At 43.9% G+C, this 126,322-nt stretch overlaps 1 protein-coding gene across 1 annotated transcript; it reads left to right on the forward strand.

The window, feature by feature from the left end:
- The first annotated feature begins 31,810 nt into the window (after positions 1–31,810).
- Positions 31,811–114,131, forward strand: LOC147684118 (cytochrome P450 2J5-like). Its single transcript, XM_086944488.1, has 9 exons — positions 31,811–32,522; positions 33,481–33,643; positions 47,224–47,373; positions 67,837–67,997; positions 70,006–70,182; positions 77,048–77,189; positions 82,067–82,254; positions 102,118–102,259; positions 113,469–114,131. The coding sequence occupies exons 1-9, from the start codon at positions 32,352–32,354 to the stop codon at positions 113,645–113,647; spliced, it is 1,473 nt and encodes a 490-aa protein (XP_086800614.1). The 5' UTR covers positions 31,811–32,351; the 3' UTR covers positions 113,648–114,131.
- Positions 114,132–126,322: the final 12,191 nt, after the last annotated feature.

Here is a 126,322-nt window from a genome sequence, read left to right on the forward strand (position 1 = left end):
CCAGGGCCCCCTACCCAAGCCGAAATTCCTATCTACATCTTGTTGCTCTCAAGGCATCCCCAAGGTCCAGCAGAAATAAGTCCTTGCCTACCCCTGAGAGGTGAACCTCATCCGCCTCCCAGCATCCGGTAGACTTGCCATGAAGTAAACCATGTCTGATGAAGCCAAATCCCCTTTGCTCCGTGAATTTACGCATGGCACTGTTCACTCTCTACGCAAGATCTCCATGGCGTCTCACGAATGGGCCTCATGCCAAACTGAGCGAGGTAACATTTCTGACCACCGCATTTCACATGCCCCCAGCTGGGTACTCAACTGACACAGGGTGTCCCTCATCACTTGTAGCAGTCCTCTCCTCCCCAGTGTAGTCAGGTCATTCCCTCCTAGGTGTATGACCAGAATATGGGGTGGAGCGATCCCCCTCCCAAGTCTCTGCTGTAGCTTCCTCCTCAGCTCGTTCCATCGCATACCCGGGTAACCTAGCCACGATATCTCGGTGGCGGAGAAGCCATGCCTCCACTCTCGGATCTATGCCCACCATGCCACTCTAACGATGCTTAAATGGTCCATTACCCAGACCTTGGTTCCTGGTAAATAAAGAGATGTTGTGTTTGAAAACCATATCCGTGCCAACCCCCGACCGAGACACGCTGCTGACCCTGACAAAAAGCTGGGCACTGGGATGGGAAACAGGCCGCCCTGGACCCCCCCGCTCCTGGCCCTAGAACACCCTCCATCTCCAGGACAATCCTCTCACCCTATCCGGCGCGATCTCGAACAGCAGCAACGCCCGGAGTTTAGGCGAAATACCGTGTCGGCTGGAGCAGAAAGGAGGTAAGATGAAGTGGGGGGGGGCCTGTTGGTAGGGCTCCGCAATCTGCATGACCCAATGCGATCGCCACCCGCGGGGCGGGGGAATGGCGCGAGCATGCCGCAGAACACCGCCGCCCCCACACCCCAGGCGCCCCACGAGCATCACTGTACAACAATGGACCGAGAAACGTTGCCCCTTGGGATACCCCTCTGCACTGTCGGCCATAGCCCTGCTTTCCCACCCCAGCACCTGGCCAAACCAAACCGAGGGAGCCCGGAAAGGGCCCCTCCAGGGCATGACCCATGCGGGAAACGACATTCTTTTTGGGGAGGAAGCTGGCGGGGCACAGGAGAGGATGCAGGCAACGACTAACCTCAATTCGCAGCAGCTCACGGCACGACCCAAACAGCGAGACGGGCAGCGGTCAAGAGACTGCCCAGTGGGAGGAGGACAGGTTTTGTACCCCTGCCCCCCTCCCACGACCGGAAGTGATGCAGCCGACAGACCCTTTTGTTCTCTCGCCTAGGGCGCCAACTCTGTGCCTTCCTGTGGCACTAAGGCAGCCGCCCTGTTGGAGGGTCCCCTACGGGGCTCCCGGGCAGCCTTGTAAATACTTTGGTCCTCCTCTGCCCATAATTTTAATGGCCCTGAATAATATACTTCTAGAACAAGATTCTCTTTCTCGTTTCTTTCTTGCCCTTCTAGCTTTTTCTCTGGTTCCTTTTTCCTTTGTCTTTAGGGTTCCGCCCGTTTTTCAGGCACTTGTCTTTCCATCACGCTATTCTTTTCATCTATTCCTTCTTATCACTTTCTTTTCTATCCTTCTTCTATTTCTCCTCTCCTTTCCCTTGATTCTTTCTGTCTCTCTAGTTCAGAATTGTTAACTTCTCCGCCTCTCTAGCCCTTCTCTCCCCTAGAGTTTCACCTATTTTTATTAGGGAAACAGCCACTACAACGCAGCAGTTTCCACGCATAACCTTAAACACTCATGCATTACAACACATGCGTGGTTACCATGCATAGCCTTTACCACGCATTCCTTTACTACGAGATACGTATTTAAGGAATTTGTGTTAAAGTCTATAAGTAACAAGCACTGGCATAGCCAATAAGGCTCGCTTTTTATAAGTATTCAGTTATGCAGCACAATATCCTTGGTGCAACAACATCAACCGTTACATGGCCAAACAATTATAAGGTCCCAAAGGCGAGACCTATTGGCTATGCCCATGCTTGTAAGGTTTGTAGTCGGCAAGTTACGGAAGCATTGGCTGAAGGAGCATCTCGGACGTGGGCTTCGGGATGCTGGCATCTGTCAAGAATTACGTGGACTCCAAGAATAACTTCGGAAATAGAAAACTTTTATAGAAGCATATCTGCAGCCCTGCAGAAAACGCTTTCTTTCAGCGTCATATTGTGTGGCTATCCCAGCAAGCATATGTTTCTTGGCCTAAGATGGTTGGTGGGGGTGGGGGGATGGGCAGGGGAGGAAGAGGCAGTGAGGGGAGCAGGAGGCGGCATATTAATGGTCTAAAGTTCAAGAATTTCTGACAGCATTGTGTGTTGTCTTACGTGGTGCATTTGTTTTTAATCCAGGCTGTTTAATTGTAACGTTTGTGCATTTAACTGAGCCTCTGTAATCTGTATCAATAATGAACATCAGACTGCCAATAAAATCATCCGCTCAATTGCACATGGTCTGTGACTGCCGGCCACCCCCCGCCTACGGCAAGGTCGCTAACCGGTGTCAGATCCTTTTACCCAGCTACGCTCTCACGTCGGAGATGCGCATGCGCGACGAGGGCCCGTTTACCCTTGTGCGCTCCGTGAACTCCATTTAACCATAACAGAAGGGCCCTTACACTCGCGCCTTAGCGTCATAGTGCATAGTGTATGTGTGGGGTGGCTACCAGCCTGAGGAAAGCGTTGACTCCCCTCCCCCGCACCCAATCAAGCGGATATCCTGCCCCTGAAGTTCTGGGAGAGACCAGTGGCCCCTCCCCCTGGGCGACCCCTTTCGTGAATGGGGCCGCCCCCACCTAAGGACCTTAAATTGCTGCTCACCGATTATGACCTTACCGCCAGACCCACATAATAAATACGACATTACTAACTGAGAGGGAAAAAAGGCCTAAGGAAAAAGAGTTAATGCAACCGCAATACACACCCATAAAACATACACATATTAACCTTGCCAGTAAACGTGGAAAAAAGGCCTAAGGAGGAAAAACATTATTCCTACGATATTGCATAGCATCACACCGTATACCTAACAGTGTCCTTACCAGAATTCTGCTACCAGGGGATGGAGGGTGGGGAAAATTAAACGGCCCCACAGCAGGGCGAGGAGCGAGCCTGGGAAGCGCGGGCACAAAGAGGCCACTTCCCGCGCTCCCCAGGCTCTTAACCCCTCCTATGCCGCGGTCCCGCCCCTTGACCCGGACGCGCAAAACTGCTTCCGGGGCAAGGGCGGGACGCGCAACCAACCAGGATCGGCCAATGGGGAGGCCGGGCCCAGCCATGTGTGCGTGGGGGCCGATTGGCCCCCCCTTTTCTGGGGCGCTTAGGCAGCCTTCGGCATCATTGCCAAGTCTGAGAAAAGCCCTTCAGTAGCCATGGCAGAACTGGCTCGTGTAGGGCACATGAAAAACCTGCCAGCCGCTCTCTGAAAAACAATCCCATGTGGAGGAAAAAAATGCCGTGGTCGAAGCTTTTGGGAATGGCAGCTGTTTCCCATCTTTCTGCTTGGAAACTTCTTCTGGGAAGCACGGAGGCATTGATGACTTATGCACAAGGCAACATTTAGAATACGTCGAAGAAAAATTTAAGCATTGGCGTTTTTTTAATGAAGCACGGGGGTTTTAATATAGCTGTTAACCCATTCCATTTCTCCAAAGACTGCCATTTTGTAATGCTACAATGTCAACGCATTTTTGGGGAGGAAGTTATTTGGTTTACCCCACATCCCCTATTAACAGTTTATTACACAATGCCTTTGTGAAACGCTGCAATTGCCTTGCTGTTTTCAATTCATTTGTGGGGGGAGGCAATGTTTTATATAATATTGTTGCCTCATTTGAAAGGGCAAAATAAATCTCTGCCTGAAAACATTTTAGAACAATCCCCGCCCCGATGAAGCGAAGACTACAAAGAGAAAGGAACTGAATGACCATTTTCACTAAAGTACTGGAACAAGCATTGGCCGTGATTTTGTGAGATCCAATAGGAGCAACATGGATTGCCCGGAGGTTTCCCGATTTTAAGGAATCAATTACACCTTATCATTAACGGATGCTAACGCAGTGTGGTGCATGAAGTTTCTGCGCACCTCAGAACACTGGACCCTTGGTGAATTGGGCCACTGGGTTAATCATTTGGACCGAACACCTGTGTAGCCAGGCTTGGCACCAGGATTAAGTTGCCACATCCAGTCCTGAAGAAGACTCTCAGTTGAGGCTTTAATCTCCCTCCTTGCATCAGCCGAGTCGAAACGCCGACGCTCTCCATTTGACAAGACCTGTACCTATTGTTTTTCCGACACTCCTTTGGAAGATGCATTCATTGCATACTATATTTACAGATTACATGTAAATTAATGTTTTTCATTGGACAGGTCTACAATGTCTGGTTTTGATTACCAGTAATTTTGAATTTATCTAAATTGTATCTATCCTTATTCCTGTGATTTACCCTCTCACCACCCACCACTACCACTCCCCCAATCCTTTCCTTTTTTGCACGCAGCCTATATGTATTGAAAAGAAATTCCTTTGTCCAGCCAATTGAATAAATGCTTTGATTTTATGTGAACTGCAATGTGTTGGCGCTATTTACTGCGTGGTCTCTCTATACATGTATTCATGAATAATAATTGAGTGCATGCTTGAGCTAGTTCACTGTGATATTAAATATCAGTGTTGTAGTGCCCCACACAACACATACTGTACATAATTGAATATAATTCATGTTAAAGTGGTCACAGACCATTACTTTATAGCTGAGTCCCGTTCCTGCCACCCCACCCCGCCCGATCAAATGGCTATAAAGAAGAGGAACAGGAAAGGGGTGGTGGATTCAAAACCCCTCCCTCTACTCTGTTCTGTAATACTTTTTGTGAGGCCATGAACCCAAGCAGCAGGTAACGCTGCCTGTAACCAGCCTGCCCTTAAAACATTTACGAGTGCATTCGTACATGTGCTCATCAGAATTTCCCATGAGCAAATACACACGTGTATCTTTGCTTATGCAATAATTGAATAAACCAGAGCTTTCCAATTTGTGTGTCCCGACACAGTTCTGTGTCGCCTGCAAATGGTGGGTGTGTCGCGGGATTACATGCTGCTAATTAAGAGGCATTCCTTTGAAAGAGTGTCAGCAAACACCGCTTCAGCAGCACCGACTCGAGACACTCTGCTCTATAGGGGCCGGGAGATTCACAACAAAGCCTAATTTTTAAAGACCTGCTCGAAGTACTGGGGTGTGTCTGTGTGTGTGCCCAGAAAGCTGTCTCTGCCCAGGCTGCCACACACACAGGGTGATGTGACAGAGGGTGACAGACAGAGGGTGACAGACAGAGTGAGATAGAGGGAGGAAGACAGAGGGAGACAGGGGGAGGGAGACAGAGCGAGGGGGAGAGAGAGAGGGAGACAGAGAGAGAGGGAGACAGAGAGGGAGATGGGGGAGAGACAGAGGGACAGAGACATAAGGAGACAGAGAGAGAGACAGAGGGCGACAGACAGAGAGAGAGGGAGACAGAGTGAGAGGGAGACAGAGAGAAGAAGACAGAGAGAGAAGAAGACAGAGAGGGAGGAAGACAGAGAGAGAGGGAGACAGAGAGGGAGGGAGACAGGGAGAAGAAGACAGAGAGGGAGGAAGACAGAGGGAGGGAGACAGAGAGAGAGGGAGACAGAGAGAGGGAGACAGAGAGGGAGGGAGACGGAGGGAGGGAGACAGGGAGGGAGACAGAGGGAGACAGAGGGAAGGAGACAGAGGTAGACTGAGAGAGAGAGGGGGGGAGAAGGAGAGAGGGAGACAGAGAGAGAGAGAGGCAGATGGACAGACTGAGTGAGACAGACAGAGAGAGCGGGAGACAGAGGGAGGGAGACAGGGGGAGAGAGAGACAGAGTGAGAGAGACAGAGGGAAAGAGACAGAGGGAGACAGACAGAACAAGACAGACAGAGGGAGAGGGAGACAGAGGGACGGAGACAGAGGGACGGAGACAGAGGGACAGAGACAGAGGGAAGGAGACAGAGGGAGGAGGGCGCCAGAGGGAGGGAGACAGAGGGAGGGAGAGAGACAGAGAGAGAGGGAAACCGTGGGAGACAGAGAGAGAGGGAGACAGAGGAAGGGAGTCCGGGGTAGACAGAGGAAGGGAGAGGGAGACAGAGAGAGGGAGACAGACAGAGGGAGGAGGACGACAGAGGGAGGGAGACGGAGGGAGGTAGGCAGACAGAGAGAGACAGAGGGAGGTAGACAGACAGAGGCAGACAGACAGAGACAGACAGAGGGAGACAGAGGGAGAGAGACAGAGGGAGAGAGAGAGACAGAGGGAGGGAGAGAGAGACAGAGGGAGACAGAGGGAGAGGGAGAGCGGGGGAGAGGGAGACCGAGAGAGAGGGAGACCAAGAGAGAGGGAGACCGAAGGAGACAGAGAGGGAGGGTGACAGAGGGAGGGAGAGGAGGAACTGAGACATAGGGAGGGAGACAGAGGGACGGAAACAGAGGGAGACAGAGTGGGAGACAGAAGGAGGAGAGCGACAGAGGGAGGGAGACAGACAGAGAGAGGTAGACAGCCAGAGGGAGACAGATGGAGGGAGACAGAGGGAGGGAGAGGGAAGGAGATAGAGGGAGATAGATGGAGGGAGAGAGAGGCAGTTAGAGAGAGAGAGAGAGGGAGACAGACAGAGTGAGCGAGAACCCCCCCCCGAATCCCCTTTAGGTGGTTCAGGCTTGCTCGCTACGATCGCTCGCTACACTGCCTTACTGTGCCCCAAAATTATGCATCTTCAAAAAGTGTGTCACCAACATGAAAAGTTTGGAAAGCATCAGTTTTCAAGAACGCTCCTTCAAACTTACAGCTTTAGCAGGTTTCAGGGAGTGAAATTGCAAACCTTTATGAATTCTGAAAATGTGCAAATCTGCACGATTTAAAAACCCCCAGGTGTATATTTTCTATGTGTTTTTTCAGGCGCGAAATGGGTCATGTATCTATTCCCATGACTACGTATTCGAAAAAAAACTAAGGTTAAGCGAGGCAAAGTTCACGAAAACAGCCTGGCAGCAGGGTGCGGCGGATCTGGGGAGGGCCTCACCAAAATGGAAGATCTTCACTTAGTGTGATTCCAGTGGTTACAGCGGTATTCATTTACTATTCATTTACTATTAAAATATAGTATTTATTTAGTATGCATGAAGACTATGTAGTATGCCCACAAGCCGGAATATGCAAATGAGGGAATACTAGTTCTACTCAACTACCCTTCAAATACATAATGAACACTTCAATTGATTGCTAAAAGAAGACTTGTAGTATTCTAGAAGAATAGTATGTGAAGCTTAATAGTATTCTGTTAGGGTTTATTTGCAGCTCTTGTGCTATTTCAAGAGCATAATGAAGGCTAGCCTCATTGATTGTGACCACTGTTTGAAGACTAGTGGTATTCTTTGTGAGCAATATCTGAATACTAATGCAATGATTGTGAAGGGGGTTTCGTGCAGGGGGGGGTTTCGCGCAGTGGGGGTCATGCAGGGGGGGGGGGTGAGCGCGCGGGGGGGGTAAACGCTTTACCATACCCTGTGCAGGGTCGGTCTTGGACAGAAAATCGGGCCAGACACCTAATTAAAAGTGGCTGCTTTTAGTAAATCAAATAGCTTTAAATGTGTCCGACGTGTTTTTTGAACTTGTAAGGACACGCGGAATCGGGGTTTTGCAAGGTATAGGAACAGCATGCATTTGTGCTTGCTGTTCACGGAAATCGACTGTAAACATAGCCTACTAAGAGCACATTGAGACGGGATACGGACGCTCTGTTTTTGGGTGAATAAATCTCATGCACCCAACAACTCAACTGTGAGTCGTGGAGACGGAGTCCGATCCCGCCGACCCCCGTGCGCTTCTTGAGTTCTCCGGGTCATTTCCTGCTCCGTTGGATGGGAGGTCACATCGGAGGCGAGTTGGGCACGCCCCCCCCCCACTGGGATACAAGCACCACCTCTCCCAAACAAAGCACTACATTAGCGCCGAATATTAAAGAGTGGCGCGTTCCGGCCTTTAAAACAAAGGACGGCGTGAAAACACGAAAGTGCGAGAAGAGGAGGCAAAAAACAAACCCTTCGCACACGCTGCCTCTTCTCCCTGCCCCAAAGCGAAAATACCGATGACCGGAGGAAATCTCTCTTTTTTCCCTCTCTCCCCATCATATCATGGAAGCCAACAACAGGACAGGAATTCCTATCATTATACCCAACCCAGCATTTTACCAGAGGTAGCCAACACATCATGCGTGCTCACATATGGCCAAGAATGACCTTTTTTGTGACTTGGCCAAAGTTTTCCAACGGTTAGGTATCATGCAATGGTTGCCTAGTTGCCAAGGAAAACCATAATGTGCGGGTCAGCATATCGCAAGTGTTGGCAATGGGAGCAACACTATTCCCTCAGGCCCTCACAGAGCCTTAAATGTTTTTCTAGATTACCTTTTACTGCTGTCACGACGAAAAATGGTGCTCCAGGCTGCCTTGCTTTTCCCCTCACGTAGACAGCAGCAGTACTCCTGGGAGAAGTAGACGTGAGTCCTTTGGGTAGACTGCAGGAGACAACTGGGAGAGAATGACACGGCCTGGTGGAGGGTTTGAAACAGGATAACATGAGAGCAGCAAGCAGGAGCAGGAGTGCATGGATAACTGGACACTGCAGTGATGAGAGACCTTGTTATGTGAAAACTGTAGATGTGAATGAAACCATGAGTGACTCCACACCTGTGTAAACATTTACAATCTTCCTGATAGGACCATCAGGAAGAATGAAGTAAATGAGAATGCTAGCAGCTGAAGGACAGTATGAGTTAGCATACACAAATCTTTTATTGGTTTCTCTATTTAAATGCAATATTATTTGGTGTTAGAACTTTCTATGTTGAAGCCTCTACTCCAGTGGTGGCTGCTTTCAATAGAAAGTGGTAGGGCAGTGGATATTTAAAAAAAGAAAAAAGGACTTACCTGCCGCTGTCCAGCTTCTTCCATGAGCACAGTCCAGCTCTAAGACTGCACACCCAATCCCGAAGCTGCTCTCATGCTATTACCCAGCATGACAGCATCACCAGGATTGGCCTGAGTGGACTGGTTTAACACTCACTAAGGCATATGAGTCTGTGGCTTTTCTCTACCTGGAAATACAACACAGCTGGGTTAGAGAAATGTAAGTGTGCATGTTGGTTTGGCCATCCTAGGTTGGCCAGCCAAACCAACCCTAGAGGATGGTCCTGCCGTAGACTCGGGCCACTTAGCCTAACCAAGGAAAAATAAAATGATAGATTCTTTTATAATCATGTTATTGTTCATCTGCTGGCTTTTAGCAGTTGGGAGGGGGCGACGCTCCTTTGCCACTACAGAGGAGCCGTTGCTGCTCTACTCTCTACCCTCCCAAACCCACCACCTTCAAACCTTACCAGGAGAAAAGACAGAGGAGAAGACTAGGTAGTGTTTGAGAGATAAAGGAAGTTGGGAAGACTGGAAGTCTGGTTGTTTCCATCAGGTTTCTTTGGCCTTGAATATTTATGTAGTTGTGCCTCTATATATGATCTAACCTTAGGGTAAGAGCAAAAAAAGATCTGGTGGCATAGGATGTAAGTGGAGGAGGGATAGAAAATGGGGGAGAGAAGAACTATGTAAACAGTGGTCTAGAGGATGTCTCTTTGGGCATGCAGTCCAGGTGGTTACGAGCAATTTCTGAATTGAGCTATTTAGTACTGTGACTGAGTGACACTTTCCCACAAGCAAAATCAAGCAATCAAGATACGAGAAAGCCCCTTTGAAAAGAATCCTCCTAAGTAGTCTGCTTCGTGTCATGAGCCATCCAAGCGCACTCTGTCAGTGACCCACTCAGTGCCACTGCACAGACGGGGCAGGCAGAAAAAGAGGGTATTCATGAAAAGCTAGGTTTTAATAGGTGACTAAGACCAAACAGCTCATCCTATCATTGCAAAACTTGATATCCAGCTATTAAGTGATGTGCCCAGAATCACAGGATGGGGATCCAATGCTAGGACTCGAACCTGTGGCCAAAGTTTCAAAGTCTGCAGGTGTGATTGCAAGGCCATACCAATGGCTAGGTATGGCAATACAAATTCCCACGTTCAATCGCTACCACACATGCTTTTTATTAATAGATCATGTCATTCATATGAGCCTGAAATGCAGATGTTACCAGGAGATCTCAGATACACTGCCTCAATTGGAAGTCTCACATTCAATGCCCTGCAGCGTCCCAAAAGCCCACAAATGATGGGATCTAAAATAGCTGCTATGGTTTCGGATTGCTTATGCGAGACATTTACTGATTCAGTGTGATTATGAGTGACATTACAATGAGTATGAGTGGCACTTTCATACGAGCAAAAGCCAGCTCGTGTAATTCCTGAGTACATTTTACAGCATCTGTTGTTGCGCAGAGGAAGGCCCTTGGCATTTGGCAAACATTGACTGGTCTCATTTCTGTTGCGTATTTCATTATTTGGGGCCTCATTTATGAGAAATTACCCACCCAGAAAACAACGGTGCAATTCATGACAGATGTCATTTTTCTTCTTGTTTTCTTCAGAATTGCAATGTTGAATATTCACAATATGTTCCAATCAATTTCCTGTGTGTTTAGGAGTTTAAAAGGTACAAAGATACATTTCTATTACAACAAATATATATTGTTTCTTACTATTCATTTTTTTATTTTTGCCTAAGAACGCAAACAAAACACACATGGGCAGATTTACAGGCCCCTCCTTGCACCACTTTTGCGTCACTTTTCCTGTGTTAAAAAAGACGCAAAAGTGGCGCAAGGGGCACTTCTCAGTGCGCACTCCTTGCGACATACCTGATGCATCATATTTAATGTATGACGCATCATGTCGCAAGGAGTTACAGATACGTCAGTATTTCTGACGTATCTGTAAGCGCAAAAGTGACGCTGGGGCAGCTCTTCCAGAATATCAAATCTTGACACTTAGCATGAGCAGCGCAGCCGAAACAATCTTGGTTACGTACTAATAAGATCCTGTACTCATTTCTTGACGCTGGCTTAGCCAGATGTGAAAGCTTTCCTTCTTGTTCCTTAAGTCCATTGCTGAACTCAGAGTCATTAACTAAGAGCACAGGTGCAGCATAACTACTGCAGCTTCTAAACTGTCCATCTGTGTGATTGCATAATCTAAGTAATATGCGATCAATGAGGAGGGAAAAAGAAGCTGTGATCCATTCGGCTTCCAATGGTTAGTACAAAAGAATCAGAAAGAGGGGAGAATGGACCGCTTGTCCTGTATAACCAGGTCTTGGTTGTGTGGGAACCGTCATAAAAACCCTCATATACGTACACAGGCGATTGGCGGTATATCTTGATTTTACGCCTTAGTGTACTGTTCCAGCGTCATCATTGGGTCTTTATTATTTTGTATATGCTGACCTCCACCTGGAGGAAGACCAACTGGTTTGTCAGTGGGTTCCAGGAAATGAAAAGATAGGGCAAGTGTGTGCCCAAGTGCAGCGAGTTAGAATTCCCTACATCACTTTGTCATAGGCATTTATTGAAGAAAGTTGTGATGTGGGAAATTAAAAATAAAGTGGTGCCTATGTAGATCCAGTTACTAAACAGTGCAGTAGATTAGTAACTGGATTTACACAGGCACCACTTTCTACACCCCCAACCGCCATCTCCGCTCCGCCGACCTCCCCCTAGCCACCATCCCCTGAATCAGTAGAGCGACCTTTGGCGGCAGATTGTTCTCCCACCTCGCCGCCATGACCTGGAACACCCTCCCCATCCTCCTACGGAAGACCCAGGACCTGCTAACCTTCAGAAGACTACTCAAGACCTGGCTATTCGAGAAGTAGCTTCATCCCCCCCCCCCCAGCACCTTGAGACCCTCACGGGTGAGTAGTGAGCTTTACAAATGTTCTGACTAATTGATTAATTGGCCGGCCCTCTGGGTCTGGCCAAACATTCATGTGCTTTTTTCATGTTCTCCACCCAGACTGCATTACAGACTGGGTGGAGAACATGCCCAGGCTTACATTTCCCATCTGCATGCCGAGCCACTACGCTAAGACCAATCACAATGCTGCACTTCAGTGTTGTGATCATTTTAGGGAAGCCTATCCTGCTTACTGCTTCCAGTTCGAACAGACGCCAGGAAGAGGACAGAAGAGAGGTGGCAGCAGGCCAGCCGACTGGCCAGCCGTTAAGGAAGTGATCCTTTTTTTTCCTCCCGGATCACTGGCATGGGAAACAACCGTTACAACGCATGCTTTACAACACACGCACTTACCCCGCATGCCATTATAACAAAATGGCTTGCTGTCGGGGGTATAAGGTGTTGGATTTAACTCCAACACCTTCCCTACTGTTGTACAGACGGGAGTTGGAATAGTAAATTATACTATTCCAAACTCCAGCAACCCCCGACAGCAAGTGTTTGTAAAAACTATCGTTGCAATGGCATGCGGGGTAAAAGCATGCGTTATCACGTCATATAACCCTCTCGCCTAGGAAATGACAGCACTGGTCATGCAACCATTTAAAAAAAATGGAGAAACACCTCTCCCAGGTAATTGCTAAGAATGAGAATTTGGAAGCTCGATCCCACCGAAACATTATACGAATCTCTGGAATATCTGAAACCACTGTTATAAATCATCCTGAGAAGTTTGTTGAACAACTGCTTGTCGAACTGTTTGGCGCATCAAAATTTTCCTCAGCGTTTATGATGGAGCATGCTTATAGATTTCTGGTGCAGAGGCTGCCACGGGGAATGCACCCTGCTCCCTCATAGCTGGGTTGTTGTACTACTGTGATTGCGACACAGCGCTGCACCTGGTTGGGTAGAAGCGTTCGCTCTAGTTCCAGGGATCTGCAGTGTCCATCTTCACAGACTTTACGCAGATGGAGCAGTATGCACGCAGGAAATTCACTGATGTGAATAACCTGTTATGCACCAAGAAGATTCAATATGGCATGTTGTCCCAGCAAGGCTGTGGGTCAAAGTGAATGGGATAACACACATTTTTAGCAACCCCACGGATGTAAGCCCATTCTATAAAAAACATGCAAATAAGAAAAGCCCAAACGTCTGCCAGGAGGCTGCTGGGTGATCTGATCCCAGGAAGGACTGGGGAGATTGAGCTGCACTAGGGGGCACCCACTCAGCCCAATGCTAATGAATATCTCATGCATGGAATGCAAGTTAGGGAAGTTGAAAAAATGCCAGGGAAGGGTCAGCAGCAGCTTAGGTTTTCCTGTGGAATAAAGCTGTTATTCTACAAATTTCTCTGCTGTAAATACTGCATTTAACAATGTATCCAGCAAATGTATTCAGGCCCTTCACCCACTTGTGCTCAGAGAAGGACATTTTCCAGTGAATAAGGATGCATTATTTAAAGTAAGAATGTGTCACTGTTATAAATATTGTCTCTAATTAACAGTAGTTTACACCCTGTTCAAGTAGAGACCCTCACTCTAGTCAGGGTAAGGGAGTCACACAGCTAAGATAACCCCTGTTCACCCCCTTGTTAGCTTGGCTGGAGCAGTCAGGCTTATCTCAGAGGCAATGTGTAAAGCATTTGTACATAGACACACAGTAACACAGTGAAAAAACTCCAAATGGAGCCCACACCAGTCTAAAACAAGCATTGGAAATGCAATAGGTCTCGGATTTATTTGAGTTAGAGCTAATGGCATTGTAAATGGCAATGTCTTTTAGCCATGTGTTACGGAGTGTATGCATGTGGTGTGTAATGGAATTATGTGGTATGGATTGGAATTGTTCACCCTGCGCACTCACTGCTCTGCACTCACTGCTCTGCACTCACTGCTCTGCACTCACTACTCTGCACTCACTACTCACTACTCTGCACTCACTACTCACTACTCTGCACTCACTACTCACTACTCTGCACTCACTACTCACTACTCTGCACTCACTACTCACTACTCTATACTCACTACTGTGCACTGACTACTGTGCACTTACTACTGTGCACTCACTACTCACTACTGTGCACTCACTACTGTGCACTCACTACTCACTACTCTGCACTCACTACTCACTACTCTGCACTCACTACTCACTACTCTGCACTCACTACTCACTACTCTGCACTCACTACTCACTACTCTATACTCACTACTGTGCACTCACTACTGTGCACTCACTACTGTGCACTCACTACTGTGCACTCACTACTGTGCACTCGCTACTCACTACTGTGCACTCACTACTGTGCACTCACTACTCACTACTGTGCACTCACTACTCACTGCACTCACTACTCTGCACTCACTACTCTGCACTCACTACTCACTACTCTGCACTCACTAGCCTGCACTCACTACTCACTACTGTGCACTCACTACTCTGCACTCACTACTCTGGACTCAGGACTCACTACTCTGGACTCAGGACTCACTACTCTGTACTCACTACTCTGCAATCACTACTCACTACTCTGCACTCACTACTCTGCACTCACTACTCTGCACTCACTACTCTGCACTCACTACTCACTATTCTGCACTCACTACTCTGCACTCACTACTCTGCACTCACTACTCACTACTCTGCACTCACTACTCACTACTCTGCACTCACTACTCACTACTCTGCACTCACTACTCTGCACTCACTACTCTGCACTCACTACTCTGCACTCACTACTCACTACTCTGCACTCACTACTCACTACTCTGCACTCACTACTCTGCACTCACTACTCACTACTCTGCACTCACTACTCTGCACTCACTACTCACTACTCTGCACTCACTACTCTGGACTCACTACTCACTACTCTGCACTCACTACTCTGCACTCACTACTCTGCACTCACTACTCTGCACTCACCACTCACTACTCTGCACTCACTACTCTGCACTCACTACTCTGCACTCACTACTCTGCACTCACCACTCACTACTCTGCACTCACTACTCTGCACTCACCACTCACTACTCTGCACTCACTACTCACTACTCTGCACTCACTACTCACTACTCTGCACTCACTACTCTGCACTCACCACTCACTACTCTGCACTCACTACTCACTACTCTGTACTCACAACTCACTACTCTGCACTCACTACTCTGCACTCACTACTCACTACTCTGCACTCACTACTCTGCACTCACCACTCACTACTCTGCACTCACTACTCACTACTCTGCACTCACTACTCTGCACTCTGCACTCACTACTCTGCACTCACTACTCTGCACTCACTACTCTGCACTCACTACTCTGCACTCACTACTCTGCACTCACTACTCACTACTGTGCACTCACTACTGTGCACTCACTACTCTGCACTCACTACTCACTACTCTGCACTCACTACTCTGGACTCACTACTCACTACTCTGCACTCACTACTCTGCACTCACTACTCTGCACTCACTACTCTGCACTCACTACTCACTACTCTGCACTCACTACTCACTACTCACTACTCTGCACTCACTACTCTGCACTCACTACTCACTACTCTGCACTCACTACTCTGCACTCACTACTCTGCACTCACTACTCTGCACTCACTACTCACTACTCTGCACTCACTACTCACTACTCTGCACTCACTACTCACTACTCTGCACTCACTACTCTGCACTCACTACTCACTACTCTGCACTCACTACTCTGGACTCACTACTCACTACTCTGCACTCACTACTCTGCACTCACTACTCTGCACTCACTACTCTGCACTCACTACTCACTACTCTGCACTCACTACTCACTACTCTGCACTCACTACTCACTACTCTGCACTCACTACTCTGCACTCACTACTCACTACTCTGCACTCACTACTCTGCACTCACTACTCACTACTCTGCACTCACTACTCTGGACTCACTACTCACTACTCTGCACTCACTACTCTGCACTCACTACTCTGCACTCACTACTCTGCACTCACTACTCTGCACTCACTACTCTGCACTCACCACTCACTACTCTGCACTCACTACTCTGCACTCACCACTCACTACTCTGCACTCACTACTCACTACTCTGCACTCACTACTCACTACTCTGCACTCACTACTCACTACTCTGCACTCACTACTCTGGACTCACTACTCACTACTCTGCACTCACTACTCTGCACTCACTACTCACTACTCTGCACTCACTACTCTGCACTCACTACTCTGCACTCACCACTCACTACTCTGCACTCACTACTCTGCACTCACTACTCTGCACTCACTACTCTGCACTCACTACTCTGCACTCACTACTCACTACTCTGCACTCACTACTCACTACTCTGCACTCACTACTCACTACTCTGCACTCACTACTCTGCACTCACTACTCACTACTCTGCACTCACTACTCACTAGTCTGCACTCACTACTCACTAGTCTGCACTCACTACTCACTACTGTGCACTCACTACTCTGCACTCACTACTCTGCACTCACTACTCTGGACTCCCTACTCTGGACTCACTACTCACTACTCTGCACTCACTACTCTGCACTCACTACTCTGCACTCACTACTCTGCACTCACTACTCTGCACTCACTACTCTGCACTCTGCACTCACTACTCACTACTGTGCACTCACTACTCTGCACTCACTACTCACTACTCTGCACTCACTACTCTGCACTCACTACTCTGCACTCACTACTCACTACTGTGCACTCACTACTCTGCACTCACTACTGTGCACTCACTACTCTGCACTCACTACTGTGCACTCACTACTCTGCACTCACTACTGTGCACTCACTACTCTGCACTCACTACTCACTACTCTGCACTCACTACTCACTACTGTGCACTCACTACTCTGCACTCACTACTCACTACTCTGCACTCACTACTCTGCACTCACTACTCTGCACTCACTACTCACTACTGTGCACTCACTACTCTGCACTCACTACTGTGCACTCACTACTCTGCACTCACTACTGTGCACTCATTACTCACTACTCTGCACTCACTACTGTGCACTCACTACTCTGCATTCACTACTGTGCACTCACTACTCTGCACTCACTACTCACTACTCTGCACTCACTACTCTGCACTCACTACTCTGCACTCACTACTCTGCACTCACTACTCACTACTATGCACTCACTACTCTGCACTCACTACTCACTACTCTGCACTCACTACTGTGCACTCACTACTCACTACTGTGCACTCACTACTCACTACTCTGCACTCACTACTCTGCACTCACTACTCTGCACTCACTACTCTGCACTCACTACTCACTACTCTGCACTCACCACTCACTACTCTGCACTCACTACTCTGCACTCACTACTCTGCACTCACTACTCTGCACTCACTACTCTGCACTCACTACTCACTACTCTGTACTCACTACTCTGCACTCACTACTCACTACTCTGTACTCGCTACTCTGTACTCACTACTCTGCACTCACTACTCACTACTCTGCACTCACTACGCACTACTCTGCACTCACTACTCTGCACTCACTACTCTGCACTCACTACTTTGCACTCACTACTCTGCACTCACTACTGTGCACTCACTACTCACTACTCTGCACTCACTACTCACTACTCTGCACTCACTACTGTGCACTCACTACTCACTACTGTGCACTCACTACTCACTACTCTGCACTCACTACTGTGCACTCACTACTCACTACTCTGCACTCACTACTCACTACTCTGCACTCACTACTCACTACTCTGCACTCACTACTCTGCACTCACTACTCTGCACTCACTACTCACTACTGTGCACTCACTACTCTGCACTCACTACTGTGCACTCACTACTCTGCACTCACTACTGTGCACTCATTACTCACTACTCTGCACTCACTACTGTGCACTCACTACTCTGCACTCACTACTGTGCACTCACTGCTCACTACTCTGCACTCACTACTCACTACTCTGCACTCACTACTCTGCACTCACTACTCACTACTATGCACTCACTACTCTGCACTCACTACTCTGCACTCACTACTCTGCACTCACTACTCACTACTGTGCACTCACTACTCACTACTCTGCACTCACTACTCTGCACTCACTACTCTGCACTCACTACTCACTACTCTGCACTCACTACTCACTACTCTGCACTCACTACTGTGCACTCACTACTCTGCGCTCACTACTCACTACTCTGCACTCACTACTCTGCACTCACTACTCTGCACTCACTACTCACTACTCTGCACTCACTACTGTGCACTCACTACTCTGCACTCACTACTCTGCACTCACTACTCTGCACTCACTACTCTGCACTCACTACTCTGCACTCACTACTCTGCACTCTGGAAACTCACTACTCACTACTGTGCACTCACTACTCACTACTCTGCACTCACTACTCTGCACTCACTACTCTGCACTCACTACTCTGCACTCTGGAAACTCACTACTCACTACTCAGCACTCTGCACTCAGCTGGTGGTGTCTGTGTGTGCATGGCAGTGGTGGTGTGCGTGTGTGCATGGCAGTGGTGGTGTCTGTGTGTGCATGGCAGTGGTGGTGTGCGTGTGTGCATGGCAGTGGTGGTGTGCGTGTGTGCATGGCAGTTGTGGTGTCTGTGTGTGCATGGCAGTGGTGGTGTCCGTGTGTGCATGGCAGTTGTGGTGTGCGTGTGGCAGTGGTGGTGTCCGTGTATGCATGGCAGTTGTGGTGTGCGTGTGTGCATGGCAGTGGTGGTGTGCGTGTGTGCATGGCAGTGGTGGTGTACGTGTGCATGGAACCTACTTGCAATCAGACGTGTTGGTTGTCACCAGAATGCTTCGTTACTGCTGCCGGTAATGCTGCTGGATGCTAGGACGTGAAGAGCACAACACTGACTTGAGTCGGGTCCAGCAACTTTTTGAATATCCGACCTCACTTCCTTCCAGAGGAGGATGCGAGGTCACAGCCACGACACACATAACCACTGCCCGGGTCTCCATACTATTAGGCAGTGAGTCAGTGTTCATCTTTCTTTTCCCGCTCGCCAGCAGTTAAGTCACCCATTCTTTCAGCTCAGTTTGATTCTGGTGGTTAAGTGACACCGCGGGAGCATTTCTTCATCGCTCCAGCGGTACTTAGTAATCGTCTCGGGCGGCATCAATGCTGTAGCGGCTGGGAGCCGACAGAGGGCGCACTAACAGCAACAGTCAGTGAGGTAATAAATACCATGTGAATAAATGTGACATGCAGTAGACACGGCCCTGATAGGTAAGTGCCGGTGCTAAGCACCAGAAAGCACCGGCACAATTAGCAAAGCAACCCGCTTCTCCCTATGTACTGGCGACCTTAGGCCTGCTGCTTCAGCTGCGGGGGGCGCGCGCAGCCGTGAACGGCGGCTGCGCGCGAGCACTAGCACGCAATCTGAGAGGCAGGGACGGCACGCGACTGGGGCAAGCCGTGTGTCCTGTTGAAAGAGGGTACCCCTCCTTAGGTGCTCGGTGACTTGTTGGGGGCCTGTTGACGACTGTGCACCTGCCCGTCCTTGTGCAAGACAGTCTGTCCAGTGCTCACCGTCATTTGGCGAACGTCACCATGGAGCGCAAAGACACGCCGAGACGAGGTAGGAAGGGGGGGGGGTGTCTCTGTGTGTGCTTGCGCATGCGCTGCGGCGAGGGGGGGATGTTCTGTATGTGTGTGTGTGAGTGTGTGTGGGTGAGTGTGTGTATGTGCGGCGAGGGGGGGTGGGGGGGGGGTCTGTATGTGTGTGCGTGCGTGTGAGTCTGCTTCCAAGGAGCCATGGGAGACAGGAAGCGCGCGCGACCTGATCCCAGTTCCAAGGTTGCGCGTGCACCTCGCTTGTCTGTCTCCCTTGACTCCTCGAAAGCCAGAATGATTACAAAAGAGTCTCGGAACGACAGATTGCTTCGCAATCTGTTCGCAGTTCCGAGACCTAAAAAAGAGCCAATATTTTTCTGAATACAACAAGGCCAAAATGAAAAAAATCCAACATACACAAGTAAAGATGTCACTTTTCAAAAGTTATATAAGTTCAGTCCATACAAATTTATGGATGCGTTTCTTTTAGCACAAAGTACCTTAGATGTGTCCAAATTCAAAGACAATGTGAGGCACAGGGTAGGTGAGGTACCCGAAAAGCTAAGCAATGTGTTGGTTCCTTACTCACAGGGTAGGTTATGCGTCGGTTCCTTACTGGAAGGGGAGGTGATGCTTTGATCCCCGGACACGCGGCCTCGGTTCCTTAGTGCTTGGCGACATTGATGAAGAGACTGCATCATTGCACGATGCGTCAAAAATCCAGATGCCATGTGTCAATACCACAGCTGCGAAGCAGGTAATGTGTTGATTCTTCAGCTGCTAATCCGAGGCTGTGTTGGAGTCGGAGCGGGTGTCACGGACGTTGGCGACACTGTGCTCTGGACTCAGGCTACGGTGATTGTTCAGCCGCAAAGCAGGAGCTGTGCCAATTCTTCAGTCGCACTGTGGGGCTGCATTGATTTTGCAGCTGCACAGAGGTGTGGCGTCAGAGTTTACAGCTATACATCGATAAACACAGGTCCTGGGAGTTGATGAGTGGATTTTCTCCTTCATTTCACCAGATTCTACTTCCAAGGGCCCAGAAACTGGATTTGACACCACTTGGCAAGTCAGGACTGTCAGCAGATGAGCCAAGGAACTGTGAGTGGAAGTCTTAGATGGCCCTGAAATTTCTTAACAGCACTCAAGAGCCCTTGGAGAACCTTGGAAAGTAGTATCCAGAAAGCAAAGTCCAGTCCTTTCAATCCCAGGACAGAAGCAGGAAGCAGCAGGCCAGCACAACAAAGCAACAGGCAGAGTGACAGTTTCTTCTCACAGCCTTCAGCTTTTCTTCCTGGCAGAATGTCCTCAGCCCAGAGGTATTCTGATTTTGGGGTGTCAGAAGTCCAGTACTTTTACCCCTCTCTCCCTTTGAAGTAGGCAAACTTCAAAATAAAGTGTAGTGCACAAGAGTCTGCCTTTCCTTCACCTGGCTCCAGACACACGACAGGGGGATGGAGACAGCTTTGTTTGAGAGCAGGTACAGCCTTATTCAGGTGTCAGTGACAACTTCTCCCTCCACTCTAGCTCAGGAAGGCCCATTAGCTTGGTGATGGCCCAGCAGGATATGCAAGGCACACCTAAACTCCCTCTGTGTGATTGTATAGAGTGAATGCGCAAGAGCCCAACTGTCAGCCAACCCAGATGTGGATTCTACAGACAGGCATAGGCACAGATTGGTTAAGCAAGAAAATGCCCACTTTCTAAAAGAAGCATTTTCAAACATGCAATTTAAAAGCCAACTTCACCAAAAGATGTATTTTTAATTTGTGAGTTCAGAGACTCCAAACTCCAAATCTCTATCTGTTCCCAATAGAGAATTACACTTAAAAGAAATTTCAAGGCAATCCCCATGTTACCCTATGAGAAAAATACGCCTTGCTGTAATGAAAACTTAAATTAGCAGTATTTCACTATTAGGAAATGTAAAACACAACAGTACATGTCCTACCTTTTAAATCCAGTGCACTCTGCCGATGGGGCTACCTTGGGCCTACCTTAAGGGTGTCTTACATGTAATAAAAGGGATGGTTTGGGCCTGGCAAGTAGGTGCACTTGCCAGGTCGAAATAGCAGTTGAAAACTAAAAAAAGTGTGATCTTGTACCTGCGATGTAAGACTGCTTCTTGATATGGGTGCCGATGAGCATGCCTGTGAGATGCTTCCTACTGCTGGTCCCAGATGTCCTGTGGGTGGGTGAGCATTATGAAAACTCCACAACTAAATGCCCCTGCCTGTTGCTTCCATCAGGTTGTGTTCCAGTGTCATGCCTCTTGCTAGTTGGTGGTGGGGCTGACCCGGTGCTTGGTCTGTACTGTAGACATTTCCGCCTCCGCTCTCCTCAAAAACATTAATACAAAACACTCTTCTTGCACCGAGCTGTTGCCGGCCTTTCTTTTCTGACTTATAATTGGACACCAAGGTGGCCTGCGGACATGAGGAAGGGTGCTCTAGACAGGGCAAACTACAGTTTGTGCAGAAAAAGTCTATATAATCCATACCTGACTGACATAGAGGAGGAGCCCCTGAGGTCCTTGTCCGGGGCACTGAGGATACTCTCTTGCTGGAACTTTGCGATGGCTTGCACTCAATGGGCAGTAAAATAGACTCCTTTGATACTCAGATTGACAAACTTGCAGAGAGGCTGAATAGACAAGGTGCGAGCATCAGAGTCTGAAGCCCCGAATCTCTGACCTGGAAGACAACACCACTGCTTATGCCACCCATTTGAACAAAATGGAGAAACAGCTCTCAAAGGTAATGTCTAGGAATGAATATTTGGAAGCCCGATCCCACTGAAACAATATACAAATCTCTGGAATAGCTGGAAACACAGTTATGGATTTCCCGGATAGGTTTGTTGAGCAACCGCTGGTGGAACTGTTTGGCACCTCAGAATTTTCCTTGGCTTTTCTGGTAGAACATGCTTATTGATCTCTGGGGCACAGGCCACCACCCTGAACCCTCATAGCTCGGTTGTGGAACTACTGTGATCGTGACCCGGTGCTACAACTCGCCATGGAGAAGAGTCCACTCCAGTTCCAGGGATCTGCAATATTAGCTCCCCAGACATAACACAGATGGAGTAGGATACCCACAGAAATTCACTGATGTGAAGCAACTGTTAGGCAGCAAGGGGATCTGATATGGTATGTTGTACAGCGTGTGGCTGTGGGTCAACAAGAATGGCAAAACATGCATCTTTAGCAACCCCATGGACATAAGCCTATTCTGCAAAAACCGTACAAATAAGAGAAGCCCGAACGCCCACCAGGAGGCTGCTGCGGGATCTGATACCGAACAGGACTGTGGAGATTGTCTGGAAAATTAACAGGGAATCACCACTGAAAGTTGGGGATGTGAGTGTGGGAGAGGAGAGGAGGGTTGGGAACTTAGAATGCTTAGTTGTTTTCTTTACTACGGATAGTTTGCAACAAGGTCACACAAAACATGATCCATTTATGCAGTAGGTGGTTCAGTCTAATTGGACGAATCATGACTCACTTTCCCTAAGGCATGACTACCAATGCGGCTAGACATTCAGCATTGTTACCCTGGAACATCCGGGGTATAAATAACTCATGCATGGGGAAGTTAGTAATGACATATTTGGAGCAGCATTTCTTCGATATTGCCTTCTATCAAGAAATGCACTTTCCACCCGGAATGACAACTATGTTCGCTGCCAAATGGGGGTCCCATTGATTCTTGTCCTCACGTGGTATTTACGTGCGTGATGTCAGACTCCTTATACACCAGTGTATCAACTTCCTCATGTACAGAGTGCACACAGACTCCTACAGGCGATATATTTCGGTAGAAAGCAGTCTTGAAAACCAGAAGGTAGTGCTCCTTTACACTTATGCTCCAAATATTGCCACACCCACATTTATCCAGTCTCTCTCATGGACCCCACAAATTGTCGACACTGTCCTCATAATATTGGGGGGTCTCAATTTAGTACTTGACGACAACAAGAAGGTACATCACCCAGGCGTACGGGTAAGCTCCACTCTACTAGAGCATTGTTGGAACTCATGAAAAAATTACACCTGATGGATGTTTGGAGACACAGACATTTTTTCACTCACAAATATACATTTTATTCTGTCCCTCATGGGACTCAGTCCTTTATCGACTACTAGCTAGTCATTCGATCCATCAATGCGTAGATAAAATACATAACACATCAGCTGCGTACACTGTGTGACCATTCCCCAGTAAAACTGGTCCACCAGATAACTGGTTGTGGGTCTCCCCAACCCAAGCGAATCCTGAGTGGTGCCCTTCTGGACAAGCTCTTTCGGATGGAGTTATGTGAGGCAATAGAATAATATTTCAGACTCAAGAGGGGACTGTGTCCATCCATTCCACACTCTGGGATGACTTTAAGGTCTATATCAGGTGTATCACAATTTCTAAACATTCAGGAATGCTGAAACTCATTTGTACAAAGTTCACTAAACTTGAGTGAGACCTTTTAAGGTTGGACACGGCCGCCACAACTCCCCCTTCTGCTGCACAGACACCATCTGTCCGACTGTATAGAGAGTTTGTCGATAGTGAGGTAGCCCTTGTGGGCAACAAGCTTGTGCCTGGAAATAAAAAGAAGGTGATAGGCCGGGTAGGACACTAGCTTACTTAGTGCAGGAATACTCACACCGGAAACACATAACCCAAATACACAACAAGGCAGGAGAAGCCCTATTCTCCATGGTATAAATGGCAGCTGAACTTGCCCGCTACCGTGGCAACCTATAAAGGACTCAATTGGTTGAATCCTCTACCAATATCCAAACATACCTTTATGGCATGGCAATACTTTGATTGGAGTGGGCGCATTGTCAATTCCTAAGTGCCCCCATCACCGTGAAGAGGGAACAATAATAATAATACCAGTATTTGTAAAGCGCGAACAATTATCTAAGGGCGTCAAGTCGCTGGGGACCTGTTCCACTAAATTGTCTGGCTCTATCTGTGATGCCACAACAACTCAGAGTTAAAAGAGAACATTCTAAAAAAAAAAACACTCTTAGGATCTTTGGTACCCAACCGGATCCCTCTGGAGCATCCCTGCACCCTAAGGATCCGAGGTGACTTCCAGTCAGTCTGTCAGTCGAACCACTTTATTCGGTTAATAAAAACCATTAAAGTACAATACATATATCACAATACACTACACAATAAAACATCTAAAATCCGAATCATCAGTAAGTATGGGCGACCTAAAAAAAGAAAAGATGTTAAAAAACAGATTTCAATAGATGACATAAAAATCCCGGCTGCCATTAATACATATATAACAATGAATCACCTCAATGGAAATAATTCAGAATTAAAAATGCCAACATAAAGAGAATAACACATAAACTTGGTGGATACTCTCAAAACGTCATAGGGTACCGTTTTGTCCTAAGTCTAACATCTGCGACAAAAAAACTTGCAATGTTAAATATTTCCCACGGGTCATTCAGCAGCTGGAGATAGAGTAAAGCGGGTTTGACCACTATAAAATCTTTTACCCTTAAAACTGGAAATAAAACCCCCCTAAGGATAACACTGTAATAATCACAAAACATTATAAAGTGCATAGTATCCTGAGTCGAGAAGTTATCACAAGTACAAGGACCTGAATCACACACCCTGCTCCAACCTTGCAAATTACCCAGGAAAAAATTTATTAAATTAAAATGAAACCTGGTTAAGAGCAGGCGATGGAAGGGCTTCGTGACAATTCTCAAAAAAAGGTTCAATCTGGGGGGAGGTTTTTAACAGGAAATAGGCTTTTACTGAAGGTTTCATTAACTCGGTCTCCTCCCGCTCAGCCAACATTAAATTAAAAAAAAATATTTTTACCCATGCCAGGTCCTCTTTTCTTATTTTATCTGGGAAATCAAATAATTCGGAACGCCTTAATTTGTTTAAGGTGTACTTGGCATAATATAACCATGAAATATGGTTACCTTGCTTCAGGGTGACACAGTCCCTAATAATCTTGTGATTCAGGGTTAATTCTTGGTTAAGCCAGGTCTTAAACCAGCAGACCACCGGGGCCAGCCTCAACAAATCTGACACATAACTAACACCTAGCTCTTGGTGTATTACAAAATTTGGGGTGGATTGGGGGACTGACAAGAGGGTACTTAAAAATTTGTTTTCAACTATCTGAACCCCCTCCGTTGGCTTATAACCCCAGATGGCCAATCCATACAATGCAATGGCTATACATTTAGACCTGTAGATGTTGAGCATGGCATCGATTGGCTTGGCCCCCAGTCGCTGTGCAAAGCCAAGCACAGCAGCCGTTGACCTTGCAATTGCATTTATTTTTACTTTCTGTTGGAGTACCCATGAGCCCCTCTCATCAAAAAGTACCCCCAAATAAGTAAAAGAGGTCACCCTCGACTGTTCTGCGCCTTCACAAAAAAAATGATTTTGTTTTTTTTATGTTTCGGGCCCATAGTCATTGTATGTGATTTGGCTATATTGACTACTAGGTCCAATAATTTCATATAGGGCCCAAAGGAATTCAAAAGCGTCAGGAGCCCTACAGCTGAACAAGCTAATAAAACGGCATCATCCGCGTATAGGAGCACAGGAATAACCCTGCCCCCTACTCGTGGTATGTCCAAGTAGGCTGAGTCAAAAAACTTTCCTAAATTGTTTATATATAGGGTAAAAAGCAATGGAGCTAAAGTACATCCCTGGCATACACCTCTACCAGATTTAAAGTGCCTGGTGCAATTTCCTTCTAGGTTGACCCTCACCCTTGCAGAGAGATCCATATGTAGGTCCGCCAAGAATTGAACTAGACTTGGTTCTATGCTCATATCTAGCAGGATGAGCCAAAGCTTCCAGTAAGTTTACCACCTGTGAATTTGTCCCTGATGCCGAATGTGTCAATTTACCCCACCCTGAGGCTCGCCACGACTCCCGGCATGGCCCAAAGCCAGATGCCCTTCACGGTGCAATGTCTAATGCCACAACTTTAAGTGTTGACACGAAGGCCACCGGAGATGGAGCTGTTTGTCCTTTTGGACTCTGAGGTGAATCAACCACCAACTTTGCACCCACTCCTGCTGGTCGTCCTCTCTGACTCGAGATGGCTCCACAACAATATGACATCCCTGATCCTGACGAGGATGATGAAAGCCAACTATATGATGAGGAGAACTTATTTTATGACTTTAGGATGCCAGTAGGCTAGGCACATCCCCTGACACTGGCCTCCACTCGCCTACCCGGCTACAGCTAATGTGGAATGTACCTCATTTGCCACAGTCATTAGGAAGGCAGCAAAAATGTTGGTCCTGGTGTCACTGATCACTGAGGTAAAGACAAACCTCTTCATGTAATTCCTTCATCCAGGAAAGCCATCAAAAGAGCCTCTCCTTCCATTCAATGAGGTCCTCAATGGCACCTCGCTACCAGGGTCTAGGCATGTGCCATTAGATCCATCCTTCCTCCTGCAACATCCTATGCCAGAGAGCCTGTTAGTACAGGCCTCCACAAGCAGACTCAAAGCCAATGCGTAGCAGACCACCCAGCTAAGACGAGAGTCAAAACACATGGACGCATTCACAAAACGTGTGTTCTCCGCGGCCAACCTTGCCTTTAGATTAGTGAAGACCAGCTGCTTCTTTGGGAGATACTCTCAATTTCTATGGGAGAGGCTGGCGGACATCTTGCTAACGGATTCTAGAAGACCAGAGCCACCTTCTCATGCCTCATCCAGGATGGCCTGGACGCAGCAAAATACTCCATCAGCTTGGGCTGGATAGCCAACTGTCTGGGAAGGGTAGTTGGTACCAGCGTGGTACTTAGGTGCCACGCTTAGATCCGCACAGCAGGGTTTTTGAGCATCTTCCAACAGTCCCTTATGGACGTGCCATTCGATGGCGCATGTCTCTTCAGAGACAAGGCAGACTCTGCCCTGGAGCTCTTTAAAGAAAGCAAGGTAACAGCATTTTCCCTTGACCTGGCACTGCTTGCATGACAGTTTCCTCAACAATTGTGATCCTTTTTAGGCTTTGGAATGGATTCCAGCAACACCAACATCAGGGCTTGTTTCCACAAACAACAAGCCTCCCAAACCTTTCGAGGCAGAGGATGCGATTCTTGCCATCTGTGTCCAAAAGAACTGACCAAACCCCTGTGCCCCTCCCTGCAGCTGCCGCAAAACAATTTTATTTGGCCCTCAGCTGCACATGATTGCCTGGTGGGAGGCTATGCCCCCTGAATATCAACCTACAGTAATCAGTGTGACAGAATATTGAGGACAAATATTGAAAACAAATATACAGTTAAGTAATTCTATATTTTGTACATCTAACTCTACATATATGCGTCTCTGGGGTACAAACATCTTCAAGGTACTTAGAAATGGTGTTAGGAATAGTAAATCTACATTTTCCTATATTCACTTATTTTTTCATATTTTGTCCCTTGATATTCTGTCCTCGATATTCTTATACCACAATATTGTTGGTGTTGATATTCAGTACTACAATCCGGTGGAAGGTCTTGTCAACTTTCACCTCCATGGGTGAAGGAGCATCACTATGGACCACTGGGTGCTCCAAATTATTCACAATGGTTACTCCCTCCCCCATCATCACATCTCCTCCTGGAGGACCACTTGTCCAAATTTAGAGGAGACTGGCAGGCTCCCTTGGCTAAGGGAGTCATGGAGAGAGTGTCAGTATCGGAAATTGGTACTGGTTACTATTTCTGGTGCCAAGGAAGGACAGAGGCCTCCACTCTCTATCTTTGCCCTCTGAACTTTTTCCTTTGTAAGGACAAGGTCAAAATGCTCACCCTGGTCCAAGTTTTGTCAGTGCTGGATCCAGGACCCTGAATGGTAGTACTGCTTCTGCAGGATACGTATTTCCACAAAAGCTGTCCTCCTTCCGATTCAGGGTTCACCCATGGACCCACTGCCAGCCAACATTCTGAAGCAATTAGATCATTCCGTGCTATCAGTCCTAACGCATCTTCTCAGCACATCAATTAAAGAAGCAGAAATTCCCCCTACATGGAAACATGCCATGATTGACCCACTGTTAAAGAAACCCAATGTCCTGATGACATTAAAAATTAAAAAAAAGAAACCCAATGTCCTGATGACATTAAAAATTATCGTCCCATATCTCTGCTGCCGATTCTGTCCAAACTTCTGGAAAAACACATACATATTCATCTGACACAATATGTAGCCACGTATCACCTTCTTCACCCCTCACAGTCAGGTTTCAGGGCGGGTTTTTCAACAGAAACCACCCTGTTAGGGGTCACAGAAACATCGGCCAGAATTTGGACAAAGGAGAAACAGTGGCGCTCATTTTGCTTGATCTGAGCGCCGCTTTTGATACCATCTCACACACGGTACTCCTTAATACACTGAGGGAAATCGGTATAGGTGACGGAGCTTTAAATTGAATCCAGGCTTTCCTTTCAAATAGAACTTTTCAGATCTTTTCCCAAATAGTCTGCTCCAAAACACATTCCTTCGCACATGGAGTTCCTCAGGGCTCTATCCTGAGCCCGTTACTCTTTAACCTATATGTGAAACCCCTGGCAGAGCTGGCAGAGAAATCTGGTCTGGTAATCTTCTCTTATGCAGATGATTCCCAAATCATGTTCTCACTATCTGCACAAAACCCAAATGACACTTCTACACTCAAGACAGGACCCACCAACATTGCAGCCTGGATGCAATCCAACTTCCTTAAATTAAACGGATATAAAACAGAGGTGCTCATATTGGGTAAACAAAAAAACCTCTGGAATACACAACATTGGCCAGATAAAACGGGAGCTCCACCTACCCCCGTATCCCACGTACGTAATCTAGGCGTAATCGTGGACGACACCTTAAGCATGCAGGCTCAATCAGTAAAAGTCGCGCCCACCTGCTTCTCCATCATCAAATGGTTGAAAAAAATCAGTTGGATGCTACCAGAAACAACAAACAAAACTATAGTCAATGCCTTAATTACCTCCCGATTAGACTACGGACACATCCTATACGTGGGTTCTAACAAACAAGTAACGCATAGACTAATGATGGCCCAAAATGCAGCAGTTAGACTTTTATGTAAAGTGCTTAAAAAATAATCCATCTCCGTGTATCGACGAAAACTGCATTGGCTAACCATAGAAAATCGAGTAAAGTTTAAGGCTCGCACTTACATGCAAAAAATCAAAGCCGGGACAGCCCCAAAATACCTTTGCTCCCTGGTCACACCCTATATTTCATCGAGAAATCTCAGAGCAGCCGCCCAAGGACGCTTTGCGGTTCCAAAATACAAGCTAGCACGCATGGGAGGAAAATCCTTTACATACCTAGGGCCAACGTACTGGAATTCCCTTCCCATTTCACTTAGGAAAGAAACAAGTTATTCCAGTTTCCGCAAACAACTGAAAACTTGGCTGTTCAATAAATAACTTTCCAGCGCCTCTTGTGTTATGGCTTCATGGTATGCGCCGGGAAACCCTGTTGGGTAGCTGCTGCGCAATACAAATTCTAAATAAATAAATAAATAAATAAATAAGATCATTACACCTTTCCACACAGAACAGTTTATCACTCTACCAGTTGTATTCCACCCTCCTTATCCATCCAAAAAGGGAGAGAGCTTCAATCCCCTTGATCCCAAGAGAGCCCTGAACTTTTACATGTCACCTACCAGGGAACATCAGGCGAACTATCAGCTTTTTGATGGTTTCTCTGAAGCAAAAAAGAAGTCATGATACAGAATAGAACCATCTCCAGATGGATTGTATTGTGCATCAAAATCTGGTATGGGTCAGCTAAGAGGGATTCTTCCGAAGGCTTATGCATACTTTCCACCAGAGCAAAGTCTGCTACAACTTACCTGGCCTGCGGTGTGCCAGTTCTGGACATTTGCCAAGCTGCTACGTGGGCACTGGTCCACACATTCATGAAACACTAATGAATTGATAACCAGGTCCAACTGGAGGAGTATGTTGCCCTGTCGGTCCAGCAGGATTTTCCGGTCTGAGCCATTCCACAGTCCCGCCACCTGAGTAGGTACTGTTTGGTACCTAGTCATAAGATGAGGAGTCTGCGGGTAGAAGTATCCATTAGAAGAAAAAGATACTTACCATTGCTAACGCTCTTTCTGGTGGATACTCTATGTGACTGCAAATTTCTGACCGAATCTCCATCTCACCTTCTATGGAATGGTTTCATCTACTCCATACTAATAAGATTCCAATCTAGATATCATAAAGAAACTGACTCCAGCAGCAGAGGTGGCGGCTATGTCGGGGCCCCAAAGCCATACCTGGGTGGGAAGAACCCAATATAGAGCGGACCAGCATGACAACACCTACTGGCGGGAAGGGAATTGCTGAGAAACCTCTCCTGATCCAGCCTTCGACCAGGGGGTATTTATATGGTGAGGAATATGCGGTAAGATAGAGTATCCACCAGAAAGAATGTTACCAAGGGTAAGTACGTTTCTCGCCTTGAACCTGCTCATTCAACCACAGCGATTCCACCCTATTCGTTGCGGCTGTAAGGGCCTAGAACACCTTGCCCATGTCTCTGGGTCCTCTGACCAGCTTTCTTCAGTTCCAGGCACTTTTACAAGCCTTTCAAATGTTGTTTTGTTTTTGAGAGTAGGATGTTTATGTAGCAGGCTATATTGGTACTTTTAGCGCCATGATGCCTTGGTGAACGAGTACGCGTAGACCAGAGGATGCCCACATATTTCAAGAGTGTGTGAAGAAAGGAAAGACCTCACTCCAACTGGCACGTTATTTATATGAAGACAGACATGCAGATCATGTATGTGCATGTCCCGCAATGTATGTAAACTGTCAGCACCCGTGGGATAGGGACTGGTGTTGCCTTGTAAACCTCTGCAAGGTAAGGGGCTAAGGGCGTGGTCTTACCATGGGGTTAGCAGTAAGTATGAAAAGGGTATCTAACGCTGGAACGGAGGAAAGTGGCAGCAGAGGGGCCAGAGGGGAGTGGTTGAAAGTCAGTTGGACAGAGAATGTCTGGCACTAAATGCTTCAGTGCTCTGCCAGGTGGTTGCTGCCCGAGGCACGGGCTGGAGTTGGCAAAAGTTTGGCTTTCTGGGCGAGGCTCTGGCAATGGAAATGGAAAGTAACGGGACCACTTCTTATGTAACCTTTTAGTAATTAACTATTTTTGTTTTGTAGAAGGAGAGGGAAAGAGACTGTGAGGCGCAGAAGGAGAGGACGCTTTGGAGAGCTGAGAAGGAGACAGGGGGAGCTTGAACGGGTGTACAATAGATAGGAAAGTGGGGTGAAGAGAGCAAGGGAAAGAAGGCAGGCTGTGGCGAGGGGGGCTAAGAGAGAAACAAAGGAGAGAGCGAGGAAGAGGGCCATCTCGAGCGAGGAAGCTGAGTGACACGCAGAAAGCGTGCAGGATCAAGGGAGGCACGGAAGAAACTGGGATGAAAGGCGCGAGATAGGAAACGGTGCACCGGAAGAGAGGGGAAGTGACTGGGCCAAGAAGACGGGAGAGCAAGGGAAGGATTAGGAGGAAAAGGGTCGAGGAAAAGGGCAGGTGAACTAGGAAACAGAGAGAGACAAAGGAGCTTCCAAGGTTAAAGGGATAGCGAACAAGTAGAGAGGGGAAAAGCAAGAGGGTGAGAGTTGGTGCCATAGAGACGGAAACTGAGAAGGGAAGAGTGGGTACCATAGAGGAGAAGGTCAAGCCAGAGAGCCCACGTTAGGGGAGCACAATGCTGGCTCTCGGCGAGGTACTGGCCACTCTACTAGTGACTCTCTTGCTTGTCCAGTATCTCAGATTCCGATGGCTTGGCAGACATCTGCCACCTGGACCGAGCCCGCTGCCCATCATCGGCAACCTGTGGGACCTGGGGTTCAGACTGGATCACGAGGTCTTCATACAGGTACGGCACCCTTTGCTAATGAGGCAGTAAGAATGTCAGGGGGTAACACAATGCCATTTGGGTGTGGGCTGCTCTAGAACTCACAGTATAGGATGTTGACCTACCTTGGTTGGACTTCCTATTACTAATCAGACAGGACTCGGCTGCTCCTGGTCGTACTCCACGAAGAGAGTGATCCGCCCCCGTTGGGATCCTTTAAAGGGCCATCCGGCGAGTGATGCCACAATAGCAGTGGCTGCTACCCAACGGGGGTGGTGGAGCGGGGGAGGAATGAAAAATATATTTAGCACTTACCTGAGCACGGCCGCCTCCTCTCCTCTGTCCTAGTCTCTTCGGACTCCCGGCAGCACAGAAGCACACAGGCTCCCGGACTCCCCTAGCCGATCTCAATGCTTCTGTCGCTAGCATGACAGCAGCGTTGTGATTGGTCTGAGCGGCCTGGTTCGGCGCCCAGACAGGGAGTGGGAGCCTGTGCACGTGCGCCACCCAGCTGTGCAATACAGTTGGACAGCCGGGTGGAGAAATGCTAAGTGCTCATGACTGTTTGGCCAGACCCTGACGGCGGGCCAAACTGTCATGCGCACTTAGTGAGTGCCTACCACTCCCCCCCCTGCTCTGGCCAGCTCAGCCCACCCCGCACCTAGAGTGTAAACCAACTGATCCAGCACAGAAAAATAAAATGATAATAACATATTATTATTATCATTTTATTTTTCCTTTTTTGATCTGCTCAGAAAGCAGTGGGGCGATGTTCCTCCGCCTTAGAGGAGGAGCCGCCGCTGCACACTAGATCTCAAAACCCTAGCAGATGTCTGACTAGAACTGGGTAAAAACAACTGTCTTTGCCTCTCTTCACCGGACGGCCCCTTTAATACTCACAAGGGTGGTAAGTGGGAGCATTAGAAGCTGGTCTACCCAACATATGGTAACTTACAGACCTTTTATGCTTAACCCACAGATGGCAAAGACCCACGGCAACATCTTCACCATGTGGCTTGGGCAGAAACCCGTGGTTGTGCTGAATGGATATCGGGCGGTGAGGGATGCTTTGATTGGCCACTCCGAGGAGGTGTCGGGGCGCCCTACAACACCGCTCTTTGAAGAAATGTCAGGCGGCAAAGGTACGCATACAAACTGTTCCCATTGGGCGCAGGGTCAAGACTGATTTGCATATGGCTGGATCCAAACTGGAATGGCACGGTGAGCAAAAAAATGATGGATTTAGGCCCATATCTCTGTACTGGGGTGAATGTATGACATTGTTCTGCATTCTGTCCATCAATTGTTCTTTTTGAAGGCGGCAAAGATAAGCAGGTATTTTGGTTCAGTAAAAGCCTGGCACGAGCCAGGCTAAATTTGGTGTGGGTGTTCTTTCCTATGAGACATAATGCTTGCCTCGATAAAGGCTTAATAACTTACCTAAATGTGTTCCGTTCTACCTTATCTCAGCCTCCATCTCAGTCACGTTCCTTAATTATATACATTTTATGACAAAGAAGACCTGGATTTCGAGTAATGAAGATGACCAGTAATTAAAATACCATGAGCACATTGCCTTATCCTTACAAAATGCTGGTTGGTTTAACATCTGTAAATGCAACATTTTGATTCCTTTTTGTGAAAACAATGTTCAGAAAATGTTTTAAATTTCTTTTTAAATATCACTTTTTGCCTGTAACAACCACCCTATTTGTCTTTCCCAAGACAGAATATAGTCCTCATTTAAATATCCTGCAAAGGAGCGCTCACGAGAGTTAGAAAATAATGTTTTTACAAATGCTTTTACACCTTCGAAGGCATTCAAACCCACTTCAAAGGAGGCTAAATAAAACAATTTCAGTAGTAACAGAAGAGAGTAAATACAGGATGCTGGACCATTGGTCAGGCAGCTGCAGACTGGCCAGTAGGGTAAAAAGCCATAGACATGAAATTTATTACACCTGACTTGCTGGGCAAGTTTGATTCTCTGCAGGGCCTCCCCAACCTTTCTCTTTATGAGTTTAATAAACTTAGCACATTTAAAATGGGTAACAGTATCATCTGCAATTTTGTAAAGCATTTAGAAATGCTACAACCTGTGGTTTCAAGTGCTATATAAGGAACAGCTCTTACTATAGATTCCAATAATAATTTTCAATCAACTCTACTCAATCAATTTTTTTTAAACAAGCACTGGCACAGCCAATTGGGCTGGCATTTTTTATTTATTACTGATAGCACATTATTATTGTCTCCCACACATATGCAAACATCACAATTTCCTCTAAACACAGACACTTAAAAACTGGCAAACACAAACAAATGCCCTACACAATAAAACACATGAGGACGTTCTAGTGGTGGGAGTGTTGTTAACATTAATGCCAGTTGTGATGGCGGGAGAAGTGGTAATGTAGTGATTCTGGTAGCAGTGGTGAAAATGGTAGTATTGGTGCTGTGCCAGTAGTAGGGGTGGGGATATTGGTGGTAGTGTTGATGGGGTTTATAAATACGATGACCTTGGTATTGATAGGATGGTGATGGTGTTGTCTTAGTTGGTGATGGTCATAGTGATGTTGGCAAAGGTAGCAGTAGTGATAATGTGGTAGTGGTGATAGTGTTGAAGGTGGTGATAAAAGTGGCTGTGGTGGTTGTGATGGTGGTAATGGTGGCTAGGCATTGGCAAGGGTGGTGGTGATATAGAGTGTGAAATAAACAAGAGAGACCCCTTAGCACACCAGGGGAATAGGGACCTAGCATACAGTGAAATAACAAGGGAATCCCTTGGCGGAAACAACTGAGACATTAGCCCATATATTAGCTCCGGTCTCTACACATATAAGGCATAGACAAAAAATGTTGTTTAAAAAAAGAGTTTTCACGTTTTATTTTTATGTGAAAAAGAAATGTCATCAACAATACAATAATTTAAAAAAAACACAACAAATTGTAATTTCATTAAAAACATGTACAATGTATATCACAACCATATGCTTCCAAGGTTCATAAATCTACTACTAGAACACAATCTTCCAAGCACAAGCTAGTTATCGTGCTTATCAACTAAATAAAAGAGACAAGGAGAGAAACAAACACAGACAGTACTATTTGTCATCAAAGTTGCACATCTAAACAAACCAATATTAAACTATATCCTGGACTTGCTCAATTAATCTTGTCTGCAGGAATGAGCTTGGTCCCGTGATTGTGCAGGTATGGGCGTCAACGCGTTTCGATGGCTTTTAACAGTAATGTACCATCTTTTTCAAGACTGTATGATATGTCTCTCTCTTAAATTATTGTATTGTTGATGAAATTTCTTTTTAACATAAAAATAAAATGTGAAAACTCTTTTTTTAAACAAAATTTTTTGTCTATGCATTATATGTGTGAGAGACCGGTGCTAATAAATGGGCTAATGTCTCAGTTGTTTCCGCCAAGGGATTCCCTTCATATTTCACGGTGGTGATATAGATACATTGTGATAATGGAGGTGAGGGTGGTAAGGTGATGGTTGTAGTGGTAATGGTAAGGGGTTATTGTCATTGATAATGGTGGTGGTGGTAATGGTGATGAAAATGGTTCTGACTAGTTGGTGGTGATAATGACAGTAATAGCGGTTCTGCTAATAGTGAACGTGGTATGGATTGAACTGGTAGCGCTAATGGCAGTGGTGGTTATGGTAATGCTTGTATGAGTACCACAGGGTAGGGAAACAAACATTTAGTGGTCAGCAACGAAATGCCACAAGAGGACAAACTGTGTTTTACAAAATGTTATTTGATATATGTTATGTTATGGTGGGGTGATGGTGGTATTGGTGGTGATAGTGGTACCGAGGATAGTCATCATATAACTGGGGATCCTGGTCATGGTAATGGTTGTGATAGTAGTAGTTGAGGTGGTGGAAATTACTGTGGCAGTAATTTGGTGGTGATAATTGTGCTGGTAAAAGGTATGGTTCTTGGGAATGGTAGAGAGATCTCTATGGTTCATGTAATACCAAGAGTTAAACCCTTCATTGATTAAATGTTCCTCACCAGTGACAGACATGCAAAAAGTAAACATTCCACTGCATTTATATGCACAATTTGGCGTTAGTCCCAACCTCAGGTATTTCTCTCTCTAGCACAATTAAAGAAGAGCCCTAAGTAGTCTCCTCATTATTGTTCCTTGATAGCATAACCCCTGATTTTTATGTATCCCTTTTCCTTGAATATTTCAACAGCATACATTAATAAAAAGTGGGAGATATGTAAGGGCCGTGTGTAATTTCTCTGAAAATTATGTGTTCACAGTAGTGACAACGAAATGTTATGTTATATTTAATTTGTAAAGCGCACGGCTACTTGGAAGTGTCCCGGCGCTCGCTTCCGAAAGAAAGAAAGGTCCGCTCAGCTGATTAAAAAAGCAACATTTTGAGTTTCTTCTTGAACAGCATTGAGTCTTGAATGCTCCGCCGGGCTAAGGGCAACAGATTCCAGGCCAAACCGGCCCTGCGCACAAAGGAATTGCCACCCAGACGCTGGCGCTTGACTTCGGGGTCTGCATCAACAATTGAGCAGAGGACATGTATAAGCGATTATACAATAAGAATGAATCGGTGCACAGACATGATATCAAGTCCAAAATATCGTTTGGACATAATATTGTGTATTTAATATTGAGTGGACAAAATATCGACAGGACAGAATATCGACTACAAAAATATCGTTTTTAAGGTAAGTGAAGTAATATCTACTGTAAAAAATATAGATAGTTAAAATATCGAAGTATATAATATAGATAGTACAATATATCGAATTTTTAATAATATATAATTTTTTATAGTGTATTTTTATGTTATCATATGTGTGAACATTGTGTATTTATGTTATAAATAATTATATTTAACGAATTTTGTTTTAATAATTTTTGCGTAATTTTAATCTGTAGCGGGTTGTGGGTTTGTAGGGGAATAGGGTGGGAAGTAATTTAATTATAATTAATTAAATATGTAAATTTATTTATTGATAGTAATTAGTAATTAATTGCTAATTATTTATATTTGTTTATTAATTTAAATAAAATTGTTAATTAATTTAGAGTAATAGATTAATTGTTAATTATGTAAATTAAACTAATTTAATTCTGTAGCGGGTTGTGGGTTTATAGGGGAATAGGGTGGGAAGTAATTTATTTATAATTAATTAAATATGCACATTTATTTATTGATAATAAATAGTAATTAATTGTTAATTAATTTATAATTGTTAATTAATTTAAAATTGTTAATTAATTTACATTAATTGATTAATTGGCAATTATGTAGATGTAACAAATTTAATTTATGTAGCGGGTAGTGGGTTTATAGGGACATAGGGTGGAAATTAAATTATTAATTATTAATTAAATAATAAAACTAATTACAATTTATTTATTAGGAAATAATTGTTATATTTGTTTAAGTTATAAAATATTTATTTGTTTATGTTTAATTAATTACTATTAATAGGTGATTAATTTAATTAATTTTTTTTTTTTTTTTAAATAATTATTAATAGATATTTTTTGTAGATTTTTGAATAATATATGAATTATTTACTTTCCCTAATGTTGTATTCTCTGGAGTGGGAATAGTAATTTTAACCCCTACGCTTTCCAATGCTTTCCCTACTGTTGCACCTATTGGAGTGGGAATAGTAATTTTAATCCCTGCGCTAACCAACGCTTTCCCTACTGTTGCACTTTTTGGAGTGGGAAAGTCATTTTTACCCCTACGCTATCCAACGCTTTCCCTACTGTTGCACCCACTGGAGTGGGAATCATAATTTTAACCCCTACGCTATCCAACGCTTTCCCTACTGTTGCACCCACTGGAGTGGGAATAGTAATTTCTACCCCTACGCTATCCAACGCTTTCCCTACTGTTGCACCCACTGGAGTGGGAATAGTAATTTTAACCCCTACGCTATCCAACACTTTCCCTACTGTTGCACCCACTGGAGTGGGAATAGTAATTTTTACACCTACGCTATCCAACGCTTTCCCTACTGTTGCACCCACTGGAGTGGGAATAGTAATTTTAACCCCTACGCTATCCAACGCTTTCCCTACTGTTGCACCCACTGGAGTGGGAATATTAATTTTTACCCCTACGCTATCCAACGCTTTCCCTACTGTTGCACCCACTGGAGTGGGAATAGTAATTTTAACCCCTACGCTATCCAACGCTTTCCCTACTGTTGCACCCACTGGAGTGGGAATATTAATTTTAACCTCTACGCTATCCAACGCTTTCCCTACTGTTGCACCCACTGGAGTGGGAATAGTAATTTTTACCCCTACTCTATCCAACTCTTTCCCTACTGTTGCACCCACTGGAGTGGGAATAGTAATTTTAACCTCTACGCTATCCAACGCTTTCCCTACTGTTGCACCCACTGGAGTGGGAATAGTAATTTAAACCCCTACGCTATCCAACGCTTTCCCTACTGTTGCACCCACTGGAGTGGGAATAGTAATTTTAACCCCTATGCTATCCAACACTTTCCCTACTATTGCACCCACTGGTGTGAGAATAGTAATTTTAACCCCTACGCTATCCAACGCTTTCCCTACTGTTGCACTCTTTGGAGTGGGAATAGTAATTTTAACCCCTACGCTATCCAACGCTTTCCCTACTGTTGCACCCACTGGAGTGGGAATAGTAATTTTTATTCTTTTGTTATTGTACGTTAATAATATTGGCTATTATTTAATTATATTTTGTTACTATATATATATGTTTTAGGAAATATGATTAAATCATTTTTATTTTTTACTTTCATTAATTATTTAATTATCATTAGTTAATTTAAGAATTCTTAAGTATATTTTAGTATTTAGTTTTTAATATTAATTTAATTTAATAGTGTTTTTAGTAAAGTCCATATTTTTTAAAACTATATTTTTGTAAACGATATTTTAAACTCGATATTTTTGTACTTACCTGTTTGTAGATAGAAACTCGATATTCTGTCAGTCGATATTTTTTACACGATATTCTTGCAGGTCGATATTTTGGCATTCGATATTTTTTCAGTGATCCGAATGAATCATTTCACCTGTTGGCCCCTTTTAAAGAGACAATTTAAAAGGACTTTAAAACGTATTTTTGATGCTAGTGTAACAAATGCCTTCTCTACAATGCAAGATGCACAGGTGGAATAGGCGGAATATTCACCTTTCCTCCTGCTACATGTGCCTGTGAGAATGCAGCTAGTGGGAGTCTGTGTTCAATGGCAGGCAATCACCATCGGTGCTGCAATTCAGGAAAGACCTCAAGGCCTTGCTCTTCAACTGAACCGCAGACCCAGACCCTCCCCCCCGTGCCCTGAGACCCTCAGTGGTGAGTAGTCGTGCTTTATAAGTCCTTGATTGATTGGTTGAACATAGCAACCGCGTGCATCAAGATAAGATCAGCAGCAACCACGTGTTCTAGTGTTTGGGTCACTCTCTGCCCTCCGCCTTTGTACCATGAAGCTCACTTTGTAGTGCACTTTGTTTAGCAAAATGATTAAGAATGTGTGATGAAAGGAAAGCCTTACATTTCTCAAAGCAACAAATGCAAAGCCCGATGTAGGTCCCCAACCCAGCTCCCCACTGCTACTGGCGCTTGAGCACTCTGCTCGAGTTCCCACATTGAACCGACGGCCTTATCCGCATCCCTTTGCAGATCAAGTTTCACTCCCCCTAACTGAGCACCTTTTCGCCATATCCGCTACTTGTCTCCTTCTAACTCGTTTTTTGCCTCCTTCTAACTTGTTTTTTGGCTCCTACTTTCTTTCTTCCCAACATCTTGCCTCCTAACTCATTGTTTTCCTTCTTCTGACTTGCTTTTTGTCTCTTTCTTAACTTATTTATCTTCTGTCTAAACTCTATTTTGCCTCCTTCTAACTCGTTTTTTTCCTCCAGCTAACTGGTTTTTTGCCTCCTAACTTATTTTTAGACTCTTTCTAACTCACTTTCTGCCTCCTTCTAACTGCATTTTAATCTTTTTCCTCGTTTCTACAACACTTTTCACTCTTGTATTCACTTTGTCAGTGCTGCTCTCCCCACTGCTTCCCCCCTCCCGCTAACCTTGCTGAGCTCCCTTTGCAGGAATCTACTTAATGGAGGCCAAAGGGCTAAAGACAAGCCCGTCTGCACCTGTGTGTGCCTGGACCATGCTGAGTCGCAAGAACATTGTATCTCTGCTCACCCACAGCTACACCAGCACCAACAAAACAGCCCTGAACCCCGCAACAGCAACTGCAGACACTGCCTCTTCTCCTACGACATCAGAATGCCCATACAGCAGCAATCACCTGCCAGTACTAGGCCAAGACAGCTCCACTGCCTCCCGATGAACACCTAATTACGCCACAAATAAGCTACAGAGATCTAGGACACCATCACTCCCTCACCCCTGACGTTGTCTTCCTCACAGAGACCTGACTCAATTCCACATCCGCACCAGGCATCACCACCGCCACTCCCAATAGATACAAGATTACACACTGAGACTGCATCAACAAACACGGAGGTGGAATAGCCATCATCCACAAATAATCCCTCCACTGCACAGTCGCCACGTACACCCCCCTGTCATGGAACATCTTAATATTAAACTCAACACAGGTGACACCTTTGCCTACAGACCACCAGGGCCGTGGCCCGCCTTCTACGAGGCCATTCTCGACTTCATTGCCCCTATGGTTATCAACTCCAAGAACGTCATCTTTCTTTGAGATCTCAACTTTCACATCAATGACCCCAACAATGCCAACACAGCCAGCTTTTTTGAGAGCATGAACAACCTTGGCCTCTCCCAGCTTATGATCAAACGCATTCATATCTCCAGGCATATGCTAGACGCCATCATTACGGCCAGCAACAGAGTCAGGTCAGTTGCAGGCTCTTACCTGCCGTCTCGGGCGGCAACAGCCAGCCACCTCCGCTCTTCAATGCGGCCACAGGCCCGCAAATGCAGGAACCACCACATGCAGCCAATGGTCTAGCAACGCCACTGAGTTAGGTACAGCCATGCCACCGAACTCACATGGTTGGACCACTCAATCATTTACTTCTCCATCACATCTTCCCTTTTCACCCCTGCTAAACAGCCCAACCCTTCCCCCAGGCGCTGGAACTAAATACCTGAAAATCTATGGGCAGACACCCTCATCTCCTTCTCTCCGGACACCATTTCCGACCTCGATGAGGGTGACAAAAACTTCAACGCTGGATCACAAACCGCATGAACATAATCGCCCTCGTTTAACCTGACAAACCAGGCAGACCCACCAGGCACACCAACTGGTACACTCCCGAACTAAAAACCACCAAATACAAATGTAAACTATTGGAAAGGATTTGGCACACTAGCAAAGAGCCAAACAACAAAGCTACCTTCAAGCTGGCTCTCAACAACTTACACCAGTACCTGGAAGACATTAAAGAGATGGCCTGGCCATCTGCCTCAAAGTCAGCTTTAACCACAGCAAAGAGCGCTTCAACATTGTCAAAGAGTTCTCGAATACAATAACAACCTAGCAGACTTCTTTCACAACAAAATCCCCGCATCTATGAACACTTTGACCCCCAACCGCCCATTACCAGCATCCACAGCCTCCTCAACCTCACCCAATCCGACTTGAACTTCAGGTTCCAACTTTGGACCAACTTACCAGGCAGACCACCTCTTCCATCATGAGCTCCATTCACTCAGGAGCACCCAGGGGCGCCTGTCCCCACCACAAGGTCAACCTAGAGAACAAAACTATTAGCAAAGAACTCAACACCATCTTTAACACCTCCATCTCCTCTGTCACTTTCCCAGAGCAATGGAAACACCCAGAAGTTAAACCACTTTTCAAAAAAACATCTGCAGACACAAATGATCTCAAGAACTAGCGGCCCATCTCGCTGTTCCCTGCCAAAGTCCTGGAAAAAGCCATCAACCGCCAACTAACCAAATAACTAGATAACAACGATTTCCCGGACCAATCCCTATCTGATTCCACTCAAACCACGGCTCAGAATCCAATGAGTGTGCTAGTTTTTTTTATAGGTTACGTAGTGGCGGGTAACTGTCAGATTAACTTTTTATCTAAATTTACAGCCTTTGTGCAGCATGGGTGTAACTGTTTACAAAATGCATGTGCTTCGAATACATCATAGGTGTGCAGAGGTATTGGCCACCTTATAAATCTTTGTAATGAAGATTAACTCTGTGTGTAGGTGACAGTAAGCATGGGCAAATTTTGCGAATCTGGCGTTCGCGAATTTTGCGAATTTGCAAACTCGCAATCCGCAAAATCCGCGAATTCTCGCGAATTTGCGGATTTTTTTTTTGTGTTCGCAAGGATTTCTGCCAGTTCGCAAGGATTTCTGACAGTTCGCGAGGGTTTTGTAACAGTTCGCAATTGCGAACTTACATGTCGGCTCGCAACGGTCACGATTATGTGTTTCTATGTCTGGTTCATCATCATAGGTTCCCAGCACCCTCTGTTTCACCCCTGCCACCCTCTGTTTTACCCATGCCACCCTCTGGTACATCAATGCCTTATGCCACCCTCTGGTTCATCATCACTGTAGATTATGGGGGGAAAAAGCAAGCACACCTGCCTGCTTCAACTGACATGAATTAATTTGGGGTTGATTTATTAATGTGTCACTGTTTTAAAATTCCAGTCTGGCACCTGCTTCCTTATCTGTAATTTGCTTTCTGTTGCAGTGCAATTTTTTTTCCAGGACCTTTGTGGCCTACTTGTAGCTATTCTATGAACCTGCTGTGAGGGTCAGAGCAGGGTCATACAATTGTTGCAACTAGCAACTGAACTCTGGAGGGGCCCTTGTCAGGAAGCACTAAAGGGAACGGTTACTAATGATGAGTTTGAACTTTTGAACCTGCTTTCACTTTTGCAAAACTCGTTTTTCTGCAGAGCAACATTACAGCAACTTTAATGCCCCACCAAGCTTATATGAGAAAGTTGATTTCTAATCCAAAAGTTATCCAAAGAAAATCAAAAGGCCTCAAATCTAAAAAAGTGCAGGCAAATGTCAACCTGAGGAGTTATTCTGATAAAAATAATCATTTTCAGAAGGTCTATGCTGCTTGCTAGTAGATTTCTTGTGCAGAATTGTAATTTTTGTAATTTCGCGAGTGCGAGATTGTTGCTGCCCGCCGCACCTACAAGTTCGCAATTGCGAACTTACACCGCAAAGAAAAAAAGTCAGCTGCGTGCGAATTTGCGGATTTTGCGGGAAATTCGCGAATCTCGCGGATTGCGAATTTACCGAAAATCCGCAAAATCCGCGAGCGTAACGGATTTTCCGCCCATGCTTAGGTGACAGTTGATTTGTGTGCAATATGTTCCTCACAAGTTTTTTTGGTACGGCACAAAAAGTTTCCATCAGGGCATAAATTCTACGTACCACATAAGTATTGTAAGCAGCCTTGCGTTACTAGACACAATCGTCTCAGCATGACAGTTTCTACTTAACATAGTGGACTGTGTCCACCAGGTATTAAGCTATCTAAATGTTCCTGGGCTATCTGTAAAGTTTTCACCACAGTATGAAGGCTGCATGTAGTATAATCTTTAGCACCTTCAAGCGCTGCTTATTTTAAGTAAATAGTGTCTTTTTTGCATGTGTTGCATAAAGTGTACACTGTTTTCTTTTTTTGTTAACACTCTCTTTATTGAAATTTTTCCAGTGCACACAATATATTAAACTTCCTGTAGCAAAAAAGGTTCTAATCTATAGAATAGGTCAGTTGCATCTCACTGAAGAAGAAAGTACCACTAAGCAGCACCAGTAAATATTTACAATAACCCCCTCACCAAACTTGCCACCCACCTCCCAACGAACCGCCAGCAAAGGTAGACAGGAAATCATCCAGTATGTTCCAGAGAGTAGCATCTGTTAGACCAGCCACCGAACAAGTGGAGGAGGAACCCTAAGGACTGCCTCCCTCCACCAGGATTACCCCGGCTGAGCCTTCTAAAATTGGAAGAGATGGAGTGCTCGTGTTCGCGTTTCTTTCATATACCCTTGCTGTTTCTCAAGAACAGACAGATTAGGTGCTGTATGTTTTGACATTTAGATTATTAGGTTTGACCAGCATGCAATGATCTTTAAGACTAAAGGAGTGGTGTCAGAAAGTAGACTTCCTTAGGGCTGAACAAGCCTTGGCGTAGGGCTTGAAGCTAGGTAACTGACCAGAAAAGCCCAGGGTGGGGAGAACATTGAACTGGCTCGAGTATGAATGTATGAGGACCATGTCAAACAATCATATGGCCAAAAGGATCACAGGGCTTGTATGCATGACCTGGAATGCTTGGGGATGGGATCTGCAGGCAAGCAATCTAACATCCATAGTACCTGAGGCACAGGGGTGTTAACATTTCCATGCTGCAGGAGACCCATCTTACAGGGGTTGTGGTGGAGCGACTGCACCTTAGATGGCGTGGCCAGCTGTATACCACATTTCTTTCTGCTTACGCATGGGGCGCACTGATTAGATTAGGGCTGGGACCCCTTTCAAACTCCTACAATTGTTGATTGATGTGGAGGGACGAAATGTACTGGTGAAGGGCAAGTTATAGGGGAAAGTAGTGAAAATAGGGATTATACATGCGCCCAATAATTTTCAGCTGACATTCTTCCTGTCACTGTCGGCTCCACTAGGACAGCTGGTGGATGGAGATCTGCTGGCAGGTGGAGATTTTTAATGTGTCACTGATTTGCTCTTAGACCGCTCTACTCCCCCTCTGCCAGGGACAGCCCATAGTCTAGCAACAGGATTCAGGTAGTGGCTACAGTGCTGGGAGTTGTCAGATGTTTGGCGCACATAACATGGTATAGAGCCAGATTACCTTTTCTACTCTCACATATATTCCCTCCACATGAGATTGAACAGATTCCTATTCTCAAGGAGATTGAATCAATACACCAGCTACACCGATTATCTAGGGCGACCCCTCTCCAACCACAACCTTTGATCCTCGGGCCCGCCCAACAGATGATAGAGTGGTGATCCCGACATCGTACCTCCAACCGACAGTTCTGGTAAACTCTTGCTATAGAGAAGCGCTACAAATGGCCATCACAGAGTATTTTGACAACAATCAGGGTAGGCATTGTCTACCCTCGTAGAGTGGGATGCCTTTAAGGTCGTTGTTTGGCGAACTTAATGCAGAATTCCACTCTCTAGACGCCGCACTCCATGCATTAGACACCCTAGGACCGGACCCAACTAATCACTAGCTCTTGCTCAACACAAAAGAGCACTATAACATTACTATGACTACTAAGATGCCATGATTACAAAACCTGTATAGCAAAAGCTCACAACGAAGAAGTCAAATTGAGGAGGATGCTGGCTTGGCTTATCCATCCTGAATTGCCAGGTACTCCCATCACACAGCTGATATCAGCAACAGGGGCCCATATCTACTCCCCAGGGGACATAAATGATGAGTTCTGTCAATATTATGAAGCTTTAAATGGCGCCCCAGAGGACCTCCCAGATAACTCACTAGACGAATTGCTGGACTGATTCCCTCTTCCAACACTGACATTGGAGGAATAAGAGAGCTTGGGTGGCCTTGTACCAGCCCAGGAGTTAAGACAGGCCATTAAGTAAATGGCCACTGGTAAAAGCCCTGGCCTGACAGACTTCCAGCAGAGTTCTATATGACATCCACAGGCCTACTCGCCCCAAGACTGGAGACTCTCTACGCGGAGTCCTTGTAGGCGAGCTGCCTTCCGGGCACTACACGATGTGCGACTTTCATTCCTCTCTCACAAAATCCCTAATGTGCTTGTCACCGCATTCCGCCCACTGTCCAAAAACGGGATTCATGTAGGAATCGCAAAATAAATTGCGATTCCTACAGCTTCCTTATTCCTAAAGGCCCATAGGAATGAATGGGGAGTTATTCCTTATTTGCGATTAGCAATTTGCTAATCGCAAATAAGGATGCGATTTCAAGGGTGCCAAGGGTGTCCAAAGGACACCCTGTAGCACCCCTGAAATGAAAATGTAGACTGATGTTGCGCACACACATATCCAAAGGACATGTGTGTGTGTAACAAACAACTTTAAAAAATGCACTAAAGTGCTTTTTTCAAAGTTTTCGCTATTTACCACGATGTCAGACTTCGCGGTAAATAGCGGCCAAAAATAGCGGGAAAAAATTCTCAAATAGAGATTCCTTAAATGCAATTCCTCGCAATTTAGCGATTTTGCTATTAGAGATTATTGCATTTGGGATGATGAATCCCAAATGCAACAATTGCGCTCGCAAAGGCCGGATTCTCAAAATCTAGCCCTTTGCAAACGCAATTTTCAATGATGAATCTGGCTGTAAAACATTAAATTTTTTAGAAATATGTTCCAGATTGAGTAAGAATCATCAAAGTCCACAAGTTCACCAGAAATATCTCTGCACTTCTTTCCTAGTAGGAACCAAACATATGTTGCTATAATTTTTGTAAAATAGAATACCAAAACTATTGCACATGGTGTATCAAGCTAACAGGATTGTCTGGAAGTGGAATCAATCTACCAGTGAGGTAAGTTTGAAGAGTCTCCTGTTCTTTGAATTCCTGCATGTACTAGAACATCCCAGATAAAGTGTTGCATGTTAATTGGCATCAACTGGTTTAGGGAGGCAGTCATACATAACAAATCCTTTTGCATTGGTTCCAGGTATTATCTTCATATCGGGGAATAACTGGAAAGCTCAGAGGCGCTGTGGCTTAATGGCGCTCCGAGCCCTAGGAGTCGGGAAGAAAGTTATGGAAGGGCGTATTCAGAATGAGGCACAGTGGCTGTTGGAGAGTTTTGCAATGATGAAAGGTATGTGGCTTGGGCTTCAGTAACAAGGTCTACCTTTGCCTGTTACCGTTCAGATTGTAGAAAAGATATTTGACATTCACCATACGAAGGGGCTGGTTACGAGTCAGGCGGATATATGTGTGGAGATACCGGGTGGCTGGAATATCTGATTATAGAGCTACCTTTTACAAGTTAAACATCACAGAACGGGCAATAACTGGGCAAACTGGGTTTTACCAACCGCAATTCTGCACATTTTTGTGGGGTTTTACATCTCTGAGCGAGAGGTAATAGGTATGAGATCATTTGGCAATGGGAGATCTTTTCATTTCCCTTTGCAAAACTGTACAGATTTATCAGAGGACAGAGTTTTCATATTCCTGACTTTTCAATACGTGCATGCTGGAAGGAGAGAGTGCAAACATGGAGTGAGGATTTTGTTCCCTTTCCATATAATGATATTGTCACATCAGTGATATATAAAGCACAGGTTCAGGTTTTGTCTGCAGATCAATGGCCTGCGGATGTATTACTTCTAGCGTAGACCTGTTCTTACTACAGGGAAGAGAAAGTAAAGAGATATTTTGTGTATTGTCTGGCATTTTGGGTTCCTGAAGGGCAGAGAGACGTATTAGACACTGCGCCTACATCACAGTCAGCACTATAAAACAAAAGATCAGAGGAGAAAGTACAGAGTGCATGCAAAAACTTCAATTAACTACATTTAGAGACAATGGACTATTTCTCATTGAAATCTGGGTGCTGAGTTATTCACACCAACAATGGAACAGATCTGAGGTGACTGCAAAATAGAGTGCAAGGATTTATTCTCCAATTGTAAGGAGACTAGAATAGTTAACTAAAGGTGGTCTTTGAAGGGGTTTTAGATTCTCCTTTGAAGTCTGGGTTATATTTCATGAGGGTCTGAAAGGTTTTATTCTCTTGTCGTAATTCCAGAATGTTTGGTTTGTTATATCCTGTGTGGACTGTATTTCTTTCTGTGCAAGGGCAGTGGTAGGCTTGGCAACTTCAAAGCAGGCAAAGTTTTTCGCAGATTTGTTCGAGTGAGACAGCAGGATGCCGCTATAGATGTCAAACTAGATTGGCTTCTTTTTCAAATTATCGACTGGTATTGGGAGGTGTTCCAATATGGAAATAAAACAAAGATCACTCTGGCAATTGATACCTTGCGGCCCATATCAGGTCACATGTGATCCTTTGAACGATTAGATATCGAGACGCAGTGGTCATCTCTATCAGCTAGATTCATGAAGCATTTTTGCGGGCGCAAACGGTGCGAATCGCAGAATTCGGCCGATTGCGCCCACAAAAATGGCATTTGGAATTCATCAATGGGTCATGAACTCGCAATTTGAAAAATCGCAAAAATTGCGATTTTTCAAATTGCGATCGCATTTAAGGAATCTCAATTTGAGATTCCTTAAATGCTATTCATGAACCATTGATAAATTGCGATTTCGCTATTTTTTGCCGCTATTTACCGCAAAGTCTGACTTTGTGGTAAATAGCGAAAACTGAGAAAAATGCACTTTTGTGCATTTTTCTCAGTTGTATGTTACACACACACATGTCCTTTGGACATGTGTGTGCGCAACATAAGTCGAAATTTACATTTCAGGGGTGCTACAGGGTGTCCTTTGGACACCCCTAGCACCCTTGAAATCGCATCCTTATTTGCGATTAGCAAATTGCTAATCGCAAATAAGGAATAACTCCCCATTCATTCCTATGGGCCTTTAGGCCTTTAGGCCCATAGGAATGAATGGGGAGTTATTCCTTATTTGCGATTAGCAATTTGCTAATCGCAAATAAGGAATGTGTAGGAATCACAATTTGTTTAGCGATTCCTACATGAATCCCGTTTTGCAAGTCCTTAATAGCGATTCCTTAATAATCGCTATTAAGGACTCACAATACGGGACTTTGATGAATCTAGGGGTAAATCCTAATCATACCTAGAGTTAATAAAAAAGAAAATAGAAAACCATCCGTGTCTAAGGAAGAGATCTCCAGTCTCTTATTTATTTTTACTGCTACTTAAAACAGACGGTACCATCCGATACAACAATACTGACTATACTTCTGTTTGTTTCATACAAAGATATATCAGCAACCCCCAGTTCCCATCTGGAAAAAGTACCTTTCTAGCCCTGATGAAGGTGACATCTTGCTTTCACCAAAACGCATTTCAGTCAGGAATTTGGTCAAAGAAATGAATTTTTTAAATGATGGATTTACGCCTTTTGAATGTATAAGACAAAATGTAATGTCTATAATAGGCTTCTACCTCACATGTGTTTTTTTCCCTTTTTTAATATGTGCATATAGCATGAGAGTTAGTATGTTTGAGAGGTTTGAATGGTGAGACTGTTTGATTGAGAGAATGTGTTGAATTTTATGACATTCTTTTTTCTGTGGGGTTTGCTGAAACAGGAATTCTTTCTATTTTGTTTTTGTAATGAATTATTTGTTATATATTGTGTGATGAATTAACAAAAAACCTTCTATCAAACAAAAAAAATTATATTTGTATTCATAAAAAAGATAAAGATAAGAGAAACAGTCAGTCAGTCAAACATAACTTTATTTGATTTGTTAAAACCTTAAAAGTACATTCCACATTCCGTGATAAGAGAAAGGACAACAGCAAAACATGGTAATATTCAACAAGAAAAAGAGCAGCAGCATAACAAGATAATATTAAAACCACAATTACACCTCAAGATACTTGAAATTAACTTCTCTTGTTCCTTTTAAAACGGAGTATTATAACATTTATTTGTTAAAATCGCTAAAATTTCCTATATATACCTTCTTCAGAATGCAGTTTTTACTACTATTGTCCCTTAGTATCTCTACCTTTATTCAGGGATAAGGGCTACACTATACATGTTCTTCTGCGCATTTGAGGAACCACCTAACTTTATTCATATATTTCCCCAACGCGCAGGCTATATCTAAAGTCTCCATTTCCACCAAAAGAGTGGCAGCTTGCATTCTGTGCGTAATCTTATATTTTTTAAAAATCGGACATAAAAACTCCTTTCGAAAGTCTAAAAATCTCGTACAATCTAATAAAATATGTGACATATCACAGGTGGTTCCTAAAGTGCAAGTGCATTTCCCATTACTTCCTATCATTAAATTTCGAACCCCGTTATTTGCATAGCATGGGTTTATGCCAATTCGCATTTTCAGGACTTCTCGCCTCAGACTATGGCTGGGTAACCGGTCCACGTAAGGGAAGTGTTGACTGCTCTCCCAAGCCACTTTCATGTGTGCTACCGAGGTCTTTTGAGCAAGGTATTACCGGTCATAACTACGGGACATATTGACCCCCTGAGTCTTTAATTCTTTTTTCCCAAATATTATGGGGTCTTGCGGCAAACAAACCTTCAAATCTAGCACCCCTTAAGCCTTGCTTATTGAGGCTCTTACCTCTTTTGCCCAGGGGAGCTCACTATTGATAATTTCCTCCTTAGCCCATTGGGAGATTTTAGCAATTTCCCCTACTCCGAACCGCTGCCAGAAGCGTACAAGGCTCATACAAACTGTAATAGCCCAGGAGGTTATTCCCAGCTCCAGTCGTGCTGCCTGCACCATAGAGGATTTTGGCAGAGCGAATAAGCTTTTTAATATGTTTCCCTCTTCACTATCCCAGGAGGTCTTGCCACTGAGATAAATAACCTCGGCTCCATACGGAAATTGTGGGGGGACCATTGCTTGATAAGCTTTTAAGACCGGTATATCTGACCTTTCACCATAGGTGTTATTAAAGCTTTTTAGGCCTTTGACCGATGCCAGTGCCCTTATTTTTAATGCTTGCAGGTGTGTATGCCATTTCAGGTTACCTGAGAACCACATTCCCAAATATCTATAGTTGGTCACCCTCTCAAGCAAGGTTGTGCCAAGATACCACGAGAACTTCACTTTCCTTCTCCCAAAACATACTATTTTGGTTTTATCCATATTTACCACTAGTTTTTTACTCGTACAGTAATCTTTAAACCTATTGAGTTTTCTCTGGAGGCCTATCTCCGTTTGATCCATTATTACTAGGTCATCGGCATAAAGGAGGCACGATATGTGCCTTCCTCCCAACTTCGGGTTCGCCCCTCTGACATCTCTTAATACTTGGGGTAGGTCAGCTAAAAACAGGGCGAACAGCAGGGGGGCTAGAACGCACCCCTGCCTTAAGCCGTTTCCAATAGGGATTCTCCTGGTCAGTCCTCCATCCGTGTCCAATATTATCTGTGCCCAATTTTCTGTATGTAATGCTTGGACAAGGGCCAGCAGGTCATCCTGTAGTTCATACCCTGTTAGTATTGACCACAGCTGATCCCTGTCCACAAGATCAAAGGCTGCACGGAAGTCAACGAAACAGCAGAATAGATTACTCCTCTGATCAATTGACTTCCGTGCGATGGACCACAGAGCAAAACAATGGTCAATCGTTGAGTGGCCTTCTTTGAACTCCCCCTGCTCTGGGGGTATTATCTGTTTGTCTTCCACCCACTCCCTTAGGATCCCTAGGATTACCTTAGAAAAAACCTTTTCGCCTATATCCAAGAGATTTATTAAGCGGTAATTTTTAGGGGTGTTTACATCACCTTTTTTATGGATTGGCTTAACAATAGCCCCTTTCCAATTTGCAGGGAATTCACCTGAATTTAGGATCCATAAAAACATATTTGAAAGGAACTCTGCCCACCATTCTATGTTTGTTTTTATTATGACAGCTGGCAGGTTGTCAGGGCCGGCTGCCCGTGTTAGGTTTAGTCTAGATATTATGGTTCTAATTTGATCTGGGAGAAAATGGGTTTTTAATTCTTCACTTATTCCTGGCCAGGCATTTACCATTATTCCCTCCCTCATTGGCCATTTCCCGTAAATTTCCTCTAGATAGGCCAGCCACTTGTCCTCTGGTACTGCGCACTGCATGGTCCCTTGTGCTTTCCCCATACAGTCCTGTATTAGCCTCCAAAAGCCTTTCACATTTTTGTCTTCAATTGTTACGAGTAAATTATCCCAACATTTGTCCTTAAAACACCTTTTTTATCTCTAATAACTGACATATAAGAGAAACAATGCTTCCCTCTTTATGAAAAATAAAAGACTACTTAAATGAAAATTCATTTCTCTCATTCTCCTAGAAAGGTTGTTTCTGTGCTGTATTTTGAAAATTGCAAATAGAGCTATTGCCAATTTTGTAAATTAGATAGGCCTGACAGGAGGTTATTTACTGTTGTATTTACCCATCCCCCCTCCTCTTGGGCCTCTAATTAATAGGGGGCACCTTTACTTTGTAGTAGTGGGCAAAGTTAAACCTTGGATATTGTTCAAACTGGGTACTTGCTGCCTAATTTCTAGTAGGACTTTTCTCTCCATCTCTTAAGCAATTGCTGCTTATGTTCAACGTAGTATTAAACATAGTCTGTTTAGTACTAGGGACGGTGATTGATGCTGGGTTACAGGACTGTGCAACAATATTTGAATAAAAAACTGATGCTATGTAATGCATCTGCTCTTTGACTGTTGTGTGGTTGAATATTCTATCTTATGAACATTTTCAGCAGACATGCGAGGATCAGTACTCTTGTTCAGCAGAATAAAGTATCATTCTCCTTTTTTAGCGCTGACACAGCCATAGAATCTGGATCTGGATCAGATTAGTTCCATTCCATCCCCAAACACTGAGGGGCATATTATCAAGGGGGTTTATCTCCGCTTTTTTGGCTTTAAAAGCCAAGAAAGCGGAGAGAAAATTATCTCCCTATTACCTAGCTGTCGCTAACACCAGTTAGCGACAGCTAGTAGGAGCATGTCAGTGATATTTATCACTAATGACATGCAAAGTGGGCGTGCCAAGGTGTTAGTGACTTGAAAAAGTCGCTAACATCGCTATCTCCTATTACCAACTCATGGAGATATTCGCGCTAAGCGCGAATATCTCCAAAAGCTAACACCTGCCCTGAGCAGTTCTTAGCCATGTTATCCAATGGGAGGTGGATAACATGGCTAAGAGCATTAGCTCCGTAATGCATGAATATCGCTGACTTTTCAGCGATATTCATGCATTGCGGCCGATTTTTATCGCATTTGCGTTAAACCTTGGTAATACCAAGGTTTAACGCAAATGCGATAATGGTAATGGTAATGGTAATACCAAGGTTTATCTGCGATAAAAATCGTCGCAGCTCAGCGGTAAATTTTTGCCTCTAACCAAGCAATAGCGATAATTATTGCTACTGCTTGGTAATATGCCCCTATATTTCGGTCAGCTTGGACCATAAAAGTGCATACAAAGAAAATTCTTGCACATAAAACCATGCAAAATTAGAACAATTTTTGGTAGCTACACAAGTGTTTTTGGTTTAACAGCGTTAAGGTGCATTGCAGAGGTCACAAAATGGTGGATCCAGGCAAATCATGTCTCAAACCCGTTCCCACCCAACTATCAAGAATCTCACCTCAGGGATAAAAAGTTGCACTTACAATTAACAGAATAAAAAACGTATTTCATCAGCAGATATAGGATTTGAGGCATTAAAAAGATACAAATGTAAATTAAACTATTAGCAAATAGAAACAGTATGTACATTTAAGACTGAGATAACATATTTAAAAAGGTCCAGCGCAGTTGCCACATTGAAGTTAAAAAACTGGATACAGCAAAAACAATGGGCTTGTGAGTGTCAAACTTCAGGACTCTAAATGCTTCCTCACAGTGCATGAACCCCTAAATTCCTGCACAGCTGGATAAGCCAGCGCTTCCTGGCTAGTTTGTAGCCGGAGCAATAAAAGAGAACATGGAGCTCTGACTCTTCCCCACAATTGCAGGCAGGGCACCCTCGCATGGCAGTTTTTGACCATTTGCAGGAAAAGGCATGGAGCGGCAGGGTACCAAATCTAAACTGGAAGTATAGTTTCCTTGCCGGGATTAGTTGGATAACGTCCAGGAAGGGCTCTGTTGGGTACTCATCTTTAATTGACAGGAATTCGGCTGTCAAGTGTTCTAAAGCTGAACTCCCTTGGATGGCTGCAAGTTTATTCATTCTATAGGTTTTTACCAATTCTGAGCGTGAGGTTGCAAGACATGCTTCCACTGGATTGCTCCAGAGACTTGGTTTTCCCAGCCTACTGCATTCATCCTTTAGGTCTGCAAACCAAGAGATTTTTTCTACACCCGGGAACCTCAACAGCTCTTTTAATTCTGTCCGATAAACTGACAGTTCCGGGTCACCCGATCTCATCCCCAATTGGTCTAATTCCTAAATCCAGCCGTAGAGGGATTAGAGGGGTACTGGAGGGGAGGCCCAAAATCTGCCTCATAAAGCTATTCTCTTCTTTGCTCACAGTACTAGAACTGTGACCCCATAATTCAGCCCCCTATGTTGCCGCGCCCCTGGCTTGCACCCTATTAATCTCTGCTATAGGCCCAGCAGGTTTGTGGGAGGAATTTCTATATAATTTTACAATTCCCCCAGTAGTCTGGGCTAGCTTGAGCATAGCTGTGGCTATTTCTGGCCCCCACCCCATGTTTTCTGTCAGGGTGAGATATAAATATTCAAATACGGATACCCTCTCCAGCATAGTGCCATGACAAGGGTTGGAGCGAGATGTATTGGCTGGGTTGAAGACCATGAACTTGGTCTTCTCGGTGTTAATCTCCAGCCCCATGTTGTTACAAATGCTATCAAGAACCCTCTGAATGCCCGTGGGCGACTTTGACATTAAGACAGTGCCATCCATATACATCATAGCAGGGACTGCTTGCTTACTTCAGGGAGTCATTGTTCTTTACCTCATTAAGTTGGGCAACCAATGCATTGACAAAGAGGCAAAACAGGGTGGGTGCAAGCACATACCCCTGCCTTACTCCACTGTCAACTGGGCATAGGGAAATTAATTCACTGCCTTTCCCACACCTTACTTGGGCGAAGTTGCCTTTGTGCAATCTCAAAAGGTAAGTGGGAAACCCCAGGTCTCTGAGCACCACCCATAATTTAACTCTGGGCACCAAATCAAAAGCCGTCTTCAGATCCACAAAGGTTAAATAGAGGCTGCAACCCGCTATTCTCACCGTTTTCCAAAATAAAAGTTGCAGTCTGTATATTTGGTCGACGGTGGAAGTGTTCTTTCTGAATCCGGCTTGATATGGGCTCAATATTTTGTGTTCTTCCATCCACTCCTGGAGCGATTAAAAAGTACTCGTGCAAACAGTTTTTGAGTGACATCGATCAAACTGATCGGTCTATAGTTTGCAGGCAGAAGTGGTGAGCCCTTTTAAAAAACTCGGACGATTTCTGCCCCAGCCCAGGTTTCAGGGATTGGCATTCCTTTCATGATAGCATTAAATAAAACCCATAATTAGGCCCCCATATTTTTGGTTCTTCCCGAAAGAGGTCCCCCGGTAGCTTATCCAATCCCAGTGCTTTGCCGGAGGGAAGCTTGTTTATTGCATTTTAAACTTCGAGCAAAGTGATCCCGGGTGCTTCTTCGTAATTGACCCATAGCGTAATTGTGGGTATATCGTCATTGCGGCCGAATGCGTCCTTCATGGTATATAAAGCCTGAAAGTGTACTTTCAAAACTTCTGCTGCTATGTTTGGTTCTATTGCTGGCTTTCCTTCACTACTGCCTGTGCTAACTATAGACAAAAATTCCTTCATATCATTGTTGGATAGGGCGGTTTACATGGTGTCCCATCTATTCAGTTCCCAGGCCTGTTTTGCTTGTCTGGTGCTCTCTTTATACAGCACCCACATGTGTTTAGTTAGAGACTTATCCTTAGCTTTAATGGCCTCTAACAAAGCCAGTTTTGTCTTTCGGCAATTATCATTTAACCAAGATCAAGTAACCTGTTTTTTCATCTTAGAGTTTATCTTTGGGTAGAATATATCAGACAATTTAGATGCCAAATCTACATGCAAATCTGCAACTCTGTTAATGGATAGTGAATTACCCGCCACTGAGGCAGCTTCTCCAAATTCTAGTAGTACTGGAACAATTGCTGTGTATAATGTGGTCAGCTTTTCGGGTGACTGCTGGATTGCCCCCTACTTTATTCTTCTTCTATGTGTAAGAGTGTTAGTCTATTATCTGGGGGGGGTACTGCTAGCCATGGCAGTTCAAAGTTAGGCATCTTCAATTCCTTTTTACAAAGCGTTGTGATCGCTATCGGGCCGTGGGAGGACAGAGAAGTCAAGAACACTTTGCCATAACCTAGTCTCCACTAAAATATAATCCAGGAAAGAGGTTTGGCCTATTCTGTTAAATGTTAGGTTCCCCGGTGTTTCCGAAACTGTACGCCCATTGCATGCTCTCAAGGAATGGGTCAATGTGATCGCATTGATCTGAAGTGCCAGCAGGGACCAAGCTTTAATTGAACCATCGCAAATCCTCCTCACTAGAGATTGTGTCAGTGATTTTAGCAAGAGGCTCATATTGACAATTAAAGTCTCCCCCCATAATCAACCACATATTTGGGGGGACAGTGGGAATAAAGAAATTCAGCTGGTCAAAAGTCGGGTATTCCTTACTCAGACTTACAGGCCGGGAATAGATGTTAATGAAAGCCAATTTCAGCTTGGTGGAAAAGCTAAGTGCTACACATTGAATGGCATTAGACAAAGGGGGTCAGCTGGTTAACTTTACAGCTCAGGTGTGAGCCAACCCAAATACATAGGCCCCTGGACGGTCTACCCCTAGCCCCCGCAGTGGCAGGAACGCTAAATGATGCAAACCCCACCCTTGCAGAGTCTTCCTGTGTGCATGTTTCCTGGAACATGCAGATATCATATTGGTCACAAAAAGCCCCCAATCAGGGCAGAACAGTTTGCTTTTTAGACAAGCTACGTTCCACAATAGAACCCTTGGCTTACTACCTGGATTGTGCTTGTCAATTGTAACATCAAAGACATAGGTATAAGGGGTTTGAATACCCCCTATTTGGGCCTAGTGGAGGTTACCAATTATTCAAATATATTCTTCTGCCCTCGTGTCACTGATGTTTGATGGAACATGGACTGTGGCAGCTAGTGGTCCAGGCAACTCTTCCCGTAACCCTACTACACCACTGGTCACCTGTTGTGTTAGTATATCCAGGTCATTTGGATCTGTCCCTACCCCGGGGGTGGTGGACTGACTTGGTTGGCCGCAACCGTGATCCTCTAGTTCTCCAGGAGACCTCAAGGCTCTGGTTCCCTGGCATGTTACCCTTTTCAGTGCTTGTCAATCTACTTCTTCCAGAACCCCAAATCTGTTTGTTACAGGTATGTTATAGAACAATGGTCTGGGAGATGGATACCTGTGGCCAACATTTTGATGATCCAGTGGCCACCTACCGAGATCTAGGGTGGTATTGACCCTATCTGGTATATAGCAGTGGGAATAAAAGTAGTCCAGTGGAAGGGCCCTAACCCCAGTATTGGGCTCTTGGGGGCTGTGTTTCTGACTTGTTAGCCTAAACTCTGCGGACAGTGAAAATCTCCCCTGCCCTGTCATAGGGGAGCTGTCTGTATCTTGCCAACCAAAACAGGCTTTTATTCCTGAGGTCCAGATGTGTCTCCCTCTGGCCGTTTTTGAGTTCTGTTACTCCTGTCAATATGATCACATAAGGAGATGAGGCTGGGGTAAATTTATAGTAGGCTGGATCATTACTTCTGTCCTACCCACTGAGCTCTCTTCTCCTCCCAGCCCTTCTCTACTCTCTCTAGGCCCTGTTGTAGTAATATTGTTTTTGTTTATGCTCCGCTGGTTGTGCGTTGTGTTGTCATACCCAACTTCACAATTAACGTTCCTTGATGCTGTGTGGGTAACATCATCTTGTGCCTGCTGTACACCTAAACTTTGCACAGACGTCAGGGTGGTTTTGCCTCTCAAGTGAGTGTGATCATCGGCCTGACTAGGTCCCCCAAGACTGGTGGAATCTTGCTTCCTTGGCATACCAGACCTGTTTGAAGATGTCAAGCTTGAGCTGTCTACCTGGCAGCTAAAATCAATCCACCTCAATAAGGTTTGAGTGGTGTTGGTGCATATGTATGCTTGCCTAGTATCCCCCCGTGTTACCAAATTGTGTATACGATCATCTAGGGAGGCAACTTCTTCCTTCACAATAGCTTTAAGTTGGGTCAGGAGGTCCGCTAACAGGTTCTGCATCCAGGATGGATAAAACATATCTGTTCCAGTGTTAATAGGACAATCTACAGTTGCATCAGGGTTATCCAAAGGCTCCACTCTAATTGTAGGCCCCCCTTTTAACTTTCTTACTTTAGTTTGCCCCCCACTTACTTGCTTATGCTTCCCATTCCTGGGTAGACTAGGAGCAGCACCCCCCATTCGGGTTACACTTTTTGGTGCAGCTTCTTGTCGTGAGGATGGCGGAGGCACGGTTGCCCTAGGTGTAGAAGCTGGGGTAGCAGTTTTAGATGTAGATAGACTAATAGCGGGAGACAAAGATCTGGGGTGAAAGACAGTTGCCTTTTGGTGAGTTCTATTTCTGATGTTACCGCACCTATGGCCCTCTGTAACATTATATAGATTGAGGTTGGGAGCAGTAAGGATGAGGTGGTTACTTGGGATTGAAGTTGTTTAACAGAGCACGTGCGTTTCCCCATTGTTAAACCTTAGAAGACCTGTAATGTAACCTCCCAACTAGAAACCACAGAACAAGCACCTGGGTTTAATATAATCAACAAGTCACAAGATATGCAGAGGGTAGAATTAATGGGTAAAGCAGGAAGCAGATTTCAACCTGTATACTTGCAATTTTAACGGGTAATTAATCCCTGCCCCTTGAGATCTGTACTAGATAGAGTTAAGTGAATACAAACTAGTTGTACAGCAGTCAGTAGAGATCAGAAGTGTCTCAGGAGCAACCCAGTCCACTAGTGTTGGGTGTAATAGGCAAAACTCTTCCCTTGTATTGATTAGGAGGCACTCTCCTGATCCCCTCTGCAGAAACTCCTCCCCGTAAACCACCTTGGGCTCCTCTGCAATAGGGCCAGTTAATAGCGAGTGACTGCACACATTTCAGCACGAGACAGGCAGTATAAAGAAAGAATGAAACTGCAAAGTCTTACCCACAATTTTCTGAAGAAAGTCATAACCAAGGGGAGTGGCCTTGCCCTGCCTCTTCCTGGCAATGATGGGCAAGGGCGGGATTAGTAGATTAAGTCAAGATTTGCAGTAGAGGTGTTTGAGAGCCAATGAGCAAAATATTTGTAATGGAAATGCCCAATTATTACAAGGCGATTCTTTGTTTCAGGACTAAGATCATCTTATAGTCTCAAAGTCTTTCAGTGTTGGGCACTCATCTGTACAAATTTAAATGAAACACTAGCATCTTTTTTTCGTAGACCCTTCATTATAGCACACACTCAAACAAGTCACACATAACTATTCAGAGAAAAATGGTAGCTGACTGAATGTAAAAAAATCTCAAAAGTGATATGGGAATGAGGGCTTGGTCATTCTCTAAGGAACTCTGGCAAGGACTGGAGCAGGGTAGAAAAAGCAAAGAGAATATTGGGTACAGAACCACCCACAATCACACAGGGAGTCTGAGGAGAAAGAGGATTCAAAGGGGAGGCAATGTGGCATTCAAACTAATAACCAGGACGGATGTGCAAGACATATATATATATATGTATACCAACATTTACAACAAACGGATCATGGGGTAATAGCCATGGGAGCTCCACACTGTAAGACTGAAGGCCAGTAAGTTCCTCACCCACAATTGCTGTCATTAAATACCCACACATGGGATATCTATACTACTATTATAAAGAGAGAACACAAACCTTTGAGCCAGGTAAACTAAAAAAGTAATGCACCAATCACTACACCCAATACACCATTTGAAAGGGGAGATATAGCAGAAGGACATAGGCTATAGATGTGTACATCATATACATTACAAAAGCAAAAACGCCAAAAGTGTAAAAGTAGTCCCTGTGGGCGTATCAAACAACCAATGTGGATGTATAACAGCATATCAAACAACCAATGTGGATGTATAACATTTGTGAATACCTATTTAGATACACACATACAGCCATCAGAAAATGCTATTTAGAGACACACATACAGCCATCAGAGCAGGAAGAAAATCAGCGCAGTATAACAAATATACTTATAATCAGCGCGGTAGCAAATACATCGGAAATGCGATACACACATACAGCCATCAGCGCTGACAAATCAGCGCAGTATAAGAGGGGCGCGCTAAATACACACATTCCTTGTAAATAAATAATCCTACAGAGAGCAAACGTGCTCCCGAAGAAGTTTCCGTCCCTTAACTATACTGCTAGCAGCAGCGCCAGTGACGCAGTTTACAGAGTAGAGCCACCCGTCTCGTACAGCTTCATGAGCGTGACGCCTCCTACGGCCCTCCCTCCTGGACCCGCAGCTCCGGAGCACCGCCGCTTTCCGGGCCTAGGCCCCCCAGCCCGTGCTGCTACAGGGTCTGTCCCCCTTGTATGCTCACTGCGCAGGGCACAGGCCGGTAAAGTCCAGACAGGCGAGTCCGCAGGAGGCTGCTGTCAGGTGTGGGGACAGAGGTTTCCATTTATTTTTTAAGTTAAACGCTGTAAACGTGTGTAGAGCAGGTGACCATTGACTATTGGTAGGGAGAATGCAAGTAATTCGTACGGGTTCCAAACGAGGTCGAGGCGAGGGTTACAGAGACCCCCTCAGATGTTAACTGCAAGGCTCCTGAACCCCTGCAGCAACCATGCCTTTGAAGCACGTTCATTGACTGTGACATTACTAATAAGATCTTCCTCTGTAGTCCTTGCACTGGGTAGGAGATTCAAACACCTGAACTCTAGACATTCTGAAGTTGGTGGGTGCACCGAGGCTCACTTGGATACACAACACAGTACACTGTCTGCAACATAGCACAGCACTGTTTTGGCAGTATTATTTCGCTATGTTGACCACTGAACACGCGCTAATACTGTCTCAACAACGATTTTTTCATCTCACTGGTGTATGTTTGTTACTTGAATGCATCGCTCGCTCAGCAGCTGATCGGTGACCAATATATATTTGCAAAAGTCTGTCACTGAGCATCGCTACACGTGGGTGATGAACTTTTTTCTGTCACGTTTGATCAGTGTGTGAGATGGAAACTTTGTTGAAATTATGCAGCAGGTGGATTATTTAAAGAATGCCATGAATCAGAATGGAAATGCCACATCTGCAGAATCGCTTAATCATGGCGGCCCTGGGTGGACCGGTTGGCTAAGGAATAGCAGAGGAGTGGTTAGAGAATTGCCTGAATAACTCTATTTAGCTTTTGCACCGTTAATAATCACAGAAAGCTGTGCAGAACAAAACACCTAACCAAATCCAGGAATATCGTTACTCGCCGCAGGAAAATACAATGCATGTATTACTCTATAGGCTCCAAAGTATATGCACCTTTACTCCATGGGTTTGCAGGTAAGCAGTGCTGGACGTGCACCAGTAATCAGTAAAATAAAACAGTCACAAAAATCCCACTCACTGAGTGTATTCTGAAAATAACTAGAAACTGAGGACATTTGTGTTTTACTGCCACTGTAAGGTATGATGGGGAAGGTTAGTTATATCTGCCTGGTTAGCTCTGACTACTCAGTCCATTCTGTTAATTGATGTCAGCTACACCACCTGATCAATTATGGCCCTGTGCTTCTTCTCTTTGGAACTGGCACAGCCGTGCTGTTAATGTCACTGCACCAAGGTAGACTGACAGGAGCACTTACACCTTTTCCCAACCCCATATTCCTCACATAATCCATACTAATATAATAAAGGGAGAGCCCAAACCTTTGAGGCGGGTAATCTCAGGAACCACAGCACCAATCACAACACCCAATGAAGCGTTGGAAAGGGCAGTTGCAGCAGAAGGACATAGGCTATGCAGACGTCCACCATATACATTTAAAAGGTAAAAGAACCGTGCCAGCAATGTAGTCCCTTGTGGGCGTGTCTTAGTTGTGCTGTGGGTGTGTGCTGGGGCGTGACAAATGCTAGGGCGTGTGGTACGTTCCGCCCTTCATGCCATGTCTCATATCGTGTGCTAATCCCACCCTACTCCCTTTAAATACCCCTGCACCCCATAATCATAACCCACCCTTACTCCTTAAAATACCTCAACACCCTTAAACTCTAACCCATCTTAACCCTATAAATATACCCCTGTACCTCAAAACCCAAACCTACCCTTAAACCCTAAAATACCCATTTACCCCAAAACGCAAACCTATCCCTGAACCCTAAAAATACCCCTGTACCCCAAAACCCAAACCTAGTCCTGAACCCTTGTTAATTCCTTTGACCCCAAAACCTACCTCTGAACCCTAATAATATCCATATACCTCAAAATCCAAACCTAGCCCTGAACCCTAAAAATATCCCTGTACCCCAAAACCCATACCTATCCCTAAACCTACCCCTGTACCCCATAACCCAAAACTATATCTGAACCCTTAAAATACCCAAACACCCCAAAACATATACCTCAGTACCCAAAAACATATACCCCTATACCCATACTTACCTTATCCAAACATTAAAAAAAAACATGCTTTTACCATTCATGCATTTACAACGAATTTCGTTGTTAATGTATGCGTGGTAAAAGCATATAAAATGTATGCCATGCGTTATAATGGCATTGCAGAGTCATGGTACTTTCGTAATGAAAGTATGCGGAGTGATGGAATGCGGAAAGAAAGTTGCGGAATAGTGGGTGTTTACCCTCCCCCGGTAAGTACATTGGTGGCACGGCGGCCCACATCTCCAGCAATATACTCATATTTTTTCACCACCCATTTAAAAAATGCACTGGTCTCTCTCATTGGTGGCCAGCACCGACATACACTTTTAGACACACCTCCCGCCACAAGTTCTAGAATTGCGAACTTTAGAGCTGTGGAGCTACGTTCGAATCTCAACATCAGCTCAACATCCTGTGATTCCAGGCAAATCGCTTTGTCTCCCAGTGCCTACCACAAATTAATGTGTTCTTCTGTAATCTAAATTGTGCTCATGCCATGTTGTCGAGTTTAGACTAAATAATATTGCAAGGAAAAATAAAGTAGGGAAACTCGAGTTCACACAATACTGAACACGCACTCTTAAGTGCATCAGCAGTGCACTGTGAATCGGAGCGTTTCACAGGCCTGTCACAGATAAGAAATGCTATCAAAACAAAATCCTACAAAACAATATACTACTGGCTGGCAGCAATTCATACCCGGACAACGTCGGGACGGGCTGCTAGTATATGAAAAAGCAGGGTATGTGGAGCTGATACTATGATGTTATAAAAGTAACTCAAAGACAATGCAGTGGACAAGAAACACCACCCAGGGCTATCAGCTGTGCCTAAGAATCTTGACGATCAAACAGAATGACCCAAGGCAATAATACCAAGGGTGTAGAACTAAAATACACAGCCACAACAGACAATGAGCAGGCAAGTGGAGTGCTTAATAAGAAAGAAGGGAAAACAAAGCACACCTAGCAAAAAGCAAGTAGCAAACCACACACAGGAGCTGGAAGATGAGACAGCAGAAACAGGAAGGTAGCAAACTGGAAACTAGAACCAAGGTAAATGGATACAAGGCAGTCACTGGGGAAAAGGTAAATGTCGGAGGAGTAACAGTTCAAGGATGCACTAAATAGAAAACTCTAAGTCTCAGAAAATCAAGAAAGCATAGCAGGTGGTGCTAGAACAAGAAACAAAGATTAACTTAAGTTCAGGAAGTCAGGAAACAAGGGATTAGCCAAAGATGAAATCTGCTACAATGAACAATGATGGACTGAAGAAAACTGGGGTATAAAAGAGTTCACAATTATCACATGCCTGGGGTGTGAGCAGGCTATCACCTGACAGCCACGAGGTTTCTGAATTTGTCCACTCATCCATGGCCTGCAGTGGGTGAAGCCAAAGTAAAGAGCAGGGAATTCTAGGTATTAGAGTTTTTAGTAAGAGTACACTGGCTACCACTTACCTCGGCATAGATAGGGAATGAATGGGAATTTCAAAATGAAGCCGAAAAGAATTGAAGTCAGTATATGCACACAGAGGAAGGTTTGGAAGCTTATTTGAACACTGGAAAGTCCCACATATACGCCCTGTGGTGGTGGGCATTAGAGCTCAGGAAGTGAATGGTAATACACACCTACCTTTCCTATTTTACGAAAGGCAGTGCTGACCAATCACAAGCTGGGAGTGAGCTTGCTAGCTGCGACACAAGCACAATTTCTATCAGTTATGGTAAGGAATTATAGTGGACCAACCCACACCTTTACGTGTGGTCTATACTTGACCTAGTTCCTTAGGAGCCAATTGACATACTGTCTAGGTAGTTTATTGATATATCCTTATTTTCTTAGGGAGGGTTTATCAAGAACTCCAATATGAAGAAAGATACAGGAAGACCTCAATTGAACTAGTTATCAGACCTTTTTAATCTCTCCAAAGTTTCCCTTTCTTCTGCTTTTCTTTTTTTTTCTTTTTTTTTTATTCAGCTTGAATATTACATCATATTCCAAGACATTCAAGTGTATCATGACAGCAAGAAAACCTCATAATTTTTAGTGAGAGATTGGCAACTAAAGGGTAGACTAAGAGAGACAGAGGGAGAGAATTATATACAAGTGAAGTTGAGGAGCTCCATCAGCACACCAGGCTGTATGGCTCTTAAGCAATACAGTGAGCTAATTCAGTATATCAATTGTTCTGCCACTGAACAAAAGGTGCCCAAATTCACAGCCCCATCTCCCGCCTCCTCTTGCCTGCCTGCATATTCACTGCAGATTCTAGATTGTACAAGGCAAGAATCCTGACTCCACTCAGATGTGATGCATAAGCGCATTATTGACATTGCTATGAATATTAGAGCTGAGGTATGGTAGATCTATGAACCTCCGTATTTGATTGACAACCCAATATTACCAATTCCGGGGATAAGACCAGTGATATTTTAAGACTAAGATTAATAAATGTTTGGACTTCTTGTATAAATAGATCGAGTTTTGGGCAGCTGAAAAATATATGTATGTCGCGGGCTACGACTAGGCCACATCTAGAGCAGCTGTGCCCCCTCCCCATTTGGAGATTTTAGCTGGGGTATAATAAAGGTCCATTACAGCCATAAATGATTGAGAGCGAAGGCTCCCAGATGTTACAACCAGGTTAGCTAGCTCTAGTGAATGCGTAATGTCAGTTACTGACTGTCCCAATTTGTTATCCCATTTAGTATTTTGGAGGGAGATGTCATCCGGTAGACCAAGGAGAAGGGTTTGATAAATTAGCCCAATTTTTGATTTCTTCAAAATCAACTCTATGAGTGGAATTTTAACAAAGAAACTTGGATTCCTAATCAAAAGTCGCTCAAGATAGCTACGAATCTGAAGATTTTTGAAGAATTTGTGCGAGTGCAAACTAAACTTATCCTTAAGAAACAAAAAGAGGGCGAGAGTCTCCTGTTGGCTAGGTCTCCCAAGACAGTAATACCGAGGCAGATGATGCAAACCACAGTAGTGAAAAAAACAAAGCCTGCTTACAGGGTCTGTACATATGGCAGTCAAGTAACTCGTTCAGCAGAATGATGAGTACAGCAAAATGTACATTCGGGTTGCACCATGAAGCATGGTAAATGTTACAGTTGGAAAATTTTCTGATAAGGCAACTTAAATACAAAACAAACATAACCATTAGTTCAAAAAACAAAGAAAGGATAAGAGGGACAGTAATTATGAGAATCAGATTGCAAGACCAGCACAGTAAATCTTTCTGCATCACATCAAGTGGCACCGTTGCCAATAACCGTGCATCCTCCACTTAATTGTAATATGGTCTTGGAAGATTTGTGGTAATAGCCTAGCTGCAGTGAAAGGTGTATAATAGTTAATATTGGGGATTAACCATTTACGGCGTACTTTCCTCCACACAGAATACATTGCCATGATGACTCTAAATTTAGTTTTCTTGTAATAACTTGGCTCTAAGACTGTTAATAGAATACCTTTCACATCCTCCCCTAAACCTATTGCAAGAATAGAAGGGTAGCAGCATGCAGGAATTACTGCTCTATCACCAAATAAAGGAACGGCCAGATGTTGTAGTAATGCTGCCCAATTATAGAGCAGCAGATTGGGAACTGACCACCCTCCTCTGTTCACCGGCAACTGCATCCATCTTGAAGCCCTCCGTGGCTGACGGTAGCTCCATAAAAACCTGTTACAGCAGCTCTCTAACTTAACCCTTCTTGACGAGGCAAATTCTAATGGAAACGTTCTAAAAAGGTATAAAAGTTTCAGTAGGAACAGCATCTTTAAGACGTTCCTCTTTCCGAACAAAGATAGAGGCAAGTTGTCTAATCTGCGCAGGGTGGTACTGACGGTACCTATGATTGGCAAAATGTTCATCTCTGGCAATTTTTCCACTGCTGCTGTGGTAGTGATTCCTAAGTACACTGCACTAGGGACAACCGGTGCATCGGATAGCCCCATAGCTAATGATGAACCACCCGAGTCTTATGAGTGGTAAGTTTATATCCGGAACATAAACCAAATTTAGCTGCTAAAATCTTTATCGCTGGAAATGAGGTTGCCACATAACTAGTTAGTATAACAATATCATCAGCATACACTAACGTTTTAAACTCAAAATTATTAACCCTAACTGGTAGTATAGACCTGGCGTTCTCGATTCTGCTTAAAAAAGGGTCGATATATAAAGCAAATAGCAGGGGTAAGCAGGGGCACCCCTACCTAGTACCCCTGCTAATGAAAAAGGAGCGTGAGGATATACCAGAATGGATACAGTTGCCATCGGGCTAATATAGAGTGCTTGTACGGCTCGGATGAAACCCGGGCAGAACCCCTTCCACTACAAAACTTTCCACAGGAACCCCCACGCAACCCTGTCAAACGCCTTTTCGGCGTCTAACAGGATTGCGCCAACGCGGGAGCTCGTAGCTTGGGCCCAGTCTAAGAGTGCAATGACACGACAGACATGGTCCGCCGTGTCTCTACCCGGGATGAAGACATGCTGGCGAACAGAAACTATTGGTGAAATAACTAAAACTAATCTGGTACTCAAAATGTTTGCAAAAATCTTATTGTCAGTATTAATAAGTGAGATCGGGCGGTTCTTCTGCTTTTCTAGAACAATATTGATTCATCTTGTAGGACCGAGAGGAAGAGAGTGTCTCAGATGTGTTCTTTTGGTTGATTTTATTTTGGTTCTTTTCTATGATTGTAAGACATTTCTCAGGTAATATATTGTATATTTTTTGTACATTTAACTTTAAATATATATTGTTTTATCTGTGTCACAGTTATAATTTAGCCGGGTTTGTTTTATTAATGTGTTACAGTGAAAGCTACTTAAAGCTATAAATGTGAAAATCATTGGTCGATAAAATGTTGGTATGTCTTGTTTTATGCTCACAGGAAAAGACACGGACCCTAATACTGCCATCGTCCATTCTGTCAGTAACGTACTATCCACTATAGTTTTCGGCCATCGCTTCTCCACAACCGACCCAGACTTCAACAAGCTGATTGAAGCAACTGACTGCGTGATAAACATGGCAGGCTCGATATGGGGGAGGGTGAGGCCCTAATGTATAACATTCATAAAATGCTATATAAAATGTTTGCTAATATCTGCTCACAATTTATGACATCTTCTAAACAAAGATCACCTGCAATAATTTTTTCCAATTAGTGTCTATAAAATATCTAATTTTAATTCTGATCACTGCATTTTTGTTTAACTTTTTCAGGAAGTGTATTGCATATTTTGGAGAGAATAAAGCCATTAGCTGACAGACTAAAAGCAGAGGAGATGAAGTTTTGTGGAAGAACATAAGCAGAAGAGGAGAGATTGTTAGCCTCCTTTATACTAACCCCAAGCATACTGGGCGTAGCGGGGCTACGCGGAGGTCCACGGAGTTTCGAACAAACTCCGTGGACCTCCGCTACGCTACGCCACCTGCCTCCACCCCCACTATAATAACAACTAATTCTACATGACTTAAAATCAAGTTAAAACCACTTACCTGGCATGCAGGGTCCCCAGGCTTCCCTCCTCCTCTTCCTCGCTGTCTGGATAATTCTGTGAGAAAACTGCGCATGTGTGCGGGCTTGCTCAGTTTTCTAGAAGAATTATCCAGAGGCGAGGAAGAGGAGGAGAGCAGCCCGGGGACCCCGCATGCCAGGTAAGTGGTTTAATTTAACTTTAAGTCATGTAGAATTAAAAATAATATAGGAGGGTGGAGGGGGGGACCGGCCAACTCTGCTCTGCTGCAAGTGTGCAGAGATTTTCCTTCTCCGCACAAGGCGGAGGAGGCAAATCTCCGCTCACTCTGCGAGCAGGGCGGAGGTCTCCATCCGGGGTTGCTTTATACTAATTTCCTATGGATCTTCTGAAACAAATGCTTTTTCAAGGCTTTTCTGGAAGGTCAACGAGGTCAAGCAGATTTTACATGAATTATGCTACGATTTAAATGTATAGATTACAATGGTTCTAAAGTAATTACACGAGTCTCCCTCTGGGGTAATGAAATGGCAAGACATGCGCCCCAAGCTTCCTGTACCAAGTGGGATCAGGCTTCAATTCTCAGATGAGGACCATTAAAGTCATGTGTTGCTTGAGTTGCTATTTAGGGTGTGGGGCGTGGGGAGAAATATATAATGACCCAGGCTTGACTATACCATTCGGGCAAGGACCAAGACTGGTAAGCATTTGGCCAATTTCTATAATAGTGCAGACAAGCTAAAAGCAATTCAATGAAAGATTCTCCAATTGCCATACAGGGGAGGAAGAAGTGGGATGGGAGAATAGAAGGCACCATCCAACTACCAGATAAGGCAGCAAAAAGATCTATATTTTTCATCACCTCATGGTAAGTAAAAATTCAGCGAGGGGATATAGTGCCTTGCAAAGTCCTCACTTTCTGCAGCATAGGAATTTTATTTTTCAAAAAACGCCCCACTCCTTTTTCGTGGTACTGCCAGTCCTTGTACCCCCAGAAGGATTTCAACCAACGTTTGAATCTTCTTGGTGACCTGTCGGAAGTGTAACATTTGTTGTAGAGATTAAATGGGCACTCAGGTCCATCTGTTATAACACATAAACATATGTTATGCAAAACCTATTTATATGCAGAAGGTTGTCAAAATATTGTAGGTGAAAAATGTATTTCTTATATTGAGAATGTTTGAGCAAGATAGGGACAGTCACAGGTAGATGGAGAGGCAGACAGTAAAATAGGTAAAGGAAAACAAAAGAAGTGACGAAAAGGGTATAAAATGAAAAAGAGAAAGGTTCTTTAGAGGGAAAAAGAGAGGGAGATATAAACAGATATGGAGACAGAGAGTAACAAAGAAGGAGAGAGAGCTAGATAGATGAGAGAGAGTGAATGAAAGAATGGTGAGCCTGAGAAGTTTTTTATGGTTTTTTTTCTATGCTATGATTTTCTTGCAATACAGTAACTTCAAGTGGCCACCATCGGTTTTTAAACGATGAAATATTTGTGTCATCTTTAAGACTTGTTATCTTATTCTGTCATGTGTTTACACTGCAGACTTTATCATTCCTATCTGTTATCCTTCCAGCTATTTGATGTTTTCCCATCCTTAATGCGCCATCTACCTGGAGGTCAACAGAAGATGTTCAAGTTTAATGCATTCCTTCACCAATTTTTTGAGAAGGAGATCAGATGCCATAAAGAGAGCGGAACCCCAGAGGAATCGCAGGACATCATTGACTTTTATCTATCCCAGATGTCCAAGGTGAGGCTGTGATGGTTAGATGTGTTTGTTGGGTTTTTGAATTCATATTAGACCTAGAATCTTCTCAAGCAAACTGTGTGTTCCAGAGGATTCAAAGGTATTCATGAGATGAACTCACATCCACGATTGAAATATTCTCTATAAAGTTACTCAAACTCTGTCTACCTGCATGCCCCTCAACGAAGAATTGATCCCTCTTTTCCTCTCCATACATGTTGCATATGATTGCGAAACTTTCTGATACCTTGCATTGTAGAACTGCTGCCTTCTTCCTGCTATTTAGACACAAATATAACATCCTTCCTATAGCATTACCCTCTTCTTTGACTATTTGGAGGTCTATCCTGTATTATAGAATATTTCAACTGATTGAGGGCAGGTAGACTGTTGCCTTCAGTAGAACAAATCCTGCTATACGATATGTGCAGACATCTTAATTGTTTATTTATCAGATTGGGGACCTTAACTCCAACTGAACATTATGACAAAAGGGCACCTGCATGGATTCCATGCTTATCAACTAAAACCAGCAGTAAATGTAACACTTATCCCTGCATCTAATTTGACAACAATGATTGTCCCAGAATAAATGGGTTTGATTGACCTAACTACATAAATAATTCATTTGTGGCTGTTCATTTGTTTCTGGTTCACAGAGTATGCTCTCTGTCCAAGCAGGAACCACAATCCTAGTCAGGGAAAGTACAATACACAAGAAAAATTAACCGGTGCTCACCCTATGGTAGCTTGGCACAGAGCAGACAGGCAGAGCAGTCAGGCTTCACATAAGAGGTAATGCGTAACGTATTTGTCCAACATATCAAACAGTAGCACAGTGAAAATTCCACATAAAGACCCCACACCAGTTTAGAGAAATAGATAAATATTTTATAAATAAAATAAGTCCAAAACAACAAAAATCCAATCAGTAGAAGTTAAAATATAGAAGTCAACATATGAATTTTCAAAGATTAAATGTCAAAATAGCGCTTAGAAGCAAATAGATCTAAAATGGTTAAAATGGGCGCGTTTGAACTGGACTAAGGCAAGTGTTCAGGCCACGATGGAACGCATGCTGGTCACAGGACCCATGCCTGGTGCAGCCAAGCGATACATCAGTGATCCCCACACTTTTGAGTTGTTGCGCCAGATTTACCCGTGCAACTGCGGCAATGCATAGATTCTGTTGCACCAATTGCTGGTTCAGTGTGCAGCGGTTCCGAGTGTGATGCACCAGGTTAATCCACGCTGGATGGGTGTTGCATCAATCTTCTCCACGCAGTGGCAGCGATGCATTGCTTCTAAAGCGGTGGTTTCAGAGGCAAGGCAGCAGTTCTGAGGGCGAGGTTCCATACTGGTCCCTGCAGCAGCATCCTAATCTCGCAGAAGGAGATGCATCCGTTCCAATTGGCACATCAATGTTGATGCTCAGATTCTGGCAGATGCAGCACTTTTACACTCACTTCCAAGTGCCCTGGAGTGGATTCGCACCATTTGGCAAGCAAAGTCCAGGTGTTGGGTTGAAAAATGGAGTGAAGTCTTTGATATCCCTGAAACCTCAGAAACAGGAGGCAAGCCAACAAACCTTAGAGATTACCTAGGTTCTGGGGTGTAGAGATGCATGTCGAGTTCTGCTCACTCTCAGGCAAGAACGAGCATACCAACACAAGAAAGCAGTTCAGCAAAGTCGCAATTCCTCCCACAGCACAGCAGTCATTTTTCCTGGTAGAATGTCCTCAGTTCCAGAAGTGTTCTGTTTTGGTGGGGTCACAGGTCCTGCACTTATACCCAGTTGGCCCTTTGAAGTAGGGAGAGTTCAAAGAGATGCTTTGAAGTGCACAAGACCCTGTCTTTCCTGCCCTGTCTCCAGACTCACTACAGGGAGTATGCAACCCTTTGTGTGGGGACAGGAAACAGCCCTTTCAGGTGTAAGTGTAATCTCCTCCCTTCCCATCCTGCTCAGGATGACCCATCATCACGCAGATGGCTACTTAGTCACACCTACTCTTTCTTTGTGTGTGACTGTCAGGAGGAAATGCAGTAAGCCAGCTATCACCCAACTCAGACGTGAATTCCAGAGACAGGTTGAAGGCACCAAATGGTGACAGTAAGAAAATGGCAACTCTCTAAAAGTGGTAATTTCAGAATATCAATTGAAGAAACCAACTTCGCCATGAATTGTTTTAAAATTGTGATTCCGCAGACACCAAATTTGGGGCTTCCATCTCTTCCCAATTGTAATAAGGCAATCCCTGTGTTATCCTTTGAGAGAGATAGGCCTTGGAGTGGTGAAAAACAAATGTAAGAATTTTCACTACAAGGGCATGTAAAACTTAAAAGTACATATTCTGCTTTTTAAAAACATTGCACCTTGCCCTCTTGGCTGTCCAGGGCCTACCATAGGGGTGACTTATATGTATTAAAAAAGGAAGGTTTGGGCCTAGGAAGTAGGTTAGCTTGCCCGTTCAATAGGGCGACATCTGAACACACAGGCTCTGCAGTGGCAGACCTGATACATATTTAACTTAAGTGGGTGGCACAATCAGTGCTGAAGGCAAACTAGTAGTATTTAATTTACAGGTCTTGGGCAAATGTAGTGACCTATAAGAAAAGCAAATATGCCAATTGTGGACACACCAATGTTACCACATTTTAAGGCGAGAGCAAAAACACTTTAGCACTGATTAGCTTAGTCTTAAAGCCAACAAAAACGAGGTCAGAAAAAGAGGAAGAAAGCAAAATGGTTGGGGCAACCCTGCAGAGAGGGTTATTACCAACAGTAGTGTCAGGTAGAGTCAGTTCACTCACAATTTTAAATTAACACTCGTGCTACAAGCAAATTGTAATGAAAGAATTATGGCACTGAATCTGGTTTTTCTCAGTTCCTCTCCCCTCATTGTTTTTAAAATTGGTCGCCTTTTCAGGTGAGAAACCAGATGGCCTCATGAGCACTAACTTTTAGAAAGCTCATCTGGGGTAAGTTCTTTTTAATAGCTGAGCTCAGCAATAACAACAAACGTTGGTACTAATTCTTGGGAACTATTCCATGACATCCTTGCACTGTGCCACCTCCATGTGGCTGCACCCTATGTAAGAACTACTGCCTCTAGGTCCATCTACGCGCAACCATACCAAACTGGACTTCTTCAGAAAATTTTCCTCAGTTTAACTTCATCTCATCAGGCCTACCTGAAACTGTGTTGAGCCATGTTGGTCATGGGCACCTACATACCCAGATACAGAAATCTTCTGGTCCCCCCGGTGGACTTGTACACCATGAACCACCTTTCATTCATTTAAGGTCTGACAGAAGTTGACACTAACCATAACATTAACACACAGTATTCCAGGGGTGTTTTCTCGGTGGGAGGGAAGAGGCAGACTCGGTAGAGAGAAAATGATCAGTGATTCTCCTCCGTCTCTGCTACAAACTCCTCTTGCTCACACTGCTCTCTCAACATTCTATCAAGTCAATCCTCTCAGCATTCTATCAAGGTAACTCCCTCAACATTCTATTGCGTCAAACCGCATATGATGCAATGGATGCCAAGCTGCTTTTCTGAGTAGGCCAAACCTTGGCAGTTTATCTTATCTGGACTGCTAGGTAAAACTCAACTGTTGCTTTTAAAATGTTTTAGAATTCCATACTTTTTGAGAGAATATTTCTGCATATATTTTTTACAAAGAGATGTTTGTTAATAATTTGACCTCTGGGTGTTACTGTTTTACATGAATAACACAAGCATTGCATTATCAATGAATTATTCTTTAATCTTTAATTTCAGGTGTGCCAGCTTTATATCATGTTTTTAAAAAAACAATTGATAGACAGAATGCTGGACAATGCAAACATTAACCCCCAGTCACAAGGATATGAGATTAATCTATCATTCTTTTGCTCACCACACCACCCCATTTTGGACCCAACCATATGCAAGTCAGTCTTGACCCTGTTCCTTGTGGGAACAGTCCAGCCCGAACTGCCAACCCAGGTCCTCCTTGGACTGTAAACAAGCATCCTGGGACTGGTTTCAGAGCATCACCCTTCATCAGCCAGGCTAGCTTGAATCCAGAGGTGTAGTGAGCACGGGACCCACGTCTAGGCAAACCCTTCTCACTTAGGGCTACATATGCAAAAGAAACAATTGATGGCCAGAATGCTGGATAATGCAAACATTCACCCCCGGTCACATGGATCTGGCAGTAATCCATCATTCTTTTGCTCACCACACCACCCCAGTTTGGAACCAGCCATATGCAAATCAGTATTGACCCTGTTCCTTGTGGGAAAAGTCCAGCTCGAACTGCCTAGCCATGTCTTTCCTGGACCGGAAACAAGCATCCTGGGACTAGTTTCAGAGCATCACCCTTCATCAGCCAGGCTAGCTTGAATCCAGTGGTGAAGGGAGCACAGGACCCACGTCTGGGCATACCCTTCCCACTTAGGGCGACATATGCAAAAGAAGCAATTGATGGACAGAATGCTGGACAATGCAAACATTCACCCCCAGTCACTAGGATCTGGGTTTAATCCATCATTCTTTTGCTCACCACACCACCCCAGTTTGGACCCAGCCATATGCTAATCAGTCTTGACCCTGTTCCTTGTAGGAGCTGTCCATTCCAAACTGCTTTATTTCATGTACATGATTTTTATCCGTGTTCTTCCATAGGGAAGGTTTTATTAATTCAAAGATTTTGTAGTACTGAACTACTCATTTGGCCCGATTCACAAAACTAATTTAAGCCAAAATCCTAAACTTACTACCATTTTGGTATTCACAGAAGGCACTTACTCATTTTGGTATTCACAGACGGCACTTAATCATCAACGAGTAAGTGCCTTCTGTGAATGCCAAAATGGTAGTAAGTTTAGGATTTTGTTTAAGTTAGTTCTGTGAATCGGGCCCTTTTTGTTTAACAAATGTACACATCCAAATTAACCTAGAAATTGAGCCAAAGCGAATGTTTGTTTTCTAAAGCACATTTGTCCAAAAATGAAGTAAATCTAAAAAAGTTTATAGACTGTGTTCAATGGGGAGTGTAAGCCCCCCCCCGCCCTTCCCCCGCTACCGTTCCAAGAATATAGTAGGAAAACAAAGGTAAACTGTTCAAGCATATGAGGAGAATATAATTAACTAAAAACGCTTGTTAAAATCAGTTTGAAAATGTAATAAGAAGGTTTTCTGTAAAATGTATTTGAAGAATATATTTTGCAAATGAAGATCTTAAATTCCAAGTTTTATTCATTTTGTTGATAAACGGACACTATGAGCTCTTCCTAGGACAGTTGTAATTAAGGCTCCCCTAGCAGTAGTTTATTGGCTGTGAATGGTGCATTACTTGTATTTACAGCTCTATACCATGCAAACATAATCTCAAAGTAATCGGAGCACCTTTCATGCTTGTGGTATATATAGAGGTCTAACCTAGCCAAGATGCACCAGAGTCATGTACCTAGTCAAGGCCTGGCACAAGGCCAACCACTGATGCGAATGTTAGCTGGGTTGTGGACTGTTCATGCATTGTGATATAGCATTCTTTCAAGAGGTGCCTCATCGATGCTTTCCAAAATTGGAGCCAAGCTGGAGCAGTCCTGATGGATACAGGGATGTCTTTTTTGAGATCCTGAGGTCATGGGAGGAAAAGGGCTGCAGCCTTGTTTTTTTATTTTTACACTTTTTAGTATGCTGTCTCATGGTCTTCTTGCTGCAGGTGTGCTGAGAACCTCTCGAGATGGCGAACTTGTCTGTAAGAAAAGTGAGGATGTAGGGCATGATGGCTTTGCAAAGTATGCAGCCAGTTTTTACCCTACAAAAATATCACGCAAAGTACAATGTTGCATTGGGAGATTGACTACAAATGTAAAGTATTTTTTTTTTTAAAAACCTGCCATGATCTAATCCACAGTAGCATTGTTGTATGCAAACCAAGTTTTCATGGGGACTTTTGCCTGCTTTATATTATGCCCTGTAAGATCGTGAAAGGGAACATGTGCTCTCCTGGCCTAACTGCAGCTGCTTGCATTCTTGGACAATCTGTGCACTAAATCCTCACACGCCTATCTTGGAGCATTTTATTTCCCAGTTTCATGATTACTTGTAATGTCCCACCATGACAAGCAGTATCCCACCTCAGTGTACTGTGTATTTAAAGACCATCTATGACCTACAAGCAAATGCAATGGCAAATTCTATGGATGCGCAAAAATTTGTGCAGTCATACAAGATTCCAGTTCTCTGAACTGACATCTAGTCACAACCCAAGAGACACAGCAGTAACACCGTAAAATGACCACTCCCCTCCACAACAAAAATCCAACACCATCGCTGGCAAGTAGATATTCTGTTGATAAATGGCTTCATTTGCTTCTAAGCTTGAACTCTGTTCTGCCTCCCACCTATGGTCACGGGTTCAAATTCCAGTGGGTCCATTAAGCCTTTTATACTTCTGAGGTCGATACAATGAGTACCATTGAGTTTGGTACCAATAAACATCTGTTTTTCAGCGCCAAGATACCCTTCTGAGTGAATGTGAGCTTTACAAATACATGTTACCTTTTATACAGATCCCCATGATATATACAATCATAAATAAATACATGGATAAAACACTAAAGTCCGTGTTTCAATCTCAAATTTGCATACGCCGGGTTCTGCTTTTGCCTCAATTCTGGAGTGGCATCCATGTGTAAAAGATTACAGCGGTGCTTTATAGTGTTAAGGTTGGGGGTTTTATCTTTTCTACAGAGCATCCAAGGGGATATTTTGGATCCTCATCTTGTTTCTAGCCATATCTTTGAAGATGCTTGATACTTCTGCTTTTTCAATGGCCTGGCTTTGTTGACCCTCCTTATCCATTCTAGGCATCTGACAAAATGACCTCCGCGCTTAACGAAGAAAACTTGATACACCTTTCGATGGACATTTTCATGGCTGGGATAGAGACCACCACAACGACGCTGCTGTGGTCAATCATCCACATGTTAAATCATCCACACATCCAAGGTGAGAGATGGGTAGCATTCCTCTTTTGAAAGTACACAGAACCCCAATGAGTCAATGGGCCTGATTCACAGAACTAACTTAAGACAAAATCCTAAACTTACTACTTTTGGTATTCACAGAAGTTAGGATTTTGTCTTAAGTTTGTCTTAAGACAAACTTAAGACAGACTTAAGATAGACTTAAGTTAGGATTTTGTCTTAAGTCTGTCTTAAGTCTGTCTTAAGTTTGTCTTAAGACAAAATCCTAACTTCAGTGAATACCAAAAGTAGTTAGTTTAGGATTTTGTCTTAAGTTAGTTCTGTGAATCGGGCCCAATATATTTAGTTGTTAGCTATAGGTATTTCAGAGCCCCATCACAAAGAGCTTCGAGTAAGTATAAAGAAGCATTGGAATTGGCACCAGTGAAAACTAACAATACCAAAGGTCCTAACAAAGCTTCTCTCAGCGTCATTATTTTATCTTAAATACCAGAGGGGGTCTTGAATTGCCAACTCTCACAATGGCCAGGGTAGTATCTTTGGTAGGATCCATTCTGGTTTTCCTTTGAGAATCAGAGCCACATCTTCCAGCAGGGATCTTGAGATGAGATGCTAGACCATGATTCAAAAACCCTGTTCACAACAACATATGAGAATTAGACCATCATTTTATAACACTCATGACAACACCATAGGGAAATGAGAACACAATTTTATGACACTGATTCTAACACCATGCAGAAATGAGACCATGCTTCCACAACACAAACTATAACGCTGGATGGAACTGAGACGACAATTTCCAAACACTATTTACAGCATTGTATGAAAGGGAGACCATGTTCCTGTAACACTATTCAGAACACTGTACGGAAACAAGACCATGATTCCGCAACACTAACTATAACACTGCAAGAAAATTAGACCATGATTCCACAATGTTATACAAAACATTGTGTTAAAATGAGAACATGATTCCGCAATGCTGTTCATAACATCGTCCAAAAATAAGACCATGATTCTACTACACTATTCAAAACACCATACAGAAATGAAACCATTGTTCTGTGACAATAATTATGTGGGGTATAAAGTACCCCCTCCCGTACATTATAAGAATATTGCTAGTCACTGAGGAGTTCCATAATCATAGGAAGGAACAAAGCCAATGTCTGAGTCTCTTTATCAGGTTAATGAAATCCAAAGTGACTTGCAATATCCTTATCATGGATGCCAGGAGGTACTTTATCCCAAATAATACATGGTCACAACATCACCTTTCCCAAAACCACTTAAAACCTTGGTGCATAGCTCTTTCATGTGAAAAAGCGAGCATGTTTGCAAACATGAAGAATAAAAATAAAACCTCCAGTGCAAAAGTAAACATATAAAAAGCCTGTTCTGTATTTGTTGCAAATGGATGTTAGAAATGGTTCATTAGAAGCCATTGTTTAAAAAAATAAATAAGCTGCCCTGGCTCAGAATGTGTAGAAACATGCAGAAGCATTCTAGCTTTTCTCTAAGGAGTGCAGCAAATAAACATGTTCTCTCTGCTTAAGAAAGAAATGCAACATCCAGTTTTCGTTGCTTTAAACAGCTGCTTCAGTTATGTTCCATGACCTGACCTGCATTTCACCTCTGATGCTGGCTCTGGCAGTTGGCATCGTGACATCGGATATCGACTGTAATAACTTATAATATTCAAGCTCTGATATCTTTGCTTTGTAATCGGCGATTAGGTGCATCACAAGTCGTTGATTATAAAGAAATCAGAGACTGACATTTATACAGGGATTATAGAATCCCATGAATTATAACTACATACAGCCATGAGACCATGATTTAAACATAAATATGGCATAAATAAATGGGTCAGAGTCACCCCTCGAGCAGCAAATTATTTTGCAAAAGCCGGCACCAACATTCTCAACAATGCACTGGACAGATAGCAAATAATATCTTCGTACAAGACCACTCTTCCCAGCTCCTTTGCATCCGTACCCAGATTAAAACCATCAAATATTTCTGGTCTCCCAAACCTGTGGAATTAGATTTGAGCACATTGGTTACAGCCTATGAAGTTTGAGAATGTGTATTGCAGACAGTAGCTTCTTGTCTAAATTTTTGGGATTATATTGTATTCTGTAGATCTAGCAATGTCTGTCTGAACAAACGGCATACGTATGAGTTTGTTTGTTCCTGCCATTTCTCTGGGGAGATATTTTGATTGGTGGTAGTCCGGAAGACAGAAAATCTGTATTTCCCATCCTGCAGCTCATTGTGTTTGCCCAGCATTTGGCTTTATTACGGCAAAACGTAACCTATTGCCGGGATGCACAGAAAGGAGCAAATTAAGTCAATGCTCACAAGAGGCTGTCTGTTCTCCCACACAGCTCTCTCGCCCTCCCTTCTTTACTCCAGTATGTAGAGGTTCTGGCTTCATCCTGATTCCATAACACTATTTATAATACCATTTAGAAATGAGTCCATGATTCAAAAACACTCTTCATGACACAGTACGGAAATGAGACCTTGATTCCATTACACTCTTCATGACATAGTATAGACACGAGGCCGTGAATCCATAACACTCTTCATGGCACAGTATGGAAATGAGACCGTGATCCCATAACACTCTTCATGACACAGTACGGAAATGAGACCTTGATTCCATTACACTCTTCATGACACAGTACGGACACAAGGCCATGAATCCATAACACTCTTCATGACCCAGTGCGGAAATGAGACCATGATTCATAACACTCTTCATGACATAGTATGGAAATTATACCTTGATTCCACAACACTCTTCATGGCACTGTACAGACACGAGTCTACGATTTCATAACACTTTTCATGACACAATACAGATGAGACCATGATTCCATAACACTCTTCATGACACAGTACGGAAACGAGACCTTGATTTTATAACACTCTTCATGACACAGTACGTACATGAGGCCATGATTCCCTAATACTCTTCATGACACAGTACAGACACAAGACTTTGATTCTATAACACTCTTCATGACAAAGTACGGAAATGAGACCATAATTCCTTAACACTCTTCGTGACACTGTACAGGCACGAGGCGTGATTCCATAACACTCTTCATGACACAGTACAGAAAGGAGACCATGATTCCATAACACTCTTCATGACACAGTAGACACGAGGTCATGATTCTATAACACTCATCATGACACAGTACGGAAATAAGACCTTGATTCCATAACACTCTTCATGACACAGTACGGAAACGAGACCTTGATTCCATAACACTCTTCGTGACACAGTACGGAAATGAGACCTTGATTCCACAACACTCTTCATGGCACTGTACAGACACGAGTCTACGATTTCATAACACTTTTCATGACACAATACAGATGAGACCATGATTCCATAACACTCTTCATGACACAGTCGACACAAGGTCATGATTCCATAACACTCATCATGACACAGTAAGGAAACAAGACCTTGATCCTGTAACACTCTTCGTGACACAGTACCGAAATGAGACCTTGATTCCATAACACTCTTCATGACACTGTACAGACACATGGCCATGACTCCATAACACTCTTCAGGACACAGTACAGAAAGGAGACCATGATTCCATAACACTCTTCATGACACAGTAGACACGAGGTCATGATTCTATAACACTCATCATGACACAGTACGGAAACAAGACCTTGATTCCATAACACTCTACATGACACAGTACAGAAACGAGACCTTGATTCCATAACACTCTTCATGACACAGTACGGAAATGAGACCTTGATTCCACAACACTCTTCATGGCACTGTACAGACACGAGTCTATGATTCCATAACACTTTTCATGACACAATACAGATGAGACCGTGATTCCATAACACTCTTCATGACACAGTAGACACAAGGTCATGATTCCATAACACTCATCATGACATAGTAAGGAAACGAGACCTTGATCCCGTAACACTCTTCGTGACACAGTTCGGAAATGAGACCTTGATTCCATAACACTCTTCATGACACTGTACAGACACATGGCCATGACTCCATAACACTCTTCAGGACACAGTACGGAAATGAGGCTGTGATTCCATAACACTCTTCCTGGCTCGGTACAGAAATGAGACCGTGATTCCATAACACTTTTCATGACACAATACAGATGAGACCGTGATTCCATAACACTCTTTATGACACAGTACAGGCACGTGGCCATGATTCCGTAACACTCTTCATGACACAGTACACATGAGGCCGTGATCCCATAACACTCTTCATGACAAAGTACGGAAATGAGGCGGTGATCCCATAACACCATTTATAGTACGGAAATGAGGCTGTGATCCCATAACACTCTTTATGACACAGTACAGACTCAAGGCCATGATTCAATAACACTCTTCATGACACAGTAGACATGAGGCCATGATTCCATAACACTCTTCATGACACTCTTCATGACACAGTACGGAAATGAGGCTGTGATTCCATAACACTCTTCATGATACAGTACGTAAATGAGGCTGTGATTCCATTACACTTTTCATGCCACAATACAGATGAGACCGTGATTCCATAACACTCTTTATGACACAGTACAGACATGAGGCCATGATTCCATAACACTCTCCGTGACACAGTAGACATGAGGCCGTGATCCCATATTACTCTTCATGACACAATACAGATGAGGCTGTGATCCCATAACACTCTTGATGACACAAAACATATGAGGCCGTGAATCCATAACACTAATAATAACACGGTACGGAAATGACCCTGGTCCAGTAGATAACCTATGCCTGGGCTTAATGTGAAGGTAAATTAGGCATGCAAGTGACACATGCCACCTTCTCCTGTGATAATGGAATGTGTTTCCCCAGTGAAAGTTCAACAGGAGCTGGATGCTGTTCTTGGACCAATGCATGTCATAGAGTACGAGGATCGGAAGAGGCTGCCCTACACCAACGCTGTGGTCCATGAAATCCACCGATTCAGCAATGTTGTTTCTGTCGGCATCGTGAGGCAGGTGATAAAGGAAACAGAGCTGCAGGGGTTCCACGTGAAGAAGGTACAGATACTTCCCCAGTGTTCCACACTCTGTGCATTAGCGGATATATGGGTCATGATACTGAGCGGGTGGAATTTATTATTTATATATTTGTATATAAGTGTGTATAGAGCTGTGTGTAGTGCTCAAATGGAACCTTCCAGACATTTCACAGTCATCACAACAATAATACATTGCAGGATATTTAGGCCAACTTAACCGTGTTCTTTAAATATTTTCTGCATGTGGCCCAAAATAAAATACCTCTTCTCAGTCAAGTGTTGAACAATGAGGCAGTGAGTTGACCCTTTTAGTCAAAAATGAACTCTGTGATTGGATCATACTACAACGTCATTAGAATTCTGTTAGATTTACTTTCCAACATATTCCACCAAGAGGTCTGGGAAGTACTTACATGATGGTGTGGTGTAGTTCATAAAGTCCACCTTGACCACATCTTCCAACACAGACCAAAGGTATTTTTCCAAACAGTGTTCCCTCAGTGCCTAAACACATTATGGCAGGCATTGGTCAAACTTATTTGCACCTATTCTAGTCCTTAACAGCACTCCCTACCTCGGTCATCACAAATTAATTAAATCACGAGGACTGCACATTAAAAGGACAGTTGGCTCAATGTGCCTTTATACACCACAGGGATGTTTTTCAAAACTATTTAATACAACATATGCTAGTTTCATATTATATAAAAGGACATATTTGTAACTGAGCATTCCCCTTGCATACCCAAGAGTTAATTTATGTCATTTAGGAATACATATGCTCATTTTGCTGTCAGACCTATGCACACATGCAGAGATCCTACAACATTCTAGTAATCAATTTAAAGTACACCCTTCAGGCCATGCCAATCTCGCTGAGGTCAACCCAGTCCCACTGTAGCAGGGATACACTTTTGGTGTGGGGGCATACTACTTCAGGAAACTGTCTTGGATATCATCAATGTAAGTCTCCTCACATGGTACTTCCTGGATAATGATATAGATGTGGTTGTACTCTCTTGTGCCCACTCTCTTGAACTCTCTAACACATCTTGCCTCTTGAAGGGGTAGTATGTGTGGGCATGAGCTGTTTCATGTAAGGATGGGAAAATAAAATCAGTGCATTGTCCTAACATGCGGCAGATGGCGGTGCACAGTGAAGCCAGTTGGGCTGATGGTTGTAAACAATGGACTCTTCATCCAATAATTCATACTTATTTATTTATGATGTGTGTTAGACCTGTCTGGCTTTTTGACGTAGTCCCTCCTATTTATTATTTATTTTGTCCCCTTTTTGCCCCTCATACCCTTGATAATTTTTTGTCCACTGACTTTTTATAGGTGTTGGCCAGGGGGATAGGTGTTCTTTTCCCCCCTCATAATTTTTCACCTCAGGCCCAGAGGCCTGTTCTGACAGGAAAGTTGGCACCACACAAAATGGTGGCTACCAACTGCCCTAACTGTCACACTCAGAACTTGGCCATAGCCTAGCATAGGGCGTTTCTAGAACCTTCTGGTCCATTCTGGACCACTGAGGGTCAGCCTATATAAGGCGGAATGCGGGGCAGCCATTTTGTCTACCTGAGAGAGTCAGCTGGAGGATAGGCTAACCTGGCAGGTGGGGGGAGACTAGTGTAAGGGTTGAACTTCTGGACTGGGAAGCAGCCTAATTATTCCACTTCTCTACCTCTCCTGTGGGTTCTTGACTTGTCCCCGCTGTGGAAGATTAAGGGAGACCCTGGGCGCCTGACTAACCCCTAGCTTAGGAATAGCGGGGTGTCAAAGGAGAAGGAGACTGCAGTACTGCGGTGCGCAGTCCTCTGCCCAGCAGAAAGAGACTCAGGAGGAATAGCCCTCATCCCTAGACCCCAACCTCCATCCAAACTTGAGTAGTAAAAGGACTTTGCAGAGTGGGAGAGTGGGAGCTGAGGTAGAGAATCGAACTAGCACTGTTTCCTACCTTCCTGGGTGCTGGGGAAGGCTTGTGCCTTGGTTTCCTGAGAAGCCCTGGTTGATCGTGCAGTTGACCGGTCCCTGGAGTTCCTGGTGAAGGGAGCCGGTGTCCTTGAGGCAGCGCCGTCCCCACTGTGAGCGGGACCCCTGGGGAGCTGATCGCATTCGGTGACAGCGCCTTCCCCGGGATCCACTGAGCCTGAGAAGCTTTGCGAGGCTTCTCTCTGTGAGCGGGACCCCGGGGGCGCCTTCCGGGCTTTTGGCGCATTGCCTGCAACGCACTGTCTCACGTAGTAAGGGGAGGGCGAGACACTGCTGGAAAGCGCCTTCGCGCATGCCCCAATCGTGATCCCAATTCCCACAGGAGGGGCCTAGGATCGAGCAGGCCCGGACGAGTAGTGTCCTTCCTGGGAGCGGCCGCCGGGAGAGGCGGGACAAGAGAGAGCGCTTCCGCACATGCCCGCCGAGGGAGTGTCTTCGCTGAGGAGAGGCGCCAGGGGTTTCCACGGAGCGCCGAGTGATCTGCTTTCCCTCCTGCTCGAGCGCCACACTGAGGAGCTGGCCCGAGCAGGGAGGGAGTGGTTAGAGGCCCGGTAGGGGCCGGGGGAGCCTCTTGTAATCTGCCCTGGTTGTCCTCCGCTCAAGAGCCCCACCGAGGAGTTGGCCCGAGCGGGGGAGTGAGCATTGTGGAGCCTTCTGAGGCGTGAGGGCCTCTCCAGCCTCCGTTTCCCGCCCCCCCCTTCGTTTGCTGTTCCCCTTGTGAGCCTGGCGCAGGACGATCCCAGCTTCGAGTATCACAAGTAAGGAGGTAGACACGTGGGGGAGTGACTTCCACACAATTAACTGGTGCCATAAATTGAGATTCTGGCCCCTAGAGTACAGCGTCCATGAGGAATCCCTGACAGGGTTTTATGGGAAGCTGAATTAAGTGGTATTAACCAATTTCATCTTTGATAAGATAAGGAGGAGAACTGTAAAGATATTCATGTAAAGGACACTGTTTACCTGAACTAAAATAAGGGCTGATCTTGCCAATGTTTAAAGTAATGCTGTAATAAGAGATGCAGTAGAGTAAGCAAAGTACAGTAAATGCACCACTGAGCTATTGGAGTATAAGAGTTACCTGCCAGTTTTGGTTAAAGAGATCTGACTATATATGTAATGTACTGTAAATGCTGGTGGTTAAAATGATTTAGAGCTTAAAAGTGGAGTTAATGCTTCCATGACAAACTGAAGTGCCTAAACTGTACATTTTGAAACTGAAGAGCAAAAGATAATATTTTTATAAAGCAGTGCTTATTTTTCCACATTTTTGGTGTAGCGTTATTTTTTGTGTGTTATTGGGTGGTTTTACTGTTGGGTGGTCTGCAACCTTTACACTATGCTTCTGAAATGAATGTCTTGCCTTAGGCCAGGCTACCCCAAGTTCCAACAATCTGTAACCCAGAATGCCTTTCTCTTCCATCCAATAATTCATACTTATTTATTTATGATATGTAACCCAGAATGCCTTTCTCTTTCATCCAATAATTTATACTTATTTATTTATGATATGTAACCAAGAATGCCTTTCTCTTCCATCCAATAATTCATACTTATTTATTTATGATATGTAACCCAGAATGCCTTTCTCTTCCATCCAATAATTCATACTTATTTATTTATGATATGTAACTCAGAATGCCTTTCTCTTTCATCCAATAATTCATACTTATTTATTTATGATATGTAACCAAGAATGCCTTTCTCTGTTTTAGCTTATTATCTTTATTTCTCTTCTTTCAGAATATTGATATTTTCTTCCATTTCCCTCTTCCTTCCTTCCTTCCCCCTTTCCCCTTGTTTAACCCCCCCCAAATTGCATTTACTCTTTTCATTTAATATCAACTATACCCTCTGTTAAGTTTTTGCATTTGTATTTTGTATTAATATATTGCTGATATGTTATATTTTATTAAAGGTTAATAAAGCTTTTCAAACTTAAAAAAAATAATGGACTCGGTATGTGCCTCACTGTGTGCCTGAGGCACTGATTGTTTTGCCACAGCTCTGGAGCCAGGCACTTTCCATTAGATCAGCCTGTGCCTTCACTCTGGTTACCCCTGCTCATAAGGTAGCCTTCACTATTTTAAGTGTACTTTGTGCCAGGATATGTAGATTCGTTTTTTTAAGGATCTCATCAATAAAGCAGTTGTCATCCTCTGGGTGGGTGGGCACATCACTGCAGCAGCGAATCAGGGCATAGATAACCTTAATGTTTCTTGCTTTATTGCATTCAGATGAGGTCTGTGATGTGTCATTAAACTCTAAGTCTGTCAGTTCTGTGACGTGTACAATCCTTCCCCCACCTCCACCCCTGCTCTCTATGTTTGGAGCTGATGCTGCAGTTGAGTGGCACCTTTTCATGAAGGGTGTGCTGGAGTTATTAGCAAAAGAGATCACTGTCAGCAGTCAGTTTGAAAATGTTCCATTAATCCTTGACCATTAGTCAGTGGCTTTCAAGGTAGCACATGTGGGCTGGCCCTGAGCAGTGCTTGATCTGAGCTGGAGGTTCCAGGTGGGACCCACCCACAATTATATTTGGGGACCGGCACTTATTTTTCTTCCACAGTTTTTGATCCGGAGCAAAAGGGAGGAAAATACAAATGAGGAAAAGGAGAGAAGGATAGGAAGACAGTGACAAAGGGAGAAAGCAGGGAAGTTAGGAATCATCAGTGGGAAGACAGGAAAGGAGGCCCAAAAGCAAGCCTTTTCAGTTCTGTCTAAGAAACGCACAAAGAGCATGGAAGGATTGGAGACTGTGGAGGACAGGTTCTTGGAAGCTGGCTCATGCATAGGATAGAAGGTCAGAAACAGGCACTTTCAGGTCAGAGCTGGTGGAGCTAACACTGTGATCTAAAAAAGGCTCCCAACTAAGGAAAGGTTATGTTTGGCAAGTTTCTGTTCGTTAGATGGCTCTCTCCCAATTCATCACCTCATTGCGTCCTTCAGATTTATTGTTTTATTCCTAACCTGATTTGTATCTTTCCTGCAGTTTGTTGTCTTAGCGCCTTTTCCCAGTTTGGGTCCTGCTGTTTAAGACCACTGTGCTGATTGGTTCCATCTTTGCAAATGAAATGTTGACAAGCTGCTTACTGGGTGCTTCTGGGTCTCAGGGTTTTTCCTGGTTTCTATTGCCATCTCTTCAAGTATACCCAGTGAGCCTGTTCTGCATTTAATTCTCTATTCATCCTTGCATGTTTATTGTTCATGTGCGTTAATAATCATCATTAGAACATTGGAATGTTGGGAGCTCCATTGAAAACAATGGAGTGCTCTGGGCTTATAATGGCTGGTAGAAGCCTGGAGCTCCAACATTCCAATGTTTCTTTGTTCACAGCTCTGGCTGTTAACAAAGGGTTCAGGGAGCCTGAGGGAATTCCAATCCCCTCACGCTCCCAAAAGGCTTTGTTTTTTTTGTTAGAACATTCTGTCCTCTAGTGACAGAATGTTCTAATAGCCTTATAGCCCTTCGGCTCGGGGCCTTTAACGCTGGAGAGGGCCTTTAATAGCCGGTATAGCCCTCTACGGCGGGCTATAAGGCTATATTGTAGCTTTCGTTATTACAGGGCCTTTCTGCCCTACCCTGAGATAGCCCACTCTAACACCATCTGCCTCAGGTGTGCTGTGGGATTCGTCTGTGACCTTTCCCCACACAGGTGGTGTATCCTCTCTGCCACCTTCCCTTACTCCCAACACCCTCTTTCCTTTTTCCAGACTGATCTGGGAGGTTGCTAAAACTATGCCTCTCCTCAGGAAACGCTTGCGGGTATGGATAAATACTCAGTCCAGAGCCTCGCTCTCCCTTGCAGCAACAGCTGCATTTCTGACACCACTGTCTTTAGAAGTGGGGTACCACAGCATTTCCACTGGTGTAGCCTCAGAGGGTTCTACCATCTGAAGCTATTGACCTCATTGCTTGTCTGCCGCCGGGCTGTCAGGGCAACCTGACTGTCACCCCACCCTACTTAGGGCAGGGTAACCATTACTGGGTTTCAATGCCAGGTTCTGCCTATTGAGGCATGCTGTTCCTGGACAAGGAAAACACTCAGTGACCACCTCAAGGAAGGATACAAGTCCCAAATTTCAAGAGAATGTCCTTTTCTTTTACAAGAACAATCCCCAGATTTGGAGTTATACGCTTCTAAAACAGAAAGGTTTGTTGAATGGGCACAACAAACATGGCACCTACTTGGTAAACAATTCACCCACCAGAGGAGCCATCTCATCAGCAGCTATAAAGGCTTTAGAGATCCCAGCCAAGCAGGGACATCTCTGAATAGGGTGGGCAGTCCCCCACCAGGGGGGCAGCTGCCATAGTCTCCGCTGAGCTGACATAGACTGCCCATCAATGTCGTAATGAGGCCTAAAGACTCATTGTATGTATAATACCTTTTAGCCTGAATGTTAAAGTTTCTATTTGATTAGCACACACATACACACTTTGAGTTCTTGATGTTAAGTAAAGATTCCATAACATCAAGTCATTGCTTATTTATACCCACTTAAGGTTAGACAACAACAGCCTTATGAAGAGCTTCATCTTCTCTGTTTGAGGTTTAAATAAATCATGTTGCTGTTTAGCCATGTTTGTAAAATAGCTTTTTCTATCAATGAACTTGAATCCCTGTTCATCGTTTGTCTGTCTAACCAGTAACTCCTCGTGTTACAACAGTTGTACAAGTTTAACGCTAATGATACATTTTTGTCAAAGCATGTGCAATGGATATTGTCATTATTATGATTGCTATCAGTGGTGACCAGCAGAGATCTGGGGTGGAGAGGCGAGTGCAAGGGTGTGTAAAAAGCAGAAAAAGACACTTACCTTCTTGCCGCTGTGTCCCACATTGTCTCTCCTCTGCTGAACAAGAAGCAGCCAGGCTCCCTTGAGCCAATCACAACGCTGCATGCAGCATTGTGATTGTTTTGAGTGCAAAGCTCTTTGCTCAGACGATGACTGGGGGCCTGGGCATGTTCTCCACCCAGGCTGTAGTGCAGCCTGGGTGGAGAACATGCTAAGTGAGCATGACTGTTTGGCTGGCCCGAGAGGGCTGGCTAAAGTGTCATGCGCACTTCGGTGTGCCCCCCACTCCTCCCCTGCCATGCTCTGTGAGCAGAGAAGCCCTGCCCCCCATGCTGTTGAGCAGGAACAAATAAAGTAATAACATCAAGTTATAATCATTTTATTTTTCCTTTCTTGCACTGCTGTGAAGCAGTGGAGCGATGCTCTCCCCCCTTGGCAGAGGATTCATGTTGTATCTTGAGTCTTCCTGCTGCTCAGCCCTCACCCAACTGACATTCACAAACCACTAACATTCCAACCATGCAACATTCCACAACACAGACATTCTAGCTGAGCAGCAGGAAGACTCAAGATACAACAAGTCACCACTGATTGCTCTGAGTAATACCTAGTACGCTATCAGCAATGTTGGAAGCCTTTTGTGGTTTGGCAGAGCGGTAGTTCCTGCTCCACTACACCTTGAAACTGCTAGGCATCATTTTCGATTTACCAGGTTTATAAAGTGCATGGCTACCCATGAATGGTCTCCCAGTGCTGCAAACTGCTCGAACTCAAGAAGCTTAGAAATACTATCAATAGCTCCAACAAAAAGCCATGTTTAAAGCCCTTTCCTAAACTTTAGTTCATCTGAGGTCATACTCAGGGAGTCAGGCATCTTGTTCCTGAGTCTCGAAGCCAGGAATGAGAAAGAACGACCCCCGCTCCGGCTTTTCTGTATTCTCGGGGTAGCTACCCGATAGGACTTAGTAGACTGAAGAAGTCTTCAAGGGGTGTTGTTTTGCAACATCTGATCTAAAAGATTTGGGCCCAATATTGTTATAAATTCTGTGCGCTATGCATAAGTTCATAAATGAAATTCACTTTTTTATTGGTAGCTGATGCAGCTTAGCTAAGAGTGTTGATGTCTATGAACTTTAGCAGAAGGTGAGCAGCTGCATTTTGCACCACTTGCAATCTATTTAGCACTGATTGTGGAGTTCCCATATAGAGCATATTACCATAATCCAGGTGTGAGGTCACTAGTGCCGATACAACCTTTTTTTAAGCATAAACTGATAGAAATCTCAAATTCTTCTTAATCCTCCTCAGTGTACCCAGACACATGGCAGCTATTTTCTTTGCTTGTGTCTGAGAGCAGAGTTTATCATCCTGCCAGAAACCCAGATTTTTTACTCTTATTTTAGACTGGGGTTCAGGACGAAGATTTTAGGGCCAGAAATGCGGAGACCAAAGATTTAAAATGTTCCATATTATCATCACTTCAGTCTTGTCTCCAATGAGTTTTAGTCAGCAAGAGTATATTTATTTGGCAAGTGTGGTGAGACAAGGTTTTAACTGGACCAGTTTGAGGAGGGTTCAGTGGCCAAGGAAAATATCATCTGGATATTGTCCGCATATGAGACCAAAGATAGTCCAAAGGAATTTGCGAGATTGGCCAGCGGTCGAATGTACACATTAAACAATGTAAGACTCAGAGAGGAACCTTGTGGCACACTACATACAAGTGGTAACACTTGAGAGTAGAATGGTTTATCCAAAACCTAAAAGCTTCAGTCTTTCAAAAAAAGAGGCAAGCCAGCTCCAGACATGATGGTTTATTCCTGAATCAGCCAATCTCTCTACTGCATGAGGTACTGTGTTGAATGCTGTGGTGAGATCCATCAGAATCAAAGCCGAACAACCACCTTTATCAAGTTTCCATGTAAGCTCTTCCGCTACCATCAGAAGCTCTGTCTCTGTACTGTGTCTAGAACTGAATCAGGGTTTCTGAAACGTGGATGATATAATTATATTCTAAGAGATCAGAGAATTGTTTGTTTACATGTTGCCAAGATTGGCCTATAATTTTCAGTGAGTGAAGGATTCAGGTTGTTCTTCAATAATAGTTTCACTGCTGTTTGTTTCCAGGATTTTGGAACCTGATCACCTTCCAGAGAGTAGTTTAAAATTTCCCTTATCACAGGAAGAACACTATTCCCTACCCTTAGAAAGATAAAAGGTAGGCAAGTTCCATCAGGGATCCGGACTTAGCACGGGTCATTAAAGTAAGCAGATCCTCATATTGTATGTCTAAGAAGGTAGTGTACTTAGGTCTTGAGTCTCAGATAAAATCTCACTTGACCAAAATTCCTGACCTTGAAAAGATGCATTTATGAATGAATGAATAGCTTACTAGATCATATGCTCACCCTTACCCCTGGTTTCATGTCTACTGGGCTCATTATAGATTTAACTATAAGTTACACTGTTGCTCGAACATGAATTTGCCTTGAAAAAACTAAAGTGAGAGGCATTTGGCAAAACAGGAACAGTTGGTTTAATTAAACACAGCAGCCAGGACAACAGGCAACAGGGTCGGGGTCTGAAGACTGTCTCAAAGCACGTTGGTTTCTTCCGTCATTGTATACATTTCATGAAGCATCATAAAACAATTTGTATATTCCTTTGGAGACAGAAATCTGAGCCTGGTCACAGGGCCATAAATCTGGTTCTTAGAAGCAGAGGTAGGCCTCGACCTATCATGAAAACAATACAGGGACGGTGGGTACGTGCCCCGATGTCATGATGCGGAGCAGGTGATCACTGTGTGTAACGTGCATGTTGTGTTCAGGTTGGCTGTGTGTTCCTATCTTATTGTGGCATCTGGCTTTATGGTGTTTTTGTGAACACGTCATGAAGTTTTCAATGGGTATGTAGAAAGCGTCTTGCAAAGTGCGGTTTCTGACGTACGTTATGGCTTCAATGTTTTCTTTCATCAGTTATTCTCCAATCTGGGTTAATATTTTGCATTGCTCTATGGTGTGGGTGGATCTAATACAAGGCGGTTAGGGAAGGTTTGCATTTCTGATTGTTGCACCTCATGATCTTCTGCCACCGTCCACAATGAGCATGTCCAAGTGACCTTAACATAGACACTTTCCACTCTAGCTGGATATACAACTGCATGCCAAGGTTTGAGGCCATCTATGGAAACCTTATGCCGGAGGAACTTCTCTTTAAGACGCATTCCCTATGCACCTCCCTCCCCCAACAGACTCCCACTCCGAGGGCCCGATTCACAGAACTATCTTTAGACAAAATCCTAAACTTACTACTTTTGGTATTCACAGAAGTTAGGATTTTGCCTTAAGTTTGTCTTAAGACAAACTTAAGACAGACTTAAGATAAACTTTAGACAAAATCCGTACTTAAGTCTGTCTTAAGACAAACTTAAGACAAAATCCTAACTTCTGTGAATACCAAAAGTAGTAAGTTTAGGATTTTGTCTTAAGTTTGTTCTGTGAATCGGGCCCGAGTTGTTAAGTAATCTTTAGTCCAACACCAATTCAGAGCGAGCCTTTAGTCTGGTGTCTTCTAGTACGTGGTGGTGGATGGACATAGTTAAAAAATCGGGTACAGAGTTGGTAAGGAGTGGGGTAGAGGCGGGATAAGGAGGGGCACCTTGAAAGTAAAATGCCCGCTTGTGTTGGTAGCTGTGGTACCTGCCTTACTTGCCTAGGCCTAAGATACTAGGCAATGATCTGCCTGGGTCTTCATGACAGATTTTAAGCTAACCCTCATTTTCAAAAACGTCGACAAGTGATTACTTTAGGAAAGTCACCTCCTATGGTATTTGCAAGGCCCTGGAATTATGGGATTGTGGAACCGTGGCTGTTTTAGTAAAATTATAGATTTGCAGCATTTGCCACATAATCCATAATTTGCAGATTTTAACAGAAATACATATGTTTCTAGCTCAAACAGTTCAAAAGTTACTGAAAACGCAGTGACATATTGCCGTGCAGTGAAAGGCACTTCGCAAAGATTGACTGGTTATGGCCAAAAGGTCTCGCATTTGGGACCTTATAAGTATTTAGTTATGCAGCACAATATCCTTGGTGCAACAACATCAACTGTTGCGTGCCTAAAGACTGCCTAAAGACTTATAAGGTCCCAAAGGCGAAAGCCATTGGCTATGCCAATGCTTGTTAATTTTAGTTCACATATTTGGAATCTGTTAAATATGGACAGTGTCACAGTAAAAAGTTACAAAGATCGCATAATCTCAGTCAATGGACACTAGAGCCAGCAATTGGATAAGACAGATTTCACCAGCTCAGAAACTAAATCTATCAATCATTTATAGATTTTTTTTAAATATATTTTTAAATTTGTTAAGTGCGCAATTGTCCATTTTTTTATCCTGACACTAGGATACAGGGTACAATTGGATGAGAAATCTGAAGTTGAATATCACTCTGTTTAAGAGAATTAAAGGTAGTTGTGCAATTCTCAAAACTTTGATACAGCAAACAATTCATTTTCCTCCAAAAGCACAACATATAACATTTGCGAGCTGCTTAGCCCACCACACATGCACTGTGTACTTTATCTTTGTGTTGTTATATCATCAGTGTACCGAAAATGATGCATCGTAGTGTCAGTTCTTTTGATTGACACCTAAGACATCTTGTTGGAAAGCGTCCCATACCTATATTGACAAATGGCCACCAGCTAGTGCCTAATATTCAAAGAGTTTGCACATGGATTGTATTTTTTGACCAGACTTAGCTCAAAATCCTTTGTAGTATTTACAAAGCTACCAAATGTTAACCCCTTCGCCGCGGGGGTAATTCCCCGCGGTGCGGAGGGGAGGGGGGCGCGCGCGGCACCGTGGTGCTCATGACGAGCTCGGCTCGTCATGCAGCATGGTGGCGCTGTGCTCATGACGAGCTGAGCTCGTCATGACCACGCCCGTTTTCGTGAAACGCTCAGCACATCAGGGAAATTATCCCCGTGTGTGAGCACAGCGTGTGTGAGTGCTGCGGCGGTCATGACGAGCTGAGCTCGTCATGAGCACTGAAGGTGTTAATTTGCGTTGCTTTGTCAAAGAAAGCAACACAATACAGTGCATTGTGCTACCTTGTGTTTTCATTGCATCAGGTATGTATACTACGGGTTGCACATGGGCATTCCCAAATGCATTTTGATGAAAGCCCACTCATGCAAAGACTTGTAGACATGGGTTTGCCCCAAAATGGGGAGTCTGCCTAAGACTGGCATAACAAGAAGAAAACTATATTTCTGCAGCTCACTTGCAAATTGGATATAGCCTGAAAGGATAGTTTTTGTGCAGGATGGCACCCTCTCCTGCACAAAAACTATCTAACCCTAAGCCATGCACAACGGCGCAATAATGTCTGCATTGGCACTAGGCAGCCACAAGTGTGACAGCCCAGGCAGAGCAGAACTATGCCATTTCTTTGAAGATGTAAGGCAATTCTACTCTCTCCTGTTCATGCAACACAGCACAGCAACTTCAATTGCTGCCCTACATTGCATGAAACCTTTGAAAATATGTCCCCATGTTTGCTAGGCCGATGGGGCCAATATGCCTGTGGGTCCTTTTACTACTGAGGCTTCGTGGAGTAAAATTTACTTCTACTAGAAAAGGTGAGTGGGGTGAATTACTTAGTTGACTTAGCTAATACCTCCGGGCAAGGTTTTTGACATGAATTGGCTAAAGCAATACCTCTACAGGGATTGAATGCCTCCTTCCTTGGGGCTCCAGACCAGGACATCTTCAACCCACTGGGTGACCACAGCCAAATTAAGTAGAATTTAAGACCACAGCCATCTTCTTGAGGTTTAAGCGTTCATTATCTTTTAACATAGCTTTTAACTCAGATAGAAGGCATTGACTGTGTATCCTGATGTGATTGGTTGCATATAGGGCTTTGGAACTTGCTTAATAAATGAGCTAAAGTACACAAGGTTTCATGTCCCCTTGGGCAAAATTTACTTTGGTTCAATATAAATCTATCTGGCTTTCCTGAAGTGTGATAATACAGGTGAAAGTCCAGGGCAGTCCTCTCAAAACTGTCTTTTCCCAGAGGGACATTATTGACCCTAAAATGAATAATCAATATGAGTGCATCCCAAACATTTTAGAACCACAACCCAAGTTTTTTGAACGACAAACTTGTGCGACCCATCTAGCTTTAATGGACATGAGGCAGGCAATTTTTTTTAATGTAACTAAAGCATCATATGATTTACATTTACAGACAGCACATTGTCTGATGAAATGGCCACTACATTTGCACAGACCTACAGTTTTACTGGTAAAACAATACTGCACAAAACATATAATCAGGTTTCAATAAACATTTATCATTTGTGCATCACCAAGTAAAGTGCCTTAATATGTTTTGATCCTATTAAATCTTTGTTTACATTTCCCTTCTTCAGAATTACAAAAAAATACTTCAGTTTTCCTTTCATAATTGATGAATGTGTACAGTTCAGTGAGGCCTGGGAGGCTACATGAGTGAGCGAGATGTGGTTTCATGCCGATACAGTGCAGAGTGCGGTAAATACTGGCTGAACATCCGTACCCGAGTTGAGGTAGGTGAGGAGCACTGACCAACTGAATAGGACACCTTTCCAGTACAAAACACATTGTATATATCACGCACTTCCCTTGGACTATGAGGCAAGGGTGTGTACACAGGGGCTGCTCCTCCGTTGGAGCAGTAAGAGTCTGCCCACTTCGATTCCCCCCCAAAGCCCTGGAGAATTTATTACCATTTTATTTTTCATCTCCCGTCTCAAACAGAGTGTCAGGACAGGGGCAGGGACACTGCAGAGTGACAGTAGCAGGGAGGAGGGTGGGCTTGTTATGCACTTTTCAAAGTGCGCGTGTCCCTTTGACCGGCCGCCTTGCGACGCCCAGCCAGACATGGGCAATTTGAAACCTCTAACCCAGCTGGCTTAAGACAGCTGGGATAGAGTAAGTGGAGGCCTCCAGGGGTAAGTTTATTTATTTAAGAGCTTTATATAGCGCTGGCCAGACCCGAAGGTATCGGAGTGCTTCACAACAAAGTTACACGATAGAAGCAGTATTACAAGCACATGGGCGATTTACAAAGTTAATAGCAAAGAAGTCTCAAAATATAACAGTGGTATACACAATGAATGACTGCACAAAGCAGCACACATGGAAAAAGCAAAAATGAGGAGAAATAAAGCATTTCTCCTCATTTCGCCACCTTAAGACCAGGATTTTTCTGGTCTTAAGTTCGGCGCTTTCACCTATTATCGCCGCCCTTGATGATAGTGGCAGCATCAATCACAAAGGGTGTTGCGGTGGAACGCCCAGAACAACACCCACTGCATGCCCCTTTCCTGCTAAATGTAGCGTGAAAAGGGCCGTATTCTCAAGGCAGCATTAAGCCACTTATTCAGAGAAGAGCGTGAGCAGGCTACCAGGTGCTCTGGTATATCACCCTCCTGGAGGTAGTAAAAAGGAATTCTGCACCACAATACTAGATAGATTGGCACCTCATGTCCTGAAAGCCAACAAGTTCTTATTGATCGGAGATGTTAACCATCATTTAGAACTACTCGCCAATTTGGATACTGCCAGTCTTATAGTAGCCATGGAATCCCTTAATCTATCATTAAGAGAGACCTGTCACACGCATAGGGCAGGCCACACGTTAGACGCCATTTTCTCAAATATAGCTGAGTTGGCAGTTGAGCCCCCTCTAGTACTCGGCTGGACATTTGGCTCTGCAATTCTTGGTGCTGCCTCTGCCATCAATAAAACGGGCACGGGGGCAGGAGATTTTTTACAGGCCATGGTCAAGAGTAACGCCGGCTGCTTTCGGTCAGGTCTACAGGGATCCCGCTTTCAATTCGGATGCAGACCCTAACCTGGCCTGGTCAAAGTTGGAGGGAGCAATTCAGGGAGCCCTGGATGTTGTAGCTCCTCTCAAAAGGTTAACCATTGAGGAGAGTGCAGTCCCTGTCCCCTGGTATACTTACACCCTTAGGAAGGAGAAGTCCACATGTAGGGCCCTAGAGAGGAGATGGAGGAAGTCAAAGGATGACACAGATGAATCACGATACCGAAAGGCCCATAAACTCTACCTCAACAGCTGCAATGCAGCAAGGTGGGTACATTTGGGCGTACGTATCACAGAGGCAAAGAACTCCTCTAAGGAACTATATAAGATCTTGAAGGAGTTTACGAATCCTAAAGTTGAGAATGTGTCACCCCCCGCCACTCAGGCACTCTGTGACGAGTTAGCTAGTTATTTTATCCAAAAGATCGATTTGATCTATCAAACCCTCGATATGGAGGAAGAGGAACTGGTTGAGGGACAACCAACCAGCGACCTGCGGCCGGATGTAGAGCCCTTTCCTGGGCTCGACTCCTTCTCATATGTAACAAAGGAGCAAGTAGGCTCCCTCTTGAGGCGGGTAAAATCGGGTTAGCCACTGGACCCAGTACCCCCGGCAGTCATGGCAACACTTAGCCCGGTCCTGGCAGGTGCTAAGTCCACAATATACAATATCTCTCTGGAGACTGCCATATTTCCTAATAAGTGGAAAACCGCATGTGTAAAGCCACTGCTAAAGAAAGCATCAGCAGACCCGAATGAGGTGCAGAATTATAGACCCATCTCGCTTCTTCCTTGCTGCTCAAAGGTCTTGGAAACTTTGGTGAACCAACAACTATCCCTCTATTTGGAACAAAACAGCCTTTTGGATCCCTCGCAGTCTGGCTTCCGTGCATCACATAGCACGGAGACCGCACTGTTGGAGGTGACGGACACCATAAGGATGACTCTGGATAGAGAAACCCCAGTGATCCTAGTCCTCCTTGATCTGTCAGCAGCATTTGATAACATCTCGCACAGGCAGCTGCTAGACAGATTGGGGGGATTGGGGTGAAGGGTAGGGCTCTTAAATGGATACAAAGCTTCCTATCGGACCGTACCCAGAGCATTCATCTAGATTCATTTGTATCGCAGACCACAGGGATGGACAGAGGTGTTCCTACCCTGTTTAATGCATACATGACTCTTTTGGCCGATATCATCAGCGGCTACGGCTTCACGACCAGCTCTTATGTGGATGATACGCAGCTAATTGTCCCCATTGAGGAGGACATTATAGTAACTCAACTAAAATTTAGGAGCTGCATGTCCAGCATTGCTAGTTGGATGAGGAGGAATTTTTTACAACTCAACTCCTCAAAAACAAAAACTGTTTGTGAAGGCCATAACCATCTGGTCCCCAGAATGGTGGCCCACCGAGCTGGGCGAAGCCCCCCTCCCTAGGAACTGGGCCAAGAACCTGCGCGTCAGATTTGACAACAAACTGTCTATGGAAGAGCATGTTAAGACTGTGGGGGGACCTGTTTTGGTACAATGAGGATGCTTAGGAAGGTCTTCCCATGGGTCCCCCTGTCAGCAAGAAAAATCCTCACCCAGTCACTCCTGGTAAGCCGTCTAGATTACGGTAACTCGTTGCTGGTGGGGGCAAGGGAGGATCTTCTATCAAGGCTCCAGGTGGTGCAGAATATAGCAGCCCGTCTAGCCCTTAATAAACCGGCACGGACCCCTTCTGCCCCTTTGCTGAACCAGTTACAGTGGCTCCCGGTTAAGAAGCGAGCCATCTTTAAGATGCTCTGCGTGGTCTTTCTATCACTACAAGGTAGGGGCCCTGCGTATTTCAGAAATAAAATCAGCTTGTATCAGCCTTGGCAACAATTAAGATCTGGTAATGCTAACTTGTTGTGCCCCCAGAGAATACACAAGGTCAGGATAGGTGGTAGAGCCTTTTCCTATCTGGCAGCCAGGCATTGGAATAAATTACCACAGAACATCAGAGCTTGTAACGAGCTAACCATGTTCAAAAACTTCTAAAGACATGACTTTATTAGTTGCACCTGCTCACGTGGGACCGTCTCCTCTAAGCGCCGAGAGATCCCTTCAGGGATGATTCGTTTGCGCTCTATAAATCCACAAAGTAAAGTAAATTAAAGTAAAGTAACGCTGCTTTGAGAATAAGGCGATTACCCTATCACCACAGGAACGTCAGAAAAAGTGACATTCCCGTGGCGATAGGGGCTTGAGAATATGCCCCAGAGTTTATATATCCCTCTCACTCACTTAGACGCACACATATATTTCCACATCGTCAGGCAGCATTCTGCCCGAGTGACCGTAGTTATTGTTGTTCACACGTGATTGCAAAAGCTCCACGTGTTTTCATTTGTGCTGTGCCGTCTACTGTGACTCTTCCCTGCACCAAACCTGGCCTGAGGCGAAGCGCGATAAGAGCAGGAACATAACAACTTGGTATTTGAGAAGCCACCTCCCTCGACAATGTTCTTGCAAGCCATTTTTCGGTGCTGAGCGTCCAAATTATTTTTCCACTAAGCAGAGACGAGAAAATTGTTACTTTCTAATCTCCCCTTCACCATTATAACCTAAACATATACATTTATTTTTCATTGGACTTGATAGCACTTTGTTGCCATTTTACAGTGCTAATTGGTGGCAGAGAACAACATTGACCTTCTACATCCAAAGTGAAACAAGCCTGAACCAGTACTGTGCCTGACACGCTTCAGCACACAATCCCAGGGAAGCATGCTCTGTGAACCAAGTAACGTGGGAGGAAGGGTTTATGGCCACATCCTATCGGGCATAATTTCAGTGTCTTGGGTAAGCATGGGCTGAAAATTTGTTCCGCTCGCGAAATGTGCGGATTTTTGGCAATTTCGCAATTCGCGAATAAAGCGAAATTTAAGTTTAAAAATAAAAATACAATCTCGCGCGCGCTGCGTTGACTTACCTTGATTCTGAGTTTGCAGAGTTGTTTTCCTCCTGCGAACAAGATGGCCACGCCCAAAAACGACCGCATATGTAAGCTTGTGGTAGCCGCGCTGAAAAAAAAAACAGCGAACACGCCCCAAAAAATGAATTTGCAAGTTCGTACAAATTTGCAAATTTTGCAAACCGCGAATTCGCTTTCGCGTGAATTCGCGAACCGCAAATTCACAAATTTCACCCATACTTAGTCTCGGGACTCGTAGGAGAACATTAAAGCAAGCAAAGATGTCTGTTTTATATTTATTGTAAGATGTTTGCAACTGCACACTCCTGTATCCAGCTCGGACCGCTCGCACCAAGCAAGTAACGTGGGGAGGGTTTGCAATCAGGTGGGCAACTAGAGCCAAATTTCGGGGGGGGGGGGGGGGGGGGGAGGGCTGAAAAATATTTCGGGGGGGGGGGCTAATTCTTCCAACCATAGACAGAGTGGTTGTAAGAAGGGGTGAACACACAACAAAAGCCTCATTTACAAGTAAATGGTCTTTTAAATACCTGTTAAGTACTCGGGTGAGCTGTCTCCACCTTGGCTGACACACAAAACGGGGGGGGGGCTGAAGCCCCGTGAGCCCAATGGGTGTTGCGCGCCTGGCTGCATTGCATCATGGCTCTACGTAACCCAGGCGCAATATACAACGAAAAGCAGAGCAATGCATAATTAAACTCCGGGGGAAGAAAATGGGATGGGTAAAAACAGAAAGAATTCTGTTAAAGAGGCTTGGAGTGCTGTGGAGATGAGGGAGAGCAGTAGCGTCTGGCTGCCAAAGTTGCGTTCTATTTTAAAGGGAGCGTCTCTTGTACCATTATGAACCTGAAAAGGAACCAAACCAAGCAAAATAATAGTGCACCGACAAACGCTTACATTAAGAACAGAGTAAGCATATATGTAACAGTGGCATTCCCCTTGTGACGATACCACACAACGAAAGGACGGAAGAATACGACTAAGTGACTAGTAAAAAATACACATTCACAAGAGGTACTATAATAAAAAAAATTGAAGCGACTGGCAGCAATGGGTGTGCACTTACCCCACAGAGTAGATAACAGCATGCTCAAAAAGACAGCGCATGCACTGCATAGGCAAGACCTAAAAATAATTCTACCATCTCCAGGACACTCTTACAGCTGTGGATGGCCTGAACTTGTCAAACTGTCACACTGGTAGGAGTGTGATGCTTAGTATAGAGCAGTTATAATGGCAACTGGCAGCAATGGCAGGTCCCACTGGTAAAGCAAGCTGCAGTAGCCCATGAGCAATACTTTGGCTCAGGCACTTCTTTATTTACAAATTAAGCACTAGTTTCCACTGCTGGACCTTTTGGGATTTGTTAAGGATCTTCTGGCATGTACTAGATTATGGGCGGCATTGGTGCTCCCTTTGACCAAAAGGTAGTTAGCCTAGTGTTGGGGTAAATGTCGTTTGTCAAAGACAGCTAAATGGATAAGAGTCCTAGTATATATACTGCAACAATGCAGCAGGCACTTCCCTTTTCAATTACTTTTAGGGTCCTCTCTGAAGATATCAACTGGAAGATGGCAGTATATACTCATTTTAGGCAAAAGAAAGAACAATGTAAGGGTTTTGACGAAGACATAGAGTCTCTAACACACTGGGCAATGCAGATGGGGCAGTGGCTGCCCTTTAGGGGTCAGGGGAAGGTGCTTAGGATTGTTGGGAATTGATGAAAAGATATCCATAAAAGCTGGGGGACAGAAAAGCTATAGGTAAGATTTAGGTGGGAAGAAATATGGCTGTACCTCTGTTATTGATAATGGGGGCCCCTAAATCTATTAATACATAAATAATGCTACTGATCTGTTGCGTCACATGCAATGTACTGCAATTAACAGACTCCAGATATTTAGGCAGCCAACATCTGACCATGCATTATAGACCAATATTAGATTATTTGAAAGTTTTAAAATAAATTTACTAACAACATATTTTCTGAATTTCTTATCAACATCTACATCTAGTGAAAAGAATTGAACATTCAGTTACCTTTTTCTCCAGTTTCATTTCATTCTTGAAGACTTAATTCTTTAATTGACCTTGAATACAATTAACTCTTCCTCCTTTAATTATTAGCCAGCCCACCTACTAGAATAAAACACACAATATCTCTGTCTCATCATCTGGCTTCCATGGGATCAAAATATGACATGACATGATTGTAATCTGTTTGTACCCTTACAGGGCACTGTAATCCTGCCAAATATCACCTCTGTCCTGTATGATCCTGAATGCTGGGAGACCCCGCGACAGTTCAACCCAAGCCACTTTTTGGACAAAGAAGGGAATTTCGTTGCTAAGGAGGCCTTATTAGCCTTTTCTGCAGGTAAGGAGGCTTCATTTGCTTCAGCTTGTGGTGTACTCTGTGGGCCACACTGTATTGCTTTGCCCTCCCAAATAATAGAAAATACAGCACTCCCACACGGAGGCACAAACACGGCGAAGCAATAAAAACAGTGGAGTTTAATTTGTGCAACACTCTCTAACAAAAGGCTTTCCCGGATGTCAAAGGAACAACACTCAAATGTATATATCTGTGCAAGCAATAATATCACACTTAAAAGATAGCATAGGCAAATGTTAAATGCATGGAATAAATTACATGGAATGAAATACATGCAGATAATAATATGGACGTCCACTGCAAGAAATCAGAAAGACATATATACTAAATACATCAGATGATTATAACCACTGGTGACTTGAATGTGCAAACAGACTCACTCACACATCACAAAATCAATAATAAAAAATAAAGCACCTCACCGGCTGCAAACACTCCATCTTAGCCCACTCCAGACTGGGGGGATTCACAGCCGGGTAAATAGACTCAGCAAGCCAGGTTCTGCTACATTGAAGTCGACGCATCAGCGATTCAGGTCCAAAATTCTGGTTTACAATTCAACAAACCCCAGTTTTATAACCTCAAAGCACTAGAGGTTTCGGAGAGGACGTCCTCTACTTCCAAGGAAACGTACTGGAGTTGACCACTCTCCATGCAAGCATTCCAAAGGCAAAAGAGTTCTCACGTATCCTTCTGTGCTCTCACATGTTCCAGCCTCTTATCTTAACAAAGCTTGAGAAATTAGAAAACAATCTCCAAAACTATAGAAAACAACCTTGAACGTGAATACTCTAAACAACTTGAGTAATCTGGGGGCCTGTCTGTGCTCAAAGCTCAAGCTAGACAAAGTCAGAATTCAAGATGGCATGAGGACATGTCAAAGCCAATAGTGAGAACTTCATAATACTTCCCAATGTACATTTGTGCACCACTGCCTATAGCACTTCGCACTTCATCTCCAATGTACAACATAATGCACATTTAAACACCACTGCATTTAGCACTACACTTCAGTACTGAAAAGTACATTTCTCACCTTTCTCTCTCTCATGCTTTCAAATGCACATCCTACACATTCTGTTCCTGGCAAGGCTATTCTACCATGTGGAAGCCCTCACCCTCTAAAACTACAAGGAGACACGAAATAGATCTTCAAGGAAAAAAGTGCATATGTAGAAAAAAATGATGTTGTACATTCAAGAAATATAAAATAATGGCAGTCAAAGGTCATCACCTAGTCCCAATACATGGGAGTGCGTCTGGCACTACATACACATAGATAAAAGTGGAAAGCATGTGGAATAAATTGTTATCATGAGGCACACTTACATTAAATGGTGATACTATGTTATGTTATGTTAGACAGGACTTGTATTGCGCACAGCTACTCCAGAAAGTGTCCCGGTGCGTGCCCAGAAGTGATTAGAAGAGAAGGAGAAAGTTATATAAAAAGCAAGGTCTTCAGTCTCTTTCTGAAAAACCTTAGGGTCACTTAGAGCACGCAAATCCACAGGGAGTTGGTTTCAGGCTACGGCACCCATACGTGAAAGGGAGCTGCCACCAATCCTCAACTTACAAAACCTGGGGACGCCTTCCATAAGCTTGGTAGATGAGCGTAACTGCCGAGCCGGAGCATAAAACCTGGATCTTGTTCTCGGATAGGCTGGGCCATGTCCATAGAGAGCGGCGTGAACAGTTAACAGAGATTTAAACCTCACCCTCTCTATCACTGGCAACCAATGGAGGCCATGGTGGTGTTACCCAACGCTTTTCCACTTTGAGAGGTCCAGTACTAATCTAGCCGAAGCATTCGGAACGACCAGGATTTTCTTCAAAAGGGAACAAGGCAGACCAACATACAGCGTGTTGGCTTAATCAATGCGGGATGTGATCAAGGGCTGGGTGACAGTTTTCTTTGCTGTAATGGGGAGCAGCAGTAGGATTTTTTCAGTGCCCTCAGAATATCAAAGCATATTCCAGATAATGTTTTAATCTGAGGGCCAAAGCACAACTTTTCATCGAACCAGATGCCCAAGTTCTTAGAAGGCCCCCCATGGGGTTAAGGCAGGGGAGACTCTCATGCCAAAAGGCGAGCCAATACTGCGAAGGGAAGCTACCAAATAAGAGGATCTCTGTTTTGTCCTCATTACACTTCAGTTGGGCTACTTATAGCCACTGAAAGATTGCGTTCCGGCAAGTTTCAGCATAGGTACAACTGGACTCACTTTTATTCCAGGAGAAAAGGAGCTGAGTTTCATCAGCATAGAAGATGACTTTGTCTCCAAGTTCATCTGCTAGCTGGATGAGGGTGGATACGTACATATTAAAGAGTAGGTGACTCAATACAGAGCATTGAAGGGAAATTGTTTACAAAGTGTATCAGTTAGATGCGGTCTGTGGGCTGGGGCCGGTGGCTCTGTGGACGTGCATCCAACAAAGGGATCTATGCTTGACCCACGTGGTCAAAGGCTCACATCCAGGTGGGTGCACTTAGCATTTTCTCCTTTTAAGTTCTGGTGCAACAATGAAGAATTGTTACCAATTCCTTAAAATATACACAGGGTTGGCTCTGGCTCTGGCTCCACTTAAAGGAATATTAACCTCTCACCTCATACTATTAGTGAGTGACCAGATTTTGAAAACCAAAAACAAAGAGAAAATAGGACTGCAATTTTGCATCAACAGAAGGGCTAAAGAGGCTTAACTGACATCAATCAGACATAATAGAAAATGAGTCACTAAGGGTACTCTAGTATGAATGTTACATACTGTCATCTGTGTTTGTTAAATTGCTTTGCTTGAGTCTACTAACTAATTCTGTACTGTAACAAAGTTCAGTCGACCCTCTTTGAAAACCGGTACCTGTGGTAAATTTACTAAAATTAGCCATGACATGTAGTGAACTACTTGGAATGTGCCAGCAAATCTAGGATGCCTGGTCATTCTATCCTTTTGGCTGAGTAAAATCTACAAGAGTTCACTCAGTCACTTTTAGACCCATACTGCGTCAAAACCCTGCGCCTGCTTGAAGCAGGTGTAAGGATTGACGCAGCATTAACAAGATAGGGTCCCCAGAGCATTGCTGGAGCTGCGTCACACTTGTGACACAACTCCAGCAATGCGCCCCCTTTATGGCACAGATGCGTGACGCATCTGTGCCGTTTTTGTCCCATGGTGTGCCGCATTGTAAATGCGGCACATCCATGCTGGCGGAGGCATGGCGCACAATAACTGGCACATCCCTGCTGATATGCTGGGATGCGCCAAGTTATTGTAAATCTGGCTCTAAGGATTTATTTATTGCCATTAGGTTTGTCGTTGTACATCAGGACAGTCGTGTGTTTTTTACCAAGTCATATTGCATATGCTCAAGAAACATACTGTTTACTTTATTCACAGTTTAAGTTGTTTACTGTCTGAAGAGTACTCCTATCCTGAGCCCCAGGCAGAGTCAGTCACACATGCTCATGGGTACTGAAATAGTATCATACAGTGAGGTTACATCTACTCATACATACTCACCTTGGAACTATAAAGAAAAGGAACATTATTTCTTTTCTTTCAACTATTACATTGGTAGCTCATGGCACAAAGTTGCACATCCTTACAGCTGTTCCCTGGGGTAATAGAAGTAGTGCAGTTATTTCATATGCCTGATATGAGTGTTTCCCATATTGGTAAGCGTGTGTGTTGCTCTCACATCATTATTTCTTGCTACCCATTGATGTGTTTGGAATAGCTGTCTAGACAGTCACTTCCAATATGCATGGAACGTGATGAGGCACTCCCATATGTGGATGAGGTATAAAGGGCAGTGCATTTTTTCCACTGAAGTTTGAATCACTATATGTAAATGAATAACAATTGAGTTTTAAAGAAGAATAGTTATATGCCACATATCACATAACACAATTTTGTGAACACATGCCAACATTCATATACAGCTCATTGTCATTCATAATGAGGTGTACGGTTACACTTTCTACAACTCCCAGCCTGCCCAGCGACCCGGATCCACTCCAGCGGGGTCATCGCGCCCTGAGGCGCTAGAAAAGCGCTGCTCCCTCGGCAGAGCGGGTGTCCTGACCTTGAAGAGGAGACTTCTACGCTGCTGGTCGTCCCAGACTCGACCTTTCTTCCTGCTTTGCTGTGCCCGGTCTCCCTCCCGCCGCCGCTGTTGTCACCTTAGCGGCCGCCGAGAGGAGGGAGACTACAACTCCCAGCCTGCCCAGCGACCCGGATCCACTCCAGCGGGGTCATCGCGCCCTGAGGCGCTAGAAAAGCGCTGCTCCCTCCGCGTCGCGGGACGCGAGCGGGACGCCCGGACGAAGCCCGGACAAAGGGCGGGCCGTCTGAGGCCATCCGAGGCTGGACAAGGTTGGGTTGGGCCCGTTACTCTGCTAAAAAACCTGATTCTAGGAGGTGAGCCTGTGTTATAGCTGGGGGTTATTTATTGAATTGTTGCCTCTTGAAGCACCTGTTTATCCTGTGCTTATGAAAAGCATCGTCTGTTAGTGAATAATGCCCGGCAAAAAAGCTATCCCCTGCAAAAAACACTATGGACAACTATATCTTTCAGGTAGTTGCCAAAATTAATAGTGACAGGAGATCTTCGCTTGGCCTGAGTTCACCGTCTGCCCTGGGTTCACCAACTTCGCCGGCTTCAGCTTTTGCCGAATCCACGGAGCAACCTACCTCCTGCTGTCCACCTGTAAGTGAATCTGACCAAGCTGATATCGCTGTAATGAACCGGTCGGTCCTGATTGAGTTAGACAGCGAGAGTGAGGTGGAGACGGAGCAACAACTACCCGAGGACAAAGCCCCCACTCCGGTGCCCGCTCCACGATCTACCAGAGGGGCTAAAAAGCCACAGCCACAGCCGAAACGTTTTGGGCTCAGATCAAGCCGCAAAAAGATTGCATCGCCCCCTAGCAAATCAGCAAGGGAAGAAGATGTCACTCTGGATGACGTTTCTATGTCTCTTACTAGTGGTCAATTTAAGAACTTACTGAGTATGTTAGACACTAAGATAAAGGACATTGTTAATCCGCTGTTAGGTAGAATTGATAAACTTACTAAGGAAGTGAATCGCCTTGGGGGTTTGCTGAATCAAACTTTATCTGAAGTAGGCAAACTACCAGATGCTGTTTCTAGTAGGGTTGAGTCCAGTAAGGTCTCTTCTTCTTTGGTGGGGGGCGGGGCTTCTTCACTACCAGTTCCTCCGGTGGCTCCCTTGATATCCATTTTGGATAGTGCAGAGAATAAAGATGTTCCCTCGGATGCATCCTCCGCCCCAGAATCTGCAAATGGCTCGGTAGAGTTGATAGTTGAGGCCTCTCCATTGGTCTTGGTTTTAGCCAATGTCCCTCTTTTGCAGTCTGGTCAGGAAGAATCTACCTCATCCCTATTGTCTAAAGCACTTTATTGGTTAACAAATAACATGGTAATAACTCCTAGGGGTAGGCACCAATTGGCTGACGAAATAGTAAAGGCTAGAAGGGTGAGATGGATAGGTAATAGTACAAAGAAGTTTATGGGTGACTGCGTCATCCTACATTTTTCTGACCCAGAGGTTTTGGCCAATATTCTACCCAACCTTCTACCTCCGCAGCGGAGATCGACTGAAATCATTCCACTCACCCTAGACTTTTTCTATCAGTGTAGTGGGAGGGTCTCTAATAAAACAATGCTAAAAACTAAGTGGAACGTTGTCCCAACAAAAGGGCGGAGGGAAGTGAGGCAACCAGAGAGGAGTCTAAATCTAGAGAATAGATTTTCAGCACTATCCAATCTTGATGCCTGTGATTGACTCTCTATAAATCTAAGTCAAGTACCACTAGCAAATGGGGATCAAAATTCGGATAGCTTATCTACCCAGAATGTTAATTGCCTTACCAATGATTTGTCAAATAACTTGGTTGTCCAACCAGAGGGTGAGGCCTGTGTACTAAATTCTTTTTCTGGATTACGCCAGGGTCGTTTGTCTGGAGTTGCTAACCTACTCTGCTGGAATATAGCTGGTCTGACATCCAAGCTCGATTGTGGGGACTGGCTTGGCTTTGTTACCCAATTTGATATTTGTATATTCCAGGAAACTTGGGCCTGCGACCCTGTCTTTGTATTAAGCTATCTGAATTTCTATGTGCCAGCTGTCAAGGGTCCGAAAGGTAGACCTATGGGGGGGCTTACTATCTGGATTCGACAAGCAATAAATTTCTCAGTTAAAAATATAGCTACTGGACACAATGATATCCAGCTTATTAGGATTTCAAATGACAGTACAGGGTCACTTGATATTTACAATGTTTATATTAGAAGTTCCAAAGGTCGGTCTGAAACATTACTAACCTTGGCCGACCTCATCGAGGAGCACTCCGTTAAAAATAACATTGTTATAGCAGGAGACCTTAATAGGACGTTTGAGCCATTGGTTGTGGGTGATGCTTTCACTGGTGCTGATGAGGATTCCTTCTGGGGCATCCCTGAATTACAACTGAAACCAGTCTCCCGTTGGACAGAGGACATTATAGCTATTAATGCACTGTGTCTTGAAAAAGGCTTGAGAGCTATGAACGGGAGAACAGCTGGGGATAGAATTGGCTCACCAACATTCGACAATGGGAGGCACAAAAGTCGAATTGACTATGTGATCTGCAGTTTGCATTTGTGGCCTGCCCTTTGTGATATGGAAGTCATCATAAGATCTGAGAGTGACCATAACCCCCTAAGTGTGACTCACAAATGGTGGCCTGCTGAATCAAACACTAGCTGTATGAATGAATTCGTCCCTCCGCCCATTGTCCCCGAGAACAATATGCGTAGGCTACGTTGGGACACTGTAGCGAGAAATCAGCAGGATATTGATATTATTAATAGTGAAACTGATCAAGCCATTCTAGCTATGGAACTGGCTAATGCCTCTCCTAAGGATCTGGGTGAAGTGGTCAAAATACACGATACCCTCTTTGGTAAGATCAAGGCGCATTTTCTAAGACCTGATAAACATAAGGGGGTTACTACCAGAAAAGATGCTAGATGGTATAACTCTGATTGTAGGAAGGCAAGACTAGACCTTGGCCGGGCAATCAAGAAGCGAGACTGTGCGTCTGTTTCTCTAGCTAGGAAAGAATATAAAGTATGCATTGCTAAAGCTAAGAAGGATTGGGACGAGCAACACTGGTGCAAACTGAAAATGGCCAGTGACAGGAAGGATTCCAGAGTATTCTGGAATATTGTAAAATGGGGTTCTGAGAGAGCTGAAGCGTCACCAAGTAATAACGTCTCACAGGAGGCATGGGTTGAATTCTTTAGTTTGCAATACACTCTTAATACCCGGGTCTCAGTTGATGACAGTATAGCTATGAAGTTTTTTGAAGATGACAATTTTACTTTTAAAGAGATTATGTCTGCAATCTGTACAGTAAAGCGCGGGCGAGCTCCTGGACAAGATGGAGTACCCGCTGATATATTCTTAAATGATAGTGAACGCTGGAGCAAATATATACATTTGCTTATAAACTCAATTGCCCAAGGAGCAGATGTCCCTGATTCATGGAGGGGTGCAGTTATTATCCCCGTGTATAAGAAGGGGGACCGAGCTCAGCCCTGTAACTATAGGCCTATTAGCCTTATTGACACTGTGCAAAAAATCGTGGGTCGCGTGGTGGTCAATAGGCTTCTCGACTGGGCTGAGGATTTTAATATTCTATCTCCATTCCAAGCAGGTTTTAGAAGGGCAACAAGCACGATCGATCAAGTGTTTCGCTTCCAATTATTGCAGTGGAAAACCGTGGTTCTGGGGGGGTGTAGCCTGTTTGCGGCATTTGTCGACTTGCGGGCTGCATTCGACCTGGTCCCACGTGCAAAACTGTGGCAGGTCTTGCATAGCTTGGGGGTTTCGGATGAGTTGCTAACCCTGATACTGCGCCTCCACGAGTCTAACTATGCAAAAATTCAGTGGGGCGGCCACGGGATGGTCACTCCTGATTTCCGTGTTGAAAAAGGGGTCAGACAAGGGTGCTCAATGGCTCCTACTCTATTTACATTGTTTATAAACGGGGTAGTTTCTCGATTGGTAACTGCGAATGTTGATGCTCCTTCTCTTGCTGGACTAAAAATCCCCATACTAATGTTTGCGGATGACACGCTAATTCTATCAAAAACCCCTAGTGGACTACAGCGTGCTCTGACAATTTTTGAGAACTTTTGTGGGGAACATGGACTGGAGGTGAATACTACGAAAACTAAACTAATGAGCTTCAAGCCGCAGCGTAGCTTTAAGTCCAAAATTATGATGAGTGGAGGGCCTTTAGAGTTAGTTAAATCATTCACATACCTAGGTATCCAAATAACTGATGACCATAGGTGGAGCCAGCATATAAATATTGCTATTTTGCGACACAAACAAATAGCTGGCACAATTAATTCTGAACACAGGAAATCGCTAACCAAACCTGTTAAACCAGCCTTATTGGTATATGAAGCAAAGGCTATTGGGTCTGCACTTTACGGCGCTGAAATGTGGGGCTTTGAAAATCTTACTTCTCTGCAAGCCTCTGAAAATAAATTCTTAAGAACTCTTACCGGTACACCTAAAAGTACTCCGTTGTTGCCTCTCCGATACGATCTAGGAAGGAAACAAATCAAGGACTTGGCCAGATTACGCCCGATCTTGTATTGGCGCAGACTCTGGACCACTCCTGAGCTCTCACATTATGCCGCGGGTTTTGTGGATGTGATCAAAGCTGATGGCTTTCACAAGATAAGCTGGCTTAAATCATTGAAATCTATATTGTTTGAGCTGGGGTTGAGTTCTTTATGGCAGGACCCTGCTGGGACATCTTTCCCTTCTAAGCGTGTCTTAAAAGATATTTTTTGGGAATGGATTGCTACTAAAACTTTAAATGCTTCAAGTTCTGGGTCCATGTCTTCGCATTTTCTTGAAGCTAAAATGTATCCAGTCTTGGAACCATATTGGGATACCATCTCCAAACCAGGTGACAGGAAGCTCCTATTCCAACTGAGAGCTGGTGCACTTCCTATAAAAATATTGACAGCTAAATGGGGTTCAGGTGGGAGTAGCACCTGCCCAGCTTGTGGGTTGGGGGATGAGTCTCTGGGTCACTTTCTGTTTTCATGCGGATCATATGCTATCCCAAGACGAGTATGGTTAGCTCCTATGTGCAGGAACCTTGGGACATCAAGTAGTTCAGTAGTTATGCGAATTATTTGTACGACTCAAGTTTCTTGGATCCTGATAGCTACAGCAAAATACCTGGGTTGGGCATGGATGCTCAGGCAGAGACTGCTAGTTAAATAACTATTCTCTGCCCGATAATTTAGACAGAGACTGCTAGTTAAATAACTATTCTCTGTGTGACAAATTAGCCCTCATGAATTTGACATTACTGCTTTTTATCTATCATGGACCATGTATCAAGATAGAGACTGCTAGTTAATCAACTATTCTCTGTCCTGATAATTGTTTTTTTTTTTGCATTTGTATAATTGCTTTTAGACTCCAGCGTTTCTCATCTTGGAAAGTATTTTTATCAAATGTTTTAATTCTTCTTTTAACTGAATGAATTTTTTTATGTAATCTATGTGTTGCGTCATTGTGCTGGATTGTAAATTTAATCTGTTTTTAAATTCTTGTGTATAATATGCTTTTATGAGTAACAACTCGAATAAAGCACTTTTTGACTTGACTTGGTTACACTTTCATTTAATTCTATCGGTTTTTGTTGGGAAAAACAACAACAACACATATTTACCCTGGAATTGTATAATAAGGGAAAGCTATTACTTTTCTTTGCCCAGTTTACTCAGAGAGCTCCAAGCTAGTGCAAAGTGGCAAGCATTGTGTAGAGTCGAGGATTGCTGGCATTGAAAGGGTGTCGGCTCAGAGTTGCTACACAAAGGCAATGGATGAATTCACTCTGAACATTGACAGTCTTGATAAAGCTTTCATTTATAGATCTTTCAGATCTATTGTGAAAACAGCGTTCAGAATAAAACCTACAGATCTGCCTGTACCATCATGTCTTAGGTTATGTCATCACACTTGCATCCAAGATTGTATGTGTAGATGACACCCTTTCCCCAGTATTAATCAAGTGATAGTCTTTTCGAGTTTCTATCCAACAACTATAGGCTATTTACCTACCTTTCAATAAGGTTGAGTCAGGGTCACAAGTTATATCTGCATGAATGAGAATCACACAAACAAATGATTCATGGAGATTCCCAAATGATCGCCTAATGCCCCAGCTCTAGCATGAATAAACTTAACAGTAGCGTTGCTGAAAATATTAAGTAATCTTTCATTCAGGGCTGGTTGGGATTTTAGCAGTGCTTTCACAGATTTCTACAGTGAACACCCCTCACCTAAGCAGTGGGATCATTTGTGCTTCTTGGATCACTTTAGCATGAGGGATGTTTCATGGATGTTAGACATGTGAGGATGGAGTGTTTCTGGGGCTGTGTAGTACATTATGCAATTACTAGTTCAGTTATTTAATTGACAGATATGGTGTTTATGATGTTAGGCATCACTGTAAGGTTGGAGTTGGGTTGGAGAGCTGTGTTGTGTAGAAAATTAATATCTGTTCTAATCTTTTAAACTTATTTAGAAAGACTGCTGGGGTTAGTTTTTAGATTTATTATCAATAGGATGCACAACACTGCAGTTTCACAAATTTACTCTAACTGAATGTATCAAAAAACTAACCACTATAGAAAGGAAAGTTTTTCAATCTGTGCTACTATCTTATTATAATTCTTTGTGAAGCAATATGTTATCAACGAAAAAGAGGGTGTCTTTGGTTTGGTTGAATATCCGAGCGACAGATGATATTGCAAGGTAGGATGTAGGTTAGAAAGGGGGGGATAGTTGGTCTGATGTGACTGTGACTTATCACAACCTACTGTGATTTTGGGAAACATTCTGTGGCATCAAATTCAGCTAATGGAAATGTACTAGTTTCAGGCATTATTATAGGAGGATTTCACAGAAAAGTTAGTTGCTGGGTTGGTGCATCATATAAAAGCAATCCGATGCATACTTGAATACCACTTTACCTTCACTCATACCCATTCTGGTGTGGCTTCAATTACTAAAATATTTATCTCACTGTTTATCATTTCAATCACAGGTCATAGCACTAACACCCTCCTTTCCATCCCACGGCAGGTCATCGTGTGTGTTTGGGGGAGCAGCTGGCTAAGACTGTCGTCTTCCTCTTCTTCGCCAACCTTCTCCGGGCCTACACATTTCAGCTCCCTGAAGGAGTGAAACAAGCTAGCATGGAATACACTTTGAGGTCCACAGTGAAACCCCTACCATTTAAAATATGTGCAGTGGCACGCTAGATAGTGTCACCTTATACACAATGTGTATGTATAGAATATGAAATTATGATACTAAACATTAGATAGAGTAGAGCCTTAGTTATTTAAGACCAAAGTATGAGGAATATTCATAATCAGAAATTATAATCTCAATAGGGAGACGTGTGTCATTTAATTATTAGGGTCCTCTGTTTTTGTGTATAAATTCAGCTAATCTTGGAAATGAGAATGGAACTGTGCATTTGCAATTACGTACTTATTCTGATTATTATGAGTTTGAAAAAAGGTTGAGAAAAGGAACAATGATACAACAGGTAGTTTGTTGTAAACACATCCATGCAATCTGATATCTTGAGTGAAATTAATAGGCCTGTATTTTCTATTCCTAATTTAGCTACGGATTCTTTAGTGATAAGGATACAAAAATCAACGAGAATGTGTGTGGCAGTTTGTCATGTGTTCCTACAAGTGAATAAAGCAGATGCCATTGACCTTTGATTATTTATCTATTTATTGGTATGTATTTATTTAATAATATATTTATTTGTTTCACCAAACATGGGTGAGAGAAGTTTGAACATTAATGAGTTACATGAGAACAGGTCATTTTACACAGGATTTCTGGGGTGATGTACACATGTTATATTACAAGGGTTGTATAGCAAAACTAATATCCTCATGTGTGGTTCTAGCAGTGAAAGCATAGAACCTACACAATTACTTAGGGGCTTATTAAAAAGCCCCTTGCGCCACTCTTACGTCACTTTTCCCATGTTAAAAATAACGCAAACGTGTCTCAAGGGGCTTGGAAATCTGCCCCTTAGTGACCAAAGCGAGGGTGGCCTTGAACTTAGAAATCAACTTGAAAAAATCCAGTTTTTCAGCAATTTGTAAAACTTATGATGATCCTTCCCTAAGCTTAGGGCAAGTCGCAGACCATCCCAAGCATGTGTGTCCTTGTATGGGAGAACACAGCCACCCTCTATTGGACTCTTAAACTTGGGAATCAGCACAAGGGGATTTGTGGATCACACAGATAAGCAAGATCTTTGCAAACTTAACTTGACTGAATGGCAACCAATACGTATGAAACCCCATTCCTTTCTGCACAGGCCATCATGAACTTCGAAACTACCCATTCCTTAATTTGTAGCCGGTAGAGTACCTTGCTCCGAGTTAAACCTTGGGTTATGTTTAATTGACCATGGAATTTCTAAGATGTTATGTTATGTTATGTTATTTATTCTTGTAGAGCGCACGGTTACCCTGGGGTGTCCTGGCGCTAGATGCTGACAACCTGAGAGGCAAAATAGATTTATTGGGAAAAGAGCAGAGTTTTCAAACCCTTGCGAAAGGACAAGAGGTCCGGAGCATTTCTAAGCATAAAGGGTAGGTCATTCCATGCTCTGGATGCACAGACAGTGAAACCTCGGCCTCCCTATTTTTTTTTTTAAAAAGAGGCCGCTTGTACTTGCTTAGCACCTAAGGATCTTAGGTTTCTGCCTGGAATATACCATTGCAGCTTACGCTTGAGTAACTCTGGGCCTATTCCATTAGCTGCTTTAAAAACAGTGCACAGAGCTTTAAAGCGGATTCTCAATCTCACTGGAAGCCAGTGTAGTTCCTTCAGTTGTCTTCTGACCGAAACAAACTCAGGGGTTCCAGTCAGCATTCTTGTCGCTGCATTCTGGACCAGTTGAAGCCTGTTTAAATGTTGTTCTTGAGCATTAAGGTATAGGCAGTTACAATAGTCCAGGTGTGACAGTATAAGAGCTGTCACTACTGTCCTCAAGTTGTTCTTAGTAAGGAAGGCCTTGATCTTCCTAATTACCCTTAAAACCATAAAACAGGCTGAGGACACCATGCTAACTTGGTCTCCCATTGTAAGCTTAGTGTCCATCCGAACCCCCAGATTCTTAGCTTTCCTAACGGGTTCACGGCATTTCCCAAGGTCCTCAGGCCACCACTCTGGGGTCCAGACTTGAGGGTTATTTCCAAATTTCAAGACCTCGGTCTTGGAGGAATTTAATTTTAGGCAATTGGAAGACATCCAGGTTGATATTGCACTCATGCATTCATAAAAACGAGACCAAGTCTCCTTTTCGTCTCCCTCTGTCAACGATAACACAATCTGGGTGTCATCAGCGTAGGAGGTAAGCTGAAAGCCAAAGGACCTAATCACTTCTGCCAGTGGTGTCACATAAATGTTAAATAAAGTAGGGCTAAGTGACGAGCCCTTTGACACCCCACAAGGAAGAGTAAAAGGTTCTGAGGCCATCCCATCAAAAACAACAGTCTACAACCTGTTGGATAGAAAGGACTGTATGAGCTGCCATGCCGACCTTTTAATGCCAACTTCCGACAACCGCTCCATCAATATTTCGTGATGAACCATGTCGAAAGCCACGGACAGATCCAAAAGGACAAGTACGGCCTGTCCTACTCTATCCCTATCCACTGCTTCTCGAATTTCCTCTGTGGATTTTAGCAGAGCCAGCTCAGTGCTTTGATAGGCTCTAAAGCCATATTGTGATATATCCAAAGAGTTATTGAGATGGATAAAAGCACTGAGTTGGGTATTCATGACCTTTTCCAATATCTTGGCCGGAAAAGGGAGCCTAGAGATTGGTCTGTAGTTGTTTGGGTACTTAGGGTCCAGATTCTTCTTCTTTAAAAGAGGTAGTACAGATGCTTCTTTCCATACACCTGGGAATACACCGGCAGTCATAATAGCATTCAGCAGCGGGGTTAATGCTGTACTTATAGTATCAGGGATTTGTTTAATTATCCGTACCGGACATGGATCATGGAGTGCTCCAGATTTAATCATATTAAGAGTTTTGAGCGTATCTTTCCTATCCAAGGGTGTAAAGGAGTTGAATGATAGTAAGGATCCACCGTCTCCTGTATCCATAGCTTTAGTGCTAGTTTGATTTTTAGTGATCGTCTTGGAGAAGGATGAAAAAATGCTGTCAATTTTTTGTTTAAAAAAACCTGCTATTTCATTGCAGAGTTCAGGGTGGCCATGATTTTTAGCAGTAGTAGGGGTAGATAATTTAATAATAGTTTTAAAAAGTTCTTTGGCATCAGATTAAGCCATCTCAATTTGACTTGAGTAATAATCCTTCTCTACTGCTACCAGTAGGTGTTTATAGTCCGTGATGCAGATTTTATATTTTATCTTGGCCTCTTCATTATAGTGTTTACGCCACGCCCTTTCAGATTGTTTACACGCCAATTTCTTGGCCTTAAGTTCATCTGAATACCAAGGAGCAGTGGGTGAAACTCGTTTAGGGATCCATTTTTTATGGGAATTAAAGCATCACAGGCCTTAGTTAGCCAATTATTGTACATCTCTGTCGCCTCATCCACATCCGAGGGAAGATTCACCAATGAATTTAGGAGATAGCTTTCAAAAGTCACAGTGTCTAATTTCGCCCAGGCCCTAGTAGCGACCTCGTGGGTTGGTTTTATAGTAATTGGGTGGACCCAATGATTATCCCATTCAAACTGAATGGAACAGTGGTCTGACCACGGAACCGGGTAGACTGAAATCTTCCCTATGTCCTTGTTGTTAGAAAAAATGCCATCCAGTGTATGGCCTTTCTCATGAGTGGGATACTCCACCAGTTGTGTAAGACCTCCAGCCTCCATAATTTGCTCTAACCGGATCGTGTCAGGATTAGTGGGATCTTCAAGATAGAAATTAAAGTCACCCAACACAAAATAGGATTCTAGACTCATTCCTTCTTCAAATAATGACCCCACAGAGTCGCGTAAATGTTAAACTCTAGAGCTTCACAGCTCAGATTAGAAACAGGAACCAAGTTCAATGAGAGCGATTTGTGGTAGATAATTGCAAGTCCTCCCCCTTTATTCCCATGGCGATCGAGAGTAAGGCATTGAAACCCAGGCGGAGTGGCCTTAACCAGGTCAGGACCGGTAGTATTGTCGGTCCATGTCTCCGTGAAAAAAGCCACTTTGGCTTTAGAGCCCTCGAGTAATAAGGCACACTCTGTACTGTGCTTAACCAGAGATCTTGTATTCAGTAATATACATTTTAAAGTATCAGCATCAGAGCCAGTCTGGTTTTTAACTTTATGTGGGAATGCTTCCTGTAATATGGGAAGGTTCAGAATGGCCGGGAGAGAAGCAGGGCAACAACCACAAGAGGAGCTCTTTCTTGAATGGCAAACAGTGTCCAGGGACATTTGAGAGCAACATACAGACTTCTTACCAGGATTTAGATTAAGAAGTTCGCTCCTTGAGTATCGTATTCCATTATGTAATGCCGGACCAGGGGGACGGGTCCTGCGCTCGGCCAGAGCGCGGACGGGCGCAGACGGGCTTGCCCACGGCGGGACCGGTGCGCGCTCTTGACAGCGTTCGATTTATCATGGCCTGCGTCACAAACACTAGACCGCTCCGCTACTGGACCGCTAACCGGAAGAGTATCTCCCTCCCCTTTTGTAACGGACCCTGTGCTCCTAGGTGAGACTGTGCAAATAAGCAGATTCAATTTCAAAAGTAGTGCAAATAGGCAGATTCAATTTTAAAAAGGTTAAAACAGTTTAAAAACCACAATCTCCTTTCCAAGCTTTCACCTGGCGAGCATTAGACACAGCTTCGCCCAGGGAACTATGATTTCTAAGGTTTTCCTGATGCCTTTTAACAGGTTTCTTAATACATTATTTAACATGATATTAATCAGAACCATAATATAAACACAATCCTTGCTCTTTTCTTTTTTACTTTTCTTCCTTGGTTAAGAGTGGATGTATCTAAGCCTGGGCGAAGAACTACGCTCCGTTCGCGGAGTTTGCAGAGTTTCAGCAACTCCGCGCTCCGCGGAGAATGCGTAGTTGTAGAATACCCCGCAATCGGCAGCGTAGCGTAGTTCTTGCGCGCTCAATAGCGTTCTCGCGTGCGCGGCAATGTCTTACCTTGGTTCTGCGTTCGCTTTCTCTATGTTCTTTCCCGGTCGCGTGTGCCACGATGTTTGTAAACCCTGCCGCACAATTCCGCGCGACTGTGCGAACGCGATAACGTCATTTGGATGCGCGATCAGGTCATTAGGACGCGCGAGGATGCTTGTCGTTAAGATCGAGTTGCCGAACACGCAGAACTGCAATCTGGCACAGAATAACTCGCGAGCATGGGCGGGTCAATTGAAAAAACAAGATGGCAGCGCCCATAGCCCACCTCATGGGTATCTTCGCGCGCTACACATCCCGAGCATGCAGGCAGTGCCCCAAACACGCTCACCGCTCTCCCGAAGAAGAAAAACGGCTCGCGAACGGGTCGAGCAACCTACTACGCAATCTCGCGGAGCTACGCGTAGCTCGCAGAGTGCAAGAGCAGCTTCGCGTAGCTCCGCGGAGTGCGGCTATGCGAACTACGCCCACCCCTAGATGTATCATGCTTAACTGGATGGCTCAGGAGGGGGAAGGGTGGTTCTAACTGTATCACAACTTCTCTCGAACGCTTTTGTTCTGAATTCAGATCTTTTCTTTTCAACTTGTCTATCTTTTTTTTTAAAAAAAGATTTTATTTTTCAAATGTCAAATATACAGCAGGGCCCTGTAACCCAGAGGCGTCTGCACTTTCAGAGCATGTTATACTGACTTTGACATTTTCATACTGAAACGCAAGAGAAAAAATTAAGAGCAATACAAATAAAATCAAATTCCCCCCACCCCAAACACCTCCCCCCATGATCGCACTAAACACCCACACTAGACAGAGCCATTTTGATATTACATTTGAGCTATCCACCGGAGTTCTAAATCACGCCCCACTCCCTGGATCCTCCCAGGAGAAACCTAATCTCTATAGAAGAGGGTCCCGTGCTACTGGAACCGGCTCCAGCAGCAATCCCAGATAGTCCGCCCATCTTTTCCATATTCTAAAATGTTTGTGGGGCACCCCCTGGCCGTGAAGATAGGTTTCTCTAGGCCCATGCAAAAATGCAAACCATTCTTGCACGCAGCCACTGAAGGGGGCCTCGGTGCTTTCCACGCCCTCGCTATGTCCCTCTTTGCCAATGTGAGACCCAGCAGTAAATGTCATTTGTAGATGTTGCCACCTATACCCTCCATGACATGTAATAGGGCCAGTTTCGGTGAGCAGGGAAGGTCCCAACCCAGAACCTCCGATAAGCAAGTGTGTACCCCCCCTCCAAAAACGATCTAGGGAGAGACACTGCCAAAACGTGCGCACCAGCGTACCCTCCTCCCGATGACATCTAAGGCACACAGGAGAGGCAATCAACCCTGCGCTCCACAAACGTACTCATGTATATTAGGCCCTATGCAGGTATTTTAACTGGACTAGGCGCAAACACACTGCTATGGCCGCCCCTCGTGGAGCAGCCAGGGCCTCCACCCAGTCCTCTTCATCCAAGGGACCCACATCCCCCTCCCAATCTTCCTGGAGTTTCTGTAGAGTGGAGGAGCAATCACTAGGGTTTGATAGATCCTAGAGATCTTGCGATCCTGGAGATCTCCCATAAAGACTTTGGCCTCTAGGGGGCTGAACTCAGCCATGGACTCCAAGCCCTCCAGGCTGGGGGACAGGGCGTGCCGGAATTGAAGGTACTTAAAGAATTAGGACCTTGGGATATGAAATTCTGTCTGGAGGTCTTGGAAGGAGTTCAAAACCAGACCCCTCATAATATTTTCCAAGACCGATATCCCTATATGATCCCAACCCCGGAATCCCTGCAAGGCATCTACATGCGGCAGACGCCCATTATCCCAGAGGGGAGTCTCCCGCATCAGTGTGTTCCACCATCCCATCCTTCACAGCACTTGCCTCCAGACCTGAAACACGTCTTTGGTTGCCGATGGCAGCGAGACCCGCAGCGGTGCCAAGTACAATATCCTAAGCAGCGAGTGATCGCCCATAAGCTGCCTCTCGACCGCGTATGCTGGATCCTCCCTACTGCCATACCACCATTCGTTCAATACGAGCAGGTGTGATGCCTGATAGTATGAAAGAATGTCCGACGATGCTAGCCCCCCACAATAGGTAGATAAAAAACACATCCGCATGGTGACACGCACCTTGCCCCCCTCCCACAAAAACTTCATAGGAGCCGCATGGACTTGCCGGAACTATCGGGGGGAAATTGGATAGGGGTGGTTCTGTAACCAATATAGAAAACGGGGGGAGTCCAACCATCTTAAATATAGCCGATCTGCCATATATGGTCAGGGGCATACAGGACCAGATCTTAATATCATCACGCACTCGCTCCCACACCAGAACCAGATTGCGCTCCCAGGAAACTGCGGGCACGTCCGATATCAACACACCAAGATATTTTAGTCCCCCCGTCACCAACTGGACCGACGATGCCCAGGCGCCCAGCCCCACCCGATCTCCGAGCATCCACAACGTAGATTTACGGGGGTTCATATACAATCCAGAGGTCTCCCCAAAGATTTGCATAATGTGCAGGAGCTCTGGCCCCGTTCAGTGCACGTTCGTGAGGAAGAATAGGACTTCATCTGCGTATAATGCAATCCTATCCGACAGTCCCTGTGCCCATTCGAAGCCATGTACCTGTGCATCCATTCGCACCCACACAACCAGAGGCTACATGGCAAGGGCAAATAAATAAGAGGACGGGTGCAGCCCTGTCTCATTCCCCAACCGTTAAGAAATGCAGAGGAGGCTGCACCAGTTTAACTTGTCTCTCTGTTAATCTTTTATCAGTTAGTACAGTTAAGTCAGTTAGATCCTCTACACTTTTCGGAAGGTCTGGTTTCTGAGATAAGAGTTCTTTTAATTCTTCGTTCAGACACCTATTGAAAATGGTATTTCTTTTTTCAGCAAGCCAGTTGATTTCAACCATCAATTTCTGCAATTGTGTCACACACTGAAGCAAATCTCTCTTATTTTGCCTTTGGGCCTAATAATTCATGACCAATCCCTTGGGTCAATGTCCTTCTATCAAGTGCCGTGAAACTAATCCTAATCACCTCCACAGAGAGACCATGATATCATACTGGAAATGGGAAGAGAGAGAAAACACTGATGCAAGGATCGGCACACTTCCTTTGGAATCTGCTTATGGAAACCTGTAATGAAACATATTAAATTAGAAAAAGAATCTTATACTGTTGAAGTCATATTGAGCACTTTTACCTAATTACGTCAAGTACCAAGTCCTCTTTCTCAGGCGTCCTCCTCTAGCTTAATTCAATATTTTCACATAAGAAAAAGATTGTTAATATTTGTTCTCTTTGAACCTTGCGGTGTAGTCCTCTTATGGACTTGCTAGAGAGTTCAATGCACAAAAGGTAAAAAGGAATTTCAGTCTTGTAAGTCAAGGGAAAACTGACAATATGTACAATGGTCACTATGGAACATGAGAGTTGCAAAGTGCAAAATAAGAATGAGCAAAAACCTGAAAAATGCGGTGAAAGTAGCGCATGCACAGAATAGGTGAAAATATACAAGGCTTTGAAAAAGGTAATGGTCGTGAAAATTATCTGAATAGCAAGATAGTGCAAAAAGTAGAAAGTTCCATTCCAAAACTCTTTCTGCAATACACTGGCTCCACGATGATCATCCGATGACTGCATAAACTTACTGCTTTTCGAAGCGATGAGACTTTGACTTCACTCTCCTTTTATGCAATCTCAATCCAAGATGGCCACCATATCAGAAATTCCGCTTCCCGTGAGATTCATGTTGATTTTGTCTTAGTCATGCCTTTCTTCTGTGTGCGCACCAGCTTTTCTTTTAAGCTGAAGATGCTTATATCTAGTTCTCCAATTGTGTTAAGCATTTAACGACCATAATTTTGAATTGTTATTACCCGTAACTCAATAATTATTTATTAATGTTATATTGTGTAATCATGACAACCAACTGCTTGCATACCCAGAGCACTTGACACCAAACCAGAATAAAAACTAGGATCTGACATGTGAGAACCTTTCTCATCACCTTTCTTGAAATACTTCATATGCGCTACAATTAACTTTTTGGCAATTTTTCTCTATTTAGCATCAAAACAATCACTACAATACTTCACATATTTGAGGATGTCGTCAGGGGATTTTGCTTGTCAACACATTAGAATCTGCTAAATATGAGAATTAATTCTGAATGCAATCCCAACACAAACACTGAGACAAATCCAATAACTCCTTTAGCAAGTACTTCTATTCCACTGTACTGCCAGTAAATCTGCAGCAATCTCTCATAATATGTATGTACTGACTCTTTAGGCTCTTGTGTCACCTTCATAATCTTTGATCAATGTATCTCTCTCTGAGGAAACTCAGTCTTCAAATGTTCAATCACTAATTTATATTTGTCCATTACAATAGGAGATGGAATATCTTGGGTAGCCGCTCTCTGAGGCTCTGCATCAGGCCGACCAACATGTTCCTTGCTCTTTATCCACAAATCTTTAGGAAAAATTATCTCGAACAATGTATTCAAATCAAGCCAAAGTACTTTAGAAATTATGACAATGCTTTCTACTTCTGTATTCCAATTATCCAATTCTTTACCAAGCATTCAAAAAGTTTTTGTAAGTGTTAGTAGATCGCTCATCATGCATAGTACATGCACATATGCTATTTAATGCACTTCTCACAACTGGTAATCCACAATTATTTAACAGGTTGAATCACTTACGCTTGTTTTCTTTTCTCTTTCAATTTTCTTTTGTTTTTGTATTTTCCCCCTTTCCTTGACCAAAATGTTTTCAAATTATCCCACTCATTTATACACTTTTAAAACATCTACCATGTGTTCGCAAACTCCCATTGTACTTTCTCTCATGTCCATTTTGTAATTTGCATGTAATTTCTATACAAATCCACAATTAAACTCATCTGCCAATTTCTCAAGCTTCTCGTATGCATCACATGCACATCTTGCTGATTCCTTACACGGTTATCTCAATTTTACCTTATTGGTTAATGTTATCCTTTATAGATTAATAGTGCCATTAACAATGTCTCCAAATTCAACTTTTAGTCTATAAATGTTTTGTGTCTACCTCTCTCAGTCGGAGCACTAGCAAGCATACTAAGTACTGCTTCATTTCCATGGGGACGCTCCAGATTTCGTGGTTGTTCTGGACTGATATACATATTTACATGGAACCAATAATGTTTACAAAACTCTACCAGGCTACTGTGTCAATCAGTCATAGGGCACAACAGTGGTCTTGCTTCATCATTATACTGAGGTAGTCTTGAATCTAACAAATTGTCGAAAAATCCGGTCTCATCTCCAGAATCCCTTTCTATCTCTTTGTCTCTTTTGGGTTCATCTTTGTCAACATTGACATTCTTTTTATATATTTCCTTAACAATTGAATAAAGCACATGCACACTCTCTTCTACGCCATTGGTTCAAGCTTTCTTTTGCATATGCCATATCACATCCAACCAATTGCCTAATGCTTTTCTAACTGGTCTTGTCATAATTTTCTGTCATCCTTTTTTATTCCCTATCTGACCCCACTCATTCAAAACCTGTAACCATGCAGGTCTAGACTTGGATTTGCCTCATATATGGCACGCCTCAAATACTCAATCTTGCTCATGTTAAATGTACCATTCATTGAAAATTGCATGTCTTATCATCATTGGTAATTTTCTTCCAATCTTTCAACCATAAACAAGAATGAAGTCCTGAAGTTAGTAACATTTTGTGTGCAGGGGTGCCTTCGGGTGGGACCGTATCTCCTTCAAAGACTGGGATTTTAGGATTTTTCAAAGGAGAACTCATTTATATCTCAACCTAACTCTCACAACACAAACTGGAACAATTCAACCATTCACAATAAAATTTCAAAATGAGACTTGGAACACAAACCTTAAACAAAACATGTAAAGACAAGCAAACAAAGACAAAGTATTTGTCTGGGTGGGGGAATACGAAATGAAAATCAAACTCACCACAAGAAAGGGAAAAGAACTAAAAACACTTTAAAAAACACAATAAGATAGACTCTCAACCAGCAGTAATTCATTTATCTTTGAGTCAGTGTGTCTCGTACACAAAGAAACAGACAACACAACCCTTATCAGTTTACATGCAACTAAACCAATAAGGATTTATCAATCTCTTACCTATGATTAAAACTACTTTTCAGCGGACAACCTTAATATTTATCCCAGGATCCTTTTTCTTTAAATCTGCTAATTTTCCACAGAGAACTAAAAACCACTTAAGTCACAATATTTTCATCAAAAGCACAATTTAGAACAATTTCAGCATTTACAATACAATGGAAATGTTAACTCAGTGTGTTTGTTGCACAAGCACAACATGAAATACAAAACCACTGACGCAACACCATCGCAATGCGATCTGTGCCTTTCAGTAGAATGCATTCTGCACAAAACAGATCACGAACAAAACAAATGACAATCTTCACTTGACAAGCCCTATTTACACTTGTAACAAAACATCAACGGGACCTACATATCAGTTTAATTCACAGGGTTTCAGGACTAGGAATTAAGATAATCTAACTCTAACAGTTGAGGGTGTGCAGATTCAAGTTACATAATTGCACAGAAACATTCTCCATCCGATTTGCTTGTGATCATCAAGTTTGCCTGAAACCATCCTCTTCTACCAAAATATGTTGGCCCTTTTACGTAGAAGAGCTGATTGAATGAATTGGGGCTATGTGTAAGTGATATCCATTAAATACCTCCTCACTAGGAAACCCACATGAGATAAGATTGAAAGTGCAAAACATGAGGGTTCAATTGAAATTAAGAAATAATACAGAAAGTGGTGTGAAGTGGAACCATGGGTTGTACCAGTAAAGTTGCAACAGTAAAAGCCAATCATCATTAAGATGTTTTGTTATGTAATACAGGCTCATTCTAAAAACCCTCTCAAAATTAATATTCAAATAGAGCCTTTAATCTATATACTAATGGTAATAGCATTTAATTACTAAACAATAGCTGCTTGAAAATAAGACCCGGGTACAGTTCTGCTGCAAAGATATCAACCTTGAATGTGTTTTCCTCTGGAGGACAGGAACATTTTTTATGCAAAAACTCATGAATTGTTACAGTGAAAATAAACATCAGAACAGGGCACGTTTGGCCAATTTTAATAAGTAAAGGAAAAACACTGTGTAAATGAGAAGCTGAACTGGGTGCACAAATTAATTTTGCGGCCTACTTATGTTAACTTAAACACACAGGAGCTGATTCACAGAACTAACTTAAGGCAAAATCCTAAACTTACTACTTTTGGTATTCACAGAAGTTAGGATTTTGTCTTAAGTTTGTCTTAAGACAGACTTAAGACAGACTTAAGACAAAATCCTAACTTTAGTCTGTCTTAAGTCTATCTTAAGTCTGTCTTAAGACAAACTTAAGAAAAAATCCTATCTTCTGTGAATACCAAAAGTAGTAAGTTTAGGATTTTGTCTTAAGTTACTTCTGTGAATGCTGTCCCAAGGCACTTTCCGGAATAACAGGTGCGCCGGGGCACACTGTGTTGTACAGTGGGGTGTCTGTCGGTACACACTCAAAAATTGCTAAAGGCAGTGCTCGACATCATCGTCCTTTTCAACACCAATTCTGAGAGCCCTGTTCAGAGTCTGCATGAAACGTTCTACCTCCCCATTTGCCTGCGGCCACTGTGGCGTAATCTTGTGATGTCGAATGGCAAGGGATGTCAGATACTCCTAGA

This window comes from Lissotriton vulgaris, chromosome 11, assembly GCF_964263255.1.
Source record: "Lissotriton vulgaris chromosome 11, aLisVul1.2, whole genome shotgun sequence".
NCBI classification, from domain to species: Eukaryota; Metazoa; Chordata; class Amphibia; order Caudata; family Salamandridae; genus Lissotriton; species Lissotriton vulgaris.

Bases quoted from the DNA above. Each gene is read 5' to 3' on its own strand.
- LOC147684118 (XM_086944488.1), top strand. From the start codon at position 32,352: ATGCTGGCTCTCGGCGAGGTACTGGCCACTCTACTAGTGACTCTCTTG. The intron at 70,183-77,047 runs GTGAGGCTGTGA...TATCCATTCTAG, and splicing joins ATCTATCCCAGATGTCCAAG to GCATCTGACAAAATGACCTC. The intron at 102,260-113,468 runs GTAAGGAGGCTT...ATCCCACGGCAG, and splicing joins CTTATTAGCCTTTTCTGCAG to GTCATCGTGTGTGTTTGGGG.